At 43.9% G+C, this 144,179-nt stretch overlaps 1 protein-coding gene and 1 long non-coding RNA gene across 7 annotated transcripts; both read left to right on the top strand.

Annotated features, from left to right (window-relative positions):
- Window positions 1-44,830: 44,830 nt before the first annotated feature.
- Window positions 44,831-103,834, top strand: ERCC6L2 (ERCC excision repair 6 like 2). Of its 6 annotated transcripts, none has more exons than XM_053408265.1 (20): window positions 44,831-44,935; window positions 50,134-50,194; window positions 50,395-50,819; window positions 54,155-54,274; window positions 55,382-55,575; window positions 57,362-57,523; window positions 57,918-58,125; window positions 60,031-60,171; window positions 65,672-65,785; window positions 66,114-66,233; window positions 70,406-70,477; window positions 71,854-71,999; window positions 75,830-75,925; window positions 76,033-76,132; window positions 80,008-80,160; window positions 81,912-81,992; window positions 84,217-85,393; window positions 88,061-88,215; window positions 101,585-101,772; window positions 102,915-103,834. In XM_053408265.1, exons 2-20 carry the CDS (start codon window positions 50,176-50,178, stop codon window positions 103,831-103,833), a joined length of 4,590 nt encoding a protein of 1,529 aa, XP_053264240.1. In that variant the 5' UTR covers window positions 44,831-44,935; window positions 50,134-50,175; the 3' UTR covers window position 103,834. The 6 variants fall into 6 exon arrangements, with proteins under 6 accessions (XP_053264240.1, XP_053264241.1, XP_053264239.1 ...); XM_053408264.1 differs by having other exon boundaries at window positions 44,859-45,107; XM_053408263.1 differs by having other exon boundaries at window positions 44,859-45,283.
- A 33,336-nt stretch (window positions 103,835-137,170) lies between these two features.
- On the top strand, window positions 137,171-138,019 carry LOC128423292 (uncharacterized). Its single transcript, XR_008332717.1, has 2 exons — window positions 137,171-137,325; window positions 137,927-138,019. It is a non-coding gene; the product is annotated as an uncharacterized LOC128423292 (long non-coding RNA).
- The last annotated feature ends 6,160 nt before the right edge of the window (window positions 138,020-144,179 follow it).

Here is a 144,179-nt window from a genome sequence, read left to right as displayed (position 1 = left end):
GTGGATAATCTTCAGCCGCACAAATGTTGACGCTGTAAAAACTGTGTCACTATAACTTAAAATCTGCATTTTATGTACTTTCATGCACATCAGATGTGTTGATGCAATGGTGATTTCTACAGCATTTCAGTAGTTCACAAAGTGCTCTTCTGAAAACTGCCCTCTTCTTTTGATCCTTCAAAATTCAAATGTAGAGTTAGGTACAGCATTTGTGAATGTTTAGTTACTCAGGGATGTTCAAGGAGTACCGTCCAACATCATCATTAGTTTGATCCATTTTTCAATCTAATACGACCAGGCAATGAACAATATGGGTGTTAGACTGCTGTCACTTGATTAAATAAAACTTTCCTGTCAATTAGGGTAGCAATCCTATATTCACTTCCTCTCTGAAATCAACTGTGGTTCTGAGTGGAAAGGTATAGGACTGTGCTGCAAGACTGCAATCCTTTGTAGACTTACTTGGGAGTAAGCTCCACTGAACTTTAGGGAGCTTACTTCCATTGCACTATTACTGAATGAGTTTTAATCTGAGGATCAATCAATCAATCAATCAATCAATCAATCAAATCTGAACAAATTTCCTCAGAAAGGGGAGTCATTCTAAAGCAGGGGGGGGGACGCTTTGTTGTTAGGTTTATAAAGATGTTGAGAGAAGAAGAAATGGCAAGGAGGAGATTGCAGGCAAGGCAGAGAGGTATTCTATCCTCGCCTACAGTAATTGGTAACAAAGTTGACAGGCAGTGAAATAAAGATTTAGATTGGAAAGTCCAAACCAGCCCTGCCTGCAGGCCTTGGGGTTACATTTTACCCTTTCCACTATGGGCCTTCTTGAATTGAGGGTCAGGTTTGCTTTGTGGGAGAGTGTGTAAAAGGGAAATCAACTTGGGGAGAATCATTATCTTCAGTGTTGTGATCTGGCTGAGCCAAGTTAGCCTCCCACCCCTCAATTTCCTTTTTAATAGAGGCCAACGTTGGGACAAAGCTCTATCTGTGTAGTTGGTTTAGGTCTTTGGTAAAGGTGGTATTTGCATATGTCATTCCAGCCCTGTGCCAGAAGAAGGATTCTCCCCCCGTGTCAGAGAGAAGTGGGGATATCTTTTGTCAGAAGCATTTACCAGCCATTGATACGCCAGTGCTGAAGCAATGATTCTTCAACATCAACTTCATTGGACTGGTCATGTTGTGCAGATGCCTGATGATTGTCTTCCAAAGCAACTACTCTATTCCAAACTTTAAAATGGAAAGCGTAATGCTGGTGGTCAACAAAGGAGATTTAAAGACTCTCTCAAGGCAAATTTTAAAAATGTAGTATAAACACCAACAATTGGGAAACACTTGCCTGCGAGCGCTTCAAAGGCTGGAGAACCAAAGATGTCATGGGCTTTGAAGACACTCGAACTCAGGACGCAAGGGAGAGATGTGCTAAGAGGAAGGCACACTTGGCAAATCCACACCGTGATCAACTCCCGCCCAGAAACCAATGTCCCCACTGTGGAAGGACCTGTGGATCCAGAATTGGCCTCCACAGTCACTGTGTTAAAACCGTTTATGGAAGACAATCTTACTTGGCTATGAGTGATCGCCAAAGAAGAAGAAGACTATATTTGGGGAACGTTCTTTGAGAAAATGTGTGTGTTGGGTGAGATTTGATGCAGTGATATGTATGTTGTAGGGATGTTTGCACTGGGGTGGTGCTAAGTTTTCTTGAGCACTTAAAACAAAACAGGAGGCTGATGTGGAAATGTGGAGAACTGAATTTGGGATTGGAGAGACACGTAACCAAGAGAAACCAAAAGTGACACATTCATCCATAGCTCCAATGGACCAACGGACACAATCCGCGCTGTAGGAAGAGACATCGGAAATGGGAGCAGAAATTGCCAATGCTCACTTATTCATCCCATGTCTGAAGTGGAAATCAAGCCAGAAAAATATATATTTGTGGTTGCTGCTGCTTTTCGTCTGGAAAAAAAAAGCATAATTGATTGCGTCCCCACACCTCCATTTGCGTTGCATTTCATTTGCACTGAAATGAATGGGATGGAGTAACGTCTGTAAGTTATGTCATTTCCCCACAATGGACAGTGAAATGAATAACGTAGCTTTTTGGCAGCAGACGAACTGCAGTGTAACAGAAACAGTACTGCACAGACGATGAATACAGGGCAGAACAGCAAATGATGCCAACTTTGGTCCCTGACCACAACTGGGGTCCATCCCAACCTATGAGTGTGTTGCAACAGTGGCACCACAACATTTTCCCCTTAAGTTTAAAAATAAAAATAAAAAGAGAGACTGGAGAATGTGTGTAAGGAAGCAGAAAAGAAAGGCGGGAGGATTAGAGTGGGAAGAAAACCATGTTGCAGTCTGCGGCTGTAGTGAGTCCTGTGTTTGAAAATGTTGAAAGCTAGAGTGTTAGAGCAATGTGGCTATAATAGTATTCTGAATGTAACAGGAAGTGTGGCGTTTTTGTTTATGCAACACTTCTTTTTGGAAAAAGCAACGCTGAATACATTGGGTGTTTTACAAACAATGGGAACACACTTTCCAACGTATGCAAGCACAATATTACAACAGATGTGAGCAGGTCAGTCCCATTAAGAAGTCACTGGATAGGCACTGGTTGTGTGTCTGTGTGGGCAACTGCACACCGTTGTCAAGCTTCCAGGTCCATGGAAGCAAAGGAAGTTGTGCCAAGAACTGTGAAGGGAGAGGGAAGGGAAGAAAAAGGCAAAGGGACCTAGAAAGAGGCTCCTCTGCCGAATCAAGGGGTGAAGTTCAAAGTATTTGCAACGGCTCCACTGTGCCTTGCTGAACCAGTCAAAGCTTGACTTTGCTGAAAAGCATTTCAGACACAAACAACCCAGCATCTATCATTTCCTTGTAAATCAAACAACACTTAGGCAGCTGAGCATAAGTTCAAAGATCAGAGAATACACTCCAGAAATGTTTCTTTTGCTATAATTTTTAAGCAGCCATGAGGATGTAGGGCAATTGGGAAAATCAACACAGTTCAGCTTTCTTTTCAGGGCTGTGAATCATCCAAAAGGCTGGTCCTTTCTCAGTGCATTTTGACAAGTTTCTTGAAAAACAACAACCCAAAAACCAAAGCCACTTGTGAGCATGGTGTGTGATGCGCCATAACAGAATATGTAATGGCTTCATAACCATTTTCATTTATTTTCAGTGTGGTGAAGTTAACCTAAGTGCCTTGGGATGAATCGGCTTCCACACGTTCCCCAAGGATCAAGGGACAAACCACTTTGAAAGATAAGGAATCACAGTTTGGATTGGATATAGGGATGAGGGAGAAAATTGTTAAGTAAGCAAACTCAGGTTGTAAAGGTAAAAAGTAAAGGACCCCTGGACAGTTAAGTCCAGTCAAAGGCAACTATGGGGTTGCGGCGCTCATCTCGCTTTCAGGCCAAGGGAACTGGCGTTTGTCCACAGCTTTCCGGGTCATGTGGCCAGCATGACTAAACCGCTTCTGGTGCAATGGAACACCGTGATGGAAACCAGAGTGCACGGAAACACTGTTTACCTTCCCACCACAGCGGTACCTATTTATCTACTTGCACTGGTGTGCTTTCGAACTGCTAGGTAGGTAGGAGCTGGGACAGAGCAACGGGAGCTCACCGCGTTGTGCGGATTTGAACCGCCAACCTTCTGATTAGCAAGCCCAAGAGGCTCAGTGGTTTAGACCACAGCGCCACCCACATCCCTACTCAGGTTCCCAAGCCAATACACAATCCAAAATCCTGCTAGTCTGCGAAATTTGTTACTACAACTCCCATCATTCCTGAACATTGGCCATCAGGGGCTGGTAGGAGAGTCACAGGTTCCCATCCCTGCTCTATGTTCCAGCTACCATTTCAGTCTAATAATGCTTAGAACTGGCACCCTAGTCCAACAATTAATTCTGTGTCTGTGTGTGTGTGTGTGTGTGTGTGTGTGAGAGAGAGAGAGAGAGAGAGAGAGAGAGAGAGAAGTTCTAATTTGTATATGGAACTCCCCCTGACATCTGTGAGTGCTGCTTCTCTCACTTCAGAAGAGGAAATATAGTTCCATCAAGTACACAGAACTGCCCCATTGAAATCAATGGGATTCCTGAATGCAGTTTAGATCAGGGCAACTGAATACAATGTGTGTGCTTCTGTCTTCCACAATGGGCGCTCATAGCTATTTCTCATAAAATAAAACAACACAATCAAATGCCACCTTCTTTTTATTTTTCAACCTACTAAGACACCACAGGCAGATCTAGAGGGGATTAGAACATTTGTGCCGCTGTGGCGAGAAGCCCTTGGATAAGAGATATAGTAATAACTTTCTCATTCCCCAAGCAGTATTTGATTTGGCACCTACAGCGGTACAGATTTATGAGCTGAAACAAGCAAGCCGAGGTAAACTGAGTGTGGATTTTGCTAAAACAAACAGCAATAAGAAACCTAATATAGCTTAATACATTTTTTTCAAGTTTTAATTTTGTACGTGAAGCTAGTGCTTGAGAGAGATTCCAGGCTAGGAGGATGAAATCCTATGCTTGTTGCAAATGATAAAATGAAGGCATCATACTGGATTTGTGACAAACACTCTCATAAAGATATTTAGAACATGTCTGGGGATATTTCCTCCCCACTTAGGAATTTTAGATTTTGTTATACTCGTATCTTCTAGCCAAGACATATTTAGGGCATCTATTCTGCAGTGAATGAGGGTACTTGTGTGTAAAAAGCAGGGCTCAATATGAACACATAGCTATGCGACAACATTTAGATTTTGTTTCGAAATTAAATGGTTGTGGTAAGATTTATATTTAGGGGGGGGGGAATCTCAGTCACCAGAATGGGAGGAGAAGGAAGTATCTAACTCTTGACAAAGCCAGCAAAGAGTTTTAGCATTTTACATCAACATTAAGAAGCCAAGAGACTCTTTCATTATCATAGGAAACTGATGTATACCAAGTGATAAATGGGTTCTTTTCTCTCAGTACGGTCTGCACTGACTGGCAGCTGTTCTGCAGGGTTTGAGGCAGGAGTATTTCCAAGCCACACCTGGAAATGCCAGAGACTGAAGCTGGACCTTGTATATACAAGTCAGATGTTCTAACACTGACCTACAGCCCTTCCCCAATTATAAAAGAATACAATGCAAGCAAGTTTATTACAAATTAAGAGGTTCTGCTAATAGGCTAAGAAGAAAACTCTGTTGAAGGTAAGCTATATTGTTATTTGTTGTTGTTGTTTAATCATTTAGTCATAGAATCATAGAGTTGGAAGAGACCACAAGGGCCATCGAGTCCAACCCCCTGCCAAGCAAGTGTCCGACTCTTCGTGACCCCATGGACCAGAGCACGCCAGCCACTCCTGTCTTCCACTGCCTCCCGCAGTTTGGTCAAATTCATGCTGGTAGCTTCGAGAACACTATCCAACCATCTCGTCCTCTGTCGTCCCCTTCTCCTTGTGCCCTCCATCTTTCCCAACATCAGGGTCTTTTCCAGGGAGTCTTCTCTTCTCATGAGGTGGCCAAAGTATTGGAGCCTCAGCTTCACGGTCTGTCCTTCCAGTGAGCACTCAGGGCTGATTTCCTTCAGAATGGATACGTTTGATCTTTATGCAGTCCATGCGACTCTCAAGAGTCTCCTCCAGCACCATAATTCAAAAGCATCAATTCTTTGGCGATCAGCCTCTCACTTCCATACATCACTACGGGGAAAACCATAGCTTTAACTATACGGACCTTTATTGGCAAGGTGATGTCTCTGTTATAGTTCCATATATTTTGAAGACTTTCCTTGCAGATCTCTCTCTGGTATCTATAGTTCAGATGGTTTTATTCCCTCCCTCCTTTTTTTAAAAAAAACACACACCAAAAACAAAATAAGAAGAAAAATAAAAGCTATGGTGTTGAGGAAGAAGCAGAGGACTAGAACAGCATGTCTGGCATGCTTTTTTTCACTTGCAATTTTGAAACGTATACAAACAGGAACACTGAATGATGTTTTATGTCTTGACACATATTTCATCTACTCCTGGGGCTGCTAGCAACTGAAACCGGAGGAGTTCAAAATGCACACAGCCAAGTCTGAGAATTATAAGCGTGCAAGAGAATATTTGAGCAGATTAAGGATAATTAATTCTAGATAGAAAGTGCATCAGTGGCTCAAGAAGACATTACTGGATTTCGCAATGGTCTACACTGGGCACATTCCACATGACATTCTTCTGGGCAAGCCTCATTGAAACAGGCCAGCACAAGACGACATGCTTGCAAGCTTCTCATAGGTGTCTGGATGGCCGCTGTAAAAAAAAGGATACAGGACTTAGGTATCCAGAAACATTGCAGCCTCTGACTGTGGAGGCAGAGAATAGCCATTAGGGCTAGTAGAGAGCCTTATCCTACATTAAGTTGTAGGGCAGCACCGGGTGCCGTGCTGCAGGGGGTGCCAAAACAATGCTGTAGAACGGAGCGCGACTGTGGCGATCACACAGGGTCCCCGGACATTTCGCTGTCTATTGATCCCTGTGCCACCACTTTATTTTTTGCTGCCACCACCCAGGCCCTACCTGGGACAATACTGAGTCCAGTCAGGTTTAAATTGGAACATAAACTTCTGTTTATTTATTGCAGTTTAAGAAGCGTGTGGTATCGGTCAGTTACAACCATGGGGTGCCTATCCAGGCCTATAACTTCCGCTACCTGCTCTCACTCACTAAACCACCTCTCAGATATTTACTCGTCTTCCTAGCCCCTAACTGTTCCTGACTCAGATTATTTCGCTACACTAACTCAACCTACCCACAGACTCTATCCCAATTCACTCCCACTCCAACCAACCACCCAACTCCCAACGAACTCCCCTTTCGCCCCTCCCAGAGCTGGTTTTATAGTCCCTCTGACTCCACCCCCTGGGTTCTGATTGGGTAACCTGTTTAACTATTTCGCCTCCAGCACTCTCATATGTTAACGTCACAGTGACCGCTGCTGAAATCTGAGAGCCCCAAATCTGCCATTGATGCCTCCCCCACAAGAGGTCCCAGGGCCGTCTTACCCATTAGGATTAGTGGTGCCCTGCGCCACGGCGTCCGCCCATCATGGACCCCCAGCAGCGGGAGTCCGGGACTGACCAGGAACAGCTGCGAGGGCATGCTGGGCGGCGGCGGCTCTTCCTATGGCTCTTCCTTCCTCTCTTGCTTCCTGCCTGGGAGAGGAGGCAGCGGCGGCAGAGCGCAAAGATACGCTGTGCCCTTCTTCTTCCTGCCCGCCCCGTGGCAGTAGCAGGACTGTTGAGGAAGCCTGCGCGGCAAGCGAGCCTCAAGCTGCCCAGCGCAGGGGGTGGGGAGGGGTGCCAAGAACGTCGCCCCTGCCCCTTCCGTCGTCAAGGGAAAAGGTGGAGGAGGGATTCATTCAGATTTGGGGTGGTGGGAGGGGAAAGCTTGGGGGTGCACTACCACTAGGACTCAGTTCGGAGGTAAGGATGGACTTGAGAGCGTGCTCTCCATGCAGTTAGTGGTTAAAAACAAACAAACACCAACAAAGTCATTTAAAAACGGGGGCGGGTTTTAAGGTCCTATTAGATTCAGCAGGGCTTACTCTCAGGTAAGTGCAGTTAGGGCTGCAGCCTTTGTGACCCAAGTTTTGGGTCCTTTTTAGGTTCAGGATGTCACTGCTTTACACCCACCCCCACAATATTTGAAAATGTCAGCTTTGTAAGTAAAGGTACCCCTGCCCGTAAGGGCCAGTCTTGACAGACTCTAGGGTTGTGCGCTCATCTCACACAAATTGGCCGGGAACTTCATTCTCTGTCTTTACCAATTTATTTAAAGATCGACAAACTGGTGATTGCTTTAACTTTTTGATATGTGGTGATTTGAATCATGAGGATGAATTAGAAAAACTGATGAATCTTGAATGAGCCTTGCTTTGGAATTGAGGACTTCATTAGATTTTCTTCTGCCTTTTCATTTCATTTTGTTCTAAGGGCTTGTTAGAGATAATGTGTCAGCTCCCTAAAAAATAAAGTTTGACAACTCTGGGGAACCTTTCCTAAAAAAGGTCAACAACTTTGGGGTTCCCCCCCTTAAAAAAGGTTGCCAACTCTGGGAAATGGGGGGCGCCAGCGCTGGGGGGATCTTTGCACCACAATGCTGGATCTGCTTAAGACGGCCCTGAGAGGTCCGAAGGGCCGCAACATGGGAATGGGCCTTTTCCGCAGTGGCTTCCCATTTGTGGAATGCTGTTCCCAAGAAGGCTCGCCTGGCACCTTCATTGCATATCTTTAGGCACTTCTCTTCAACCAGGCGTTTGGCTGGTTAACATTCTATGGTCTTTAAAATGTGTTTGTGGGAGGGTGTTATTGCTTTGTTTTTGCTTTATTGTGTATTTTGTGTTTCCATTATTTTTTGTGTGTGAACCACCCTGTGATCTTCAGATGAAGGGCAGTATTCAAATTTAATACACAAACAAACAAACAAACAAACAAACAGACAAACAAACAAATTAAATAGCACCATGACTCCACCCCACTATACAAGGCCCTTCCTCTACACCTGGTTTCCCCCCATCAAGCTTTCTTCATTTCAGTAAAGAAATAATAAAGGTGACAATTCCATGCAACAGGCTGCCAATATGTCTGAGGATATTTTCCCTGCACTGAGGAATTTTAGATTTTGTAATGCTTCTAGCCAAGAGATATTTAGGGCATCTCTTCTGCAGTGAATCAAGGTGCTTGTGTAAAAAGCAGGGTTCAATATGAGCACATAGCTATGTTAATGTTAGTCCAGGGACGTCCAACTCCCAATAGACTGTGATCTACTCACAGTGCAAAAAAAAACTGGCAGTGATCTACCCATTGTGGTTCGAGGACCCGATCCCCCCCAAAGCGGAATGAATACACAAGGACACGTGATATAAGGTTAATGGGCAAGGAAAGGCCACAACTTTATTGATTACAGCAAGTGAAAAGGTATTGGCTTAGGCATTGGATTACGTCAGCTGACTCCACCCCCTCAGAGAGGGGTGAGTCTGAAACCAGGGGGGTTTATTCACCAGTAGGTGGAGCCTGTTGATGCTAATCCAACTATAGGCTCTCCCCTGATGTCACCGAGGGTCGTGCCATGGCCTCCCGCCAAGCAGGCATCGGACGGAATACACGACCGCCAGATTCCTTTAACGGAATACCCAAAAATTGAAGGCATAGGCGATGGCCACACCTAGCCCTTCGACACCACAACACATTATTCCAATGCCTAACCGCCATTGTCGCCATTGTCGTTGGATGGATCAAAGTTGTTGAGCTGTTTTGGGGGAAGCCAAGCTGGCTGAGCAAATGAATGAATGAAACTGAATGAGCATTGTGATATACACAGAACAACATAATCAAAAGTTGATTATATAAAACCCAGTTGTGGGTCCTGAAACCCCTATAGTGGAACTTAATCTGATGGCCCACTTTTTTGCTAGGAAGCAAAAGTTGCTGAGCTTTTTTAGGAAAGCCAAAGTCCTTGAGGTTTTTTTGGGGGGGAGGGGAGTAGTTCACTGAGGGGCCAGAGATCTACCAGGAACACCCCATGATCTACCAGTAGATCGCGATCTACCTGTTGGACCGTGCCTAGTCTAGCACATAAATTGAGCCTAATAATTGTTTTCTAGATGAACCTAACAGTCTCTTTGAATGTTATATATGGAATTAACCATTGTTTTCAACTTTGCAGGGATGATGAATATTGCTGGTGACAGCAGCCCCTGTAATATTTGGGGAGATGTTTGTTCTTTTGATGTCTTGAATAATCCAGTTCTCCTCCTCCCCCCCCCCCAGCAATTAATTTTAATAGTGAAATCCTAGGCGGATTTTTTCCGAAGTAAGTCGGAATGTAAGTGTGTATTAATTGCCGCCTAATTCATTTCTTCCATTTGGTAACATCAAATGATCTACCAAATGGGATCAATTAAGGTATGATATTAGTAACGAAACCTTTGGTCTTTTGAGGCCACAACCTGGTCCACAGTTTCAGAAATGTCTGTGATTTTTGTAGTGCTGGTGTGCTATCATCTCTGTGCCAGATTAGAGCCTTAATTGTTCAATCTAGGCTCTTTTTGGAAGACCAGAGAAGGGGGCCCCCCTGGGGTTTTATGTCACAAAACAGACATCTCACACTGATAACCTAAATGGGAGCTCCTTAACATCCTCACGTGTGGGCACTGACTTGCCTCCGGAAAGAGACCACACACATGCTCTCAAACAGAGGATCCCATAATTGCCCGACATTTTCATGACTTGTTTTGAAGTTGTGTTATCAGATGCCGGGGGTGGCGGTGGGGATGGGGGGGCTGTGGAAGTTCCAATAACAATACTTCATAAATGGAAGCAGCTACAGAAGGGACCTGATAAACATTTCAGTACAAAGTATTTGTGTAGCTGAGCCTGTAATTTACACCACACTTGACTGCTTTAAAGCACTGGTTTCGCGTTACACAAGATACTGTAATTACCATTCAGGGCGGGGGGTATGCGTTAAAGAAGGGGCTCACATAGCCAATATTTCTTGGTTGTCTAATCTTTTAAGAGATATTTCTGCTTTAGCATTACACCCTCTGCTTTGTTCCTAGCAGAATTGGCAGCTTTAAAATTATAACATAAAAATATTCATCTGGGGTAGGGTAAGGCACTGATTACATATATTATGATGGCTCTGCAATCACACAGTGTGGCACATTATAAAACATTTCCTCTCTGAATGTTTCAGTGCTGAAATAGCCATGGTTCCTCAGCTTTGGGATATGTTCTCTGGACTTAAAAACTTTGGTAGGCGGCAGATTAGAGCACCAGGAATTTTAGGTTTTGAATTTTTTAAAATTCACTTTTTGGCCTGGTTGGTGCATCATGCTAAGCCAAACCATGGTTCTGCAGGTTCCCAGAGAGGAGATTGCAGCTGATTTATTCCCTTCTGGTTGTTTTGCTGCTGCGCTGTACCGAGCTAAGCCAAGGTTTGGTTTAGTGAGCCATCCCAAGCCATGTTTGGGGTTTAACTCTCTCCAGACGAACCCTGGGCTTGTAACCAAGGTTCGTGGTTTATTCAGGAGAGCCAAACCCATGAGCCAGGGGTTGGACAACATGTTATGTCAAACCATGGTTTAGTTCACCTACTTTTAGCAGAACACTTTTCCATGAGCAGAACTTCCACGATACATTATTACTGGTTAACTCACTTCTCTGCCTTATGGCTAAGATGAAAGTGGAGTATCTGATTTCCCAATATTTCCAGGTAGATTTTCTTCTTCAGACAAGCAAGAGAAAATAGCATGTTAGCTTACATAGTTGAAAAGGTGCTTGAAATCTTACCTTTTTTACTGGAAATGTTCCATTTGCCCGAAAGTAGATTTTTTTTTTCCATTTTGTAAATGCATGAATTACCTGAGCATTGAAGCAATAAGGAATTGTCATCAAATATTTTCAGAAGTTTGTAACTTTTGAGCTGCCGTTTGCATTTCTGAACTTTCCTGACCTGTGTGCTGCCTTTCTCTTACTATTGCCCTGACGCCTTAAATAAGGACCTCCAATATCTCACATACTCCCTCTACTGGGCACTAACCGCCTGGTTACTTCAATCTTGTACACTTTGGTACTTACTTGAACTGGACACAGAGCCACATGCAGCATTATGGTAAAGTTAAAAGAATCCCGCAAAGCCCTGCTTCGTTTTAACTTAACAAATTTAGGAAAACAGAAATGGCCCCAAAGCAGAAATAGCCTCACTGTATTTCTACAACTGGAACTATTCTCGGCTTTTCACATCTTGTCTTCTTGGGAGTGGTTTTTCAAAGAAAAAGGACAAAGCACCTTTACACAAATATTCAGTCTCTGGGGGAAAGTTGGAAGCTTATTTGAGAAGGCTGTGTAACAGGAAAGGGGAACTGTGGCCCTTCAGGTGCTGTTGATGTATCTTCCACATGCCATCTTTGGAGGAGGTTATTGGAATAAGAACCGCTTATTGTCAGGGATGTCTTCCTCATTGATAGGAGATTGTGAAACACCTTGTGCCACAGATGGCACAACCAACAGTACTAGAAGTTTGGAGTGGGGAAGGGATTTCATTTCCCCCAAAAAACACTGCTTGCAGTTTTGAGTTGCTTTGAAAATGTAATTTCATCACAACTGGTATGCTAGCTATGGACAATTTATTTGGAACTCATAGGTTGTGTCCTAATATGATTAGGTGTTTTAAAATTCCCACGATAAATTCCATCTGTGCATTTGTTTCCAGCAGTGAAACTATCATACTGTGATCATATTTCTGAACGTATCATCCAGCAGGAAGTCTTGTAAACTTACCTAAGGACAGAATAAATAAAGCAAACAAACACTGTAGTTATTTCTGCTTCAGGTAATTTACTGATTTTGTCAATCTGATTATAAAATATGGTATTTGGGTTACACTTCATTTAAATCTATGCCTCACTAGTATTTACTTCACAACAACCCTGCATGAAATTAATATATAGTTTCCAAACTATATATAAAATACAGTGGTACCCCGAGATGCGAATGGGATCCGTTCCGGAGCCCCGTTCGCATCCTGAATGGAATGTAAGACGCAATGGCGTGTCTGCGCGGGTTGCATTTCGCCGCTTCCACACATGTGCGTGACATCATTTTGAGCATCTGCGCGAGTGGTGAAACCTGGAAGTAACGTGCTCCATTACGAAAGCGCTCAACCTGAAGCACATTCAACTCGAGGTATGACTGTATACAGTAATTACTTTTCCAATAGATAGAAAATTTATATTTACAAGATATATATTTACACGCAGTATTCAGAATGCTACCTTATTTCAACCCATCCTCTGTTTCTCTACTTGAGTCACTATATATTTATATATAGTTATATTTTAGAAACATGTCTAAGGGCCCATCTGCACTATGTATTTAAAACAGTTTCTTACCACTTTTAAACAGTTGTGGCTTCACCAAAAGAACCCTGGGAAGTGTAGTTTGTTTGATGCATTTTACTTCAGACCAGTCACCATCTGATTTGAAAATCGAAGCTGCGGGTGGTTAAGCTGACATGTTCATTTCAGTCCGCTGTTGTGCAGATGAAATACGGAGTCTGTGGGGTTGCAGGCATGGGGAAACAAATCAGGTAGTTTGCACCAGGTGAAGACATCCCTGTTCCCTCTCTGGTGTGTACAGCAATTTAGAAATGCTACTTGAAAAACAGTGTGTGTGCCGGGGAGGGGGGACAACGATCTTGCTGCATTTCAAGTCACTAATGTCTACATAGCCTCTATCTGGATACAATCCAATATTTGCAACAGAAGTGACATACTATTAGACTGGGTTTCCCATCTGGCAAAGGAGTGCAGTCACATGTCTATAAAATGGACTGAGCCCATGTCTTCCCCTGTAAGCTGTATTGAATGAACAGATTCTTCAGACTTGTTTAATTTCTGTTACTTTGCATTAAGGTTTGCTGTGCGATGAATAGAGAGTTAATAGCACAATATGACACCTGAGATCTCCCATTTCCAAAATGCCTGGAAGACCACCTGTTCGTGTGGTAGGTACTTGCACACACAAGGATTATATAACATGTTTTGATTGGTCTCGATACGCCATTGTGCTGCTTCGCTTTTTGAGGAATATCTCCTTTGTCTTCTCTGTTTTGCTTGTTCTGCCCTAATCGTGCTGTACAAACAACCCGTAACAAAGGTCCTAAAGGCTCTGTGGGAGAGGTTTTTGAGATGCGTGCTGAAAGATGGGGCCGCACATAGGATGTGTTTTTGCAAGTTGTTTGTGTGGTTGTACTCTGTGTGTGGCCTAGCAGTGTGTCAATGCAAAGTGCCATTTGCCTTGAAGGCTTTCCAAACCACCCGGATGCTTGCAGCAGGAATCATTGCTTTGTAAGCAAAGAAACACAAGGGCCAAAATAGTTATTTGCTAATTGTTTCTTCTGTATACTCCCATTCCTGAGACTCTGTAAACTTCCTTCCCACTGTCGGGGCATGTTTCTCACAATAGCACCTCAAAGGCGTTTCGCCCATCTGCAAACGCTTTGTGTCATAGCAGGCCTTTCGTCTTGGCTTTGTAGCTTTCGGGGCACCATTGCTAGCCACCCCCAGCTCCATGCTTTTAGGCATGCCTGCAAAGGAAACACCACCACCACAGAACACTTGGCCAAAGCCCAGGGGGAATGGGGGCAGAGTGCTGAAGTAGGTGCCCATCTGCTAGATATTCAAATCATCTTCACCACATAACTGTGAATTGTTAAGGGTATTGGCAATGGTACCCTTCATGGGGTAAACTACAATTCTTCTTCTTAGCTATCACTTGTAGCCGAGTAAGATTGTCTTCCATAAAACACGGTTTTAACAGTGAGTTCGTAAGTGACTGTGGAGGCCAATTTTGGATAGACACGTCCTTCCACAATGGGGACACAGGTTTCTGGGCAGGAGTTGATCATGGTGAGGTTTTGCCAAGTGTGCCTTCCTCTTAGCATGTTTCTCCCTTTCATCCTGAGTTTGAGCATCTTCAAAACCCCTGACACCTTCAATAAAGGCTGTTCTCCAACTGGAGCGTTCGCAGGCCAGTGTTTCTCAGTTGTCGGCGTTTATACTACATTTTTAAAAGATTTGCCCTGAGAGAGTTTTTAAATCTCCTTTGTTGACCACCAGCATTACGTTTTCCATTTTTACGTTCAGAATAGAGTACTTGCTTTGGAAGATGATCATCAGGCATCCGCACAACATGACCATTCCAACGAAGTTGCTGTTGAAGAATCATTGGTTCAGCACTGGTAAACTTTGCTTCTTCCAGTACACTGGCATTAGTTTGCCTGTCTTCCCAAGTGATGTGTAAATTTTTTGGGAGACACCGTTGATAGAATCTTTTGAGGAGCTGGAGATGGCATTTATAAGTGGTCCATGTTTCACAAGCGTACAGTAAGGTTGGTAGCACAATCGCTTTGTAAACTAGCATTTTGGTTTCCCTGCAAATGTCCTGGTCCTCAAAACACTCTGCACTTCAGTTGGGAGAAAGCTGCACTTGCAGACCCCAGGCGATCCTGGATTTCTGCATCAATGTTGGCCCGTATGGAAAGATAACTGCCCAAGTAGGAGAAGTGATCGACATTTTCCATTGTTACACCATTGAGTTGGATTTGTGCTGCTGCACAGGGATTGTTTTGTGCTTGTTGGTACAGCACTTTGGGTTTTTTGGGATGTTGAATGGTACCCTTGTGGGGGGTAAACCACAACTCACAGCATCCTTGGGTGGAAGCCCTGTGCTTTAAATGTATGCTGTGTATGCCACAACTTTGGCAAATGGCTTCAGCCAGACATTCAGCCAATGTTCTTCTACCCTCTAGGTTTGGTACAGAGATCACATGGGCTTGTTTTTTAAATAGCTTTACTATCCAATAGGTTAGTCCTATTAACCCTTGGTATGCTTCAGAAGCCCTTTGTTAGATGCCGCCACTGGGTGAGCTGCTATGGGTGGATACTGGAGAAAAGGTCTTTACGAGGTGGTGTGGTTGAGAACCTTGGTTCTGCAGGACAAATGGAGAGGCGCTTGAGCCTGTGTATGTGTGGCAACGAACTTCTGTGTGTTTGACATGTAGCTTAACATAGACCCTCCAAGTGGCTGGGTTAACCCAGTCAGGTGGGTGGGATATAAATATCATCCTCATCATAATTCAGAGAAATGTTGCAGGGTATGTCAAAGTGCAAGTAGATAAATAGGTACCACTCTGGCGGGAAGGTAAATGGTGTTTCCGTGCGCTGCTCTGGTTCACCAGAAGCGGCTTAGTCATGCTGGCCACATGACTTGGAAGCTGTACGCCGGCTCCCTTGGCCAGTAAAGTGAGATGAGTCGGCCATGACTGGACCTAATGGTCAGGGGTCCCTTTACCTTTATGTAAACATAGGAAGGGAAAACTCAATCACTGCAAGCCATTCTGAAATGCTGAAAGGTGGCTAAAATATTTAAAATAGGGAAGAAATAGTAAGTTGAAAGAATAAGCATGCAGAATGCACAGTAAGATTATCTGCCTCAAAGTTTTGTTGTTGCTTTGGGGGTTTTTCATAGGTTTTCATCGGGGTGTGTGTGTGTGTGTGTGTGTGTAACTGGCTGCTTTCCCTGCTTTTACTAATGGCTGTAAGCCATCTTGAGGGTGTTTACGTTAAAAGGTGAGGTATCAACCCTATACATAAACAAATGTTGAGTTTGGAGTGAGGAGGGGGATGAAGAATGAAATTGCTGTTATGTTCTGCTGGGTTTTTATTCTTCAATATCCCAGAGAACAGCAGTACACTTTGGAAACGTTAACCCTATCAGTGCTTTATGACGGTTGTAAAACTGTGGCTTGGAAGAAAAATTAAAGACATTTCCTAAAGACCGTTCTGAGCTTACCATGAGGGAATCTTTCGGTTGCTGATGTAGGAAAGTCTGCGGCAAATCATAGCTCTAAGTAGGAATTAGTGCTAGAAACTAATGGTTCAGACAAAATGCATTGCAAATGTTGCCAAGGCAATCAAGGAAAAGAGGGATATGTTCACTTATGCCTATATTAGTTTCCAGGCGGTTTGTGATCTCCATTAAATGCAACTTTCATTTGAAAGGGCTCAGGAAACATGGATTAACACTTATCTGTGATTCAGGGGTTGAGAAACTGTGACCCTCCAGATGACGCTGGCGCCAATTCCCATCACCTTTTCCCACTAGCCCCCACTGGGGCTGCTGCAATTTGGAGTCCCAACAATTGGAGGTCCACAAGTGTAACCTTCACCAGGTCCAGGAGGAAGAAATGGCCTGTGAGGATTCCAGAATGGAGGGGGTGGAAGCCTGTTTACCTGCAAACTTATTACTATGAGGTAAAATACAGAGCCTAAATTGTAGGACCTTAAGGAAGGTTTTGCAAAGCCATTTCCTTAGATCTATTTGAGTTGAGCAGACCTTGTAAGACCATGTGATTCCTCATCCCCACCCCTGGAGGCAATCGAAAACAGTGTTAGAACAAAAACCAGTAACCTTCCAAACCAGTGAACTCCTGACTCAGGCTATAACAAAGAGTGTGTGAGAACTCTTTCGCAGGAAACCCAAATGCTCTCTCAAAATGCAGGCATTTCCTATGCATGGGCAGAAGAACCTAACATGCGCCATCATAACTTGGACACTGCAGTCCCAAAGACAGTGAGGGACACATTCTGTTGATAGTGTTTATTAATTTTTTAAAATTTGTTAAATTTCTGTACCGCTCTTCATCCAAGGATCACAACGTAAAAACACAAAAATACATACCATAGTAACAAACGGAAACAATTGCCCCCACAGTTTAAAAGGCCATAGATTGTTTCATTAGCCAAAGGCCTGAGAAGAGAGGAATTCTTTTGTCTGGTGCCTAAAGATATGTTAGAAAGGTGCCAGGGAAAGCTCCCTGGGGAGAGCATTCCACAAGTGGGGAGCCACCACAAAAAAGGCCCTTTCTCATGTCGCTGCCCTCTGGACATCTTGTGGAGGAAGCACATAAAGAAGGGCCTCAAGATTATGACTACAGGGTCCAGGTTGGGGAGAGGCGGTCTTTGAAGTTCCAAAGGAGGGTTTCTTGAGGAGTGGTTTTATCACTGCCTCTTCCACTGTAGGGACCACCGCCTCTCACACGGAGGCATTAATCACCTCCCTGGCCCAGCCAGCTGTCCGCATCCTTGAGCCTTACCAAATGAAACTCATCCAACAGAACAGGACTAGACAGTGTTCTGGTCACGTCCAAAGGTTCTTGCTGTTCCCGGTGGATGCAAGTGATTTGATCCTCAAAACATTTTGCAAATATTGAGCTACCGTCGGTTCTGCCATCTGCTTTGTTCCAGACTGTAAGAGGCCCTGCATTACCTTGAAAAGCTCTGCCAGGTGGCCCAATGAGGATTCAATGGAGGCAGCAAAGTATGCCTTCTTTGCTGCCTTCACTGCCACTAGGTGGGCTTGATGATCTGCCCTCACCAGTGTTCAGCTGCATTCAGCTGGAGTTTTCCTCCACTCATGCTTGACACATTTACCAGCTTGTTTCCTCGCCCTAAGCTCTGCAGTAACCAGGGAGCCAAGCGGGCTCCGTGATGTGGGAGAGGAAGCTCAGGGGTGATCATGGAGGTAATTAGTTAGGTTCCAAAAGCAGGGTTGCATTCTGTATTTCAAAAAGTAAAAACCAGGCACCACTCTCTCTTTTCCAGGAAAAACCCATTCTTTAGCTTTAGGTTGGAACAAATGTCAATTTGTGGAAAACCTATATTGCCATTTGCCCCAATTGAGCACTAAAGAGCAGTTTTCACCCAGGAGAAAGCAGTGGGACAAAAGGAAGCCTGTATTATGTATGTATGTATTATTTATTGTACATGCCATTTTTGTTATCTTTAGGTATGATTCTTATGTGCAATTTATGTTCATATGCATTTGTTTGGCTACAACTCTTTTTAGGAAAACCCCAAAGTTATTGAGGTTGACTTGTCTAAGATCCAGGACAAAGCACCGCCTTTCGGATACAGTCATACCTCAGGTTACAGACGCTTCAGGTTGTGTTTTCTTGTGTTGCGGACCGTCGAAACCTGGAAGTACCGGAACGAGTTACTTCCGGGTTTTGGTGGTTGCGCATGTGCAGAAGCACTAAATCATGCTTTGCGCATGTGCAGATGCGCCGAATCGCAACCCGCATGTGCACAGACGTGCCGCTGCGGGTTGCGGATGCTGCAGGTTGTGAACGTGCATCATGCACAGATCATGTTCGCAACCCAAGCGTCCACTGTATTCCTTTCAAGTAATGTCTGGGAAAGTATGGCAGGCCTACCAAAAGGGCACACAAGAGCTGTCACTAGATCCTTGGGGCAGGGAATGTTATGTACTGAAGTTCTCACCCTGGGCCAGCAGGGGGATACTGTACAGTGGTGCCCCGCAAGACGAACGCCTCGCAAAACGAAAAACTCGCAAGACGAAAGAGTTTTCCGTTTTGGAGGTGCTTCGCAAAACGAATTTCCCTATGGGCTTGCTTCGCAAGAAGAAAGCCCATAGGGAAATCTCCGCCGGCCTTCAGAAGAGGTCCTGGACCTCTTCTGAAGGCCGGCGGGGGGCAAAAGTCTTTGCTCCCTCCCACCTGCCTTCCCGGGATAGCGGAGAAGCGCAGCGCGTTTCTCCGCTATCCCGATGGCTTTTGAAGGCAGGCGGGGGGGAGCAAAGACTTTGGCCCACCGCCGGCCTTCAGAAGAGGTCCTGGACCTCTTCTGAAGGCCGGCGGGGGGCAAAAGTCTTTGCTCCCCCCGCCTGCCTTCCCGGGACAGCGGAGACTTATCCGCTGTCCCGGGCGATCTGAAAATGCTGGCGGGCGGCAGCGCAGCGTTCGCTGCTGCCCGCCAGCATTTTCAGATCGCCCCGGGACAGCGGATAAGTCCTTGCCCCCCCCCAGCCTTCAGAAGAGGTCAGGGGACAGACTGTCCCCGGACCTGGTCTGAAGGCGGTTTCCCTAGGAACGCATTGATTGATTTTCAATGCATTCCTATGGGAAACCGTGCTTCGCAAGACGAAAAACTCGCAAGAAGAAAAAACTTGCGGAACGAATTAATTTCGTCTTGCGAGGCACCACTGTAGATAGTTTTCACTCAGGTCCACGTCAGTTATTTTAGGCGGGAAACCCTGGGTTGTTGTTGCTACAATGTTGATAGCTGGCTGCCTATAAAAGCAGGCCGGCTGAGCTGTTTGCTGTTCAGTTTCTGTAGCAGCTTACAAAATAAAGAGCTGCTTTGGAGAAATCGCTGTGTCGTCTGCCATGTCTACCCACTATTCAACAGGGAACATCAGCAAAAGACCACAAACTGGGAGGCCAGATGTCCTCCAGGGCTCTCTGACTGACCCTTGTCCTCTTCCAATTCCATATCCCCCACCAGTCCTGCTTTCACTATCCCTTGGCTGTCTTTGCCTGGTAGTTTTGCTGCTTTCAGAGATTTGGGTGATGGTGGCTCAGGAGAGGGCTTTCTCAGCGAAGGGCCCAAGAATACAAAACTCCCTCTCCTCGTAAGCGCATCAGGCACGATCTCTTTACACCTTCTGTTTGTTGCTGAAGAGATGCCTATTTCTTCTGGCCCTTGAAAACGGAAAAAATATTTCTGGTGTTCTCCCTGTAATGTCTTCTATGGGGTCATGAATGTTGTTGTTTATTGCTCTTAATTTCATTATGGTTTTCATACTTTGTAATGAGTCCTAGGGCCTCCTGGTGAAGGGAAAAGAAGAAGTATTGTTGTTACTGCTTTCTTTGCAGTTGTCAGATTCCTGAGCCGATGGAGCAAGGCTATGAGACAGATCAAAGAGTTGCATTGAACCCACCTATACTCAGAGTAGACCCATCGAAATCAACGGACATGCCTAACTTAGCTCCATTACTTTCAGTGGGTCAACGCTGAGTATAACTAATTTGGATACCACCCAAAGACTTCCAGTCACTTCAGAACGATCCATTTATTGATAGCTTTGAAATTCCGAGCCAAGAATGAAGATTAAAGCTGTGCTCTTCCTGTGGCCCCATCCTACCAAACACATGTTTTCTGGCATTTTCTCTTTCTTTTTGGTTTTCCTAAGAAATATGCAGACAAACCACTGGCATAGTGAAGACAGTTTATAGTCAACAATCTAGCTTTGTTAAACAAATACAAATTAGGAATCCAGCATCAGTTTACTTTTCTGTCACTCTAAATGCAAGTTTATGTGAACGGGATTCTTCTGCTCAACGTTTTTGTTTTGTTTTTTCACTTGCCGGCACAAGGCCCAGTGACACGAAGGCAGGTCAGGCAAGGGAGGGAAATTGGTGCGTGCCAAATGGGGCAGTCTGCATTGGGGGCAGGAGGGGGGGGAAACATGGTGTAGACGAGCCAAAGTCAAGTACAGCCTCATATAACAGAAGAACCACAGTACTGGTCTGAGCCCGATAGAGTCATTCCAGAAGTTGCTCCTTTTGAGCAATGGCAGATTTACATAACATTTCTCATACATGTTAATTGCAACCATCAATTGCCTGCCAGCACACAGAAAACTGCCGTCACTGAATTGTTTTCTTATTACATCTGCTATCAATCAGTGGAAGGGAAGCTATGAGGTAACAGCGTCAATTAATATTGCTCAGAGGGAGAGAACACAACTTGTTGGCCCCGCCCCACAAAAATAATAAAGCAAAAATATCAACGAAAGGAGACTTCTCTTCCCAAACATTCTGCAAGAAAGAGCTTTCATGAGTAAAAATAATTTCCATAAAACATGCAGTGCTTTTTCTTCTAAAAAAATGTTTAGGGGTACTCTCATTTTGACTCAAGAAAATCACCCTTTTATAGTTCAGATTGGGAAAAATACAGTAAATGGACAAAGTACAAAGATTCACAAAATGTTTAGGGGTATGCGAACCCCCCAGAAAAAAAGCACTGAAAACATGGCTCTCCAAAAGAATTAATGACAAGAAGATATTGTCAAATTATTACAATGCAGCATAACTGGGGATCAATCAAACTGATGATATGGATAGATAAATGGAAATTGATGATATAAATTAAACTGATTACTAAATCAGTTTATCAGTAATTGATAAATGGAATTTGATTATATGAATTAAACTGATAACTAAATCATTTTCTCAGTAATTCATATGCATGCCATTAAGGTTGATGGCTCTTAACTCAGAGAGTGAACATAAATGATATTTTCATTAATGATACAAGTTAATTTTAAATCAGTACAATTTCTATCCGGTTTAATAAATCCTGATAATTATGAATATGAAATCAGTGTTCCAGGCTAATACCTAACACAGTTCTGCATTAATTTAACATGTTTAATTGCAAACTTTTGAACTGTGGAAAAATCCCAGTGAGATCAACAAAGCTATTTACTGTATATACTTGTATTTTTTTTACAGTTTAAATGCAACAGTTTGTACTCTTGCACCATTTGCTAATGACTGGTAAAAGCCCATCTATTTATTGTACTAAATTTATCGCATTAAATGCTGAAAAGTGCCATTTAAGGGTTGGCTGCTGTACCAGTTAACTTACAAGTTAAATTAATATAAGACGTTTTTGACAGCGTGGAAAGAAACTAGGTACATGCCCACTATACATTCTCTTTGTTCAGTGAACACAAATTTGAGGGAGGTGGTCTCAAGAGGAGTATTAGGACGGAGAATTGCTTGGAACAAAACATTTCATGACAAGTTGCTTGCTACTATTCAATGACCTCGGGAATAAACTGTACATAGCGTGTCTGAGGATAGATTCTTGGGCAGGGGATTCATTCATATGTACAGAATCCTCCCCAATTGCAACTGCTACTGTAGTTTAAGCATGGCCAAGAGCGACTTAAAAGCCTTTCATGCGGAGGCAGATGAAACGGACAGTTATACTTCCCGGCTGGCATGCTTACTTTGTCTCTGCTGCTAAACAAAAGGTCTCTGTGCGAGGTCACTGTATAATGAGCCTCCGTTCAGCCGCAAATACATTGTCAATGTTTCCGTCCCAGTGCAGAACAAAGGGGCATGTCCCAATTCGGGTCAACACTTTGCAACATCATCATTTGATGAGAAAAACAATTTTTGTCATCAGTTATGTGCTAAGCATCTCCACTTCATGGGAAGCAGACTTTTCGGGTAGATACGACACTGACTGTGATGTCAAACGCCTGCCATTGCCCTCTTTAATCTTAATTGGTGAATATTGGCTCTGAACCTTACTGTAGGTCTTTCTTTCTTTCTTTCTTTCTTTCCTTCCTTCCTTCCACACTTGGTATATGTGTGTCAGTCCTGTTTGGTCCTCTTTTGTCCTTCAAAGTCATAGTCGGTTGAAGAGAGAGGGCTGCCTCCATTGTTTGGATGAAGAGAACACACTTAGGCTTCAAAACATCAGCCTAAATAAGTTTTTTGTAGTTTACAATATAGCATATGCCTTCATTGATCATCAGACTGCAAGATTTCAGAGCCAAGTATCCGATAAGAATGCTGGTAGCAAAGGGGTTAACATCCTACTCCCCAGATGTGAAACCCCAAGGTGGCTTCTTAGGAACACTAATACAGGTGACCGGCCAACCTTGCAGAATCGTTGCAGAGATAATAGAGATAATGGAACAGAAGCCAGCTTTCACATGCAGAAGGACACCTTTGGATCCACACACCACGCCAAACTGGATCTTAAGTTGCTCCTCCGTTCGTGTAAAGAGGGGTGGAGTCCATCAAATCTCTTCTCAATTTGTAGTCCTATATGCTACACCAGCACCATAATTCAAAAGCATCAATTCTTTGGCGATCGGCCTTCTTTATGGTCCAGCTCTCACTTCCATACATCACTACTGGAAAAACCATAGCTTTAACTATACGGACCTTTGTTGGCAAGCTGATGTCTCTGCTTTTTAAGATGTTGTCTAGGTTTGTCATTGCTTTTCTCCCAAGAAGCAGGCGTCTTTTAATTTCGTGACTGTTGTCACCATCTGCAGTGATCATGGAACCCTGTTTGGAAAAGCTGTGATGTATGGAAGTGAGAGCTGGACCATAAAGAAGGCTGATCACCGAAGAATGGATGCTTTTGAATTATGGTGCTGGAGGAGACTCTTGAGAGTCCCATGGACTGCAAGAAGATCAAACCGATCCATTCTGAAGAAAATCAGCCCTGAGTGCTCACTGGAAGGACAGATCCTGAAGCTGAGGCTCCAATATTTTGGCCACCTCATGAGAAGAGAAGACTCCCTGGAAAAGACCCTGATGTTGAGAAAGATTGAGGGCACAAGGAGAAGGGAACCACAGAGGATGAGATGGTTGGGCAGTGTTCTTGAAGCTACCAGTATGAGTCTGACCAAACTGTGGGAGGCAGTGGAAGACAGGAGTGCCTGGTGTGCTCTGGTCCATGGGGTCACGAAGAGTCGGACATGACTAAATGACTAAACAACAACAAATGCTACATCAGGGCTTGGGCATTTTTGGACAACCTTCTAAGGGCCACTCGCCAGGTATAGGCAAAATTGGACGGAGCAGTAAATAGAACTCCACAGGATCCAAGCTGTTATGAACATATCAAGCACACAGCTCTGACATATGCAACACATTATTATGGTTGTAAAATGTGCTCTGTATTGGCTTTTTGCAATTATGTGCTGTTATGTTATTTTTGATATAACTATTTTAAATGTGCTAATTGTTGCAAAAGGGGTGTAAAAATACCTTGTATTAATTCACAGTGCCCTTAACACTGTGGGTCAGGGATATGTTAAGGCCTGCCTAATTCCTCACTTTCCCCCCTATCACTGAGATCTTGGGGGAAGCCACTCACTGTTTGTGGCTCCCCATGGCTTGTATCCTCACTAGGGGCCTAATTTTGTGGGCCCAACTATATGGAATTTCCTTCTAGCTGAGGTCCCTATTGAACTTCTGTCTCCTATGGAAGACCTTTCTTTTTACAGCAGTAGGCATTTTAATTGCAGTTTGATTTGATAGTTTTAACTGATTCTTTTCCTTTACTTTTTCCCTTGTATCCTTTTAAACCGCTTAGATAGGATAATAGTTAAGCGGTATATAAATTGTTTGAGTAAGTAAAGAAATATTTTAGCTGTTTTTCTTTATGGCTTTACAAAAAAGCAATAAATATCTCTTGAATGAGATGCCTGTTTTCATGAGGCGAATGAGAAATGAAACACAGGACAGAAGAATATGGGGATAGTACTCCAGCAATCTGCAGTTTTTGAAAGAAGGAAGGGGTCACGAGACCCAAATATTTCGTAAAAGTGACTTGTTTACACTGCCTTTCTACAATGGCATTGCCCAATAAATAAATCTCACTTCCATGATTAATGAAAGACCCATTGAGACCCTTGTTCTTGACCCAAATGCTTCAGCATTTGGTTATTCTTAATGAGGACTACGCACTTGGGGGTCACTTGAGATTGTCTGGGTAAAGCCAACAGAGTTGTGATTTATTATGCAATTGTAATTTGTGGTCACACACACACACAGTGAAAAAATCCTAGCTGCTATTTATTTATTTAAATAACGGTCAATATTTCACCACAACAAAGCAGTCAGTTAATAATATCATCTCCAAACACTTTACAAAATGTGAAAGAATAATATTAATATTTATTTTTTGCTGCCGTTATCTGTTTGCAGGTAACACACAGAAGTGATTCCTCTACAAATTCTTTTTTTTTAAAAAAAAATAATTTTTATTAACCGGCCAATCAAATCAAATCAAATCACATCGCATAAATTCCGAATTACAAAGCCGAATTTTAAATTTTGTTGAGGGAACCCATATTTCAAGATCCGAAGGGGGATTCTGATCATTTTCTTGCCACTGCGTTAATGTCCAAATCAGTCCAAACAAAGTTCATAATTCTATCCAGTCTTATCTTGCTGTTTCCACATCACATCTTGTTCATATATTTTCTCCTTTTTCTTTATGATCTCTTCTGATAGTCTCCTTAAGCAAGTGTCTTCGAATGCCTAACACAAATGCTGTGTACAGGAATAGAGGTATCATGTGAAGAGACCATTAATCATATACCAGGTGTGCAGAAACATAATTTCTATCACCTAGGCTGAGCAATTTGCTAATTAACGTTTTCAGGGTTTCCCTCCCCCGCCCCCCAGCCCTTAAATTGTAAACTGAGAAAATGATGTCAGGATTACTTTAAACCCATAAATACCAGTTTGATTTGGTATGCTCTTCTTGGCTGCTAGCGCTGTAGGGGGAAAATAGTTGAATCCTTTCCAGTCATATAAAAGTCCTGAATTTAATAGAAGCAACCAGCCAAAAGTTGGCTTCCGTTCCACTTAATTTTGGTTTTGTAAATTACAGAGTGCTGTAAATAGGATGCTAATATTCTTATAACACACCACCCCACTCCTCTGGTGCTTATTGCCAACGGCTTTCAGAGTATTCGAGGTGGGGTGGGGGTGGATGAATTACGCTTTATAGCACTGTGTGAGGTAGACTGCTATTTTTATCTCTACATGGAGATAAATGTGAATGCCGTGGTGGTGGTGAATTCATCAATGGCATGCAGCCTTACAGTCCCGCAGGATGTCATATCATTCCTGTTGCTAAATTGTAGTTAGAATACTGGAATATTTCACGTTTCTGCATGGCTAGTCATTTGTTCCCAGGCACGGGCATAGCCAGGGGGGTGCAGGTGCCCCCTCTAAATCAAGTAAATCAATAAAAAAATACTTAATTAACTGACCATCACAGAAAACTTGGTTCTGCTCCCCCAATAAAGGCTGCTCCCCCCAAAATAAATCCTGGTAACACCCATGTTCCTAGGCCCAGTTCAAAGTGCTAAGCATATTGAGTGGCCCCCAGGACTTTGGCACCTAATCCTGGAGGAGCCCCAGGAGCAAATTTAGTCCACATCACTTAATTGGGGAGGGGGGGTGTCCAACTAGACCCAATTTGAGTCACATGACTCAATCAATTGATTGATTCCCCCCCAATTTTTTTATTAAGTTTTCCACAATTATAACATAGAAAAGGGGGGGGGGAACACATGAAAGAAAACACATTACAATACTAAAACAAGAAAAAGAAAAAGAAAATTTAAACACATATTACTTGTAAATCCCAATTTATCTTTCATTGTTAACTGACTTCCTCAGATCCCTCCTATCTGAATTTCATTGTATCACCTTATAACAGCTCTCCAATATCATTTTTCTATTAAAATTAATTCCGTCAATTCTTTTCTTAATATTCTAAATCCAAATTACTTACAATTCAATCTTATTTTAATCCTAGGCCTATTTGGTACTTTCAGGTAACGTCTAGTTACTTATATTACAATATTTAATTAAATAAGCCTTAAATTTCCTCCAATCTTCTTGATGTTCCTTTTCTTTCTGATAGCGGATTCCTCCAGTCAGGTCAGCTAGCTCCAAAAACTCCAACATCTTCATCTGCCATTCTTCTCCCGTTCGAATTTCTTGGGATTTCCAAGTTTTGGCTAATAGCAGTCTTGCCGCTGTGGTGGCATACAAAAATAATCTAACATCTTTTTGGGGCAATTCCAATCCTATTATTCCAAAGAGAAAGGCCTCTGGTTTCCAAAATTGGTTGATTTTTGTCGTCGTATATATTTCAACAGTTCCAAAGTTTGAGAGTCAGTAGCACAGATGTTGTAAAGGTTTGTTCCATCTGTCGTGGAACAACCCCATTGAAGAAGATAATAGTGGCTACCCAGACCTGGTTTCTGGTTGTGAAGGGGCCCCCATAACAGTTCAAATTTCGGACCCCCCCCCCAATGTAGATCTGCCAATGTATCCTAAGGGGTTGCTTGCTCTCACATGAATGTGCCTGCAATAGAAGACTGAGTGGAGGATGACTGACAGGGAATGTGATGGAATGGGGTGGGGTGGGCAGAGTCAGTGAGAGGATGAGAAACCAGGTATGTTTGGTAAACCAGAAGTCTTTTTACTTAGGCTAATAGGATTGGAATTGGCCCCAAAAGATGCTAGATTATTTTCTTGGAAATCTCAAGAAATTCGAACGGGAGAAGAATGGCAGATGAAGATGTTGGAGTTTTTGGAGCTAGCCGAACTGACTGGGAGAATCTGCGATCAGAAAGAAGAGGAGTACCAAGAAGAAATTTAAAGACTATTTAGCTAAATATTGTAATATAAGATAATTAGAAGATACTTGAAAGTATCTGATAGGCCTAGGATTAGAATAAGAATGTTGTATAGTAATATGGATTTAAGTCAAAAAGAAAAGAGATGAAGGTAGTTAGCTGAAGGAGTTAATTGTATTAGGAAGAGGATTTTGGAGAACGGTAACAAAGGAGATACAATGAAATTCAGCTGGGGGGAATCAAGGAAGTCAGAATACAATGAAAGTTAACTTGGATTTAGGAAGTAATGACTTTATATTCTTTTTTCTTTTAGTATTGTGAGTTGTTTTGTTTTGTGTTTTTTATATGTTATATTTGTTATAAATGTGGAAAATCAATAAAAAAATTTGGGGGAAAATGAGAAACCAGGTATGCTTGGTTAGGATAACGTTTGTTATTCTTTATGAGATGACTAATTGCTCTGATTGTTGTTTTCTTTCAATAAATATATGTCCTGGTCTTTTAAGTTATGCATGTGTTCTGTTCTGGGGGGGGGGGGCGGAGTATAGGTTGACAGATTTTACCCCATGTGTTGGCTTTGAATTACACAGCCCCTGATCACATCAGCACAAGGACTTCTGCTTGAACACTGCGACTTTCCCCCTCCCCCCCTCCAAAATGCTCCAGAGGGTTGGAGGAACCCTGAGAACAGACTTAGGGGGTGCATGGCAGGGGAGAGGGGAGCATTCTGTTATGTGAGCAAAATTCCTATGTTGGATTGCACACTTCACTTCTAAATGGATGTTTTCAGAGGAGAGAATGACCACTCCCCACATCAAATGGGGGGCATTTTTTGCGTGGTTGCGTGCAGCCCCCCCGCTCCCTAAAATACAACCTGGCTTTGCCCCCTCCCATGCTGGATACCTGGAGGTTCCCGCCTAACCTCAGACAGTTAACCAATCCCAGCGGGGGGGTGGGGTGGGGCTTGTCAGCAGTTTCAAGCCTTGGGTGGAATCCTTTAGTCTATCTTCCCTAAATGGGGGGGGGACATGCAGCAGTGACCCACATCCCCCCCCCCCCGCGGCAGCAATCCCGGGGTTCCCTGTTAAAGGGTTTGTTTTGAGGGGAGTCATTGGTCATATGCCGATAGGTTGTCAGTGGTCTCCTCTGCGTTGCGACAAAATGGGGGGCGAGCTCTCTGCTTAAACATACATTTTCCAGACTCAGCCCAATGACCACACATTTTGGATAACCCTGATGTTCCCCAGATCCCCGGCTGGGGACTGGGAGGGATAAACGCCCAATGCCTGAGCCAAGGTCTCCCTACATCTGAATCTTTAATAAAGTTGTGGCCAATTTTAATCCCATAACACGTTGTCGTGAGTCATTATTCCATTAGGGAGTCACTTGAGGTTGGAGGGTCTCTGCCTGTCCACGCAAAGAACTGTATCTTTCTGATTCCTTAAAGAAAAGGCTTGCATCCCCTTTGTGATTTTCATGGCTCAGTCCCATGTTGCTTTTGCTTGGGAGGGTGTGGAGATACAGTAATTGTAACTTATCTCATGTTTCCTTCATGGACCACTTGATGTCCAGGGTCCATAGCCACACAGCTGCCTATCTTTCCCTGCTAAATCCGCAAATGCTTTTCATTTGAGCCTTACCTCTATTTATTGAATCGAATTTCACGAGAGAGCACTGTGTTTAGGTTTACATTCTGCTTTAGATGATCTTTAACTGTAATTTCCTTAGAGGGGGTTTTATAATGTTGGTGCTATTGGCAAAAGATTCAAAGCTTGCTTTAAGTCCTTTTGCTTTCCTGGTGCAATGTGGACAGCACATTGTCATGTGCCTTGATCCTTCAGTGTGCTGTAAATCAAGACCTAACCTGCAAAAATTGATCTCTAGTGAGTTAGATGAAAGGACCTTGCTTCTCAGGAACATTCATTCCTGGCCTTTAGCAGAGCAAAGCCAGCGTGCCAAATGTGATATACGATACAGATTACAGTCCAAAAGGAACTTGGCTTATTTTGCTTAGGACCTTTAAGAGACCTCTGATCACGATGAATTTTCTTCATCCTGGTGAAAGATAAACTGTAAACTTTAATTCAGAGCTAACTTTTGGTGAACTCTATGCACTCTCCCCTTCAGGTTTCCCAACACTTGCACAGTGAATGATGTAACTTACGTTTTGAGTAATAATAATTCTGATTTCAGCCAAATGAAGTTATCACGTTATCTGGGAAATGGTTAAGATCACTGAGTTATCAGGTGTGACGATCAGATTTGTATCCAAATGTCACTCAGTAATAGTAAGGCTGCATCTAGGCCAGAGCTAGCAAAACATAACATATCTTTAAGGGTGCATAGTGTGGCTAGCACACTCTTTCCCCACATGACATGCAATTAATTGAACTAGTGCTAGAGTGTCTTTGGTACATACAGTCAGTGCTTTTTTCTAGAAAAATAGGTGCTGGTACTCACCATGAAGGGGACGCGGGTGGCACTGTGGGTTAAACCATAGAGCCTAGGACCTGCCGATCAGAAGGTCGGTGGTTTGAATCCCCGCAATGAGTTGAGCTCCTGTTGCTCGGTCCCTGCTCCTGCCAACCTAGCAATTCGAAAGCACGTCAAGTGCAAGTAGATAAATAGGTAACACTCCAGCGGGAAGGTAAACAGCATTTCCGTGTGCTGCTCTGGTTCACCAGAAGCAGCTTAGTCATGCTGGCCACATGACCCAGAAGCTGGACGTCGGCTCCCTCGGCCAATAAAGCGAGATGAACGCCACAACCCCAGTGTCGGTCATGACTGGACCTAATGGTCAGGGGTCCCTTTACCTTTTACTCATCATGAAGTTATTTCAGTAAGTGCCACACTTTTTAACAAAGGAAAAGAGGTGCCAGTACTACGTAACCTTGAGTACACCCTGGGGGGGGGGAAGCATGGCATGCAGTGTTTTTATAGCCTTATTTTTTTGTTGAGGCTATTTTGCTTTTGAGGCTGATAGAAGAAGAGTTTGGATTTGATATCCCGCTTTATCACTACCCTAAGGACAAGGGCATACAAAGTGGGGGGCTGTCCGCCCCAGGTCCCACTCTGGGGTGGGGGTTACAAGATGGCCCCTGCCTCCCCCCAGCTGTAGAGCGGCTGAGGGCACATGCAGTCCATACAGGCGTCTGTACGGGCTGCCTCTCGCACAGTAACCATACAGGCTGCCGTGCATGCGCACTCCGTATGGGATGCCGCACATGCGCACTTCGTACGGGCTGCCCCACCCTGGGTGCCAGAGAGGGTTCCTCTGCCACTGCCTAAGGAGTCTCAAAGCGGCTCACAATCTCCTTTCCCTTCCTCCCCCACAACAAACACTCTGTGAGGTGAGTGGGGCTGAGAGACTTCAGAGAAGTGTGACTAGCCCAAGGTCACCCAGCAGCTGCATGTGGAGGAGCGGAGACGCGAACCCGGTTCACCAGATTACGAGTCCACCGCTCTTATCCACTACACCACACTGCATCTACCAAATATGCAACTTTGGTGGCAACTTAGGGTACCATGGTTTGACACTTGAAAACTAGACTTCGGAAAGCTTGTCCATCGGTTCATTTCTCTAGTCATTAGCTAGGGGTTGTCAAGAAGAATAGACTGAACTTGAAAACCTGCTGCAAGCATGGACGTAGGTGAGAAATAAAATACATGGGCAGGGATGATGTTGATTCCTCAGGATGAAAACGCAACTCCTCCATGCTCTTATTTTGGATCGCCCAACCTCCTTTGTACAAGCTGTCAGCATTCAGTAGGGAAGGCCCATAAACTGGTTAACTGATTTTATAATGAATTGATTTTAGAATGCTGTATTATTTTACTGTTGTTAGCCCTCTAAGCCTGGCTTCGGCTGGGGAAGGCGGGATATAAATTATTATTATTATTATTATTATTATTATTAAGTGGGTGGGGGGAGCCTGTTTCAACCATGACTCAGATTTTTAAATGAGTACATTTGGGAAGGTCCTCCAAACTCCATGGGGTGATGGACTGAGATGGCTTTTTGAAATTAGCATGCTAAGAGTTTCAGAGTGTCAGGCCGTATTTAGTCAAAACAGCACCAAACATACACAAGAGGGAGGTATAAGCAGGCTTGGGAGAAATCACAGGGTTTGAAGATGTGCAACAAATTTGAATAAAATAATTCCCATAGTGAACCCCCAAAACCAGCCCAGTGAGGACTGAGCATGCTTAGTGGACATGGAACACTGACTGATGGTTAGGATTAAAAACAAACAAACACACCCTTGGGAGACGAAATAGAATGGAGTCTCCTAAAGAGAAGCTCTTCACGCTGCAACATTTTATTGCAGGCCCGACTTGTGAAGGTTCTATTTTCCTTCTGTAAGCCTGCACTTTAGATGCCGAGACTCCCTTCTGAAAAACGCATATTCAAATGTGTTGTCTTTTTGCTTTGGCAAAGCAGCAACATGAAATGCACTCTGTGCGCAACAGCCCCTACATGCTGATAACTGAGAAATCCCGGCTACATCACCCAGTGAGGGTGACGTTAAAGCTTCAGTGGAACCGTTCTCAAAACATTCAGTAGAATCGACTGATTTCTTATGTTTATATAGATCTGTGGAGCTTATTTAACTGACAAATTGGATTTTATTTCCTAGTTAACTCTATCTTTCAATGACCGATCATCATCGAAACCTGAAATAAATGCTACCTGATTAAAGTAGTAAAGGTTAAAATATTTAAAACACATGCCGTAGACCCGAGAAATCAAGTCAAGATGTGTATGGGTAAGAATTATTAGAGGGTTTATGAAATCTGCCCCGAACAAATTAATTCATCTGTTTAGCCAAAGGCCTGTCAATGAATTCAAGAGCCATTTTTAAAAAGAGAACATCTGTTGCATATTTAAAGGTTCTGTTTATATGTGAATATAGTGGATTATTCTGTCCAAGGGAGGATACACAGTTTACATAAATGTAGTAAGAAGTTAATTTTAAATTGCTCTTATGTCACCGAGGATCAAGATTAATCTAATAATTCTAACAGGTTTTTTTTAAAAACTCTCCACGATGAATGGAAGAAGGTGAATTAGATCTGGATTGGGACTGGGAAAGAGATACAACAATATAGTATAAACACTTTTACCATCAACCCTCTCCTGCTTGGACTACGGCAATGTGCTCTATGTGGGGCTACCTCTGAAGGTGACCTGGAAACTACAACTAACCCAGAATGCAGCAGCTAGACTGGTGACTGGAGGTGGCCACCGATACCATCACACCAGTCCTGAAAGACCTACATTGGCTCCCAGTACATTTCCGAGCACAATTCAAAGTGTTGGTGCTGACCTAAACAGCCTTGGCCTAGTAGACTTGAAGGAGTGTATCCACCCCCATCGTCCAGCCTGGACACTGAGGTCCAGCGCTGAGGGCCTTCTGGCAGTTCCCTCACTGCAAGAAGTGAGGTTACAGGGAACCAGGCAGAGGGCCTTCTCAGTGGTGGCGTCCGCCCTCTGGAACGCCCTCCCATCAGATGTCATGGAAATAAAGAACGATCTGACTTTTAGAAGACATCTGAAGGCAGCCCAGTTTAGGGAAGCTTTTAATGTTTGGTATTTTATTGCTTTTTAAATATTCTGTCGGAAGCCACCCAGAGTGGCTGGGGTAATAATAAAATAATAAAATTTTTTTTCTTCTTAAGCAAGCACAGGTTGTAGGGGTGGGGAAGCTGTGGTCCTTCAAATGTCCCTACAACACCCATCATCATTGAGCATTGACCATCCCACAACATTGGGTGGGGATAACCTAGAGGGTCTCAGGTTCCCTACCCCAGTCATATAGGCTTATCATTCAAAAAGCAATGAGGCTTTTAATTCATGACTGAGAATGCCTTGGTTGCCCATGTTAACATTCTTTGTTAGGAGAAAGATAGAGGAAGTGTGGCCTTGTTCATTTTCCTTGAACTTTGGGTGGCTCTGAGTGCCATTGCACATGGTATTCCTTTGGGTCAATTGCATGCACTGGGAGCAGGGGACACTGTCTTGTAATGGTTCCATTCCTACCACATTTGGTGATTCCAGAAGGGGGTTCTGATATGGTTCTGCAGGGATATATTCTATTGCCCATGAGGTGTTTTTTTTTAAAAAAATAACTGCACATGAAACCACCAATAAAGGTCATCCAAAAGTTTGGAGTACAGTAGATTGTCATATGCAGGCTGAGGTCACCCAGCTCTGTCTCCTTTCTGCCAAAACCAGGCTTGACAGCTTTGGGCCTTGAACAAGTAGCTGGCCATAAAATGTGGAATGGCAAATTATATGGCCAAGTCCTGTGAAATATACTCAGAGTCGCAAAGTGATTTCATGCTCTTTATTCAGCTCATAGTGGTGAGGAGGAATGAATGAAAGTCCCCTCAAAGTATCTGCTTTATATACATTATTTACACAATGGGCTGCACATGATTGGCTAATTCCGGAATTCTACTGTAAGCCAATCAGGTTGTGGATTCACTTCTATCTGGAGCATGATTGGGTAGTTCCTGCCAACCAATCATACTGCTGCATTGTTCTAGGACCAATCAGACTGCTGCATTCTGAATCCTATTGTTCTAGGACCAATCAGACTGCTGCCTTTTGGATCCTATTGTTCTAGGACCAATCAGACTGCTGCAGTTTGGATCCTATTCAACTCAGTACATAACACCCTGATTCAAAACACTGGCGGATGTGGTAGGTAGGAGGAAGGGTGCAGCATCATATCCCCTTCTTCTGCTTCTTTCATCATATCCCCTTCTTTCTGGAACTTTCCTGTAACCAAACAGGGTTCCAGATGCGAGTTTGCTCTCCCAAACGTGCTTCTGGGACCTTGGTTGGAGGAAAAACACTGGCAGGGGGCAGGGGAAGAGGAGCTGATGAGGGTGAGATTGGTGGGCAGGGTTAATACTGAACAGGAATAAGTTAGAAGAAGAAGAAGACGAAGACGAAGACGAAGACGAAGACGAAGAAGAAGAGGAGGAGGAGTTTGGATTTGATATCCCGCTTTATCACTACCTGAAGGAGTCTCAAGTTGCAACAGTAACGTTGTACTGGAGCTCTATATAAGCAGGCTGACTGAGCCCTTCAGTTCAGTTCTGTCCTGGCCTCTGAATAAAGAAGAGCTGTTTGAAGAATCGCTGTGTCATCTGATATGTCCACCCACAACTTAACAGTACGGGCTGCCTCTTGCACGGCAACTGTACAGGCTGCCGTGCATGCACACTCTGTACAGGATGCCGCACATGCGCAGTCTGTACGGGCTGCCCTGCCCTGGGTGCCGGAGAGGGCTCATCCGCCACTGCCTAAGGAGTCTCAAAGTGGCTAACAATCTCCTTTCCCTTCCTCCTCCACAACAAACACTCTGTGAGGTGAGTGGGGCTGAGAGACTTCAGAGAAGTGTGACTGGCCCAAGGTCACCCAGCAGCTGCATGTGGAGGAGCGGAGACGCGAACCCGGTTCACCAGATTACGAAACTACCGCTCTTAACCACTACACCACGCTGGCTCCCAGTGTGTTGGAGTTCGAAGGGCATTTGGAGGCACATGTATATGCACAATCCCCTTTTCCAGGATGCTTCTCTGCAGTGGAATGAGGTTCTCCTTTCTGCAGTGGTTTCATCCAGTGCCTTTTCAACTGTCAGGAGTGCGTGCAGGAGCCAGGCCCTGTGACCAGTAGGGCTTCGCAGGACTGGGGCCTTCCTAAGTTTGTTCTGGAGAGGCAAGGCGTGGCCGCACAGGTGAGGCCGATTGGTAACTCACAGCACCTGGTAGCACGAGCTGCAAAGGGATATAAGGTCAGCATTTTCCCTTCAGCTCTTTGCCACAGCAACACGTTCCCTGCCTTGCTGCGTTTGACTCCTTGCTTCATGATCCTCAGACCCTTGACTTTGTGACTCCTTGCTTCCTGACCCTTGGCTTCTTGACTCCCGGTTCTCTGACCCTCGGCTTTCTGACTCCTGGCTTCTGGACTCCCGTTCCTGCTCGCACCCCACCATCTTGCCCCTGGTCCCCAGCCAGGACTTCGATTGCCCGTTGGTATGTACTGAGTTGAATAGGATCCAAAAGGCAGCAGTCTGATTGGTCCTAGAACAATAGGATCCAAAAGGCAGCAGTCTGATTGGTCCTAGAACAATAGGATCCAAAAGGCAGCAGTCTGATTGGTCCTAGAACAATAGGATTCAGAATGCAGCAGTCTGATTGGTCCTAGAACAATGCAGCAGTCTGATTGGTTGGCAGGAACTACCCAATCATGCTCCAGATAGAAGTGAATCCACAACCTGATTGGCTTACAGTAGAATTCCGGAATTAGCCAATCATGTGCAGCCCATTATGTAAATAATGTATATAAAGCAGATACTTTGAGGGGACATGCATTCATCCCTCCTCATCACTATGAGCTGAATAAAGAGCATGAAATCACTCTGCGACTCTGAGTATATTTCACCCGTGAACCGGACTGTGACATGAACCTTCCTTCTGCCTTGTCTGCTTCTGTCTTGCAGCAGATCCCGGGCTATCTCTGTGGAGATAAGCTTAGGTCATAGCATGCTATGCCTAATGTACTGGAAGCATGCCCTAGAAAGGCCCTCGCCAACCTCATGCCCTCCAGATGCTGGACAGCATCATGCGGCGCCAAGCATGGCTGCAATTCCCATTGGCTCCATGTATGGCTGTGGTGGGCAGGGCTGATGGGATCCAAATATATGGAGGTTGCTGCAAGCTTCCCTACGAGTTCTAGAAAACACCCAGCACTGCCCCTTGTCTGTGTTTTGCAAACGATTATTAGTCACATTAAACACGCTGTCCTTTGGCAAGGAGTGTGACTACACCGATGTCTTGGAGAACACCCCTCCCCTGGGTTCTCTGAAAAATATTTCGAAAGCCACTAGTTTAATATAACAACAAGTTATATTCAGGGACGTGGGTGGTGCTGTGATCTAAACCACAGAGCCTAGGGCTTGTCAATCAGAAGGCCGGCGGTTCGAATCCCCGCGACGGAGTGAGCTCCCGTTGCTTGGTCCTTGCTCCTGCCAACCTAGCAGTTCCTAAAGCACGTCAAAGCGCAAGTAGATAAATGGGTACTGCTTCAGCGGGAAGGTAAACTGTGTTTCCGTGCGCTGCTCTTGCTTGCCAGAAGCGGCTTAGTCATGCTGGCCACATGACCTGGAAAAACTGTCTGTGGACAAATGTCGGCACCCTCGGCCAGTAAAGCGAGATGAGCGCTGCAACTCTAGAGTCATCCGTGACTGGACCTAATGGTCAGGGGTACCTTTACCTTTAATATAACAACAAGTTATATTAAAGGATGCTGATTGAGCCGTCATTCTAAGAGTACCCATTCATTGATTTGGTGTGCAAAATAGTACAGGACATCTGGGAAACCTACTATCCACAAAGTTAAACACTTCCCAGTTCAGAAAACCAGGCTCAGGGCGGCCAACAACAAATTTAAAACACCTTATTGTTATTCATGTTTTATACTGTATTTTATGCCGTTTTTTGTTGCATCAATTAATTCAGAATTCAAAAATCAATTTAGGGGGAAATCCATTCAATAAACATTAGATGATCACCAGGGCTAGCTGGCTAAATTAGTCCTATTTGGGCCAGCGAGGAGACCAGGGGAGAATTAGCTGTGGGATCGCAGAGCGGGTAATCTTCATAAAAAGGGGAGGGGGAGGGAAGGAAGGGGAATAAAAGATCAGGCTAAGTTCTGACTGTGATCAATTAATTATAAGTACCACTGCAATCGGACCAGCCGATCAGGCTAAGTTCTAATTGAAAGCCAGGCGGAATAGCTCTGTCTTACAGGCCCTGCGGAAGGAAGTTAAATCCTGCAGGGCCCTGGTCTCATGGGACAGAGCACTGCACCAGGTCGGAGCCATCACTGAGAAGGCCCTGGTCCTGGTGGAGGATAATCTGACTTCCTTAGGGCCTGGACTTCTAAACCATGATTATTCATGGACCTTAAGGTCCTCTGCGAGGCATACCAGGAGAGGTTGTCCCGTAAATAAGGGTATCGTGCTCTACCAACTGGATGCCACTGTTGCCAACAATCTTAGTGGGGGTGACTGAAGTCATGTCTTCTCCAGCTGATTCCCTCTGTAGAACATCTGCTGTTGGCAATATGGAGACAAGTCTATAAAGGTCCCGTAAGCCACTGAAAGGTTCTAATCCCTCTGTTTATTTACCTACATGTTATACAACTTTCCCTTAGGCTCTCAGCGAGGCTCGCTGGCTTTTTAACAGTTTGAACACTGGCTAAATGCCACTCTGAAGAAATTGTAGTTTGTAAAATGGCTGTGTGGTCTGAGTTAAGAACGCACAGGAAAATAATACACTTTGAAAATCCCACACATTATTTTTAAACTGCAAAGCCAACACCCAGAAATTTCAAAAGCTGCGGTTTGTGACAGAGGTTCTCCAAGATGTGCTTATTTGTCCAGAGGCTCTGGAAACACTGACATAAAACAATGGCTTTGAGTGCTTTAGGGGTTTAGATAGGAGGGGAGAGAATGGAATACTTCTGGGATGAATGGAGTCCAAACCTATGCATGTTTACTCAGAGGTAAGTTCCACGGAGTTCAATGTAATATATTCCCACATAAGTGTTTACAGGATGGCAACCTCAGCGATTTGCAAATTAATATAATCTTTTCAAACCTGAAAAATAAAGAAGATTGGCAAACATACTACACAAACTAAGATACAATTGTTGCAAAACCCATATATAATAACATCCCATGCCGACTTTACAAAACAAGACAAAAATAGAATTCCATAAGCAAAGACATTTTAGCATGTTGTAGTAGAATCAACAAAAAAGCCCTAAGTTCAAAGTGCTAAAAGATTGTAAGCCTGCAGGCAGGGCTCATCTTTAGTGTTATTTATCATACAACATTTTGTTTTGCAAGAGCTTTAGAAACAATTACAACGAATAAATAAAGCACGTGGTTACTCAGAAGTAATCCCCACTGCATTAAGTGCAGATTGTTCTCAGGGAAGTGCGCATAGAATTGCAATCTTAAGCAGGTTTGTAGACAAACAGGAGTGTGGAGGAGCTCTTAGGTTGCACCAAAGCCTTCTGTGTCAAAGAAGATGCAACGGTCGATGAAAATAAGAATTATTCCCATGATACTAATTATTTATTGCGGTACTTGTTTTCTGTCACCATAAATAAATATTTTTTGAGGTTAAGGGTGGTACTGAACACTATTCCTACTTAGAATAGACTCAATGAAGTTAATAGACATGATAAACCCAGGTTCATTAGAAGGGGTCTACTCTGAGTAGGACTTAGTTGAATACAACCTAAAATACATTTGTAATCTCCATAAAGCTTTTCCTTCAACTACTATGCCTGCTGGGAAAGTTCTGTTGTGTTCTTGGAACCATGTTCTTTCTGTCTTTTCCCCCCTTTTAAGTGAAGTAACTAACACATAATAAAAAAAAAATCTCTGAAGGATAATTAATTACTTTGATTCAATGGGACCAGAGTCACCATAGAAGTGAGCTTGTTTAACTTCTCCTCTAAGTGTTCACATGCTTTTTTGAGAAAAAGAAAACAGGGCCATTCCGCATAAAAATCAGCTGCAAATCCAATAGAACTGACAAGCGTCGTTATGTTGCCCATTCCAAGCAACTGTGTAAGTTGAGTGTTGCTGACATGATCCATTTATGGACAATATTTATTTAAGGATGCGATTTCAGAGTTTCTTCAGGTCACCCATTAATTAAACAGACACAGTGGGGAAATGAATCAACAGTACATAGCATTTGTAGAATAAAATACTTTCAAGATTACGCAAGCTGAAAGGCACACCTTCCGATTCGCAACACATTTTGGAAAAGGTAATATTTCTGAGTGGCTAGGCAGATTTTTGGCTTGTTGGGAAAACATAAAGTGGCATATTATAGGTATATAAATTGAGTATAAAACTCACTATAACCTTTCTGACAACATACTTCAGCATTGGGAAAATACTTTTATTTTTAGAACTAAAGTGTCCTCTGAGAAAAACTGCCCTAATGTTTTACAAAAAGGATTGTTGATCACTGCAGAATTACTGGAGATGCCGTAGACTGAAATGAACATTTGCTCAGTCTAAAGCTGCAATATTGTCCTGTTTTGAAATATTTCTACATAAATCATAGTAACATTAGTCAGCATTTAAAATGCTACTGTGATATCCTTATATCTAGCTCCTTTAGTCCTGAGAATTTTCTAGATTGTCCCTGATCCAGAGTTTTATAAAAAGGTAAAAGAACCCCTGATAGTTAAGTCTAGTCACAGACGACTCTGGGGTTGCGGCGCTCATCTCTCTTTACAGGCTGAGGGAGCCGGCGTTTGTCCGCAGACAGTTTTTCTGGGTCATGTGGCCAGCATGACTAAGCCGCTTCTGGCGAAACCAGAGCAGCGCACGGAAACGCCGTTTACCTCCCTGCCAGAGTGGTACCTATTTATCTACTTGCACTTTGACGTGCTTTTGAACTGCTAGGTTGGCAGGAGCTGGGACCGAGCAACGGGAGCTCACCCCGTCATGTGGATTCGAACCGCTGACCTTCCAATCGGCAAGCCCAAGGCTCAGTGGTTTAGACCACAGTGCCACCCGCATCCCTTGATCCAGAGTTTACCAGGGGGCAAATAAAACCAAACCAAACCAGGACCTGCATTTTTTCCATTTGTGTAAATTTGAACCATATTCTTAGGGTGCAATCCTCTGCACATCTTCCTATGACTAAGCCCCACTGGATGCACTGGGAGTTACTTCTTGGTAAACATGCAGTCAAGAAAGCAAAAATGCTGAAAGGTTTGTGATGGCTTGAGGCTGAATAGTATGCTGAAGTATTCTTTGCTTGCTTTCCCTGTGATTACAGATGACACTCCTCCCCCAGAATAAAAGTTTATCTAGCCCAACTGTGAGGCATGTTCTTGCAAAGAATTATGGTTTCATCCAACAGAAGATGTATTTTGATTAAGTTGTTGTTGTTTAGTCGTTTAGTCGTGCCCGACTCTTCGTGACCCCATGGACCAAAGCACGCCAGGCACTTCTGTCTTCCACTGCCTCCCGCAGTTTGGTCAAACTCATGTTTGTAGCTTCGAGAACACTATCCAACCATCTCGTCCTCTGTCGTCCCCTTCTCCTTGTGCCCTCCATCTTTCCCAACATCAGGGTCTTTTCCAGGGAGTCTTCTCTTCTCATGAGGTGGCCAGAGTATTGGAGCCTCAGCTTCACGGTCTGTCCTTCCAGTGAGCACTCAGGGCTGATTTCCTTCAGAATGGAGAGGTTTGATCTTCTTGCAGTCCATGGGACTCTCAAGAGTCTCCTCCAGCACCATAATTCAAAAGCATCAATTCTTCGGCGATCAGCCTTCTTTGCGGTCCAGCTCTCACTTCCATACATCACTACTGGGAAAACCATAGCTTTAACTATACGGACCTTTGTTGGCAAGGTGATGTCTCTACTTTTTAAGATGTTGTCTATTTGATTAAGTACCAGTTACATTATTTAGACCAGAGGTGGCTAACCAGTGGCCTTCCAAATGTTGTCGGACTCGAACTCCCATCATGGGAGTTGTAGTACAATTCCATCTTGGGAATTGTAGTACAATGTTTGGAGAGCCACAGGCACCGTATTCTGATTTAGACAAAACAATGGCAGATGAAAATTGTGCTACATTTTAGGACAGGACAGATTATGAGACAGTAAGCAAGAGTATTAAAAACCAGAGGTCAATGTGCTAATTCATCTGGCTCAAGGGTCAGCAAACTTTTTCAGCAGGGGGCCGGTCCCCTGCCCCTCAGACCTTGTGGGGGGCCGGACTATATTTTTTTGAAGGGGGTAATATGAATGAATTTCTATGTCCCACAAATAACCCAGAGATGCATTTTAAATAAAAGCACACATTCTACTCATGTAAAAACATCAGGCAGGCCCAACAAATAACCCAGAGATGGATTTTAAATAAAAGGACACATTCTATTCATGTAAAAACATGCTGATTCCTGGACAGTCCACGGGCCGGATTTAGAAGGCGGTTGGGCCGGATCCGGCCCTGTCTACCCATGATCTGGCTGATAGATTTCTTTATATCTTGATCAGGAATATGCAACGAGAAATAAGTTTAGAGAACCTAAATGTGTTTTCTATCCACATTTATTTTTAATATTGCTTATTCTAATCAAGTGCATTCTATTTTAGATGTGTTGTACAGTCAGTATTAAGGTAGGTGAGGAAGAATGAACCATTATGCATATTGGTAACATGCAACGCGGGACGCGGGTGGCGCTGTGGGTAAAAGCCTCAGCGCCTAGGGCTTGCCGATCGAAAGGTCGGCGGTTCGAATCCCCGCGGCGGGGTGCGCTCCCGTTGCTCGATCCCAGCGCCTGCCAACCTAGCAGTTCGAAAGCACCCCCAGGTGCAAGTAGATAAATAGGGACCGCTTACTAGCGGGAAGGTAAGCGGCGTTTCCGTGTGCGGCTCTGGCTCGCCAGAGCAGCTTCGTCACGCTGGCCACGTGACCCGGAAGTGTCTCCGGACAGCGCTGGCCCCCGGCCTCTTGAGTGAGATGGGCGCACAACCCTAGAGTCTGTCAAGACTGGCCCGTACGGGCAGGGGTACCTTTACCTTTTTAACATGCAACTGGCCTCAGACAAAGTAGTCTGCGATATTACAATATCTGGGGTAGTTCAAATATGAAGAATACCAATCCTGATACCAGCAATGAATACCTTTTAAATTCCCTGCAACTCTGCTGTGTTGCATCAAACACAGGATAAGAAAATGGTGAATATGTTTGCAGCTGGCGGATAACCGAGGACACATGATCTGCTTCCTGTGTATTGCAAGAAAAATGAATTCATGCATCCTTCATATGGTTAAATGTACAGCATGTGCTGTATGGGCAACTGTTTTATTTATATATTTAATTTGTATTCCCCCTTTTCACCAAATGGTCCTCAACGTGGCTCACTGAGATCAAACAAATTCTGTAATAAAATACAACTAAAACAGCAATAGAGCACCAAGTAAACAACATTAAAACATGCAAGTAAAACATTAATTCAGTCAATCAAAGACAACCAGTTAAAACCAAGAAGAGCATATTTTGAAGTCCGTTTATAGGTCTGTCTAAATAAAAATATATCAGGTTGCAATCCTAACCCCTGAATTCAGTAGGACTTATTTATGTGCAAACATAACTGCACAAAATTCCAAACATGAGGCTTATGATCTGTTGTTCCCTAGAACTGCCACTCCCCTTTGCCCACAAGGTTTCTTTTTGGTCTACTTATATTTTCAGCAAAACAAACCACCAAGAACACACCTGTCCATACAAAGGGATCCCCAGCTTAAGGTACAGGTACTCAGTATGCATTGTGTTCTGCAACCACGTCCTAATTCCCAAGCATTATGTATCTATGCACACACCCCTCCGTGCTTTTTTTTGTATCAGCATGGATTTGGTGGCATATTAAGTTCAAATAAACAAAAGTACTTAAAAAAAATTAAATACAGAATATTGTTGGTCCTCAAGGATAGAGCAACAATAAGAATTTTCCTGATTAGTGCAGCTAGCTGGTTTTCTAAGACTCCATGTAGGGCAATATATATAATTTCTCAAGGGCAGGCAAATCCCTATTGTTTATTTTATCAGCATTTAATGTCATACATGGACCTATGTTCACAGATCACATTTAAGTAAAAGTGTATTTCTTGTGGCATTGCTTCAGAATGAAAGTAGTCAAATTTCCCATTGTTTGTATATTTTGGCTAGTGCCAGTTCGTTGGTACTAGATTACATTTGATTTTGAGCAACCTTCCTTCAATTCCAAAACAGCTAGCGTGAAATCCGAGTAGAGATTTCCTTGTGCTGCAATAGTACTCTGATGGTTCAAGTTTTGAGGATTAACCAGCTATAAACCATCTTTCATAGTTTCTGTTAAGACCGTGGTCTTCTCCAGAGACAAATGGATCAAATATCTGCTACGTTTGGAACTGGAAATCTCTACAGGGGAAACCGTAGTCTGATTTCGAGGCTGTAAATCAATTACCCAGCGCCAGATTGGTGTGATTACTGAAGAAGTGTGCATGCACACAAAAGCTCATACCAAGAACTAACTTAGTTGGTCTTTAAGGTGCTACTGGAAGGAAAAAATTTTTTTTGTTTTGACTATGGCAGACCAACACGGCTACCTATCTGTAACTAGTACTGTTGCAAAGTCATAGAAGAGCAAATATGGAACACCCATACTTTTCTTTGTGCACAAGGGCATTATTATTAATTATTCCTATTAAAATTGTCTATGGCTACTTGAATCTTGCTTGACTGCACAACAACATGAGAGCACTATTAAAAGGGAAGCTTTTAATATTTGATAAATTATTGTATTTTAATATTTTGCTGGAAGCCGCCTAGAGTGGCTGGGGAAACCCAGTCAGATGGGTGGGGTCCAGAGTCCGAGCAGCAGCTTCCCCAAGGGTTGGGCTTCCCATTGTAACTTAGGCTCAGAAAGATACTCGAAAGAGTCCAAATTCAGCAGTGGGTTTGTACTACAGGCAATTTCACAGCAGCACAGCAGGCAGAAAACCGGCAGGCGCAGCGTTTCCCCCAGGATGGCGGTGCACTGATAGGCTGCACCTGTTGAATTTCTGCCTGCCTAGACGGTGCTGAATCACGATGCTGCCAGAAGGCAGCTCTAGGCGCAACAACTGCTCAGTAAAACGGCTTTATTTTTAAAAAAAAATTTCACACGGCTGCAGCAACTTGGCTTTGACTCTTTTATTCCTGCGGTCTGAGCTCCAGCCGCCGCGCCAAAGGAGCAAGCGGAGACTGCGAGCGAGCACAGCCCCAGCAAAAGGGGGTGAGGGGAAGCACCAAACTTCGTTATCGCGAGAATTGGCCGCGCCAGCCGGCATCAAAAGCCGTTCGCTTTCCCACTAGAGATAGGAAAAAGGTTAGAGTCGGGAGTTTCCTAACTCCTGCCTGCTCCTCCTTGGCTTGGGCAGGCTTCTTCTGCTCAGCCCCGCATCGTGCCCTGTGGGAATTCTCCTCCTTCGGCGCCGACAAGCGAGGGTGAGACAAGGAAGGGGAAATGGAGCTCGAATAACAACCATAGACTCTGAGGCCGGGCGGGCGACTCTGTCCTGTCAAGTCTAGGGCGATTTCATCCTGAGAGGAGATGCTCTGTGGAGACCCGGACCCCGCGAGACCACGGCTGGATCTCGCGAGACCTTGCTGCTCGCTTCGAAATAGGGCAGCTTGGAAACCCCGGAAGTGGCAGAAGCTGCGGCGGCTTCTCGGCACGTGAGTTCGGGGCTTTTGCCTCGCGCGGGGGAACTTCCTTTCCCCCAGCCCGGAAGTGACCTTTAATTCTAATTATTCCTGCCTACATCTTAATGCTAAAACAATGAACAGGGCTGACTCCTGCAGTCGACACCAAGATAATACCAACAATTACCTGAGATATTGTTTGCAGGTAATGTCACCTGTAAATAAACAATAAACGTCCATTGAAAATGGCAAAAGTAGTTTCTTTCCCAAATAGGTTTAGGTTTGTGAGCCCTGCCCATGTTTCCAAAGGAGATTTAACAAACTGAAGGACATCGTCCTCTTTCTATGCTCCTCCCGAAGGAAACATGCAGATGGGGACAGGTAAGTTTCTACAGAGATTTTTTTGTATTAGTGGGACTGGGGGGGTAGGAACTGTTATTGTTTAGTCGTGTCCGACTCTTTGTGACCCCCTAGACCAGAGCACGCCAGGCACTCCTGTCTTCCACTGCCTCCCGCAGTTTGGTCAAACTCATGCTGGTAGCTTTGAGAACACTGTCCAACCATCTCATCCTCTGTCGTCCCCTTCTCCTTGCGCCCTCCATCTTTCCCAACATCAGGGTCTTTTCCACGGAGTCGTCTCTTCTGATGAGGTGGCCAAAGTATTGGAGTCTCAGCTTCAGGATCTGTCCTTCCAGTGAGCACTCAGGGCTGATTTCCTTAAGAATGGATAGGTTTGATCTTCTTGCAGTCCATGGGACTCTCAAGAGTCTCCTCCGGCACCATAAGTCAAAAGCATCAATTCTTTGGCGATCAGCCTTCTTTATGGTTCAGCTCTCACTTCCATACATCACTACTGGGAAAACCATAGCTTTAACTACACAGACCTTTGTTGGCAAGGTGATGTCTCTGCATTTTAAGATGCTGTCCAGGTTTGTCATTGCTTTTCTCCCAAGAAGCAGGGGGTAGGAACTAGGTATGTGCAAATAGACTAGTTATTGTCTCACCTTTATACCCTTGCTTTAAGCTGCTTACATACCATCTTCTCTTGTATATCGTTTACTACAAAGTTATGCCTTAACTATGCTTTCTTAGCCTATTTTTTGATTTAGTTTTCCTTGTTAATTCGGTGCAGTTCTGTTACAGTAGATTTTGACAGCTCAATGACTAAAGGTATTTAGCAATGAAACGCCGGTTTACCGGAATGAAGTCTGAACACTGAACCACTGGTATATCACAAGTAGACTCTTTATTTACTTCATTTGCGATTGTTCAAGATAAAATATATTTTGGAAAGAGAAGAAATGAGCACTGAACCACTGACAAGTGAACTCTTTATTTACTGTGTTTGCTATTGCTTAAGATAAAACTGATTTGGGAAATAAGCTACTTTTTCCATTTTTATGGATGCTTATTGTTTGTTTACAGACAGTTGCCTTGGTGATATTATCTTGTGCGTCTTAATGCTGGCTTAGAAGAAGGGTCTCTTGCGTTGCCTTTGTGTGTGTTATTGGGCTGAGGCCGCTCTAACCTGATGTTAGGGCTGCTGGGGAATCTGTGGCCCTCCAGAGGTTGCTGCATTTCAGCATGGTCAGGGGTGCTGTAAGTGCAGGCCTTACCCTTCTTTCATGTCATATTCATGGACATAGCTAGGATTTATGTTTGGGGGAGGGGTTAGGACACCCACCTGTTATCCTGCTCTGTCTAGCAGATTCGGAAGTCAAAAAATAAAATAAAAAGTAACACCAGGGAGTATCTTTCCCACAGTTAACAAGTATATTTTGCAAAATTACAAAGAACACGCCTTTTCTCATCTTATTTTCTTTTTCATTTTACCCCTTGGACTTGCTGAAATGCTTCTCTGCATTTCCTTCTCCAATTCCTCCTTTCCCCCAAATGTGGTTTTTGTGTGCGCACTCAGTAAGCATTACCCATGGAGACGCTCCCCTGCCATCATCACCCTTAGCCAGGTTTATACTCTCCGCAATGTACCAAATGACTGTTCTAGGGTACAAGGGGAGCATGGCTGAACAAGAGAGATGAGCAGAACCTTTTCTGTGATAGGATAAAAGATTTCTGCCTCTTTTACTACATCTACTATGTCCAGCTCTTTCAACTGCTCTTTGCTGAGTTTCTTCTCCTTCCACATGGTGTACCATAGTCCATCACTCAGTCGGGTTGCCAGTTGCATCGCTAGAATGCGCCACAACGTCATCCAAGTGACTTCAACAAGCATTTCAGTTTCAAATATTATGATTATTTCTACTTTTAGTTAAGTGTTTTTATTTATTTACCGTATTTTTCGCTCTATAACACACACCCGACCATAACACGCACGTAGTTTTTAGAGGAGGAAAATCCGTAGGCATGCCACCCATAGGTATTCCCTCCATAACACGCACAGACATTTCCCCTTACTTTTTAGGAGGAAAAAAGTGAGTGTTATGGTGCAAAAAAATACGGTACTTGATGGAGGGGGGCAGCTGCCTCCTCCTGCCCCCTGGCTGCGCCCATGGCCCTATTGGTTCAGAACACATAAAAGAAAGCACTTCTTCACACAGCGCATAGGTAAACTTTGGAACTTGCTCCCGCAAGACGCAGTGATGGCCACCGGCTTGGATAGCATCAAAAGAGGGTTAGATAAGCTCATGGAGGCTATTGGTGGCTACTAGCCATGATGACTATGCTAATGCTGCTGAATGCCAGTTGCTGGAAACCGCACGAGATGAGAGTGGTCTTGTGCTCGGGTCCTGCCTGGGAGTTTTTTACAGGCATCTGGTTGGCCACTGTGAGAACAGGATGCTGTTGGCTTGATCCAGCAGACTCTTCTTACGTTCTTACATTTACTGTCCAGAGGATGTGGTTAATGAGCGGCCTATAAATACCAATAAACAAATAATAGTCTTCAGCTTCTGATCTCTTTCCTGCCACCTGCTGCTCTGCTGATACAGTGGTACCTTGGGATACATACGCTTCAGGTTACAGACGCTTCAGGTTACAGACGCCGCTAAGCCAGAAATAGTGCTTCAGGTTAAGAACTTTGCTTCAGGATGAGAACAGAAATCGTGCTCCAGCGGTGCAGCGGCAGTGGGAGGCCCCATTAGCTAAAGTGGTGCTTCAGGTTAAGAACAGTTTCAGGTTAAGAACGGATCTCCAGAAGGAATTAAGTACTTAACCCGAGGTACCACTGTAATTGAGTCAGTTTAGTCACACACTAGCCCCTTTCTCAAGAGATGTTTAGGCTGCAGCTCACTGCACGCTTACCTGGGCCAAAGTCCCTTTTCAGGGCATCAAACTGTCAGCATTTTATACTGATTTCCTGCAGATTGGTATTTCATGAAGAACCCCACTTCAGCTATGCTTGTCACCTTTAAAAAAAAGAATTATAATTATAGTTGAGGGGGAGACTTTTGTCCTAAGTGCAGAGCACTTACTCTCTCTCATAGGGATGTAGGAGAAGAAGGGCTGGTCTCTTAGCTTGATATGATGCCTCACCTGAGATCTCCTAAAGCCTGGATGACTAACCCGAATCCCTGCAGAAGATGCTCGACTACAACTGTTGATTGCGTGCCAAGACGCCGCAGCCACCCCCTCGTTGGGAAATAACAGACACAAGGACACGGATGTTAGGTTTATGTTATTGGGCAAATTTGGGCACAACTTTATCGAATTACAGAATGTGAGCAGTATTGGCTTAGGGATTGATTGGACCTGACTATATCTGACTCCTGCCCGATGTGCAGGAAGTCTGGTAAGGGTAAACCACCGGATGGAGGAGCCCTGTCAATGCAGACCGACTCAAGCTCCCCCTGGTGTTCCCATCGGGGTTGTGTCGTGGCCCTAGCCTCTGACCCGGGCTTCGGACAAAATCAGTACCCCCGGATTCCTTTAACGGAATACCCTTAAGCATGGAGGGGCAGGTGATGGTCACACCTCCCCTCCCCCCCACAAGGTTAAACAATGCCTAACCACAACCCTAACAAAGTTGTGATGATTGCTACGAGGTAGGCGAAAACCAAATGGCCTGTGCCAATTTGCCAAGTGGAAAAAATCCTACCAGGCCCCCTCAACAGGCGACCAACCGCAGTCAGTAGCAAGGCCAGTGCCTAAAACCTTCAAAATAGGGAGAGAGGGCGGGTGATTGAGGAAGTGAGCCAAAGCAGAAGCCCTCCAGCTCGCTCCTCCGATTTAAACAGACCTGGCCACGCCCCCCCGGCCAGCGGATTGGCCGGCCGGGCTCTGATGTGGCCAGGATTCCCTGGGTAACGGGGAACAAAGTCCCCTGCCCCCGGTGGGGAGTGGGTGGCCACGCGGTCCACCGCAACTCCTCCCACAGTGTCGGTTGTCCCTTATTTGGCGGGAAACTCCCTTATCCCAGCGCCGTGTCCCACTGCTGTCCCGGATTGATGATGTCCCTTAAATTTCCCGGGTTTCATGCTCGCCTGGCTCGGGAGGGAAGCAGCGGCTCAGGGTCCTCCGCCGCGAGAGAGAGCACGTGCACGAGCTGCCATGTCTCTGTCTTTCCCTTTTCCCCCTCAGGGGCGTGTCGTGAGGAGACGGGTGGCGGTGGGCAGGCAGGCAGCCCCTCTCTTGCGAGGCTTCTGCCGCTCTGCCAGGGGAAGCCAGAGGCGGCGGCGGATGAGGAGGCGGCCTGAGGGAGGAGGAAGAGGAGGGGAGGGACGCAGAAGGGCAGCGCTTTAGCGGCTGCGCCGCCGCCGCAACCACCTCATGCCGGGCTCGCGGGCGAGAGTCCTTTCCCTCCCTGTCTCTTGGGCGGGGAAGGGCCAATGGAACTCCTTGTGCCAGAACGACGGCAGCCCTGACGTGCATAAGCTAAGCAAAATCCCTTATTTTTGGCTGCTGATCCCTTATTTTCGAGGCTGCTGGTCCCTTATTTTCAAATCTGTAAGTTGACAGCTGTGACTCCTCCCCGTTGGGAAGTGGAGCGGATCTGCTGGCCATACTGGCTGGGGCTGATGGCAGCTGGAGCCCAGCAACATCTTGAGGGACACAGTTTCCCCCCTCCACTAAAGTGAAAAGTACAGTTAGCTCAATGTGGTTCTTTTTTCCAGCAGGAGATGCCATTATTTGGGACACAATGTTATGACAGCATTTGTTTCGGGTGTTCCTTTATGGAGGTTAATCGTATGTTCGAAATGTCGGTTGATGATACTTGCCTTTTATCTTGTTAATACTAATTTTTTGCTTATGCTTGTTTCTTTTCTCCCTTTCAGTTTTATAGGTATTTGGGGATCCGTGCTTATCTATAACTAAGAATGTGTGATGATTTGGCAGGTGGGTGATTTTTCTGTTACCTTGAAGAGAACAGTGTTAGGATGCGTCTTGATTTTTGCAGGACTAATTTAAAACAGTTTGCATCCCAACTTTATGTGGGTTTATTCAGGGGGAAAAAATGAATAGAATTTAATTAAGTACACTCCACTGAATTTCATTCAGGTTGAAACACTATTTTTGTTGTATGTGATTTTTAACAGGCAGATGGCAAGTTGGAGATAAATGTCTTGCTCCTTTTCCTGAAAATGAGAAGCTTTGTGAAGCCACAATAACATCCTTGGAAACAGATGAAAATGGGAATTCTTTTGCAGTTGTATCTTTTAGGGGCTCTCAAGGACAGAAAATACTAATAGCAAAACTCTGTAGCATCAAAACCAGTAAATATGCCCCAAAGAACTTAATATTTGATGATGAAGATTTGGAGAAGCCTCATTTCCCTGGCAGAAGATTTCCCTCATCTGCAGTTGACTATGAGCTGTCTAAGGATGGAGATCGGATCCCATATACAATTAATCGATACCTACGTGATTATCAAAGAAAAGGGGCCCTGTTTTTATATGGACACGCTGTTTGTGGTAACGGGTGCATTCTTGGAGATGACATGGGCCTTGGAAAAACAGTACAGGTATCTTACCTCCTTTCTGCTATTCTAAGGACAAAAATGTGTTGATGTCTGGAGCAGAGTAAAGAATTGGCTGAATTTTGCGAGGGTCTCTTGTGTTCATGATGATTTGTGCTCATGATGATATTGGGCACTCACAAATTCTGTTGAGTTGCCAGTCATTTGAATGATTGTTGTTTCCTGCTTTTAATGGTTCTAAGTTTTCGCTAGGGGCTGCCATCTCTGTTTGCTCTGCTCATCAAGCCCTCTTACCCCTTTGTCAACCCCCTCCTTCATACCTGGCCAACCCTTTACACCTGACCCTTAGCATCTCAGCTATGTCTTTGCCTATCCACCCCACTTTGGTGAAATTCAACATTGTGTTTAGTCTGTGCCAAGTATTGCAGCTTGTCGGGTGGAACGATCACCCTTTCCTCTCCAGAGGGGGAGGACAGGGGCGAAAAACCCATTGCGTGAACTTGTGAGGACAACTAAATTTCTCCTGCCCCTTGATTTGTTCTGCTTCTTAGTATTGTGTTTGTCTGTAGCTGCTTTGATAATATTTATACCTAGGTTTCATAATTAGATAATTAACGAAACGAAACTTAGTAAGCCACAGCCACGTCCCGCCCCCCCCCCCCAGTTTTTCTCTCCTCGGTTGTGAGGCCTTTAGATGCTTCAGGTGTTTAAAAAACCCCTCTAGAAAGAATTAAGCTAATGATATTAATGAGAAAGTTGGGAGTCCATTCTTCTGTCCTGACCATGATATTTGATAAACCTGGAAGGCAAACAGATGGTGAGACTGGAGTGAGGTCTTTAATTTTCCAGAATTGTCACAAAGTGGGAAATAACTTAAGACAGTGATCATGAGTATACAGTCTCTACGCTTCCTTTTAAAAACAAGGCTGACTTCCTCTTGCTTTTTTTATATTGCCTGTTGGGGAATTTTATTACACTCTTTCCCAGACACTGGTATATACCACTGATTACAAAATGACAGTATGTGAGGAAAGATAGACTGTAAAAATGCTTTCTTGTCAGCGCGGGGAAGGAAGCCTGCAACATTATTTTCTCAGAATGGCAATTCATTCTTTCACTCCAAGGATGAAATAGCACTCTGCTGTGTGAGACATCCAGGGATTAAACTCCAGACTGGTTTTATTCTACAGCTTCTTTCCATAATTTACCACTTTCTCTTTTTTTAAAAAAAAGTTTCCATGCATGGCTTGCCACCTATTTTGTGTGTCATTATACTTGATAATAGCAGTGGTTCATGATGAGAACCAGGAATCCAATTAGAAGCATCTTTTTCACAACAGTTTGAATTTCATTGTAAGCTGGAAGTGGATATGTGGACGAATATTTTCTTTTCTTTTTAAAAGTATTTTTCATGGAATTTTATCCACATTACCCAAATAAAATAAAACTTCATGAGACAAAAAACCAAGCTGAATCCAAACCAAGGCTGGCATGGGATATTACATTTACAAGAAGAAATGATAAAGCTGGTTAATGGATGAATATTTTAAACTTGCCTGTTTTTTTTCATCCTGGTCACCTAGCTGAACAGTAAAATTCTGGTTTAAGCAGGACTACTTTGTGAATGTGATTAAAGTAATATTGACTTTTAATTCTACAACAAGCTAAGGGCATCATTGCATGTAACTAAATTAGTGAAATCAAAGCAAGTGCTGCAAATTGACTTATACGGATCATTTTCTGTGCCTACATGGTTCTCTTTATAGCAAGGGTGGGGAATCTGTGATGCTTGATCTATTTTTGGGTTCTAGCTCCTATCTACCCCAGCCAGTGTGGCCAAGGGTCAAGGATGATAGGTGCTGCAATCCACCATCTGGAGGGCTACTGTTTGCTACCCTTTATTTATATGCTGCCCATTCTATCTTGGGACTTACATTAGAACTGGGCCTCTGGTGGCTCCAGATGCCCTGGCTCTGATTCTGCCCAGGAAGAATAAGTCCTGTGTATCAATAAATGGAGTGAGATTCTCCTGGCAGAAGAGGTTGGACTCCCTGTTACACTTGCCAGCACAAATTACTTGCATTGGTTGTCAGGAGGACTCTCCTTTCTGCAGCCCGCACATTGCCGGCTAAGACCCTACCTGCCCACGAACTGTCTCGCTAGAGTGGTGCATGCTCTAGTTATCTCACGCTTGGACTACTGCAACGCGCTCTACGTGGGGCTACCTTTGAAGGTGACCCGGAAACTGCAATTAATCCAGAATGCGGCAGCTAGACTGGTGACTGGGAGTGGCCGCCGGGACCACATAACACCGGTTCTGAGAGATCTGCATTGGCTCCCAGTACGTTTCCGAGCACAATTCAAAGTGTTGGTGCTGACCTTTAAAGCCCTAAACGGCCTTGGTCCTGTATACCTGAAGGAGCGTCTCCACCCCCATCGTTCAGCCCGGACACTGAGATCCAGCGCCGAGGGCCTTCTTGCGGTTGTACTGTTTTTAACACTGATTGGGAGCCGCCCAGAGTGGCTGGGGAAACTCAGCCAGATGGGCGGGGTATAAATAATAAATTATTATTATTATTATTATTTTAGGAAGGGCTAGTTGGCACATGTTTCCTCATCTTGAGAGCTGGAGACTCTGTGACAGATGAAGAGTGTTTTGGGTCCCTTTCCTTGCCTAGCTTTGGGATGCTGTATTTAGTTGCAGCAGTGGGGCTGGCTGAGGTTCTGTTGAGATTCCTTGTCTTTGGAGTCCTGAGGCAATGTATCTATATGAGTTCTGAGAAAACACGTCTTAGCAAACTATCTTTCCCATTTGTTGTGAATCTTAACTGCTTGTTTGTGGAAAAGGCCATTTCACCAGCTGTAAAGGTAAAGGTAAAGGTACCCCTGCCCGTACGGGCCAGTCTTGACAGACTCTGGGGTTGTGCGCCCATCTCACTCAAGAGGCCGGGGGCCAGCGCTGTCCAGAGACACTTCCGGGTCACGTGGCCAGCGTGACAAGCTGCATCTGGCGAGCCAGCGCAGCACACGGAACGCCGTTTACCTTCCCGCTGGTAAGCAGTCCCTATTTATCTACTTGCACCCGGGGTGCTTTCGAACTGCTAGGTTGGCAGGCGCTGGGACCGAGCAGCGGGAGCGCACCCCGCCGCGGGGATTCGAACCGCCGACCTTTCGATCGGCAAACCCTAGGCGCTGAGGCTTTTACCCACAGCGCCACCCGCGTCCCTCTTCTGAACCATCATCAAATTCCTACTTGTTCCCACAGTCCTTTTGATATGCGAACAGAGCTATGTAGTCTTCCGCTGTGCATCAGAGTTTTGTTCGGAGTGCAATTTGGTTATTATTTTCTCTTAAACACTTCAGCTTGCGTTTCTTTCTAGGTTATTTCCTTTTTGGCCGCAGTGCTGCACAAAAAGGGGACACGTGCAGATATTGAAAATAACATGCCTGAATTTTTGCGAAGAACTATGAAAAAAGACATGCCGTCTGCTCCAAAGAAAGTAAGCTTAGGGGCATCTTGAAGATACAACAATACAAACCATTTTTAAATGGAGTTATGCTTTATGTATGTGAGGTTCTATGGACCACAGTTACACAGCGTGACCCCCGCAATATGTTATAGAATGTGGTGGTGGTGGTGGTTGGTGGCATGGAGAACTCTGGTCCATAGGCTTCTTCTTCTCCTGGGATAATTGAAGGACCATTTGCTGACCCTTCCAGTAGCTTGGAGAATAATTAGCTTGCCTGGAAAACATTTTTTGTGACCCCAATAGAGCCTAAGCAATCTCAACAGGCTTCAGATAATTTAAGTGGGCTCTTGGTTCCTAACAAGCAGCTGAAGGGGGGATATGTTTCACTTCCCCATTAATATACAGGGGGATGCTTCCACCTTCTTGCCTCTGTACTTCTCACCTGTAGTTGGGCTGGCCTTCACCATGACACTTCTAGGTTCTGCTTCCTGGCCTACCTTTAGTTCCTGCCTCTTTCTTAGTCAGCTGTGTTAAAATCCCTAGGTGCTTGGTAACAGGACGCAGACAGATCTTCCTTCCCTGCTTTGAGAGGGTGACTTTCCAAGGTTGATATAAATTAAAAACAGTGGATTTTGAATATTCCACCTCCATCACCACCCAGAGTCCTCTCTCAAAGTTTGCTTGTCACCAGATTTTGGCTAGGAGCCAACTGACACTCTTTGACTGTCGGCATTCCCTTGCCATCTGTTCTTCCCCTCGTCTTGGGGATTTTCCAGGTTTGCTCCAAGTAGGCATGCTTAAAACTTGCATATTCCTGAGCAAAAATGGGGAGGGGGTGTTCCGTCAACTGGCAGGCCTCCATATGGGCTGCTTCAGGCCTCAAGGGATTCAAATTACATAAACTTGCCATAGAAACAAGATGGTGGCTACATTGAAAGAAACTCTTCTGGCTGGGTCTTAATGAGCTTGAAGGACCTTTTTTTCTGGATTCCTCTCACTGTGCTGTGCCCAGGCAGCTGTAAAGCATAGGATAGCATAGGAATATTAACAGTGTGGGGGTTTTGTACTCAGACGCAGCTTGTATGTATTCAGCACTTTGTATCTGGTTCAGAAACCACATCACATTCTTCTTTCCAGCCTTTCCTGATTGTGGCACCCCTTTCTGTCCTGTATAATTGGAAAGATGAATTGGATACCTGGGGCTATTTCAAGGTGATAGTTCTGCATGGCAATAGAAAGGACTATGAAATGAGTCGAATCAAGCAGGGGAAATGTGAAGTTGCACTAACAACATATGAAACCCTTCGCCTTTGTTTGGATGACCTTAACAGGTAACACAATTCTAAAAACTACCTCTACTGCAGACAATGAGTGTGGGGTTGTTGTTGTTGTTGTTGTTGTTGTTGTTGTTACAACATCCTAAAGGTACTCTTGCAAACCCAGGACACTGAATGCTTGAAACCTTTGGGAGAAATAAGAGAAAATGCATTGAGCATATATATTGTGGCTGTAATCCTATGCACACAAGTTGTCAGTGGTTCCATTGCAAACTGTGGGACTTAATTTCCAATTAAACATGCATAGGAGAATGAAAATGTCTTCAACTGCATTGCAGAAATATATGCGTAAAGGGGAAATGGCCAAATTTTTGCTTGGAGTGGAGAAATACTTCTCTAGTGTTTTTTAATTGCAACTAGTGACATTTGATGAAGTCTGGGGCAGGGAACATTTTGGCAACCACCAGTCAGTGGGAGGGTGTAGAGGAAAGGGCTGTAGCCAAAAACACCACTCTCACTCTAGGCAAGCTTCAGTAATGCAATAGAACTGTGATATTTCTGAAATGTGAAACATTTAGCGCTTTTATTAAATGCTAGCCCTGTTTCTTCATGTAATTTTGAAAACTTTATTCAATAGACTGAGCACCAACCCTAACCTCTCTCTTAAAGTATGAATCACTCTGAAATGATTTCTTGCTGGATGGCAAATAATGTATTGTACTTGGTTTAATCTCCCGACCATCAGTTCTAAGTCATTCCGAATTGGTGCAATCAAATGTTATCTAGCTGTGCCTGTAGCTGTTAAGTTATGGCTCTTATGGACTTCTTTGGATAATTACAAAATCCCAGCTGAAAGTTATATTCAGTTTCTCTCCCTGTCTCCCTTCAGAGATATATCCTTTCTCCCTAATACAGAAATCAGTTCTTTTCTCTTGCTGTTTGTAAGGAGTGTCAAGAATTTCTCTGTAGGTACAAGTAAGTAGGAAAGTCTGGTCACAGTCAGTTGGCACAACCCAGTCAGATGGGTGGCAAGCAAGCAAATAAATTATCTATCTATCATCTCTATCTATCTATCTATCTATCTATCTATTCCCAGGGAAAGACAAGCCAGGTCTCTCTGATCAAGCCAGATACCTGGGCATCTCCAAATGGGCCCTGCTGGCTGACCTAAGACCATATTAGTTGTTCTGCAAGCTTGCAAGTACCATACTTCACTTGGCACCAGTTCTCTGAGGCGTGGACAATGTTGACTTAAAAGGCCCTTATCCAGTTCTGTCAGTACTGACATCTGTGCTGGAGGGAATGTCAGTGGGTGCTTCTCTCTGAGAAAACCAAACATGCTATGTCCACAGGCCAAGGAGGCTCAAGGGAGAGATTGAATCCCATGAGTGGAATGGTCTGTATTTTCCCCTTATCTGTTTCTTCTTCAAGCTTGTATGAGGGGCTGGGTTTGGGGGGTCATCATCGTCATCCATATAATTTATTACCACCAAATTTCTGAGGGTAGTGGAATAGCCAAAAGGGGGTTTGTAGGGAAAGTGAGGTATGTGGGGCTTGAGCCATGACAAACATGTAATATGGAGCATAGATGGGAGGGAGTACATTGAAACTTTTTTTTTTAACTTTTCAGCTACATTTAAAAAAAAACTTGCTGTATTTTTTATCCCCCCTCCTTTTTTTGTTTTGATACTCTGTACTCTCATTCTCCCAGAACCATGGAAAGTTCAGTCTTGAGTGTCATTGTTTTGCATAATATGGGAAACCTCATTGGCAAGAGCTTATGAAATAATATATTTGGAGGATTTAGGGAGACTCTCATAATTTCTGGTTGTTTTCCCAGCTTAGAGTGGTCGGCTGTCATTGTAGATGAAGTGCATAGAATCAAGAATCCGAAATCGCAAATAACCCAGACCATGAAGGCGCTAAAGTGCAAGGTTCGATTGGGACTTACTGGGACGATTCTGCAGAACAACATGAAGGAACTTTGGTGTGTCATGGACTGGTAAGCACAATAAAAGTGAACCTTGCAAGTATAGGTTGAATGCTGATTCACTGTTGATGCCATTCTATTATTTATCTACATGCACAGATAGTGTTTTTGCACAGTGTTTTAGTTATGGCAAGACCAGTATTATAAATGCTCCAATATTACATTTCAGTCCATCTTAGGGGTACATCCTCGGGTACCTAGAAAATGAACGTATTTAAAAGTATGCATTGGAATTTAGTTAGCCAGGAGCTGGAACACAACAGCAGACAGAGAATCTGGATCTTTGGTTGTAGAATCCTACTGGATATGTGAGTGCTGGAGTGACACACAAGAAATCACAGCAGATGGAAGAAAGAGGTCACAACAAGAATGACAATATGTCTACTGATTTTTTCCTGTCTCTTAGGGCTGTACCGGGACTTTTGGGTAACGAAGCACGATTCAAGAAGGAATTTTCTGATCCAGTAGAACATGGTCAGAGGCACACTGCAACCAAAAGAGAACTAGCAACAGGTCGAAAAGCAATGCAGAGGCTAGCTCAGAAAATATCTCGCTACTTCTTAAGGCGTACAAAAGCTCTTATAAATGATCAGTTGCCCAAGAAGGAGGACAGAGTAAGAATGATCAGCTACAATAAATTTGCCTATAGCTTTTCAATGTGGATTTAATGAAATTTGGCGCTGTGGTGTAAACCACTGAGCCTTGGGCTTGCCGATCAGAAGGTCGGTGGTTTGAATCCCCACGACTGGGTGAGCTCCCGTTGCTCGGTCCCAGCTCCTGCCAACCTAGCAGTTCAAAAGCACGTCAAAGTGCAAGTAGATAAATAAGTACTGCTCTGGCAGGAAGGTAAACAGTGTTTCCGTGCTTCTCTGGTTTCACCAGAAGTGGCTTGGTCATGCTGGGCGCATGAACTGGAAAAAAACTGTGGACAAACGTTGGCTCCCTCAGCCAGTAAAGCAAGATGAGCGCCACAACCCCAGAGTCGTTCGCGACTGGACTTAACTGTCAGGGGTCCTTTACCTTTACCTTACCTTGTAGACATCTGGGGTGTGTGGGAGATCCACCCTGTCTTTTGCATGTGGGAATGCACATGCCCAGCGGTGTTTGTGCACTGGACTGGGGCTGTGAGGTGCAGTTATGGGAAATCCATTTGCTGTTAGCGGTACTCTGCAAATACATAAGCATGAATGGGTCTAGAGAAGGACTGAATCGTCTCCTTGATTGCTAAAATGTTTTTTTTCTAGTAATTCTAGTATTGTGAGTCAGTGTAAGGAAAGGATCAAATACTTCTGTTAAGCAATATTGTTTTTGTCATTTGCAATTTTTCTCAATATGGGACTTTCCACAGACAAATGATTTTTCACATCTAACCTTTCATATTTTGTCCAGAATTTGTAATTACAAGCCCAAATAACCCCCATAGCTCAGTCTGCAAGCTTAACGTCTTCAGTTCCCATGCAAAAAATTGTTAATGGTCCGGAGTTCTGAAGATGTATTCATTTAAAAGACTAGTGAGAGGCTTTTTGCTCTCATACTTTCTTTTCTTCTGATAAATGCATGTAAAAACCTAATTGAATTGTTAAATGGAAAAAGACTGCCTGGGCTTGGCATCACCATCGTGAAAGAGTGCGTGCATTTCACTTGTCTTGCCTTGTACGTTGAGCATAAGAGTATATTTTAGAGAATACACAATCACACATACTTTTAATAAAGATGCACATTTGTCTGCTGCTTTTCCTTCCTTATTTATACCTACCTTTTAGCCAAAGCCTGTAATAATACAGTCTAAACTGGGCTTTCTAAAGAGAAGATTAACAGCAATGCCACTCGGTTGCCTTTAATCTTGCAGCTTTCATTTCATTTCATTCTCTTGATAATGTGAGTATATGTTCAAGATACTTTTGGATTATTATAGCACAGCATGGTGCTGCTGCTTTGTGGGTGGCCTAAATTCAGGAGTGATCCTGGGATTTCTGCATCCTGCTGGTTGAGACCAAAAGATGTCATGGAGATGCCACCCATGGTCTTTGAGAGGAAGGATAAAGTTTGTCATCCCACTGTACAGAGCCCCTCCCTCCTACATCAGCAATTCAGAATGTCAATGGATATCTAAAGAGCTGGCTGTTTCCCTTTATCCCCTTTGTCCGCGTTAGTGTTCTGCAATAGTATGTGCCAGGAAATGGCAAAATAGATCTTTTAAGAGCTTCGAAATCTTTGTAGCCTTACACTGATGCATTTTGAGTCCTTTCCCCTCACATACTGGTTGCAGATTGAGAAGGATTGCCACAATTTAACTTTCATATTCGTAACAGATTGTGTCATTTAAATCTAAGATATTAGCCAATGACACCCCCCCTTTTATATGGTGCCAAAGTTTGCAACATTGCAACAACAATGAAACATCGCGTTGAGTTGGTCTGTGCCTGTCACAATCATTATCTTCTTGCAATTGTTCATAATAGCTTAACATTTTTATTTGTGGTGTTTTCTTCCCCCCGTTTTGCATTTTATCCTGCCAGATGGTTTATTGTTCTCTGACCGAGTTCCAGAGAGCTGTGTATAAGACTGTGCTGGAGACAGAGGATGTGCAGTTGGTGCTGCGAGCAGGGGAGCCGTGCAGCTGCAACAGCGGTCGCAAAAGGAAATATTGCTGCTACAAAGTAAGATGTTTGGACATGTTTGATTGTATTGCCAAGTAGCCTTCTGCAATGTGCATCTGGTGCACTCTGCTTCCATGCTGACTTTTCATGGATCTGAAAGTGGGGCACAGACGATGGATACAATGTGGCATAAAATTCACTTACTCATCCCTCTGGCAGTCTAGGTTTTTGGATTCCCAGTACAGTGGTACCTCTGGTTGTGAATGGGATCCGTTCCGGAGCCCTGTTCGCAACCCGAGCAGAATGCAACATGCGTCTGCGCGTGCACAGGTCGTGATTTGCTGCTTTAGCGCATGCATGTGACGTCATTTTGAGTGCGCATGCGTGGGCGGTGAAACCCGGAAGTAACCCATTCTGTTACTTCCGGGTCGCCGCCGAATGCAACCTGAAAATGCTCAACCTGAAGCATATTTAACCCAAGGTATGACTGTACAGTGGTACCTCGGGTTAAGTACTTAATTCGTTCCGGAGGTCCATACTTAACCTGAAACTGTTCTTAACCTGAAGCACCACTTTAGCTAATGGGGCCTCCCGCTGCTGCTGTGCCACCGCTGCACGATTTCTGTTCTCATCCTGTAGCAAAGTTCTTAACCTGAGGTAATATTTCTGGGTTAGCGGAGTCTGTAACCTGAAGCGTCTGTAACCTGAAGCGTATGTAACCTAAGGTACCACTGTACTTTCTTTTACCACTGACTTTTCTTCTTTCTATTTGGATTTCATAAGCATTGAGGTTGAGTTACTCAAAAAGTCATCATTAAATAGCCAAAACATGTTGTTGTTGTTAGACTTGTTAGTCTTAGGCAGGGGTGGAGGAAGGGGGGGTGCGGTGGGTGCAGTCCTCACTGGGTGTCACCACTGGGGGGCGGTGACAAAATGCCAGGCGTCACTCAATGTGGGGCCTATAGCGTGCCCGAGCCACGCGTCTCTCATGCGGTGGCTTGGGTGCCCGCAGTCTCCACGCTGCCCAAACGGTCCGCCCGCTGCCTCCACTGTAGGGCGACTGAGTAGGAGGAGAAAGGCAGATTCCTCGGAGGCCCTGTGGTTTGCCCCACCCCTGTGGTCAGCTCACCCCACCCCTGTGGGTGCCAACCCAGGCACCCATAGGGGAGGCTTCCTCCACCGCTGGTCTTAGGTTTGGCATTTAAAGTATTCAGGAACACCCTTTCAGACTTAATTTTTGATACCACACAAACTTTTACAGGTTTACACTGGAGCCTGCTTCTTCAGATGCAAGTGTAGATTGGCTGGCTACAAGTGAATGTCACCATTATTAGTTACACATATAAGGCATTAATGGAACAGTGTGGGAAGCAGCAACTTGGGGCGTGAGGTAGGGGAACTAGGGGTCATGATGTTCAAAAGCAGTTGCATGTGCTTAGGCTCAAATCAGAAATAATGCCAAATTATGGTTTGCCAGCTGAGAATAGTTTTGTGGGCTCAGGAGCTCTTTCCACTGCTTCTCAACTTCCTGGCTTTCTTAGTCCATAGCTTGCAGACTTCCACTTTCGACAGAATGTGGTTGGTGCCTCGACCCATGGCTTGAAGTGGGTTTGGAAACCATCGCTTCAAATTCTGGTTTAGAAGGGAGGTACTAATCATCGGTACATGTTAAAAAGCATGTTAAAAAGTACATGTTAAAAGTACATGTTAAAAAGCAGAGACATCACCTTGCCAACAAAGTTAAAGCTATGGTTTTCCCAGTAGTGATGTATGGAAGTGAGAGCTGGACCATAAAGAAGGCTGATCGCCGAAGAATTGATGCTTTTGAATTATGGTGCTGGAGGAGACTCTTGAGAGTCCCATGGACTGCAAGAAGATCAAACCTCTCCATTCTGAAGGAAATCAGCCCTGAGTGCTCACTGGAAGGACAGATCCTGAAGCTGAGGCTCCAGTACTTTGGCCACCTCATGAGAAGAGAAGGCTCCCTGGAAAAGACCCTGATGTTGGGAAAGATGGAGGGCACAAGGAGAAGGGGACGACAGAGGACGAGATGGTGGGACAGTGTTCTCGAAGCTACCAGCATGAGTTTGACTAAACTGCGGGAAGCAGTGGAAGACAGGAGTGCCTGGCGTGCTCTGGTCCAGGGGGTCACAAAGTTTCGGACATGACTAGACGACTAAACAATAACAACAACAATCATCGGTTGCCCATTTAGGTGTCATGGCAAAACTGCTGATAAAATGAGGGAGGGTGTCTGCTGAGCAGGCTTCCAGTTGCCAAACCGAGACTTGGTGTTTCAGGCACGTTGAGCCTTTGTTTCACGTAGGGTTAAGGGACTAAGCCGTGTAGGTTTTGAAGATTACTTCCACTGCCTGTGGTCTTTTTGCACTAATACAAACATTTCCTTTACACGATTCTCTTTGTTCTATTATAAACCTTTGTGGTGGATGGTTTCTTTGCATTTGTGCTCTCATGACTGGCTTCAGCCAAAACAGCTGACTTAAAAATAAAATAAAATAAAGCCCCACAAATAGACAAGGGTTGAAGAATAAAATTGTAAAACATTGTTATGTATGCTGTACTTTTTCAGCAGCCTTGGTAAAATAGTAGTAAGCAGACAACATGTAGAAAATAATTGATGAAAACACTTCTGGAAAAGAATACCTAGAGAGATCCTTTTTCCTTGAATATTAATTTGTTCCCTGAGTGACTTTTTTGTGGTGCAAAATCACATTGGACTGATCTGCTGGCTGATATTTGTTCATATATCTGTACCCTTAAAATATTCCAGATGATCTGAAGTTATCCATAAAGCAGGCTAGTCAGTTACTTTTTAAAATATGGCAAAATAGAGGAGAAGATGGGGAGGATAGTGAATGTTTTGTGACATGTTCTAGAAGTTATATTGCTAAATCATGGTATATGAAAGAATAGCTTTACTATTGCTGTTCTCGTGAGATTCATAAAATGCACGGTCTTAATTTTTTGTCATGTTTACCTCAGTGGAACTACCACAGAGTAAATGGTCAGTGAATCATCACCTAAAAATCAGCCAGGCATGGCCGGGAAAGTAGTTATTTGATATAGGTGCTGATGTCATTGCTGGTACACTAAGAAGCTGTTGGTTTATACTTTCTGAGTTGTTTTAGGTTAAATATGTTTTAGATGTATGAGAAACAACACCCTGAATCCTAAGCATACGTAGTTTGGCATTAATTCCCTTGGGAGTAAGTCTGTGTATGTGGGTGGCGCTGTGGTCTAAACCAGTGTTTTTCAACCTTTTTTGGGCAAAGGCACACTTGTTTCATGAAAAAAATCACGAGGCACACCACCATTAGAAAATGTTAAAAAATTTAACTCTGTGCCTATATTGACTATATATAAAGTAATTCTCTTGAATAGGAATCAAATAAACACAAAGGAAGTATTTTATACTTTATTATGAAATAGTAAGTAAACAGAAATATGAAAAATTATAAAATACTTTATTCAGTGCGCAACCTGGGCCTGTTTGGCTGAACACAAAGCTGATATTCTGGCTGGAATCAAAGAAAGACACACACGTAGCTCTTCGTAAACAGCTCTCAGTCTCTCTCTGTATTTAGTTTTTATAGCAATCATGCTTGAAAAGCTCATCTCACACAGATATGTAGTGGAAAATGGGAGCAATGTCAAAATAGCTTTGTTTGCCAGAAGGGGGAACTCCTTGGCAGTATCCAACCAAAAACTGTCCAAAGGTAGATCAGCAAATCTTAGCTTGAAACCATGATTTTGTCTCAGTTCAGTTAGTTCCTCCTGCTCCTGTAAAGTCATGTCCTTTCCACCAACTGATGCTGAGCTATAAGGGTCCCTAACCCAGTCAAGGCATTCAGTGGAGACTGAAGAGAAATAAAATGACAACTTCTCCGGTCCTCCTGGTGACTCGAGTCGCGACGTCTTCTTCTCTCTGCTGCTGCGCACACTGTGCTCGGGCGGGAGGAAGGAAGTTGGAAGATGATGTCCTACTGTGATAGGTCCAGGCTGGAGTCTGGACCAATCACAGCCCGGACATCAGAAAAGTGGAGGATGTCCCCCTGAGGGTTTTTCAATTTTTCCCACGGCACACCAGGCAACATCTTGCGGCACACTAGTGTGCCACGGAACAGTGGTTGAAAAACACTGGTCTAAACCACAGAGCCTAAGAATTGCTGATCAGAAGGTCGCGGTTCGAATCCCCGCGATGGGGTGAACTCCTGTTGCTCGATCCCAGCTCCTGCCCACTTAGCAGTTTGAAAGCACGTCAGAGTACAAGTAGATAAATAGGTACTGCTCCGTCGGGAAGGTAAACGGTGTTTCCGTGCGCTGCTCTAGTTCGCCAGAAGCGGCTTAGTCATGCTGGCCACATGGCCCGGAAGCTGTCTGCAGACAAACGCCGGCTCCCTCGGCCTATAGAGTGAGATGAGCGCTCAATCCTAAAGTCGTCCACGACTGGACCTAACGGTCAGGAGTACCTTTCCCTTACCTTTAAATCTATGTAAGATCATAGCCTAACTTTCCTCTAAAGAAAGCAATGAGTGTTAACAATTGTGATAAATGGGGTACAATCCCTCAGGGAAGACTCCAGCATGGAAATGAAACACTGGGGTGAGAGAACCTTTCCCAGGCCTGCGGCAGCCATGAACCCTAAATTGGCCTCATTTCCAATTTAGGGAAATTGAGGTTAAAAGGTAAATTCTGCTTGAAGTTGCACCTGCAGCTTTATTTCCTTGCATCTTTATTTGGTATTCAGATCTCCCGAGATTGGATGACACCAATAAGCAGAAGCGTTAGAATTCCAGTATTTATAGTCTGAGAGTCAGAGAGATTTGTGCCACCCTGTGTATCGCCCTCTTCCACGCACTGACAGAGCTACTCAGTTATGATTGGCAACAGGAATAGCCAACAAGTTGTGGTCATTCCGCTCTTTTGCAATTAATAGGCACACATGCCATATTACTGTGTCTGGCTATAAAGCCAAACCAGGCAATCAGAAACGTAAAGTGCTTAAACGTTGTTGTTTAGTCGTGTCCGACTCTTCGTGACCCCCTGGACCAGAGCATGCCAGGCACTCGTGTCTTCAACTGCCTCCCACAGTTTGGTCAAACTCATGCTGGTAGCTTCGAGAACACTGTCCAACCATCCCGTCTTCTGCCATCCCCTTCTCCTTGTGCCCTCCATCTTTCCCAACATCAGGGTCTTTTCCAGGAAGTCTTCTCTTGAGGTGGCCAAAGTATTGGAGCCTCAGCTTCAGGATCTGTCCTTCCAGTGAGCACTCAGGGCTGATTTCCTTCAGAATGGATAGGTTTGATCTGAGCAGTAAAATGGGAGGTTCTGCACTGTCTGCATTCTTTTCAATGTCGTGCTTTCAAAAATTCCTGTCAGTTGCATGCAAAGTAGATGCACAAGGTGGTTGAGAGTGGCCTGTACCACTTCCAAGTGCAGGTGGGAACAGTACCATTTTTGAAAATTCTGCCAAAGCTTCCTGCCTTGAGCTCCCTTGAGCTTCTCTTCTCCTTTCTAATTTTTTTATATATTTCTGCAGACAAATGCTCATGGCGAAACAATGCGGGCACTGTATTTCAGTTACCTGACGGTCCTTCGTAAGATTGCTAACCATGCTGCACTGTTACAAACGAACCACACAAGCAAACAGCAGGTCAGTCTCCTTGAACCCACAATATTTTGAGGAAAAACTTAATGGCTAAATTACATTGCTTTTCCCATTTTGATGTTTTGTTAATTGTTCATACTGTTGAAAATTATTTCAGTCATATTCAGCTCATATTCAGCAAACACAGTACTAATTCCTATAGCTTTTAATCTATTTTTCAACCCTTAAAGTTTGTCGGATCATCTTGCTTGGTTTCTTCCCCTGCTCCTGTAACTGTTGAAAAAGTGTTTTCGATTTCTTCTTATGCCCAGGATGTTAATTATAGATTTGCCAAATTTTATCCTCCTTCTGCACAATTTGTGTTTCCTTTCAGGAAGCCTACATCACAAGGGTGTGCAGCCAAGTGTTTTCCAAATTTCCTGATTTTGTGAAGCTTAGCAAAGATGCAGCCTTTGAAACCATTTCTGATCCAAAGTATAGTGGGAAAATGAAGGTAAATATATGAAGGGATGGAAGTATACATTATGTGGCAAAAAATAGTTGGTATTAGCTTTCATTTAGCATGCATGGTTTCTTTAAGATAAAGGTCCACTGTTTACATTTCCATTACCATGTAATTCCATGAAATTTGAATTTTCTGCATATTTCATTGTTATTCCACAAATACGTTGATGCAAAATTATTGCTACCAGTACAAGAAATTGAGTTTCTGTGCAAACAAATGTACCATCAATGTGCATGTTGAATCTCTTGTGGATCAGGTTGTGTATATATTGAATTTGCCTATTTCCACCCTAACTTCATTGCAGGTAAGATGTCTGGAAAGAAATAGACCAGAGCACACATGGAAAAGAATGAACCTTCTTCTCCATGTAATCAGGTCCCTGGTTTTACAGTCTTCAGCATTTTTATAATCTATACTTTACTACTGCAGATGCACTTTAAAAAATGAAAATAGTAAGACACCAGTAAAATAAAGGCTTTAATCAGATATTGTTGCCCTCAGGAGATTCGTTCTAATTTTAAACAGTCTGCCAAGCTGCAGCTAAGAAAAGGTTATGAAAATATTGCAAAGACAGCTTTTAAAATTATATTTTACTTCAAAAGCTCAACTGTTTTAATTCTGGGGTTTTTAACATATAAAAAGGCAGGCATAACCTATATCAATAAACCACTAGGTAAGGTAAAGGTACCCCTGCCCGTACGGGCCAGTCTTGACAGACTCTAGGGTTGTGCGCCCATCTCACTCAAGAGGCCGGGGGCCAGCGCTGTCCGGAGACACTTCCGGGTCACGTGGCCAGCGTGACATCACTGCTCTGGTGAGCCAGAGCCGCACACGGAAACGCCGTTTACCTTCCCGCTAGTAAGCGGTCCCTATTTATCTACTTGCACCCGGGGGTGCTTTCGAACTGCTAGGTTGGCAGGCGCTGAGACCGAACAACGGGAGTGCACCCCGCCGCGGGGATTCGAACCGCCGACCTTTCGATCGGCAAGCCCTAGGCACTGAGGCTTTTACCCACAGCGCCACCCGCGTCCCATAATAAACCACTACGGCTGAGAAATTGAGCAAGAGTGAAAGAGCTGGCTGAATAGCTATGGCAGTAAGAAGGTGGGGTTTGGGATTTTTACTTTTTATTGCATCAACTTGTGCAGTTTCCAAAGTATTTCAGCTCTGCCATGCCCCTGCTTTTGTTCATCCACAGAGCATCAAGGATAACTTCTGTGTGAAAAAACACAGGAGGCATCTGACATGCCATTACTGGGCACCACTTAGTGTTTTTTCCTGAAATAAGACTGTTAAAGTGTCCTGCTGATCAGGCCAGTCGCTTGTCCAGCATGCTGGTCTCACAGTGGCCAATCAGATGCCTATGGGAAGCCCCAGAGCAGGAACTGAGAGCAATATACTCTTCCCATTGGTGATGCCCAACAACCAGTACAGTGGTACCTTGGTTTGCAACCGTTTTGGATTACAACCACGTCAAACCCAGAAGTGTGTGTCCCTTTTTTTTGATTACAACCCCCTTTCTTTTCTTTTTTTGGAGACCCCATTGGCGAAAGCATGCCTAGGGTTACAACCTGTTTTGGTTTACAACTGGACCTCCGGAACAGATTATGGTTGTAAACCAAGGTACCACTGTATTCAGAAGTAGGCTAGGTTGAGAGGTAGTGACTGGCCTAGTGGGCTTTATGCCTGAATAGGCATTTGAACCCTGGTCTCCCAGGTCTTAGTCCAACATTCTAACCACGACACCGCATTGGTTCTCTATTTGTGTCATTCTGCTTATCCTTTAGGCTTTGGGCATTCTGGGTTCATATAGTTTTCCTATTCAGTCTTAGCTATTTCTTCCTCGCCTTTCTTCTGATCTGCCCTGTGGAATAATTAAATACCTACCATGCTGTGGAGTCCTTCTAAATTCCAAGATGACATGACATTGGTTTATTTTCTTTCAGCAAAGTGGATTTGTTTTCAGGATACCCATTTGGGAATTAATTATGTGAGCATATTTGTTCTCCTCACTTTCTTCCCTGGTTGTTTTGTAGGTAAACTCATTTTACCCTTTAATTTGACCTCCTTGTACCTAAGAAAATAAAATTGGAGTCTGAAATGGCAGGACTTAATTATTTTTTTACCCATTAAAACCATCCAGTTTTGACAATTTCTAATTGAATTGAAAACCAAAGCTCTCCAAATATTTCCAATTCGTGCCTCTTCAATTCACCGTGAAATTGGATGATTGGGCCTACAGTGTGGGTTATGAACAGTACGATTGCTGCTTTGTATTCAAGATTTTATCTGCCATTATAGAATTAATCAGATAAGTCTCCTCTTGTCATTTGGAATGTTTTGCTTTCAGGAAAATCTGTACAAATTAAGAGGTTAAGTATTTATCACTGAACCAATAGCATTGTTTAAATATTTATTGCCCATTGGGAATAGGCTACTGACATTGGACAGAAAAATTCCTCTTTCCCCTTTTGTGTCGTGCTTCTGCGCGGTGCTCTGGAATCACTGTTTGCCAGATGTGGACATGCTCCTTTGGAGAATAACAGTATCACTGTTATACAGAATGCTCTGGATTATTTGCTTCCCTACCAGAAGAGCATTGTGTGTGGGCGGATTATTGGCATCTCAAGGTCTGTGCAAAGTCTGGGAAGCCACAACCTACTGTAAACAGACCAACAGAGGACACTGGGAGCGGGGAAAGGCATACAGCTGGCTGATTATTATGAGAAGCCAAGTTCCAAGAAGTTCTGAACTTGGATGTTGTACAGCAGGCTTAAAAGGGGGTTGGCTCACTTCAGGGTGACTATTATACTCTGGGTTTTTAGAAAAATGTCATCGTGTGGTCATGGCCTTGTAGATTAAGGCTATCACATGCTGGGCAGCTACAATGCTACAAATATGTGATTTGCCATCCTTGCATTGTGTTTGCATTCAGATCACACCTCCTGCACTGTTTCGTGAATTTTCTTTTATAGCTGTTTTAACCAAAGCCATGCGTTATCTGTACATTTTGTAAAATGTTTATTTTATACATGTTTAAATGAGTGCGTGCGCACATCTGTATCTCTGATCATTTGAGATCTTCCTATGGAGCAATCCAAACAAAAGACTCACTGGCGTAAATGGTGGTTGGAATAGGCGCGTCTCCAGCAGAACAAGTTGGGTCTGGGGTCTGTCAGGAGCTTGTCCTACACTCGAGTAGGACCCTGGCAGAGACACATGCCTGACTGGCATGTTCTCTCCCTGCTGGTCGGGAGCTTCAAAAGCTTTCTTCAGCCCGAACATCACAGCGACCAATGCCAACAGACACCGGCACACTTAGGGATCTGCAGAGTCTTTGCAGCTTGTGTAACAGACCTCAGCAACTCAGCATTTTGGCTAATCTACTTTATTTACATATAAATACACACAGAGCACTGCAACATGGCTCCCTCTCTCTCTAGCATCAGACAGCATAGAGAAAGAACAAAGGACAATAGTCCCACTTCATGTAACACAGTAACACAAACATCCTGTCTGCGTCACTTCCCGTCAAAACATACACTGTCATGTGATAGACAAAAATCCCACAACTGCAATCATGGAGCAGGAATTCTAACAGGCTCACCTGGGGTTAGGCCAGCTGGGGTCCCTCATCCTGGCTCAGCTGGCGATACACTGGTGTAAGCCTTTCATTCTAGCACAGCCGCAGCTCGCCTGGGGCAAGTTCCACAAACGGGGCATTCTGGGGGAGTGGCAGCGGACAAACCATAGTAAGGAGAGTTTTACCCCTATCTCAGTCAAATGCAACCCAGCATAAGTTACATTGGCAAATAGCATGGTGTAAAGCAAACACAATTTTAAAGGCTGGTTTTGCCTCTGATAGACTTGGGATGGTTCAGCTGGCGGTAGGCCTACTCCTTAACAGGGTTCGAAATACGGGAAGTTTACACCAGGATAATATATCCCAGCATAAATTGCACTGGCTTCCTGTCATTTGCATTGACCTGCTCATGTTTTTAGTTTGTATGAGGTCACTTCAAATCAGTTGACTTGTTTTTTCTTCTTCAGGATTTTGTGTTGTGTTTTTTAAACCCTCAACTTTGGAAAGTTGTAATATATGTGAAAGTATATTTTGCCTGAGGTTTATTCAATAATTCTTTTCTATGGTTTACTTCCAGGTCCTTCAGAAACTTTTAAATCACTTCAGAAAAAACAAAGATAAAGTGCTCCTTTTTTCCTTCTCAACCAAGGTGAGCTTCATCTGATTTGTAACAAAACTGACTATAGCTTTCTTTGTTATATGGTTAAAAACCAGCGTACTCTATTTAATACAACAATAAGTACTAGTACAGTTCAAATGATATAGAATAAAATGGTAAAAAAGGACCCCTGACAGTTAAGTCCAGTCGCGAACGACTCTGGGGTTGCAGTGCTCATCTCTCTTTACTGGCCGAGGGAGCTGACGTTTGTCCACAGACAGTTTTTCCGGGTCATGTGGCCAGCATGACTAAGCCGCTTCTGGCGAACCAGAGCAGCGCACAGAAACGCCGTTTGCCTTCCCGCTAGAGCGGTACCTATTTATCTACTTGTACTTTGACGTGCTTTCAAACTGCTAGCTTGGCTATTTTGTATTTTTATAGAAAGATAGAAAGTCCATGGTGGCCTAGTAGGTAAAAACAATTGATGTGTTTTGTAGGCTGTCATGCAAAATATTCCGAATAATGCTGTAATTTCTAGTTTTCCGTCTTCAAGAAGTAAAATGGGTAAATTCCAGACTTTGAACTTCTGGGCACTCTTCTAAGCAATGGGATAATAGTCTCTGTACGAGCTAATAGGGGCAACGTAAGAGAACATGGAACTGACTATAACTATGTATAGTAAAGCCTAAAGCACTGAATATATCTGCATCATCTGCTTACCGGTATAACTGAACCAGGAGCCATGATTCGTAAGCCAAGAACAAACCTTGTTCTTGTTTGGAGAAAGTCAAACCATGACACACACACCCCCAAACACTTTTGTGTAGGGAAAACTTGGGAGTATTTCCTCATACCCTGTAACGATCATACCTGTGGCTGTTCAGTTACATGCTCCCTTGTGCGCATGCGCACATAACAAAACAGATGCATGTACAATGATTATATTATGAAGTTTTAATGCTTTTCCTCAGTGGGACTTACTTCTGAGCAGAGATGTGGGTTATCCTGCGAAACTTTCTTGTCAGTGCCTAGGCCAAGCTGTCTTGCCTCTTTCTCTTATGTGTGAATTACTGCAACTGACTAATGGGGCTTGGGGAAATGGCACATGAGATAAGGCAGGATTGCCTGGATTGAATTAAAAAACGAATGTAAACATTATCTGAGTTCTCCATATCAAATTAATAGTTCGTTGCTTCCACTGGAAAAGCAACACACTGTTTAAACATACCACTGCACTAAATGGAAAATGGAAATGTTAAGTGTTTCTGCAAGTTAATTAAATATTTGTGATTCTATGACTTTGGAGAAAGAGTGATGGTAGGAAAACTCTGAGCTGTTACAGACCTTCAAGATACTTGATCTGCCGGTTTTATTGTGGTTCTTTTTAAATAGTACTAATTGCCTGGTCTCCCCACCTCTTCCACCAGTTGCTTGATGTTCTGGAGCAATATTGCATGGCATCTGGGCTAGATTACCGAAGACTCGATGGAAATACAAAAGCGGAGGAAAGGGTCAAGATAGTAAAAGAGTTCAACAGCATGGAAGAAGTTAACATTTGCCTCGTTTCTACAATGTAAGAAAATGCTGTGTCTGCTTTTGTCTAGGTAGTTAAGAGATTTATAGCAAATTTACTGCACTCCCACTTGATTGATCTTGCATTTTGTCACTTCCTTGGGAAGAAGCAATAACATTACTGTCTGCTGTTATAAGACTGGGAAGTAGACGGCATCAATCAAGACTATTAGGGTAGAAATGAGTCATATCCCTTACGTATTTCCATATTTCTTCGGTCTTCATCTTTGTCTACCCTTTCTGAGGATCACTTGAGATCGAAAATGACGAGTGATAATATTAAATAAATAAAAGCCCCCCCCTTTTTTTGTTCCCCTTTTGGAACCAGAATAATCTTGAATGCAGTTGTTTTTGAAAGCTACCATCCTCCGTTTCGTTTGAAAGAAATTAGTAGTGACATGCACAAATAGAAACTCAGAAATTCAGTTAAAAATTCAGTTATGGCCTCTGCTGTATTTAATGCTTAGAGTTAATCGGTCTATATTTTTCACTCGCCCTTCACAATATCACATCTCTGTTTACAAGATGCCATTTTGTTTGTCACTCACAAAGCCCCCAAAAAGAGACCATTCTGTTTTGCTGTATTTAATACCAATAGAGTATAATAGTCTTCAAGGCCTCCCACTTATAGGGCTAGTTTCAGACAGTAGCATTGGGTGATCATACCTGCTATTCTGTGGGGTGTTGTAGGCTGTTTAACATCTATATGAAATTGTTGGGAGATGGCATCAGAGGTTTGATGTCAGCAGTGTGCTGATGGTGCCTAGTTCTATTTTTAAGTTGCAATTGGATGTAATAATAACAATAATAACAATAATAACAATAATAACAATAATAACAATAATAACAATAATAATTTATTATTTATACCCCGCCCATCTGGCTGAGTTTCCCCAGCCACTCTGGGCGGCTCCCAATCAAGTGTTAAAAACAGTACAGCGTTAAATATTAAAAACTTCCCTGAACAGGGCTGCCTTAAGATGTCTTCTGAATGTAAGGTAGTTGTTTATCTCTTTGACATCTGATGGGAGGGTGTTCCACAGGGCAGGCGCTACTACCGAGAAGGCCCTCTGTCTGGTTCCCTGTCACTTGGCTTCTTGCAGTGAGGGAACCGCCAGAAGGCCCTCGGCGCTGGATTTCAGTGTCCGGGCTGAACGATGGGGGTGGAGACGCTCCTTCAGGTATACTGGACCGAGGCCGTCTAGGGCTTTAAAGGTCAGCACCAACACTTTGAATTGTGCTCGGAAACGTACTGGGAGCCAATGCAGATCTCTCAGAACTGGTGTTATGTGGTCCTGGCAGCCACTCCCAGTCACCAGTCTAGCTGCTGCATTCTGGATTAATTGCAGTTTCCGGGTCACCTTCAAAGGTAGCCCCACATAGAGCGCATGTAGTGGGGGAGCGCAGGCTGGCTGAGCACCAATAAGTTGAAGTTATGGCCTTGTGGGTTCTTTATAATTTATAGTTGGCTTCTAGGTGTGGGAACTGGAAAATTTGCCTGTTGTGTATAGGATTGTGCTCCCTCTGAAGGAGCAGGCAAATAAAGGTAAAGGTAAAGGACCCCTGGACGGTTAAGGCAACTATGGGGTTGCGGCACTCATCTCGCTTTTCAGGCCAAAGGAGTCAGTGTTTGTCCAGACAGCTTTCTGGGTCATGTGGCCAGCATGACTAAACCACTTCTGGCGCAACAGGACACTGTGACGGAAACCAAAGCACACAAAAACGCTGTTTACCTTCCCGCCGCAGCAGTACCTATTTATCTACTTGCACTGGTTCAAACTGCTAGGTTGGCATGAGCTGGGGCAGAGCAATGGGAGCTCACTCCGTCGTGAGGATTCAAACCGCCGACCTTCTGATCAGCAAGCCCAAGAGGCTAGGTGGTTTAGACCACAGCGCCACCCGCTCCCCCTAGCAGGCAAGTAGTCTGGGGGTGATCCTTGATCTGTCTTGTCGCTGAAGGGCCAAGTGTCCACAGAGGCTGGAAGCACCTTTTCATAACTTGGACTAGTACGCCATTTGTGGACATTCACGGACAGGGATGGTGTTGCCACAGTGACCCATGATGACTGGAAAGTACTGTTTGTAAGGCTGCCTTTAAGATTGGTCTGGAAGCTACAGCTGGTGTATAATGGGATGCTGGTGTATAATGGGATGCTGGGTACAATGGTATATAGTACCATTGTTAAAAGAGCTGCACTGGACTCCAGTTTGCTAGTGGGCTAAATAAACAGTTTTGATATTGGCCCACAAAGCCCTAAATGGCTTAGGACCAGGTTATCTGAAGGAACACTTCCTGCCCAGGCGCTAATGTCATTTACCAGGACTCTCCTTGTTGTGTCACAGACTGTAGAAGCTCATCTTACGGGGACCAGGGAGAGGACTATTTTATTTTATTTTATTATTTTGTGGCTCCCGCTCTTTGGAATAGGTTCCTCTGCAGAAATAAGGCATGCATCTACTGTGATGCAGTTTCAGGTCTGATTACTCATGCCATATCCCCAAGTTTCTTAAAACATTGGGCTGGCTGTTAAAGCTAGTATATTTATTTTATTGTTGTTCCTGTATTTTTAATGAATTTTATTGCAAACTGCTTTGAGATGTTATCCTAATAGGTGGTATATAGATATTTTAAGTAAACAAATAAAGTAATAATATTGTGTCAGGAAAAAATAAACCCAATTAAAAACCCGTAATTTTTCTCAACTACGTTTCTTTTGTTTTCTATTTTTAATTCCAATAACTTTTCTTAAAAGAGAAGACCTAAGGTATGGGGAGGGTATTTTTAGTTACTTGAGGTTATTTCCTGCCAATTGAAATGTAATAGGATTAATCACTGGAATTTGGTGGATTGGGTTCAAAGAGAGACTGCACACCCATGTGATGTTATTGATGTAATGTAAAATTCCTACAAAATGCTTCCGATTTCATCTTTGAAGCCTACCCAAAATTTGAGCTGCTTTATTTGTAAGGAAAATGTGTTCAATATGCAACTGTTGGAGAAAAAAATGCCACATTGACACATATAATTTGACTCCCTGGAATATACATGCAGGGTGACTTATCTCTGATCCAAGCAAAAACTCTGAGGATTTTAATGAAAGCAAGTCATCACATCTTGTCCATGGAACTTGTCAATATGGTTGAGGTTTAGCCAATTTATTTAAAAGAGTGTCTTCTTAATGGCTTGTTTTGGACTGTTTTCGATCTAGTTTATTAAGTGGTGGAAAAGAATTGTTGCAAGGAAAGTAGAAGCATAATGTTTTAAAAGTTTAGTAAGCCTCATTTCCTTGGAGTTTTTGAACCCAAGTGAACATAAATTGTGTCCTGTCCCTTCAAACTGAAGTACAGCACATTAGTTTAATTGAATGTGGCAAGCGACTTTTCCTGTAAATGGAAGAACGTAGTTAATGTAAACCTCTGCACCCCCTTCTTTCATCCTGTATAGCTTTGGGGAAGAATGAAAATGACCTTGAGGTATCTTGTACAAAACAACATAGTTGGAAAATGTACATTGTTTGTAGCGTAATAAATGTGAATGTCACTTTTCATCGCTGGTATTGTGAGATTATGGAAGATGATGGGACAGTAGCTCTATTGCACAGGAACAGTGAAACTGCAGTAAATTTGTTCGTTATGATGAGAGAAATGCTATTTGTGGTTTCTACTGAAAGCGGTATAGTTAGTGGCATTATTTATAGCCTTTTGGAAACTTGAGAACTTTCTGCCAGTTTGTCTAGGAAAAATGCTCGTAACAAATAATGCTACAAGTGGTGATCTCATTTAAAAAAAAACACATTTCTTCATCTCTTTTTTCCTTCTGTTGTTATAAAGGGCTGGTGGACTGGGGCTCAATTTTGTTGGTGCAAATATTGTCATACTGTTTGACCCAACATGGAACCCAGCGAATGATCTTCAAGCCATTGACAGGTACAGGCAACTTGCTAAAAACTGGTTATTTTGAAATATAGATGTTGCTTCTCTTTTTTTCCTTCTCTTTTCTTCTTCTTTTTGACCCTGGACTTTGGTTTTTTCAGAGCTTACAGGATTGGCCAATGCAGGGATGTGAAAGTATTTCGGCTCATCTCTTTGGGGACGGTGGAGGAGATGATGTACTTACGGCAGGTTTATAAACAGGTAAGGTTTTCACTGTGGTTTTGTTCACATTGCTGATTTTTTATATCAAATCACAGCACTTGTTAACCAGTTGTTTGTGTAAAAATTAAAGTTGACCGAATATAACGCAATCTTTATCTTTGCTTTATGGCTTTTAAGCTAATTTAATAATTCTCATATATAATTTAAACTCTTCCTAGAGCGAATATAACAAAAGAATATATACCAGGGTGCCTGAAATAAATGTTCACATTTAATTCATCATTAACTAGTAAAGGGCAACATTTATCATGGCAGAGGCATAAATAATAAAACACCTAAACACTTCTGACACGCCCCTTTATTTCTTAAGAAGCACCTAGTTCTTACAAGACTTATCAAGTTTCACATTCATTTATATCATTTGTGCCCATGCTTTTTGATTTTGAAGCATAAGTACATACATAATTGCTTTGCGTCACATTAATCTTCTTTATATACTTTTCTTTTCTCATTCCTCTTCTCTCTTTTCTTTGCTCCTTGCTTCACTTCCTTTGTAGTCTCTTGACTGTACAAATTTAGATTATAAGTTCATTAGGGCATGGAACCCTCTCCCTGCCTGTAGGTGTAGAGGACTCCCTGGTCCTGAATGGGGTAGCTGTGCCCATGAAGGACCAGGTGCGCAGCCTGGGAGTCATTCTGGACTCACAGCTGTCCATGGAGGCGCAGGTCAATTCTGTGTCCAGGGCAGCTGTTTATCAGCTCCATCTGGTATGCAGGCTGAGACCCTATCTGCCCACGGACTGTATCACCAGAGTGATGCATGGTCTAGTTATCTTTCGCTTGGACTGCTACAATGCGCTCTATGTGGGGCTACCTTTGAAGGTGACCTGGAAACTACAACTAATCCAGAATGCAGCAGCTGGATTGGTGACTGGGAGTGGCCGCCGAGACCACATAACACCGATCTTGAAAGAACTACACTGGCTCCCAGTACGTTTCCGAGCACAATTCAAAGTGTTGGTGCTGACCTTTAAAGCCCTAAACGGCCTCGGTCCAGTATACCTGAAGGAGCGTCTCCACCTGCATCGTTCTGCCCGGACCCTGAGGTCCAGCGTCGAGGGCCTTCTGGCAGTTCCCTCACTGCAAGAAGCCAAGTTACAGGGAACCAGGCAGAGGGCCTTCTCAGTAGTGGCACCCACCTTGTGGAACACCCTCCCACCAGATGTCAAAGAGAAAAACAACTACTAGACTTTTAGAAGACATCTGAAGGCAGCCCTGTTTAGGGAAGCTTTTAATGTTTAATAGATTATTGTATTTTAATATTCTGTTGGAAGCCGCCCAGAGTGGCTGGGGATTATTATTATTATTATTATTATTATTAATCACATTGTAAAACACTGTATACACTGGTGGTGCTCTATAAATAAGTTCCCTGATAAACATTAGAATTTTCTGACATTGTTCACTGGCCTTCTAAAACTTATCTTCTCACGGTTTGAGTTAGTTTGTTGTCTGAACCTGGGCTCTTCATTGATCTCTCTCCAGATGTATCACAAGCGGTAACCAAGGTTTATTCTTGGATTTACAGCTCATGGTTTGCCTGGAGAGCCACATCACTAAACCATGACCTAGCTTATGGCAAGAGGATCGGAGGAGGAGTGCAGCAGCTGTAATCTCCTCCACAGGGAACCTTATTATTGTGTGTTTGCACTAATGGGTTATGTATATTAAACTCCTTCAACGTTGAACTCCTTCTCTTGACACCTGGCTGATAAAATATTAAAATTAAAATAAGAATTACCCAAGAACCAACATTTAATGGTTTTAACAATACTGGGTTATATCCAACTAAGTCCTACTCAGAGCAGCAGATCCATTGAAACCTAGGGGCTTAAATTCATGAATTTTAGTGGATCTATGCTGAGTACAACTTAAAGATTCTGTGTGGAAATGAATTGTTCTCTACACAAATTGCAGCTAATATTCCTCTTGAAATAATTTGAAATAATGAATGTTACTAGTGTTGGCCTCACTGTTTGTTTGGGGAGGAGGGAAGTAATATTGCTGGTAATGTGATCAGTTCAGAATAAATAATTGTAGAGGTCCTGAAGTTCAGGTCTTTTACAGAAAAACACTGTCAAAACAGCTCAGTTTTTAGGCCAACTACCTTTGGCAAGACTTTAAACATTGTTAAAAATCCTGCCTGCTATACATTTTGTTAATTAGCTTACAGGCAGCATTAATGTATGTTTGAGAAACTTGATTGAAATCATTGCCTTGTAAATTCATGCGAAGTTTCCCAATAGTATTTTCAGATGGTGTCATTCCAAGTATCTGTGTAAAACCTTTAAAAATAAATAAATCGCAGTGCCGTTTTTGCAAACAAATTATACTTTAAATTGTGATAGTGCCAGGATTTTGACCAGCAAGTGATGATTACACCTTTTTGTTAGATTAGGAAGAGAGTATTCCAGATATTAATATTGTGCAGTTTGAAGCGACTAGAAGCGTAAGACCTGACTCCTGTTGAAAGAAATCATTGTCCAGACCCATAAAAATATGAGTCAAACTTTTACGTGCAGAACTCTTCAAAAACAGAACATAAGCATCAAAGATACATCTAAAATATCCATGTGCCATCCAGCACAGGCTCAGCATCTTAGAAATAAAAGATAGCTCCAAGAGTTAAAACGGTGCCTCTCTCCCCTATTCTAGCCTGCTTAAGGCTATGCAGCTTTTTTGAAAAGCCACTATCCTATCCTTTTGTTCTCTATCAGAGAAAAGCTAACAGCCACCATCCTTTCAAGATGGCGAATCTGCAACTCAATACTTTTGTCATCTGATCTCAAGTTACAACACTCACATGTTAGCTAGCAGAAAACAACAGTTAGTTAATTATCAACTCATCCAGAGCTTTGAGTCCACTTAGAAAACTACTGTGTATGCCAGTGTTAGCAATACACATTTAGCCATTTTCCATTATAAACCTTCATTGATACACATACATTTTCCATTTCTGTGTCAATTAAACTGATTATGCTTAACAGAGAGGTCAGGAGATTTTTTCTGGCATTGGCACAAGCCTCACAACATGGTACAACATAGTAAGTAACAGGTGAAACCTGCAAAAAACATTGCAGGATTTCTCCAGTGTTGTGCTCTAGGCAGCCTTGAACAGGAGCTTCATATTGCTTTTCAGGCATGTAGATTTTTCAGGAAGGATGAGCGGCAAAGGATGCCTTTATTTTCCTCCTATCTCCAATGTCTTCCCCTATTGTGCTATATACTGTGCCACCAGCCTCAGATCTGAGCATTTTATTGCTCTACAGCAGGGTGGTGGAAAGTGAGAGTAGTGGGAAGCCTTTTTTCACCAGTTGTGGCCCCACATTGGATTTTGCCCGTTGACCATGAGGAAAGGACAAGTAGGCTGCTTCGCAAGTAATATGAAAGCCTTGGTGGTGCAGATGTAGCCTGTGGATCATATATTGCTTTCCCCTAGCTCATGTTAACTAAATTCTCATTATTGAGGATGGTGGCAGTGGGGCTGTGGCCTACACTTGGAGATCATCTACTGCCTAGTTTGTTTCTTTATTTGCAGTATGTAGCTGGGTGTGTTGGAAAACAGTGTATCTGCTGGAGTACATTAGCACAGTTATTTGATTTCCTATGTTATACAGGGTACACGGGAGACTTCAGAGCACATTTTCTTTATTTTCCAATAACATTATTCAGGTTAATATTACTCCACAATGGTGGCATCTGCCAGGGAAAATAAAACACAATATTTTACTCTTTTAGAAATTTCTGCCTGCTCTGGCTAAATCGGCACATAAACTGTAAATGCCAGGAAATTTTGACATGTTGCAGGAACATGCTCCTGAATTATTATTATTTTATGTTCTACTCTGTTTTAGCAACTGCATTGTGCTGTAGTGGGAAGTGAAAATGCCAAGCGGTATTTTGAGGCTGTGCAAGGATCAAAGCAACACCAAGGAGAACTTTTTGGTATTCATAACCTTTTCAAGCTTCAGGACCATGGATCCTGTCTGACAAAAGAGATTTTGGAGGTGTGGTGTTTTACCTTTGTCCTTTTGAATATTTGTGCATCTTTTCTCTATATCTTGCCAGGCGTGTGAAGAAACACATGTTTTGAAATATGGGAGGATTTTCACAACAGTAAAGTTAGTAATGTTGCTTTTCTCACCACATAAGAGAGATCCAGTCCAGTTGCTAGTGTAACTTTTCCTTAACTTGGGGCTGGGGAAACTTTTTTGTCTCAAGGGCAGCATTCCCTAATGGGCATCCACCGGGGGGGGGGGCACATGCCAATGGTGGCTGGGCCCTGAGACAAAAAGTAGGCTGAGCAGTTGGTGTAACCCTTTGTACAGTAGGCTACCTTCCAGTCAGAATAATAATAATAATTTATTATTTGTATCCCGTCCATCTGGCTGGGTTTCCCCAGTCACTCTGGGCGGCTTCCAACAAAGATTAAAAATACATTAGAATGTCACACATTAAAAACTTCCCTGAACAGGGCTGCCTTCAGATGTCTTCTAAATGTTAGGTAGTTGTTTGTCTCTTTGACATCTGATGGGAGGGCGTTCCACAGGGCGGGCGCCACTACCGAGAAGGCCCTCTGCCTGGTTCCCTGTAGCTTTGCTTCTCGCAATGAGGGAACCTCAGCGTCCCGGCAGAACGAGGGGGGGTGGAGACGCTCCTTCAGGTATACTGGGCCAAGGCCATCTTTACACCCAAGCAACCAACCAACCAGCATGTTCACAGTTCAAAGAAACATTCCAGCCAGGCAAAAGTATTTGAGAAGGACACAGAATATCCCCAGACAGAGAAAAGGTATAACCTGGGAAGAGTTCTGAAGGCTTGAGCTTCATCACCACCACATTAACTTGATATTTAAATATTTATTTGTTTGAGAAACTCCTAACCTGTTTTTCATTGAATATGCTCCCAGATCAAGGTACATTGTAGTAATTCAAAATAAAATACAGTTAAAGCGACTATAGTTCCAAAGAGCAAACAATAAACAACTTAAGCAAGTCCTTCAAGGGCAGAGATGCCCACCTGCACCAATCAAGCTGAATGATTTAATACGAAACAAAAAACCACCTAGTGCCGAAAACCCATCATAGCACCAGTCGAATGTAAGAGGAGGCATTACCTGAGCAGAGCGTCATTACTGAGAAAAACCCTCTCCTTTGTTGCCACATCGTGGATATTTTAGTTATTCACATACATCATACCTCGGAAGTCAAACAGAATCCGTTCCAGAAGTCCGTTCGACTTCCAAAATGTTTGGAAACCAAGGCGCGGCTTCCGATTGGCTGCAGGAAGCTCCTGCAGCCAATCAGAAGCTGTGGAAACCACGTCGGACGTTTGGGTTCCAAAGAACGTTCGCAAACCAGAACACTCACTTCTGGGTTTGCAGCGTTCCGGAGCCAAAGCGTTCAATTTGCAAGGCGTTCGACTTCCAAGGTATGACTGTATATATATATATATATATATATATATATATATATATATATATCAATAATACCCAACCAGGAAAATATCAGGAATTAAGGTCTGCTAACTCTGTCCTTGAATGCAAATAAAGCAATTCCCCCAAGCCTGCTGATGCCCCGACATAACTCTGTGTGTGTGTCTGTGTTGCAATTTGGCTACACAAGGATCAGCACTCAGAGAATGGCTCCATTATTAGTATCTAGAACAGGCATGCACTGGTGTGCAGAAAGGTGACTGATCAGACCAGCGAGTCTACATGATGTAAACTTAACCATTAGTAAATTGCTTCATTTTTTAGAGAGAGGGCCAAGTGGAAGCTGGTGTCATGACAGCTACTACATGGTTAAAAGAGGAACCCCAGGGAGACGCGACAGAAACGGTAAATTATCAACTTGCCTTTCTGTTTTCACATGTTATGAAATGCACTGCTTTAAGATTTTGGATCTGCTAACTGTGATAAAGTCTTGAGCTGTCAGTTGGAGTAGACCCGGAGGAAACTGGAGGGGAAAAACCTAGGACGGCGGGATTAAAAGTGTCCTAAACTTCTCCGTACTTCAAAACATTTCTGTGCACATTGTATAAAGTTACTTTTCTGGCTTATGAACTTACGTGGCTTTTTTCATTTTGAATCTGCCAAGTGATTTTTTTGGCAGAACAGCGTAACGTACCAAATAATAAATGGAGAGGAACAAGGAATTTAACAACAAATTATTGGTATTTTTAAAACATACACTTGTGAAAGAAAGAAAGAAAATGGGGCCATTAGAGGTTGAATTTAATGGTGTCTCCTTGGCTGATGGAAGCTTTTTTCCTTCCAGCAGGCGGGTGGCGCTGTGGTCTAAACCACTGAGCCACTTGGGCTTGCTGATCAGAAGGTCGGCGGTTCATATCCCCATGACGGAATGAGCTCTTGTTGCTCTGTCCCAGCTCCTGCCAACCTAGCAGTTCGAAAGCACGCCAGTGCAAGTAGATAAATACGTACCACTGTGGCGGGAAGGTAAACGGCGTTTCTGTGTGCTTTGGTTTCTGTCACGGTGTCCCATCTCCATGCGCTCTGGCACTCGTCATGGTCCTCCATGCGCCAGTAGCGGTTGAATCATGCTGGCCACATGACCCAGAAAACTGTCTGTGGACAAATGCCGGCTCCCTCGGCCTGAAAGTGAGATGAGTGCCGCAACCCCATAGTCGCATTTGACTGGACCCACTTCCTCTCTCCACTGGATCAAAGAGCTTTCCATCAGAAGAGGGGTGGGCACAAATGGGTATAACTCTACATCATTTTAGAAAGGCCTGTTTTCTGCTTTTAAATTCTAATGTTCTTATAATTGGGAACCTTGGCTTATCTATAATTAGTTTTGCTATTTGTGTAGGTGTTTTTTAAAAAACCTTTCTAAAAGAAGTCCAATGTAGCTCACATAGCTACTATACCATAAATATACTGTAAGCGGTATCATCAGAGTGTCACATAATAAAACAGAGACTCCATTAAACATCCAAACAAGTCCTGTAAAAATAAGTAAAATGTCTTACAAAAGTGTCACTTATAAAAGTGGTGTGTGTGTGTGTGTGTGTGTGTGTGTGTGTGTGTGTATACCGTATTTTTTGCTCTATAAGACTCACTTTTTCCCTCCTAAAAAGTAAGGGGAAATGTGTGTGCGTCTTATGGAGCGAATGCAGGCTGCGCAGCTATCCCAGAAGCCAGAACATCAAGAGGGATTGCTGCTTTCACTGTGCAGTGATCCCTTTCGCTGTTCTGGCTTCTGAGATTCAGAATTTTTTTCTTCTTCTTTTCCTCCTCCAAAAACTAGGTGCGTCTTGTGGTCTGGTGCATCTTATAGAGCGAAAAATACGGTGTGTGTGTGTATATATATATATATATATATATATATATATATATATATGTTGTTCCTACGTTTTTTGTTTCTGTCATTAAAGATTAGCTACTTCTGCAGTGTTCCCTCTTACAAATAATTCAATTAAGCCTGTAATTGTAAGTGTATTGAAAAGTGAGCCCTACTGAATGGAGTTGGACTTGCTTCCCAGTTGCCCTGTAAGCATCAGCCTATAAGTTGAGCTTTTTAGTTTTGATTGCTGTCGGGTCAAATAATAATGCATCTTTAAAAGCTGCACAAAAATGAGACATTGGAAGATATGGTAAGAAAATGAGGAAGTTTCTTCTCCATAACCAAATAGTAGGTAACAAACCAGAGGGAATGGTTTGTCAATAAGCAGATAATAAGAGTCTATAAGCACTTACAAACTTTAGTTGTGGTTTTTTAAAAAAGAAATATATATATAATGCAGTTTTCCTACATTTTTTAATGTCTGATAATTGTATTTTATGAGCTGGATCCATGCACATCCTTTTCAAATAGAAGGGCTCCTTCTCTCCCTGGCAGGAATTCTGATCCAGCAATCCGTAGAAAGAGGGAGGGGAGCCCCTGTTCCAGTTCCTACGTAGATCCCACAGTGCACTAGAGCAGGTTTTAATAATTATGAATATGGCATGTCATTTGAAGATTGAAAGTAAGCCCTGATAGTTTGAAGACACGTTTTAAATTGCAGTTTTGTTTCATATTTTCCTGTTCCTCACATGATTTCAGCACGCAGAGGGTGGTTGTGAAGATCAAGACACTGCCAGTCCCAGGAAACTGTTGAAAAGGGAAGAGTTTGATTGTGGCAGTGACTTCAGTGACGAGGAGCCTGCGAGAAATTCCAAAGCGAGAGCAGAACAAAGCCGATCTTGCAATACAAAAAACAGCAAAGTTCTGCAGGGACAGCTTACTTTGCTGCAGTGTGGGTTTCCTAAACTACTAGAAAAGGCCACTGAAATTACTGAGGGTGATAGTTGCATTGCTGTCTCCAGTGGTGAAAGTGTTGGCGGTAAATCAGTGTGGCAAATATCTAAAGAAAGCTCCGGAAATGAATGTTCCCTGAAAACTGAGGACCACTGCAGTACTGCAGGACCTGAGAGAGACTTATTGTCACCAATCAAATCTGCGAAACAAGAGTTGCATAGAGAAACTACAGACTGTGATTATCCTGTTTCACTACACCCTGAAGAAGAAAAGGACCCTGGAAATAAATACAAAGACATGCATATTTTAAATCAAGTTGGGGTCGTTATGGAGACAGAATGCAGTTCAAGTGACAGTGATGATATCATATTTCCTTCTCAAGTTCCTAGTGACCAGAAATCTGTTAAAAGCAGTAAAGGTGCAGAAACAAATTTTGAATGTTTAGGAACAGTAAAAGGCTCCACGCATACATCTCTGCAAAAGCATTTGACTTCCGAGCACAGTAGCAGGAGTGTTTCACCTTACAGCAAAATGACACCATTTGAAAACATCCGAAAGATCACATCAGTGAAAGAAGCAAGTGATATCAGTGATGAGTCTGATGATATTGAGATGTCTGGATCAGGAAAGCAGAAATTCACCAGCATTCTGAAAGAAAAACGGTTCTCTAACAGGGGGCTTGATACTTCCTCCACAAGAACTGTGTTGCACAAGAGCAATTTGAGTGTTGGGGAAAACGATGCCGATTCTCACATAGATGAGTTCTCATCACCAGAAGACAGCTTCCTAATTAATATACGAAGAGGGAGGCTAAATAGTGAGAAGTGTGGAATTCAAATTAAACCCAAATCGCCAGTGTATCCTAAGAGTCCCTCTTTGACTCTGAGAAAACGAAACCATTCCGATAAGCACCAGATTTCTTTCAGCGAGCAAATATTTGAAAGTCAAGGAAAAAATGTGGGATCCCTGGACAGACTTCTTGGTAATTACAAATATATCATACAGTGCAGAATAACCAATAGGGTTCCGAGAATGATGCTTTAAAGCAAAGGCACTTTGAGTTTTCTCCTATTCCTCAAATGAGTGTATTTACAGCAGGACAGGGTTGGAAAGAATTTCTTTACAAACCTGGAGGATTATTTTGTCAAATAATTGTAAAGACCTGTTTCTAAAACAAAAACAAATATTGGTGAAGACAAAGCCTTAGCTGTCTCATAATCCTATATCAACAATTAAAGCTTTCTTTGAAATTGCCATTAGTGCTTAGAATAAGGGGAGCTTTTGAGACAGGTTTACTGCCAATCTGCATTACAGTCTAAACTAAGATTTATTTCAAATTAAAACTTTCTTCTGTTTTATTGGTCTTACTACCCTGTTTACTGGAATCTAATGCGCCATCGAATCTAATGCGCACCTCCATTTTCAGAACCTTGAAACCAAAAAAAGGATTTGCTGGAAAACGTAAATGTGCCATAAATCTAGCGTGCACCTTAATTTTCACAGTAATTTGGCCAAAAAAAGGTGAGCATTAGATTTGAGTAAATATGGTAGATTCACTGTTGCTCTTATGCTATCTGTTTAGACTCTAAATTGTGGAGTGTTTACTTTAACCAAACACTGTTTGTATTGTGTGAACTTACAGACAATACAGAACCATTTGTGTTGTTAGCATCTCAAGATGATCAAAAATTGCTTCTGAATTTTTGCTGCTTTCAACAGAGATTTCATGTTCTTATTTAGGAGTGCAGTCCAAACCCTGGGGTACTGCCCAATGAGGATTAACAAAGCGAAAGATCCACAGCTCAGATGCATCTGTCAGCAGGGCAGGCAAAGAGCAATCAGGCCTGGATTTGGGCTAACGCCGTCACATGAGAGCAGTGGGGCTGACTTGGGATTTAACGGATCTCGGACTGGCCCTGCCTATATCTCTTCCTGCCTCCAGACTTCCCACTGGCTGCTGTGGGCATCAGCAGCGGCGGAGAAAGCTGCTTGGGCGCCTGGGGTGACGCGCCCAGGGGCAGAGTGAGGGCGGGGCAAGCCGTGGGGCATCCAGAGTCTGCCTGCCTCCTCCCACACAGCTGCCCTACAGCTGGGGGAGAGGCAGTGGGCAGACAGTTTGGGTAGGAGAGACTTATGGCTCAGGCGCCCTGCAAGCCCTGCAGTGAGTGCCATCCAGCTGAGACCACATAACACCGGTCTTGAAAGACCTACACTGGCTCCCAGTACATTTCTGAGCACAATTCAAAGTGTTGGTGCTGACCTTTAAAGCTCTAAACGGCCTCAGTCCAGTATACCTGAAGGAGCATCTCCACCCCCATTGTTCTGCCCAGACACTAAGGTCCAGCGTCGAGGGCCTTCTGGCGGTTCCCTCACTGCAAGAAGCCAAGTTACAGGGAACCAGGCAGAGGGCCTTCTCGGTAGTGGCGCCCGCCCTGTGGCACGCCCTCCCATCACATGTCAAAGAAATAAACAACTACCTGACATTTAGAAGACATCTGAAGGCAGCCCTGTTTAGGGAAGCTTTTAATGTTTAATAGGTTATTGTATTTTAATATTCTGTTGGAAGCTGCCCAGAGTGGCTGAGGAAACCCAGCCAGATGGGCGGGGTATAAATAATAAATTATTATTATTATATTATTTTGTCACCCCCCTCAATGGTGACACCTGGGGTGGACCACACCCACCGCACCCCCTTCCTCCTCCCCTGGGCAGCAGCTCTTCTGCCTACCTGCTTGTTGAGCTGTCAGAACAGGGTGCTGGCATCACTTTGTAAGCGGTCGCCAGCAGAGCTGGGTGGAGGGACAGCTTTTGCCCAATTCAGTCCTCTGCCAAGCACAGCACAGCACAAAAAGGGGGTTGGGTTTCACCTTCAGAGAGGTTAATCTTCCTTAAAAGGTTAAAAGTTCAAGGTTGTTGGTTTGAAATGTGCATTCTGCTAACCAGGCACATTTGGTTGAATTAAGAGTTGCTAGGCTCCTTAGAAGGGACGTGGGTGGCGAAGGGACGCGGGTGGCGCTGTGGGTTAAACCACAGAGCCTAGGACTTGCTGATCAGAAGGTCGGTGGTTTGAATCCCCGTGATGGGGTGAGCTCCAGTTGCTCGGACCCTGCTCCTGCCAACCTAGCACTGTGAAAGCACGTCAAAGTGCAAGTAGATAAATAGGTACCGCTCCAGCGGGAAGGTAAACAGCGTTTCCGTGCGCTGCTCTGGTTCGCCAGAAGCAGTTTAGTCATGCAGGCCACATGACCCGGAAGCTGTACACCGGCTCCCTTGGCCAATAAAGCGAGAGGAGCGCCGCAACCCCAGAGTTGGCCACGACTGGACCTAATGGTCAGAGGCCCCTTTACCTTTACCTTTAGGATCCTTAGAGGCTGTAGAACACGCTCACGAAGCTTAAAATTTGCTTAAGTGTAGATGCAAACACAGACCAAAGTTCAGAAAGAAAACTCTTTTGTATACAAATAGTGTTGTGGTTTTTTTAAAAGGAGGACTTAAAGAAAAGAGGGAAAGGGCAGGAGATTCAGGGCTCAATCTTCCCCTAACAATGCCTGCTGGTGCAAAGTTTCCTTTTGTTTCATTGAATGCCTACCTGCCAATCTTGTTGTATCCTTAGATGAATGAATTCTTGTGTTTCTTTTTCGACTGATAGGTGATGTTGCAGAAGTGTCGTATGTTCACTCAAATCAAAATGTGGTTGGTTCAAGCAAGGCAGAAAATCAGATGAGTCGGTGGGCGGTGCAGGACGTGTTTGAACTGCAGCAGTTTTCGCAGCTCCCTGCGAATGTAGCAGTGCGCCCTGCCAAGGTAAAGAGAAGGATTTGCGGAATGTTTTCTGTTGTTGTTGTTGGTTTTCGACCTCAGTATTTCCCTTGCTTTTTAAACCTGCCTTTTGCAATATTAACAACCGTGAGTGATCAAAGGCCTAGTTCCTTGGACAAGGTGCCTCCGACAGAGTCCAAACAAAGCGCTTGCTGCTATTTTTGTATCAAGGGAGCTAGGAGTTCGGTGGATAATACGTTACAAAAGATAAAATATATTTTCACTGGGAAATATTTAACGGACATCCCAAGGATGATATGTTGTGTACCTTTGTTTGCAGTACATTTTTTAAAAAAAACCTAATATTGTAAAGCACATGCTCTGCTTTCCTTTGGACCACATCAGCGAGGCCAGGGTCTTGTCATCTGGGCAGCCAGGACCTCCATGCACGCTGCCCAGGCTTGCACCCTGAGAAGGCCACTTTGGTGCTGCTAACACAGCGGTTTGACTTCACCCCCAGAGGCACACGCCATTGTCTCTTGAGGCAGATGGATGTCAACAACAATATTGTCAAAAAAGCATACCATTTCCCTATTTTTGTTTGATAATACATGCCAACCTAGAAGCCTGTCTCCTATGCATGTGTTGCTTAATTTCATTAATGTACAGTCATAACTCTGGTTGAAGTAGCTTCGGGATAAGTATTTTAATGTTGCGCGTTGTGGCGACCCGGAAGTAGCGGAGTGCGTTACTTCCGGGTTTTGCCGCTCGCACATGAGCAGACGGTCAAAATGACGTCATGCACATGCGCAGAAGGAGCGAATCACGATGCTCGGACGCGGGTTGCGTTCGCTTCTGGATGCGAACGGGGCTCCGGAACGGGTACCGTTCACATCCAGAGGTACCACTGTATATATTTAAGCACACATCCTCCTTTGTCTCTTGGCTTCTATTTCCAGTTTAGGATTTATAGGCCACAACATTACAGTGGTGGTAGAAACTGCACCGGACAAACGTCTTCCTTCTGCGCTGCTTTTACAGACACAGGAGAGCTCTCGGTGTCTGACATGGCAGTCATATGCTACTTGACTCCCTAACCTGGAGCCTGAAGTCCTTTCTCTCAATCCCTCTTCCCCCTGCCCCCTAGATTCTCTTCTCCTTTGGTTCCCTTTCTTCTGAGACATCCCTGAGATCAGCTTTCAAGTCAGAGAAGCTTTTAATCCCAGCCAAACTGACAGTTACCATCTTTCACAAAAACTGTATTGTAAAACTTTTCTTGTTCCCAGAGCAGTTCACATGTTGATGCAAATATCAGGTTGTACCCAATGGAGGTTTCCCATTAGGTGCAAGGACTTTCACCTGCGCAACAGGACTTCCGTCCCTCCTCTCCTCTTCCACCCTGTTCAGATCTGCTGGAGAAGGTTTGGAGAAACCCACTAATAGATTGGGTGGTGCTGCACCAGTCAAGAAGAGGAATTCTGTTTGTGTAGGTGGAAGGTCTTGTGCTAGTGGCACAACTTTGTTGGAAACAACCTATTGTTACTCTCCCCGAATTGGTTTCAGAGTCTTAACTGTCACAAGTGCCATGTCATACAGATTAAAGAACCAGTATCTGCCCTTAACAATAGCTTTTAATGAAGAAATTAAGAAAGCGTTTCCTAGCAGAGAGATAGAGTGATGAGGAAAATCTGACCTACTTAATTTCTTTGTCAGCTACTGTCAATGGCATGGAAACACAGCTAGAAAGAAGTTGGCAGTCGTACTTTTCCCATTTACACATTCTTTGTGTGCTTAAGCTGTGTGTAGGGTTGCCTGTGGAATGGTTTCTGCATCTTCAAAAGCTTCAGGGAAGGCTATGACTGGAAAATCTGTAGCTTTCCCAGATTAGGGATTCAGCATTGGGGAAAGCTGCATCTGTTTCATTTTGCAGGGATAGAGTTTTTGCTCACAGGACTGGCATGTGGGACTGATAGTGACACATCCAATGAGGCAATTCATCTATTTCCTCCTCATGTGCCAATACTAAGAGCAGATCCACACAATGCATTTTAAGCACATCTATCACTCATGTGAAGCACACAGCTTTGCCCAGTGAAACATTGCGCCTGTAGTTTAAGGATGTTTGGAATTGTAGTTCTGTGAGGTTGAAATTACAGTTCCCAGGATTCTTTGGGGGAAGTCGTATGCTTTAAAGTGTTTGCTGAAATGCTTTAGGTATGTGCTGTGGATCTGCTTTTAAACAACTATTTTGTACCTCTATCCCGCCAGAGATTTATATGTGCAGTGTGTGTGTGTGCGTGTGTGTATAAGATTTTTAAGATTTATATGTGCTGTATAAGATTAATTATACTGTATGATATTTATTTATTTGACTTGTTAGCTGTTCACTACAAAATAGTCTCCAAATGATTTATAAGCCAGTAATATGCTTTCATTGCTGTTCGTAATGTATGTTAGTTAGTAGTTTTTCTAAATTATAAAAAATATTAATGCTCAAAGTAGTATAAGTATACAGATATATCAGCTCTATAGTCACACACAGATCCCTGAAGGCTCCTACAGGTTTGCAAAAGCTCACAGAAGAGAAGAAATGAGAATCTTTTTTGAAGATTTGCTGCCCCTCCAATCTCTGACCCTGACTCCAGTTTTTCCTTTGTGACCCAGCTGCTATCTGAGCACACAGTCCTCATTGGGACCATCGGATCTTCCTCCCCTATCTTGCTATCTCTATTCATGATCCTGCCCACTTAGTTCACCAGTGCATAAATACACCAGTGCAAGAAAACCTTTAAAGCTACGGTGCATCATTTCTCAAACAATGCCTTTGCAAGCCACTTACATTGCGAGGCTGCAATATACAGTGGTGCCTCGCAAGACGAAATTAATCCGTTCCGCGAGTCTCTTTGTCTTGCGGTTTTTTTGTCTTGCGAAGCACGGCTATTAGCGGCTTAGCGGCTATTAGCGGCTTAGCGGCTATTAACGGCTTAGCGGCTTTAAGAAAAAGGAAACAAACTCACAAGAACTCGCAAGACGTTTCGTCTTGCGAAGCAAGCCCATAGGGAAATTCGCCTTGCGGAACGACTCAAAAAACGGAAAACCCTTTCGTCTAGCGAGTTTTTTGTCTTGCGAGGCATTCGTCTTGCGGGGCACCACTGTATGTTAACCTTATTTGTCCCAGAAAGTGTTAAATGCAGGGATAGAAGCAGGAGACAACAAGGTAATGGTTGTTAAGAATCATACCTTGCCAGCACATGGATTGGCACCACATGCACCACCCCGTCTGTGGAGATGGAGTTGCCAGATTCTTGATGTGCATTAGATACTTACTTGGACAGAAGTCTGAACAGGAAATGGAACCTCAGGGCTGTTGGTGGTAGTGGTGAAATGCCTAGTGATTTCATTTACTGCCTTTACCACATACTTTGACAAAGCCATTAATCTTTCTGCAGTCTTTGACTGCTATGTCCTCAGTGTACGGCTAATTTTCATATGCGCTGTTTAATTGCTGATGATTCATATAATTTTTTTTAAAAGTCTACACTTTCTCTCTGCTTTCCTCTAGCTCAGCCCCTGTAATAAACTCAAAGAACGTTTCATGAACTAGGAAATCATGGCTGCTCTGGTCTCTTATCTTTTTCTACTGGCTATTCACTTATTCTTAATGGGCACAGTCTAAGAGGAAGTTAGTCTTCTTTCGGTTCCACTAAATGAAGTGCGTGGGCAGCTTAAGCCGTCTGCTTTTATATACAATCTGCTTTTACATACAATTCATGTTTTTCAAAAAAAAAATCTTGGCTTGTGTTATAAGCCCGCCGCCTGGCTTTCTCCTAGCGCAGAGCCCGCCGCCCGCCGCCCATACCCGGCGTATAAGACGACCCCCGACTTTTTAACCTGTTTTCCAGGGTTAAAAAGTCGTCTTATACGCCAAAATCTACAGTATATGCGATTTCATTAAACGTGTGGTGCCTCGGAGCGTAACTCCTGCATACATGGGGAGTTGCCTGTACAGTACTAAAAGCAGCATAGTCTCTTGTTTGCTGCAAACTCTGTTGCGTAGCCTAAGAATTAATGGACCAGGTTATAGGAGGGATTTTTCTGATGCATAGGTTCCAGGGCGGGGATGACAACAATTTTGATTTGTGTGACTCCTGAAAGTTTTGAAATTTCAGATTTAACACTACATTAATAAAAGGATTTGTGGGTGTCCTTGCCTGTATAAGCTGTTTTACGCAACGGGAAATTGTTCTGAAAACTGGGCCCCAAAAACTGAACACAGCAATCTCTGAACTGTGGTAGGTTTTGTGGTCTGGAGGACTGCCCAGTTGAAAATAAACTTAAATTTCATCTGTAGCAGATTCTCCTTTAGGTCATGGGAAGATGTTATAAACTTCACTCTGTCCCATGTCAGCCGCCCCAGAGAGGGGAACTGTCCTTTTGCCGCCACTCCAGGCAGCCTTGCAGGGCCCCCACCCTTGTGGTGCAACACACCCGGGATGCTCCGGACGGTGCTGGCCGCCCCATTGTGAGAAAGGTGCTGGGCAGAGGAGCTGTGCTTCACCCCCTCTGCCCCGTTCAGATTGTGGGTGCCTAGCGGGGGGTGGGGTTTGGGAATCCAAAGGGTGCAGAATAATAATCTGTTTTTTTTATTTTGTTTTGTTATTAGTATGAAAATTGGGGAATTCGTGGAAGGGAATTTGGGTCGACTTTAGAAAAAAGTTTTAAGAATGAGCACTGATGTTTAAATACTGATGTTTATAAGTTAAAAAAATTTTTTTTAATAAATTAAATATAAAAAGGTCAAAAATTGGGGACAAGAACTTGTTGAATTAACAATTTGAATTGGAATATAAGAAGGGGGGTGTGGGGAAGTCAGGGAAATATGTTATTGAAAATAAGGATTGTAAACTTTATGTGTTTTTAACTTTTTTGTTTTTTCCTTTTGGATTTTTTAATGTGTAAAGGTGGAAAAACTCAATAAATATCTTTAAAAAAAACCACAACAGATTGTGGGTGCCTCAGCCCCATCCCAACAGAGCTGAAAACACCTCAGGCCTATAGAGTTGGTGCCTCTGTGGTGGTTATCAGATCAATTACAGATTATCTTGCTTCAGTTTCTTTCAGCGCTGCTACTGCTCTTTCTGCAAATACTAATACAGTGGTACCTTGGGTTAAGTACTTAATTCGTTCCGGAGGTCTGTACTTAACCTGAAGCACCACTTTAGCTAATGGGACCTCCTGCTGCCGCCGCGCCACTGGAGCACAATTTCTGTTCTCATCCTGAAGCAAAGTTCTTAACCTGAAGCACTATTTCTGGGTTAGCGGAGTATGTAACCTGAAGTGTATGTAACCTGAAGCGTATGTAACCCGAGGTACTACTGTATATTGTTATGTATGTATGTTTCGTCATTGTTTGAGGAGGTAAATCTAATTTGAAAACATTTTAAGGTAATAATGATGATGATAATAATAATAATAATAATAATAATAATAATAATAATAATAATGGCTGTTTCCATTCAAAATTGAATAGATGGGAGCAAAATGGAAGAATACCCTTATGGGGTAGAGTTAAATAAAACTGGATATATCCTTTCTAATTGAAGTGTGCCAACTAAAATGTCCACTAAATATTTGTTAAGTTTTTATTTCTACTTTGCTTACCTTACAGCTATGTTGGGGGGAAAGCCATGGCATTCTGACTGGTCTGAATATTGGGTGTTCCAGGTTTATTTCCTTTAATTTATTTTGCTTTAAGTGTTGCCTGCGTCCTTTTTTGAAAAATAAAAAACCCCAACAACATAAAAGTAACTTGAGCCTTCTGGAGTCAGGGAAAACATCCTCTTCTACTGTTTCCAATCTATTTTGAATTGGATGTCTGGGTTCTTTATTTGATTCCTTAATTAATTTATGTGTTAATTGGCAAAAACAGCTTCTGTGAAACAGCCTAAATAAGAATTCGAAATTACTGGTTTCTGGAATGGCCCTTGTTTGGCTCCTTTGAACACTATGTGTAAGAGATCCTCTTTAAGCAATGCCCACCCATCCCTATCCTTGGTAGCAAAAAGGAGGAAAAATAATTATATGAAAAGAAACAGGATATATTTCAAAGGTTTGAAGAAATAATATTCTGCATTAGAATTAATTTGCTTTTTAAAATACTGTACCTTGGTTTTATGTGGTGGCTCTCCCCCCCCCCCCATCAATTGCTTGTTTTCAACTTAAGTTTACTTAAAGTTTTACTGAAAAGGAATATACAAAGACAGCCATTGAATGGAGGATTAATCACTATGGCAACTGAAATGTGGTGACTGAAAAGGGGGAGGATGTATGCTCCCCTCAGCTTCCTGCCAGCTGTCATACTCAACCTTTGCGGAGTGAATCCAGTCCAAAATACAGACTATGACCAGCCCTAAGAAACTATATCTGTATTTTTATAAATTGGTACAAGTATCGCACTATAAAAGAAGACTTAATCCCCTGAATTGGATGACAGACACTTGGCACTCTTGACAGTGTTTTGACAGAGAAATAACAGGATGCTTTGTAGTAAAACCTGGATTAATGGTAAACCCCTCTTTATGTTATTGCAGTGTGGTGTAAATGAGGGAACTAAGCATTCTGTCAGCCCGGGGTTCAACGACGTGCCCTTTCTATGCCCAGTGCAGGTTTAAGGGCTCTGTGGAGTACTGTAAATACAAAAGTAGCGTTATTAAGAACCCTTTGTGCCACTTGTATTTTGTATTACATAGGTATTTTTCATAGGTCATGTAAACAAAAGGATTTCTGTCAGCTGCAGTAGATTTGAGCGCAGAGCATCTGTGCAGATCTTAGGTTCGGTCAAAAAAGCTGAAAGAGGATGCACAGCCCATAGGTTTTCCAATGGTCTTTTTGGCCCATGACAGTGAGTCAAACAAGAAACAAAAATAAAACACAGCACAAAATCCCCACAAACGTGTTTCCGTATTATTGAACATCCCAGTTTCACTGCACAACAAATAGTAGTTTTAAATGTCTTTTAAGTGATACTGTGGGTTTTTTAAAATGGTTGGTATGGTGAAGCCACTCGTGTTTGCTAGAGGGGCTGTTGTGCTGACGTTTAATCTGATGATACGTGCTTTGGCTTTTAACGTTTGAACTATTTCTAAAACGATTAGAATTTGGAGATGAAGCCTTTTCTGAACTTCAGAGATGGTCGGGACCGTGGTGCAAACAAGTGTTGCATAAATAAGTACAACTCTGTTCTTGGGTCTGAGATGGGCAACCAAACAGATTATCATGTCTCTGATAATCTAGCTCAATGCAAGGTGGTTACTGGGAAGCAGAAGCTGGTACCAGGAGTCAGCAAACTTTTTCAGTAGGGGGCCGGTCCACTGTCCCTCAGAACTTGTTCGGGGCCAGACTATATTTTGAAAAATAATAATGAACGAATTCCTACGCCCCACAAATAACCCAGAGATGCATTTTAAATAAAAGCACACATTCTACTCATGTAAAAACATGGTGATTCCTGGTCCCTTCCGTAGGCTGGATTTAGAAGGCCTTAGTTTGCCTACCCATGTGGTACACAATAGAGGAAGATTTGCCTTTGATTGACCTGTTGCCTTGTTACAAGTGCACCTCTGAATCTGTACTATGCAGAGGATCAGAATTTCATTTAGAAGAAAAGAGTTTGGATTTGATATCCCGCTTTATCACTACCCTAAGGAGTCTTAGACGTGAGTGGCGCTGTGGGTTAAACCACAGAGCCTAGGAATAGCCGATCATAAGGTCAGCGGTTTGAATCCCCGCAACGGGGTGAGCTCCCGTTGCTCAGTCCCTGCTCCTGCCCACCTAGCAGTTCGAAAGCACGTCAAAGTGCAAGTAGATAAATAGGTACCGCTCTGGCGGGAAGGTAAACGGCGTTTCCGTGCGCTGCTCTGGTTCGCCAGATGCGGCTTAGTCATGCTGGCCACATGACCCGGAAGCTGTAAGCCAGCTCCCTCGGCCAATAAAGCGAGATGAGCGCCACAACCCCAGAGTCGGCCACGACTGGACCTAATAATGGTCAGGGGTCCCTTTACCTTTAAGGAGTCTCAAAGCGGCTAACATTCTCCTTTTCCCTTCCTCCCCCACAACAAACACTCTATGAGGTGAGTGGGGCTGAGAGACTTCAGAGAAGTGTCACTAGCCCAAGGTCACCCAGCAGTTGCATGTGGAGGAGCAGGGAATCGAACCTGGTTCACCAGATTACGAGTCCATCGCTCTGAACCACTACACCACACTGGCTCTCTGTCCATAGTTGAGTATAGTTTGAGTTGATATGAGAGTATGGCGCTTGTAGAGTTGGAAAGGACCCCAAGGTTCAACTAGTCCAACCCTCTACAATGCAAAAATCTCAACTAAAGCATCCATGACAGAAGGCCATCCAACCTCAGCTTAAAAACCTACAAGGAAGGAGTGTCCACATCCTGTCAAGGGAGTCCGTTCCACTGTTTAACAGTTCTTACTGCCAGAAAGTTCTTCCTGATGTTTAGTCATAAACTTGTAGAGTTGGAAGGTCATCTAGTCCAAACCCCTGGATTCTGGGAATCTTTCACCCAGTGTGGGGCTCGAATCTACAACCCTGAAATTAGGGGTTTCATGCTGTACACCTGAGCTATCAAAATCTTCTTTCTTGTAATTTGAATCCATTGGTTCAGGCCCTAGCCTCTGAAGCAGGAGAAAACAAGCTTGCTTCATCTTTTAGATATTTTAAGATGGCCATCATATCTCCTTTCAGTCTCTTCTTTTCCAAGCTAAACATACCCAGCTCCTTCAACCATTCCTCATAAGGCATGGTTTCCAGACAATCAATCACCTTGGTTTCCCTCCTCTGCACACATTCCAGCTTGAAATTATGCCAATTCTCAATACAGTGGTACCTCTGGTTACAAACTTAATTCGTTCCAAAGGTCCATTCTTAACCTGAAACCATTCTTAACCTAAGGTACCACTTTAGCTAATGGGGCCTCCTGGTGCTGCCATGCCGCCATCGTGCGATTTCTGTTCTCATCCTGAAGTAAAGTTCTTAACCCGAGGTACTACTTCTGGGTTTGTTAGCCGAGGTACCATTGTACTTGATTGTCACTTGTGAAAATGGTCTGGATGTTAGTTTGGATGGATGTGTTGCATTTTAAAAGTTTAAAAACTTTTTTTTGACCTAGAAATCCTGCATCAACAGACATTGCTGGTGGGTCTGTTTAGCCAGGTGGATTTTATCTAGAAAGTTGAGTAAAGCTACTTCAAGGGCAATTCATGATTGCTTGAAGCTTGCTCTGCTTTTAACTTGCAAGATACTGTATTTACAGCAACTTTTTTTTTTAACCCTCCAGGGAGAAATTTTCTAATAGTTGATTTTGTGAAAAGTTTCTTGAGGTAGCGGGAAGAACACAAAACCGTTTTAGACACATTTAGAATTGTTTTTGTCCTTTTCCAATTATGGGTGCCATCTGGGTATTTATTTACAATGAACAGTATTAGTTTTACCAGTAATTTTGTTCCATTACAAACACAAAATTTGGCTATTTTCCAAATAGACTTTAAAAAAACACCTTTTGCATTTAAACATATGTGTTGGTCAAAGCATTTGCCACTGTTTAATGAATGAGATGAATAAATGAACATTCTGATGTTTTCAAAATCTTTGAAAGGTGATATGCTGGTTAGTCTGTTTCCCATTAATACCATTATTAAATGTTAATACACCTTTGATTCTAGAGTGGCTGATATAAAACTATGTGGATCGGGAACTGGAGTCCCCAGGTTGAAATCCAGCCCTAGATTGCTAGCCTAGGGGGAAAACAAGTACGTGAGGGAAGTGGTAACTATGGTGAAGAGATTTTTTGGAAACCCAACTTACGGGATAGATGGTGCTCCAGGCAACTCCCTGTTTAGGGAAGTTTTTAATGTTTGATGTTTTATCACATTTTTAATATTCTGTTGGGAGCCTCCCAGAGTGACTGGGGAAACCCAGCCAGATAAATAATAATAAGTAATAATACGGTGGTACCTCTGGATACACACACCTCCGGTTGCGTATCCTTCAGGATGCGAACACGGCAAACCCAGAAGTATTTTTCCGGGTTTTGCCGCACGCGCATGCGCAGAAGCGCTCTACCGCCATGCGTGCATGTGCAGAAGTGGTCCCTCCGGTTGCGAAAACCTCGGGATCCGACCAGAGCTCTGGAACGGATCCCATCCACAACCGGTGGTACCACTAATAATAATAATAATAATAATAATAATAATAATAATAATAATATAAACAACTCCTCCCACTCCCTCCTCTAAATGTCCTTCCCATAAATCTAGTTGTATTGGTTTGGCCCTGAAAATCTCTAGTGAAAAAGAAAGACTCCTAACCAAGGTAGACGTAAAAAGTTCTGAACTGTATTGCATATATCTTCTGATTATGCCTTGCTGGGTCACCCTGCAGTTGGTGCCATTACAGTGGTACCTCAGGTTACAGACGCTTCAGGTTACAGACTCTGCTAACCCAGAAATAGTACCTTGGGTTAAGAACTTTGCTTCAGGATGAGAACAGAAATCGCGTTGTGGTGGCGGCAGTGGGAGGCCCCATTAACTAAAGTGGTGTCTCAGGTTAAGAACAGTTTCAGGTTAAGAATGGACCTCTGGAACGAATTAAGTTCTTAACCCGAGGTACCACTGTATTCCTTTGAAGAGTTAGAATCATAGAATCATAGAGTTGGAAGAGACCACAAGGGCCATCGAGTCCAACCCCCTGCCAAGCAGGAAACACCATCAGAGCACTCCTGACATATGGTTGTCAAGCCTCTGCTTAAAGACCTCCAAAGAAGGAGACTCCACCACACTCCTTGGCAGCAAATTCCACTGTCGAACAGCTCTTACTGTCAGGAAGTTCTTCCTAATGTTTAGGTGGAATCTTCTTTCCTGCAGTTTGGATCCATTGCTCCGTGTCCGCTTCTCTGGAGCAGCAGAAAACAACCTTTCTCCCTCCTCTATATGACATCCTTTTATATATTTGAACATGGCTATCATATCACCCCTTAACCTCCTCTTCTCCAGGCTAAACATGCCCAGCTCCCTTAGCCGTTCCTCATAAGGCATCGTTTCCAGGCCTTTGACCATTTTGGTTGCCCTCCTCTGGACAGTTTGTCAGTGTCCTTCTTGAACTGTGGCGCCCAGAACTGGACACAGTACTCCAGGTGAGGTCTGACCAGAGCAGAATACAGTGGCACTATTACTTCCCTTGATCTAGATGCTATACTCCTATTGATGCAGCCCAGAATTGCATTGGCTTTTTTAGCTGCCGCGTCACACTGTTGGCTCATGTCAAGTTACATTGGTGAGACAAGCCTTACCAGGGCCCCTCATGATAATGCATAGCTCACCGCAGCCAGAGTCTATAGACAGCAGCCCATCTGTGAGGCTACAGCTGCCATACCATAAGCTCCATCCTTAGCTAAATGTCTGCATCCCCTGTGAATTGACACTGTAGGGGCTGCACCCTTCTGTGGGTTAACAGGGATACCAGGGCAGGTGGCTGGGTGAAAATAGAACCAGGGAATGAAAGAGCAAAGTTTTCTGTGGCACAGCAGACAATTTAGGCGGGGGTGTAGCTAACTGAAATTTGGGGTATGTGTTTGTTGATCAAGGAGACTGTGGGTTGCAGCCTATAGCCTGGACCTTCTGGATCGACTGCGCTGAAAAGGGAGAAGTTGAAACTGTTGGTAATGTTGGTACACAACTTAATAAATAATATTTTGAAATGTGTGATATGCAGGGAGATCTTTGAAGGCTGCTCAGAAACTGCAATTGCTATTCAGTGAGGTATGTTATATTACTATTGGAACATGTAAGCACCAGGGACAAATAGAAGGGGAAGAAATGGAGGCAGTGAGAGATTTCACTTTCTTGGGCTCCATGATCACTGCAGATGGTGACAGCAGTCACGAAATTAAAAGACGGCTGCTTCTTGGGAGGAAAGCAATGACAAACCTAGGCAGCATCTTAAAAAGCAGAGACATCACCTTGCCAACAAAGGTCCGTATAGTAAAAGCTATGGTTTTCCCAGTAGTGATGTATGGAAGTGAGAGCTGGACCATAAAGAAGGCTGATCGCCGAAGGATTGATGCTTTTGAATTATGGTGCTGGAGGAGACTCTTGAGAGTCCCATGGACTGCAAGAAGATCAAACCTCTCCATTCTGAAGGAAATCAGCCCTGATTGCTCGCTGGAAGGACAGATCCTGAAGCTGAGACTCCAATACTTTGGCCACCTCATGAGAAGAGAAGACTCCCTGGAAATGACCCTGATGTTGGGAAAGATGGAGGGCACAAGGAGAAGGGGACGACAGAGGACGAGATGGTTGGATAGTGTTCTCAAAGCTACCAGCATGAGTTTGACCAAACTGTGGGAGGCAGTGGAAGATAGGAGTGCCTGGCGTGCTCTGGTCCAGGGGGTCACGAAGAGTCGGACACGACTAAACAACAATAAGCACCAGGGAAAGCCTCTGCAGACTCTGGGCTACTCCTGTCAGACTGGCTTTCAATGCTTACCATTCTTGTTTTAATTTTATGGTGTCGCTTAGTTTGCAGTGTTCAGACTTCTTACAGTTAATTTTATTGTATTTTAAATTTTACATACTTTATTTTATTTTAGATGACTGTTGTTGTTGTTGCTGCTGCTGTTGTTGTCTTCGTTGTTTCCATTTTCATTGTGCAGGTTGCTTTGAGAAACCTGGGGGCAAAAATAGCAAGAAATTGGTCCTGCCTCATTTGAAACATCTCCTAAAATGATGTTACTCTGCAATCTGAATTATATTTCACCAGCCAATATTTATTAACTTTTTATTCTTATTCTTACTGTAATTGTGCATAGTGTATTTTTATGAATGTACAACTTATTAATATTTAAATAAATGTGCTACTAACTAATAGTAATAGTAATAATAATAATAATAATAATAATAATAATAATAATAGTTTTTGTACATTGCTTGAATGCAGCCTGTTGTGGAAAAGTGGGGCATAAATGAGACCATAATAATGAAGTGTACATGACCAGTTTCTCAGTGACTAGCTCTCCCTCTCCCATTTTAGAAGGCACCTTTTTTTGGTGTCAGCAACCTAACTATATACTGAATACAGAGACAGTTGAAAGTGATGGTTTTTCACAGAGCATTTTTTTGACATGTTTGGGCTCCAGGGACAAGTCATCACTTATTAAAACATAGCAGTCCGATTTCCTAATAGAAATATCAAACAGCTGTTGGGGGACCTTGACATTAACAACTCAAAAAGGCCACATCTGTCCCCTGTAAAAAAAACAAAAACCAAAACCGAAGCTCAGCAAGGAGCATAGGAGAAAAGTTAGGTGAAAAACGACTAACATGTTATATTTCACATTTGGTTTAGAAAAGCAGGAAGAGTCCGTGGGAAGCTTTCTCAAGGAAGAACAACACCAAAAAGGATAATTCAGCAAATGAAACCAGCAAGCCTTCAGTACTTTACATTAGACATCCTGTCTGTCAAAAGAAGAAGGAGGTTCACCGAGTTGGCGCCATTGCCTTCCTGGTTGGAAAAACACCCCAAAGAATCCGCAGGTAAGAATACAATTTGCAAAAATGACCTCCGTTTCTGTTTTTTCTCACTTTGCTTTATATAAACTTTAGCTTTCAGTGGGGATTATTAATAATTGTCAGGGAACTGCCATCAGTGCCGGAGGGAGAGAGCAAGTTCCAGAGGGATCCCAGAGAGCGTCCCGGCATTGGGAGAGGCAGCCCATCTTCTGGGGAAGGGAATCAGCTTAGCTCCAGTGGAGAAGGGGGGCAGATGGGGGAATCAGAGAGGCGGTCACATGACTCCTTGCCGGGGACCAGCGGGGAGAGGAAGGGTCCTTCACTGCCTACGCCCTCCTTGCGCAGAAGGCTTCCGCGCAGGGAGAGTAGGAGGAGACTGGGCGTCAAAGAACTTCTTTGCTGGAAGAAGTTTAAGAAACGCCCACTGACGGATTCTGCCAGCGATTGAGACAGCCACGAGAGAGTGGCTGTCCAGACAGGAAAGGTTCACTCAGGCAACCCAGCCAGGTGTTGGCACAGGCTTACGCACGAGCAACCCCTAGAACCATTACAATAATGTTATGTTTAAAAGCTGTATTGTTTTGAAGCCTTTGTGGTTTTAAGTGTGTAACCTTTTGGGAATAAACAACAGAAAATATTGTGGAAAGACAGCAAAACGAGCAGTTCTGATGGTGCATTGCAAATACCTTCAGTCAGGTTTGCTCAGCTTTCCTGAGAAGTTAGAGCATGTCGGTTCTTTTAGTTTTCTATTAGGGTGATCATGTTTAAAACATAATATTGATGTATCCTGAAATTTTTCCATAGTAGTTTAGTGTTGCTGGAATTGTGTCCTCCTTTTAATGGTTGGAATTGCAATTTTTAGAAGAACTTTTATTGTCTAGCCAATAAATGGGGGGAGGAGAGGAGGAAAAGTCCCACAGGACTTCCACTGCTGGGACTCATTAGGTGAATTTCACCTCATGTTTTTGCAAACCATGTTATATCAGCTTTTTGTAAACTAAGGCTTTGTAAACCATGGCTTGGCAATAATTCTGAATTCTCTTTTTTCTGGACACCTGGAAATTAGTGTTACAGATTCATGTTGTAAGATATCCATCCATTTTTTTTGTTTATTTTTTTACATTATTGGGATAATTAGTTATGCTTTGTTTCACTGATGGCTGTAGGAAACAGTTTGAAGAAATGGCATCTCATTTTCAGAAGGCCTCAGTGGAAGAACTTGCCAAGCATATTATCAAAACTACATCAGAAGAAAGGCAGAAAATGCTGAAAGAATTTTACAGTGCTAAATATCCAGAGTTAAAGGACCTATTAAAAGTTGATGTTCCAGTATCTGTTTCAGAAGGAAGTGAGGAAGGAGATGTGCACAGAACCCCGTTTAGAAAAAGAAAGGCAATTTCTAAACGTGGAAAATCAAAGTCTGAGTCTTCAACAGATCTCTGCGGCCAAGAAGGACATGACGCAGAAGTAAAGCAGTTTCAATTTCACCCCTTCATACAGGCTGCTGTGTGCCATAATGTGGAAGAGAAACAATTGCCCACTGTCATTACCCAAGATAGCGTTAGTAGGAGAAACAGCCAGGCATTCAAGGACTTTATGGCATCTGACTCATTAAGCAGTAAATCAGGAATAATTGAGGGGCTGTCTGCAAAAGGACAGCCAAACTTGAAGGGGATGGAGTCACCAAGAGAACCCTTTCTGTCTCCACCAGAAAGCAGACATGCTCAAATGTGCAAGAAAAGCTCTTTCGCAGACATGCTAGGAGACATCTCTATTTTAAACGACCTCTTCAAGAGCCATGAAAATAGACCAACAGAGGCACCTAGGAAGACTCTCACCGGTCCTGCAGTAAAAGCACGAACTCGGCCAAAAGACTTCTGGGACATGCTGAATGAACCAAATGATGAGAGCCTCGAAAAACTCACAGACGTGGCAGTCATAGAGAAACTGTGCGAAAGAGCTTCTACCGTCACTTCATCCCAGAAGAAAGAAGATGACGAGAAGTCTCTTTGGAAGAAAAATGACAATTTTTTATGGAAAAGATATGCAACTGACACAGATGACAAATCTTTGTCTGGCACATGATGTCTAACAGGTGTTAACAAAAAAGATCATTCCTACCCGCCCCCCCGGAACTGGCCTAATGAATTTGCAAGCTTCTTAAGTGCTCTTCCCGCCAGTTTCCTTCCCCCTCCTTTCACAACTCCTTCAAAAGAAAGGTTGTTTTCTTTTCTCTCTCGAAAGAAGGAAACCTCTATGTTTTGAAGGAATCGTGAAAGGAAAATATCCTGAAGAAATACAAAACACATTGCATTAATATTGAGAATAAGAGCGGGTTGCTCTTACAGCACCTGTGGAGATTTTCCTCCTGTTTGGCTGTTGACTTGTGAGTGCTCTTGCTTCTGGCTCCTAATTCAGTTTTAAACAGTTAAACTTGGAAAAAAATGTTCCAAAGCCGTGAGCCTTCCCCATAAGACAGTGCAGCACCCATATCAGAGTCCCGTTAGAGTCCCATTTCCCCTGCTTGTCTGCACACATGAAAACGCTGCCTGCCTTCCATATTCCCATCTAGATCATCCCTTCCATTTAGTCAAGTTACTTGTGTCCACACACACATTGGATGGGCCTGGGAAGGAGGAGAAAATATAAAGATCCCTCTGTGCACAGGACTTGCAACATCATGGGGTGAACGGCCACATCCTTTTTATGTTTCATTGTAATTTGTTGGCCTCTGTACACTCCAACATTTTTGTCATGTTTTCTGTCAGCAAAGCAGTGGCAAAAGTGTGGGATTTAACCAGATACCTGATTGGTACTCCTCTGAGCTACTAGATTAACACCAGCACACTTTCAGACATTTAAAAAACAAAACAAGCGAAGTTAATCGCTGCAAACACTTTGGGATTAACCAGGATTGCTCTGTCCTAAACGTTGTGACATCTTGAAAAGTGCTTGTTTGATGATGAACTAGTTTGGCAGCTGCTGAGCTGATAGCGTTAAGAGGCTCCTGCGAATCTATCAAGTAGTATCTATCATCAGACATCACAACGTTAGCCTGGAGGGGGTATTGAGCAAGAAGAGGTAGTTGTACTCTGCTACTTTGTGATATCTGAAACGATTCTGAAAGATAGGGCAGTTCCACTGGGATCGTTTATACAGCAAGGTGTGTAACTTTAGCAATACAAGCCTTGCAGGCATGTATTGCTGTCTCATTTCACACCTGCTGGAAACTAAAACTTGAAGGTATCAGTGTATGAAAAAAGCAGTATGGTAACCAGAAACCTGTCAGATTTTATTGGGGGATACAAACTTTTAATGCTAGTGTTATAAACTGAGGACTTAAAAAAACACATCCTTGCTGTACATTTTTTTTTCATCCTAATTTTAAAATAAATGCACATTTTATAAAGGTGATTTGTGATCCAACCTGCCACTACTTGCCACAATGGGATGTGTTTCCACCCATGTGATGTCTGGGTGGTTGATAGTGTTTGATTTGTTTCCAATCAAATTAAATCGCTAATCTCTATTATTAATCAGCTTCTTGACCATCATAACAGGAGAGTTTAAACAGTTCTTTAGCTTCTTATCCTTCTTAACTGGAGAGTTCAAATGGTTCTTCAATATTTGTATTATTTTGCAGGTATCATAATTGGAATAATCAGTAGGTACATCCGTTAACTGCATTCAGCATTGCTGGACACTGGTTGCCAGACACTATAATGCAGTGATGGCCAAACTTGGCCCTCCAGCTGTTTTGGGACTACAACTCCCATCATCCCTAGCTAACAGGACCAGTGGTCAGGGATGATGGGAATTGTAGTCCCAAAATAGCTAGAGGGCCAAGTTTGACCATCACTGCTGTAATGTGTCTTGTGAAACTTAGGCACAAGCCTCATTTAAATGAATGAAAACTGCATAGCAGCCTTTGCTTGCTGTTTCACTTCACCGTGCCACTTTCTTGAATTAATTACAATTGGCTAAGTGCATAAGTAATTGGCTAAGTCCGCATCACTAAATTGAATTGCCAAGTGGTTTTGCCAGAAAAATGATGAAATTTCAGCTTGGATGAATTTATTGCAAGCATTTTGTCTGAAAATAAAATCCTTTTACATACGATACCTCACGTGTGCAGCTGTGAGCATTTATAAAATCAGCAATGTATTATTGATACTTCTGTGCTTCACTTCCTTCAAAGGAGATTTGTAGAACATGCTCCGTTTGGGGATTGATTTGTACTTTCCCTTTTGATGAAATTAAGATGGTAGTAAAAACTAAGGCAAATAAGCAAGCCCTCTCATCGCCAGCGAAAGCTAATAAATGAATAGATAAAGAACCTACCCACGTGACACTGAAACAGTAACCTTGCCCATGCACTATGTAAGACAGCGGTCAGCAAACTTTTTCAGCAGGGGGCCAGTCCACTGTCCCTCAGACCCTGTGGGGGGCCAGACTGTATTTTGAAAAATAATAATGAACGAATTCCTATGCCCCACAAATAACCCAGAGATGCATTTTAAATAAAAGCATGCATTCTACTCATGTGAAAACACCAGGCAGGCCCCACAAATAACCCAGAGATGCATTTTAAATAAAAAGACACATTCTACTCATGTAAAAACACGCTGATTCCCAGCCAGATTGAGAAGGTGATTGGGCCGCCCCTGGATCTTAGGTTGCCTTGTTGTTGCTTAGTCGTTTAGTCGTGTCCGACTCTTCGTGACCCCATGGACCAGAGCACGCCAGGCACTCCTGTCTTCCACTGCCTCCCGCAGATTGGTCAAACTCATGCTGGTAGCTTTGAGAACACCGTCCAACCATCTCGTCCTCTGTCGTCCCCTTCTCCTTGTGCCCTCCATCTTTCCCAACATCAGGGTCTTTTCCAGGGAGTCTTCTCTTCTCATGAGGTGGCCAAAGTATTGGAGCCTCAGCTTCAGGATCTGTCCTTCTAGTGAGCATCGGTTGCCTACCCATGGTCTATAACATTTCTGTCTCACATTGAATGTAACTGATCTGTGAAAAGGACTCTTATGAACTGAAAGCAGAGACACTGTATGTACTTTGGTAACCCAAGAAAATCTTGAATAAAAACAATTTTTAAAAATAGCTAGATTTGGATTTTTTCCCCAAAAAGCAAGAGAAGAACCTTGCAAATTTGGAAGCTCATGTTTGCCTCTTCCATTATCAGTATTTTGCCTGCAAAAGTATTCTCAGCCTTTTAGATTTTAATCTTCTGTGTTACTATATTTACTTATTAAAGCTTGTATTCACCCTTTCAATAGCGGTGAACAGGGCGAGTTAGAATTAAATAATTGAAAATACAATAAATAAATAAAAATCTAAAATGCTTGCAAGCTTATAATTAAGCATAATGGAGTAGTGTTTGCTTTAACTAGATGGAGTAGAGCACCTCATAATTAAGTTTCTTTAAAACTTTTTAATACCCTTTGTTGACAATCCCTTCAATGAAAAACATCTCTATAGAGTTCTACTAAAACAAACATTTCTTGAGGAAAGCTAATTCCTTGGACTGAGAGGCACTTTTCAGTTTTATGAATGGCCTGCACTGTGGATAGATTATCATTACATCCCACGTAAGTTATTTAAGACAATGAAAATCTTAGGTTTATTGCCAAAGAACTATGACCCTGTTGCACTCCGGGCCACCCAGCTTCCCCATTAAAGAGTAAGAATTCCCTGCAGCCTCTATCAGCTAGTCAGGAGACAGTGCAGAAGAGAATAGCCTAGGCCATGCCACAGAATAGTCTGCAGAAGACAAGGTGATGTATAAAAAGCTTTTTGTGAAAGCTTGCAAACAGGTGATCAGTCACATCCTATGCCAACCTGATTTTCTTCAGATATAAGCTGTGCTGGCTACAGGCAAAAGGAATTGTAGTCTAGAACAGGGGTCAGCAAACTAAGGCTCATGGGCCAAAAGCGGCCCGCTGAGGTCGTTTGACTAGCCCACGAGCTGCCCCTGAACTGAGCTGCCCACTCGCATGCTGCGGTAAACCAGCGCGGTGCAGGGACTCACTTCCGCAGCGCCGGAAATCGCGTCTGTGCATGTGCAGATGCCAAAAATCGCAGGTCATGTGCATGCACAATCCGGTCCACGGATCTTGGCAGGACTGATCCGGCCCAGGCAAGATAAACCTTGCTGACCCCTGGTCTAGAACATATAGAAGGCACTAGGTTGGCAAAGCCTCGACTGTCCTTTCCATAGACTTTCAGGTAAGATACAACCTCAGTTTGTTCAATTGTATGAAAATACCTTGGATTCCTGGAACTCGGACGTTTTGGCTCCCAAACGTTGCAAACCCGGACATGATTGTTCCAGTTTGTGAACGTGCTTTTGGAACCTGAACGTCCGACAGGGCTTCCGCGGCTTCTGTTTGGCTGCAGGAGCTTCCTGCAGCCAATCAGAAGCTGCAATTTGGTTCTCGAACGTTTTGGAAGTCGAACGGACTTCCGGAATGGATTCCGTTTGACTTCCAAGGTACGAATGTATATGTTCAAGTCCTCCTGCTAATGTCTTGTTCCAAATCATTGCTGTGTGCAGTGCAATCACTTAGTAAGAAACTAGTCCTTTGTTGATTACAAAATTACTATACGGGCAACCCCACATTTATGGATGCTCAATCTTTGTGCAACTACACATACACACATCAGACCAAACCTGGAAGTGGCCCAAAAACATCACAAAAAGGCGTGGGGGAGGAATGTGGTATTTGCAGGCTTCTTCAATGGTATTTCAAATATATGCGATTTCACTTAAACATGTGGTGCCTGCGTAAATGGGGAGTTGCCTGTACAGTACTAAAAGCAGCATAGTGTCTTGTTTGCTGCAAACTCTGTTGTATAGCCTAAGAATTAATGGACCAGGTTATGGGAGGGATTTTTCTGATGCATAGGTTCCAGGGCGGGGACGACGACAATTTTGATTTGTGTGACTCCTGAAAGTTTTGAAATTTCAGATTTAACACTACATTAATAAAAGGATTTGTGGGTGTCCTTGCCTGTATAAGCTGTTTTACGCAACGGGAAATTGTTCTGAAAACTGGGCCCCAAAAACTGAACACAGCAATCTCTGAACTGTGGTGGGTTTTGTGGTCTGGAGGACTGCCCAGTTGAAAATAAACTTAAATTTCATCTGTAGCAGATTCTCCTTTAGGTCATGGGAAGATGCTATAAACTTCACTCTGTCCTCGCAGTAGACATAATGCATTTTAGTTTGCTAAATATCGAAGTTCAAGGTAGTTTGCACCAAACAACCTCAAAAATACTCATGCCACAACAGTTTTGTGCTTCTAGCAATATGCTGAAAACCTACCTGATTACACAAGCAAGTACAGCCAGGATATGTTAATAATAATAATAATAATAATAATAATAATAATAATAATAATAATAATAAATTTTTATTTATACCCCGCCCTTCCCGGTTCAAAAACCGGGCTCAGAGCAGCTAACAACAAATTTAAAACACTTAATTATAAAAGCAGCATAAAATACAGTATAAAAGCATGAATAACAATAAAAATCAATTTAGGGGAAATGAGCATTAGATAATCCCCAGGGCTAGCTGGCTGAATTGGTCCTACTTGGGCCAGTGAGGAGGCCAGGGGAGAATTAGCTGTGGGGTCTCATGTGTTCTGCCTTAAGTTTAAAATGCTCTTTAGAAAACTACTATTTCTCTTCTAGCTTAATGCTAAGATATATATTTGTGCTCCCCCACCGTGTGTTCACGTGCCAAAAAGGAGGGCATGCAACAAATTCTCTGCAATATACAAAGTGGCAGAGCAGATGCATTTGCCCTGGCTGCACATAACCAGATTCCTGTGGGATTCAAGTCATTTCCTCTTTGGAAGTGGCTTCTCAAGCAGGAGTTTTTATATGGTACCCCTAAGAGGTTAAAAAGGGATTAGGCAAATTCATGGAGGGTAAGACTATGAATAAGGGACGCGGGTGGCGCTGTGGGTTAAACCACTGAGCCTAGGGCTTGCCGATCAGAAGGTTGGCGGTTCAAATCCCTGTGACAGGGTGAGCTTCCGTTGCTCGGTCCCTGCTCCTGCCAACCTAGCAGTTCGAAAGCACGTCAAAGTGCAAGTAGATAAATAGGTACCGCTCTGGCGGGAAGGTAAACGGCTTTTCTGTGCGCTGCTCTGGTTCGCCAGAAGCGGCTTAGTCATGCTGGCCACATGACCCGGAAGCTGTACGCCCGCTCCCTCGGCCAATAAAGCAAGATGAGCGCCACAACCCCAGAGTCGGCCATGACTGGACCTAATGGTCAGGGGTCCCTTTACCTTTACCTTTAAGACTATAAATGACTACTAGACATGATGGGCTATACCATGCCTCCATGGTGTGTGGCAGTAATGCTTCAAAATGCCAGTTGCTACAAACCTCAGGTGGGGAGAGTGCTCTTGCACCCGTGTCCGGTTTGCAGGATCCCCAGGCTTCTGGTTGGCTGCTGTGGGAGCAGGATCCTGGCTAGGTGGGCCATTGGCCTGATCCAGTAGGCTCTTATGTTCTTGGGTTAGGTAGACACAGGGACCCAACTCCATCTCCATCATTGATAAAGCCCTACTAAAACCCACAAAACTCCTAAACAAGTACAGTGGTACCTCGAGTTACAGACGCTTCAGGTTACAGACTCCGCTAACCCAGAAATAGTACCTCAGGTTAAGAACTTTGCTTCAGGATGAGAACAGAAATCAGGCGGCGGCAGCAGCGGGAGGCCCCATTAGCTAAAGTGGTATCTCAGGTTAAGAACAATTTCAGGTTAAGAACGGACCTCCAGAACAAATTAAGTTTTTAACCCAAGGTACCACTGTATACATTTTTTTTAAAAAAACCCCAAGTAAAACATAAAATCAGCAAAACTCTTAAAATATGTAAGCTTGCTGAAATATAGAAGTTTTCATCAGGTATCTGAAAGAGCATGGCAAGTGCAGTTGCTATAAGTTTGCTCATGTCCAAAAGACTGGTCTCCCATCTCCCCAGCAAACTCCCTCTCCACACATAAAATTTGGCAAGTTGTGAATGCCACTGTGGTATCCCACATCCTGATAATGAAGCCTTAGATTAGCAGTACCCGGAGGTCCAGCGGTCCGCCAACCCCGTGGCCAGAGGGGAAAAACAATTCCAGAGACTTCTTGGTCAGAGAAAAGAGATTTATTGCAAATCTGTGCACAGAGACAGTCAGCAGAATATAGTTTCTGAAATCTGACTGTGTTGTTACCATGTTCAGCAAGCATTTTTATACCTGAAAGCATTCACCCTCCTCCCATACCTCCCCCCCAATATTTGCTGGCTAAGGCTGCTAGCTAAGCACTTCCTCTGCTGGTTAAGCATTTTCTCTGCTCAGTAAGCACCCCCTCCCACCTTCTTGTACACGTGTCTTTCTTTTGCTAGCTAAGCATTCCTTCGTATCTCTTCTTATCTTGCATTACTTAAAGCAGAAGTAAAGCAGGAAACATCTTGCTAGTGGTTTTTAGTTGACAGCAGTTTTTGGCTAGGCAGGAAACGACCTTCTGACCTGTAGCTAGCATCAGCAGTTTCAGATAGCTGGTTAGACAGGAAACGGTCTCCTGACCTGTCTGATTTAGGCTTTGCAAATAACTGCATTTTTTGAGTTTGAGCCATCCTAGCAGAGTGCCGGAATTTACTATGTGTAGATAATATTAATGATTAACCGTTCCCCTCTCCCTTCACTCCCTCCTCTTCTTCTGAACAACCTAATACTTAGGTTCGTTCTGGGGTATGGGCCTATACTCCCTCATCACAGCGATGACTGTGGGTCCCAGCTTCCGTGACAGGAGTCTGTGCATCATTTGCTGCAAGCATTGCAATAAGCAGGGGATACAGAGGCAAAGAAGCAAAAGGATTAATAGCGGTCCTGCTAATAATACTATAACATTCCTGAGCCAACTGCCATCAGGCAGCCAGGAATACAACCAACCCCATGCATCACTCCCTGTGGCTTTCAGCGGGTTTTCAGCTATCATTGTTTCCATGTGGTTGATGGTGACTGAAATATTATCTAGGACATATCTATTTTATTGCTGAAGGGCCCACTGATACTCGTGCTCTATCAGCTGCCTTGCTTTTTGGGAGGTTGTGTCCCACCTCTCTGAGGAGGAGCCTATTATCTTAACCAATTTTCCCACCTGTCCTTGTGGATGCTTAATACTCTCATGATTTCCTCCCAACACACTGTATCCGAAAGGGGCTTCTCCCTCTACATATATTAACATATACCCACAGGAATATATATCCACCCTTGCAGAGGCCTGACACACGGAGTGACCATATCAAAGAGTTCTGGCCCCAATATCAAAAGTCCTGGCGGTGCCTCAGAATTTGCTGGGAAAAAAAAAAAAGTCTCTACGTTGGGGACGCTGCCCGCGGGCGTCCCTCCCATCCACTTGTCCAGTCGTCTGGCGCTCTTCTGGAGATGGTTAGCTTCAGAGGATCATCAGGATTTGGTGTAACTGTCCAATCTAAAATAGCCTTCTTCACTTAAGTGTGGTGGACCCAAGGGGTGAGGTAACAGCAGTGGGCCTGGGTCCACCTGTTAAGAAAGAGACAAAATCTCGGGAGAATTACTGCACATAATTATTAAACTGCACATTTTGACTAGCATGGGGGGGGTTATTGCAAAACTGAGTGGACAAAGGCTGGTCCATTGTCAGATCCTATTGACCTAGGTAGCCCATAGCGGGGAATGATCTCCCTAAGCAGGCACCTGGTTACTTCAAATGCCTTTTCAGTTCTGGTGGGCCAGGCTTCAACCCATTCTGTATACGTGCAGGTCGCCACGAACAGGTAGCGGTATGGTCCACAGCGGGGCAATTCAGTGAAATCCACAACAAGGTCTTCCATGGGTGCAGTTCCACTATGCTGAATCCCCGGGGGAGCCAAGGGTCCGGTTCTAGGATTATTCTTTAGACACAGCAGGCATTTCCTGGAGATCTGGGCTGCCAGTTGATAAAGGTGGGCTATATAGAAGCACTGCTTCAGCTGTCTGGTTGTGGCATCTGGTCCCATGTGGGTGGACTCATGGTATCTCTGAATAATCTGCCGAGAAAGGGACTCTGGAATCCATATTCTGTCATCATGAGTAAGGTAACATCCTTCTTTGGACATAGTCAGCCCCTGGGCATCTGCAGTGTCCTTTTCCATTTTGGTGTATATTGGCTTATCAGCGGTGTTCAAGATCCTTCCAGGGACCAGTGCTCCAATAACTGATGCGGGAGCTGGTTCTCGGGCTGCTTCCTTGGCCACCCTGTCTGCTAGTCGGTTTCCTCTGGCCACTTCTCCTAGTCCAGTTTTGTGTCCATAACAATGGATAACTGCCACTGCCTTGGGCTCCCATACAGCATCCAGAAGGTTCAATAAGGCTTGTGGGTGGGCCACCTGGTTTCCTCTGGAGGTAAGCAAACCTCTTTCCTTCCATAAGGCTCCATGGGCATGTAAAGTCAGAAAGGCATACTTAGAGTATAAATGTTTATCTTCTGTCCCTTTGCTAGGGTCAGGGCTCTGGTGAGCGCTGTTATTTATGCCAGCCAGGCCGACGTTCCAGGCGGGAGTGGCTGCGCTTCGATCACTTGGTCTTCCAAGGCTACCACTGCATAGCCTGCCTTCCGCTGTCCAGCCTTAACAAAGCTGCTTCCATCCACAAACCATGAAGGCCAGTGGGGGTTTGCTTCATCTTTGAGGTCAGGCCTGCTAAAATATTCTTCATCATCTTTGCTTGGGAGAGGAAATAGGTACCCTTCATGTCAAGCAGAGCTGGGACTGCATGCGGGGTCACACAAACAGTGTCTTGGCCAAAAGTAAATTTGTCTGCTTTGTTCAGTAGGGTGGCTACTGCCACAACTGCTCTCATGCACGGCGGTAAGCCTTGTTCTGTAGGCGTCAGGCGCTCAGGTACCCTTCATGTCACTGGCCGTTGCCAGCTTCCCAATTTTTGGCACAAAACGCCTTTCGCTGTCCCTTGGTCCTCATCCACGAATAGAGTAAAGGGTTTCTCAGGGTTTGGGATGCCAAGCGCTGGGGCTTGCTGTAGTGCCCTCTTCAAATCCACGAAGGCTTGCTGTTGTTCTGTGTTTCAAACAAAGGGGTCTCTCTCAGTTCCTCTGGTTGACTCATGTAGAGGCTTGGCAATGATGCTGTAATTAAATATCCATATCCTACAAAATCCTGCAGACCCCAGAAAGCCACAGAGTTCTCTGCAGTTCTTTGGCTCTGGTATCAGGATAATAGCCTGCTTCCTTTTTTCACTGGTAACAAAAGGGTGTTTCACTGTGATTGGCATTGCCTCAAGATCCTATGTTGGAGCAGTCGCTCTAGATGCACCCACACTCCTTCAGTCGCCCTTCGTGGGATGGGATACTTATTTACTGCAACAGGATTGACAAATGGCTTGGGCTTCACGATTATTGGTGGGATATTCTTTGCCATTCCTGGGGGGTTCACTTGTTCCAGAATACTGGCGGGGATGGGTCCCTCCTCTTCTTTTATTATCATGAGGCGCCAGTACTCCCTCAGGGGTGCCTCCACAACCAGTTCCCCAAGTGACATATTGGACAATGTGGCTTCTCCCGATGGCTTAAAAGTAATTTGGGCTTGCAACTTTACCAACAAATCTCTTCCTAATAATAGAATAGGGCATTCTCTCTTCCAGTGCCCTTCCTGTCGGCAGATGGCGCACTGATTCCTCCCCAGACGGCTTCGCCCTCCTCCCCGGGCACTTCCTCTTTCCTGAGGGGTGGGTGTGGTAGCCTGTAATGCCGTCAACTTCCTTGTTTGATACTACTTCAACATCTATTCCAGCCCATGATCGATGCACCCCTCATGCTTCTGGATTTTTTCTTTTGGCGAATATTGGACGCTGCCTGAGCTACAAAGGCAGCCTTTATAATGGGGCGTTGGCAATATCATCTGGGTTCTCCTCAAAGGTAGGGTTCTAATTTCTCCAATTGCACACATCAGCACTTGAAAAAGGCACATGTTGGACTGTATAAGTGCATGGTGGTGCTTCCCCACCCTGTCCTGGGGGGCTGGTGGGTCATACACTCTGCATAGAGGCATCATTGCAGTCCCACCCTTTTTCTGTGCCTTATGGGACTTATAGAGGGACACCCTGGTTGCTGCTAACAAATGGGAACTAACATCCACTTCTTTCACATAGGGTTGTACATACTGTTGCAATCTCAATGTCTGATACTGTGTCCACATTTTTCCTTTCTTTGCTAACTCAATTAGTCCCTTCATAAACTCCTCATCATCCTCTTCCTCTTTGCTCTCTAATTCATCAACCTTGGAGGGTTCAGGCTGAGGGCCGGCTCCTCCCTGGTCCTGGGGCCCTGGGCCTGGGGGATTCGCTAGAGGGGCAGCTGGTGGAGCATAGGGTGGCGGCGGTTTAATGACTTCCCCCTCTTCTCCTTCTGGCTCTGGTATCACCGGGGGCTTTTCTGCCTTCCCTGCCGGTCGAACTGTACAGATTGTATTTCGTGGGGCGTCGCCTTGGCAGGCTTTCAACCACGGTGGATTCTTTTCTACATTGGTTTTCCAAGTAGAAATATAAGGGATCTGGTCTGGGTGGACGTTCAAGATATTTTGATATAGTGGGCTGATTAGTTGCAAATCAAAGCTCCCCTCCGAGGGCCAGTTAGTTTGTTGGGGCCAATCAACTTCACACAATGTCCTCATCCTCTGTCTTCTCAATTTGAACCCCCAATCATCATGCTTTGTGGCCGCTTTCCAGTTCTTTAAAAAACATTCCAGAGGACTACATTGGCTTGCCCCAGACCCCATTTTTTTTTCTTTTTCAGATACCCCGCACCTAATGGGCTGTAAATTCTTTCACACTCCACGCACTACAGATTGTGACCTGCCGAGGTCGCCCTGGCAGAAAATGCACAACCCTGCAATCGCTCGGCCAAGGGGACGCTAAGCCCCGACCCACACTTGACAACAATTCAGTCACTGGGGTATCCGACATGCAACATATAACATACAAATCACACCATTATAATTTCAACATGCAACACACAAAACACACCAATACAATTTCCCCTCTGTTTCCCTTTTACCCAACCTTACTGGCGGCACTCTACTGCAATCGGCCAGTTCCCTTCCTGGCGGCCCTCTGCACAACCAGGTGAGGCTTGATCAGACCTCGCCCCCCTTTTCCTTGGGGCCCACGCCCTTTCCCTTGGGCTTACCGTTTTCCGCTGCGGATTCCCTCCTTCGGCCGTCCTCTTTTCTCTCCCGACTGGGTGTCTCGGCTCAGGCACAGCGTGGCGATCTCCCCCTACGAACTGGCAGGGTGCGCGCTGGAGATTGCGAGCGCTGGTCCTGGTTGCTCACCCGGTCGAGTCTGGCCCCTCGGTCCACCTTTCGTGGGGTGGGGACCCATCCCGGACACGAGCCCCCAAAACTGAAGCCTTAGATTAGCAGTACCCGGAGGTCCAGCGGTCCGCCAACCCCGTGGCCAGAGGGGAAAAACAATTCCAGAGACTTCTTGGTCAGAGAAAAGAGATTTATTGCAAATCTGTGCACAGAGACAGTCAGCAGAATATAGTTTCTGAAATCTGACTGTGTTGTTACCATGTTCAGCAAGCATTTTTATACCTGAAAGCATTCACCCTCCTCCCATACCTCCCCCCCAATATTTGCTGGCTAAGGCTGCTAGCTAAGCACTTCCTCTGCTGGTTAAGCATTTTCTCTGCTCAGTAAGCACCCCCTCCCACCTTCTTGTACACGTGTCTTTCTTTTGCTAGCTAAGCATTCCTTCGTATCTCTTCTTATCTTGCATTACTTAAAGCAGAAGTAAAGCAGGAAACATCTTGCTAGTGGTTTTTAGTTGACAGCAGTTTTTGGCTAGGCAGGAAACGACCTTCTGACCTGTAGCTAGCATCAGCAGTTTCAGATAGCTGGTTAGACAGGAAACGGTCTCCTGACCTGTCTGATTTAGGCTTTGCAAATAACTGCATTTTTTGAGTTTGAGCCATCCTAGCAGAGTGCCGGAATTTACTATGTGTAGATAATATTAATGATTAACCGTTCCCCTCTCCCTTCAATAAAAGAGGGATGAGAAAGAAAATAAATTGGATTAAGGTTTCTGCATGGAAGCCCTCCCCACAACCATTGTCTGGATTCCATCTCAAAATACAGGACACTAATAAAAAAAATCCACTCACACTGAGTGTTGTCTTTCCTCCATACCTTCTTTTGGTCTTTGAGAACCTTTTTTTTTAATGTGTGTTCCTTTCACTGAGCCACGTAGAACTTTTGAGAACCTACCGTATTTTTCGCTCTATAAGACGCACCAGACCACAAGACACACCTAGTTTTTGGAGGAGGAAAACAAGAAAAAATATATTCTGAATCTCAGAAGCCAGAACAGCAAGAGGGATCGCTGCGCAGTGAAAGCTGGAATCCCTCTTGCTGTTCTGGCTTCTGGGATAGCTGCGCAGCCTGCATTTGCTCCATAAGACGCACACACATTTCCCCTTACTTTTTAGGAGGGAAAAAGTGAGTCTTATAGAGCAAAAAATACGGCAATTCTGCTTGCTGCTGCTCTATATAAACCATGGCCATGACTGAACAGGGGAGTTCCCAGAGAGGAGATTGTGACTGCCCTTCTCCTCCCTGGTCCTGCTGCTTCCACGTTCCCACCAGCTAAACCTGGGCTAATGGTTTCTCACCTCCAGACAAACCATGAGCTGTAAAACCAAGAACAAGCTTGGTTACAGCTTGCAGTTTGTGTGGAGTGAGATAACCAGGTTTTCTCTTGCGGGGGCCCAATTAGTGCCATTGCCTTCCGTTAAGAGTTTGGGTGTAATCCTTGACGCCTCCCTTTCCATGGAGGCGCAGGTCACAGCAACAACCAAGATATTTTTCCACCTTCGCCGCATCAAGCAGTTGGTCCCTTACCTTTCCCGCCCTGACCTGGCCACAGTGATCCATGCAACGGTCACCTCCAGGCTTGACTACTGTAATTCGCTCTATGCGGGGCTGCCCTTGAAACTGTCCCAGAAACTCCAGCGGGTGCAGAATGCTGCAGCGAGGCTCCTCCTGGGGTCTCTGTCGTGAGCGCATGTTCACCCAGTGCTTTTCCAGCTGCACTGGCTCCCGGTGGAGTACAGGGTCAAATTTAAGGTGCTGGTTTTGACCTTTAAAGCCCTTCACGGCCTAGGACCCTCGTACCTACAGGACTGCCTCTCCTGGTATGCCCCACGGAGGACCTTAAGGTCCCCATATATAGCAACACCCTAAAGGTCCTGGGCCCTTAGGAAGTCAGATTAGCCTCAACCAGAGCCAGGGCCTTTTCAGCACTGGCTCCGGCCTGGTGGAACGCTCTGCCTCATGAGACCAGGGCCCTGCGGAATCTGATTTCTTTCCACAGGGCCAGTAAGACAGAGTTGTTCCACCTGGCCTTTGGCTTAGAATCAATTTGATTCCCTCCCTCTCTTTCTTTTTTTCCTTTCTCCTCCTGTGAAGAGGCTGCATTTTAATGTTTTAATGTTGTATTTTAATATTGTTTTTTAAGTTGTATTTTAATCAACTTGTTTTTATTATTGGTTGTTAGCCGCTCTGAGCCCGGTCTTGGCTGGGGAGGGCGGGGTATAAATAATAATAATAATAATAATAATAATAATCCCCAAACTCAGCCCTCCAGATGCTGTTGGACTACAACTCCCATCATCCCTAGCTAACAGGACCAGTGGTCAGGGATGATGGGAATTGTAGTCCCAAAACATCTGGAGGGCTGAGTTTGGGGATGCCTGGCTTAGAGTTACATGCAGAACCTTCCACTGTGCTATTATCAAGGCCCTTCAGTCAATCTACTCTGTTGCAGAGGATGGTCTGTAACATGTTCATATGCCTCTACCCACCCACACCACCAGACACATAAATTACAGCTTTCAGGTAGAGAAGATTTACTGTGGGGATGACCTGTTTGCCCTTACATCTGATAACAGGGACCACCAGAAGGGAAGATTGCTTGCTTCTGTTTTCTCCTCAACAGATATTGATTGTATCTTGCCCTAAGGGTAAAAGCTGTGGTTTTTTAAAAAGGGACTAAATAAATGACTATGTAGTCTGATAGCAGACTCCCCCCCTACCTTTTTGTATTCAGATAGCCACATAACTCACAAGTGGTGAAACGAGAAGGAAGTTATGATGATCTATCCAATATAAGTGTGGGTAAAACCTCTCACAGAATCTAGCATGTGTTCTGCACATGCCCCATATGGTAAAGATCCTACCTTTTATAAGTGCTTTTAAGAGTTGGTACAAGCTATACTAGGGCAGCGTTCTGTTTTTCTACACTTCACACAAATGTTGGTTGCTGTTTATCATGTGCCTGTGAGGGAAGAGGAGTATTCCATCACTACCGCAAAAAAATAAAATAAATGTAAATAAGCTTCTTCTTCTTTTGAAAGCAAAAACACATCCACATTATAAAAGATTTGTCAAGTGAACATTTAATGAGATAAACTGGCATATCTGGATAAAAGTATACAGCGCAGAAGACAATTCTTTACCAATTCCACCGCTTCTCCTTGAACAATATTCAGAATTTCATTTCATTTCTTGACCATAATAATAATAATAATAATAATAATAATAATAATAATAATAAATTTATACCCCACCCATCTGACCGGGTTTTCCCAGCCACTCTGGGCAGCTCCCCCAAAAATATTAAAAACACGATGAAACATCAAACGTTAAAAACTTCCCTAAACAGGGCTGCCTTCTAAAAGTCAGATAGTTGTTTATTTCTTTGAAATCTGGTGGGAGGGCGTTCCACAGGGCACGCGCCACTACCAAGAAGGCCCTCTGCCTGGTTCCCTGTAACCTCGCTTGTCGCAATGAGGGAACCGTCAGAAGGTCCTCGGAGCTGGGCCTCAGTGTCCAGGCCGAATGATGGGGGTGGAGACGCTCCATCAGGTATACACTTTCAATTGTGCTTGGAAACATACTGGGAGTTTTTCAGGACCAGTGTTATATGGTCTCGGTGGCCACTCCCAGTCACCAGTGTAGGTGCCACATTCTGGATTAGTTGTAGTTTCTGGGTATTTTCAAAGGTAGCCCCACACAGAGCGCATTACAGTAGTCCAAGCGGGAGATAACTAGAGCATGCACCACTCTGGTGAGACAGTCCGTGAGCAGATAGGGTCTCAGCCTTCAAACCAGATGGAGCTGGTAGACAGCTGCCCTGGACACAGAATTGACCTGCACCTCCATGGACAGCTGTGAGTCCAAAATGACTCCCAGGCTGTGCACCTGGTCCTTCAGGGTCACAGTTACCCCGTTCAGGACCAGGGAATCCTCCACACCTGCCTGCCCCGTCCCACAAAAACAGTACTTCTGTCTTGTCAGGATTCAACCTCAATCTGTTAGCCACCATTCATCTTCCAACTACCTCCAGACACTCACACAGGACCTTCACCACCTTCACCGGTTCTGAATTAAATGCGAGGTAGAGCTGGGTATCATCCACATACTGATGAACACCCAGCCCAAACCCCCTGATGATCTCTCCCAGCGACTTCATATAGATGTTAAAAAGCATGAGGGAGAGGACAGAACCCTGAGGCACCCCACAAGTGAGAGCCCAGGGGTCACACTTTATCTAAAGGTTTGAGGGTGGTGTACAAAAAGTGTGGCTTCAAATCTTGGTTTCTGCTGCATGACAAGCTTGGCCATACAATCGACCTAGCTGCATCTCCACCTATCTTTTTTAAGATTTAGGTGAACAACTTTGGACGAAACTAAAAACAAAAACAAAAACTCAATAACTGGTTTGAGGAAAGTGGACCAAATTGGGACTGGTGCCGAGCTAAATTTGACCCAGAGGTTCCTCATCCCTGGTCTACTCTGGGGTTACGGTGCTCATCTCACTTTACAGGTCGAAGGAGCTGGCGTTTGTACACAGACAGTTTTTCCGGGTCATTTGGCCAGCACGACTAAGTCGCTTCTGGCACAGTGGAACAACGAAACCAGAGCAGTGCACGGAAATGCCGTTTACCTTCCCGCCAGAGCAGTACCTGTTTATCTACTTGCACTTTTTGGTGTGCTTTTGAACTGCTAGGTATACCCATTTAATACAGTGGCTGCTCATGTTGCGAACGTGATCTGTGCGGGAGGCACGTTCGCAACCTGCAGCATTCGCAACCTGCAGCGCAACGTCTGCGCACGCGAGGGTTGCTATTTGGCATTTCTGTGCATGTGCAAAGCGCGATTTAGTGCTTATGTGTGATTGCTGAAACCCAGAAGAAACCCGTTCCAATACTTCTGGGTTTCGGCGCATCCGTAACCCGAAAAAACGCAACCTGAAGCATCTGTAACCCGAGGTATGACTGTACTTAGTATCTGACTCCATACTCTGTGTGTATCACAGCTTTCCAGGTAGAAAATATAACAGTGCCTGCAAAATGTAAAACCCCACAAACAGTAGAAATACCTTGAGAGAATGGCCTGTTACACCAACACCAATCAAAAGAAGCAGCACATTTTACTGGACAAAAAGGCACTGATTGCTCAAGGAAAGCATGGTCAAACCTTCACATCTTGTATGTAGAGATGGTCTCTGCAAGCAGCAAGAAGTCTAGCTTTAAAGTTGTGCCTCTTGCTGTGTCCAGCCTCCCCTTGAATAGGCACTGTCTAAAACTGCAAGGATATCAGCTGCCTTTTCCCTTCAAAACCTGCCTATAAAAGCAGAAGGGTTGGGGGGAAAGGATTTCTGTGATTTCCCCTTCAGCATGGCAGGCATATACTGTAGTAATCCATTTTTTCATCAGCTTATTGCTAACAATCAGCCACCTAAGCTCTGAAAACCTCCTTTTGCCGTTAGTTGTAGATGGATGCTTAAAGGATTTAAGAATGTCAGTCATCATCTTGTTTTGCAGGAGAGAGGGGGGCGGGGGGCAGGATCGGTGGGGGTGGAGGAAAAGGAGGAGTGAGCCGGAGTTCAGAAATTGCACTGTGTGTGTGGTCTGAGGTTATTTTCTCGTTTTATGAAATGCATGCTTCATTCTGGGCTCAAGCAAACCTTGTGCGTCACTGAATGAGCCCCTTATGCACTTTCCAAAACACTGGGAAGGGGGAAAAAAAAAGATTTGAAAGGGCTCTGTGGGCGGACTGCAACTATCAGCAAAAGTGAATAAGCGAACTTATTTAACTCAGGTGTCCCCTCCCCCGAAGCTTAAACCTAACAACTTTAAAGCAACATATGGCCATGGAAAAAGAGAATACAAACCTGAATGCTTATTAGGGTGGGGCTGCTTTAGTTTGAAAGCCAGATTACAGGGTCTTGATGTGCACAGAGGGCTATAAAATCATGGTCAGAAAGGGAAATGGGGGTAAGGCTTGGGGAAATGATTAAATGACTCTGCTCAAGCTGTAACTTTGGTTGTGTAAGTACCATACATTTAAAACACATTTTGCCCCTGAAAAGAATTCTGGGAACTGTAGTTTGCCCTGCACATAGCTACAGTTCCCAGCACCCCTGAGGAACTATAATTCCCAATGTTCTTTTGAGATGAAATGTGCTTTAAATGGATGGTATGTGTGCAGTTTTCCTCAGGCATTTACCTTTCGACCTACATACCAATTACAGTTCCTCCCAACATAAGTGCACTTACTGAAAGGAAATAAATCTCAGGCAATGGTTTTATATACCGTATTTTTCGCCCTATAGGACGCACCGTCCCATAAGGTGCACCTAGTTTTTTGGGGGGGAAATAAAGGAAAAAAAATTTATTTCCCGCCCATGTGCGGGGCTGGGGCGGGGGAAGCCCGAGCTTCCCCCGACCCCAGCCCTCAGAACAGGCAACTCTCCGCAAGCCGTGGGAGCCTGGCGCCGGGCTCCAGCGCCTTGCGGAGAGCTGCGCGAAGCCTGGGCGCGCTGAGCTCAGCGCGCCCAGCCTTCGGCATGCAGGCAACTCTCCGCAAGCCGCGGGAGCCCAGCGCGGGCTCCCCCCATAGGACGCACACACCTTTCCCCTTCATTTTTGGAGGGGGAAAAGTGCATCCTATGGGGCGAAAAATACGGTACTTTAACTTTACTATCCTTATTTTACTTTATTTTTAAACTGGCATTGGAGCCTGGCAGTTGCCATTTTTATTTTCCCAGAATGCAGTGGGCTTACCCTGGTGCCCTGTCCTAACAGTGCTATTTAATCACAGAGGTAATGTGACATGTAGTTTGGCACTCACTTGCAACAACAACAATAATAATAATTAATAATAATAATTCATTATTTATACCCTGCCCATCTGGCTGGGTTTCCCCAGCCACTCTGGGCGGCTTCCAACAAAACACTAAAAATCTATTAAACATTAAAAGCTTCCCTAAACAGGGCTGCCTTTAGATGTCTTCTAAAAGTTTGGTAGTTATTTTTCTCTTTGACATCTGGTGGGAGGACGTTCCACAGGGCGGGTGCCACTACCGAGAAGGCCTTCTGCGTGGTTCCCTGTAACTTGGCTTCTTGCAGCGAGGGAACCACCAGAAGGCCCTCGGCGCTGAACCTCAGTGTCTGGGCAGAACGATGGGGGTGGAGACGCTCCTTCAGATATACTGGACCGAGGCCATTTAGGGCTTTAAAGGTCAGCGCCAACACTTTGAATTGTGCTCGGAAACGTACTGGGAGCCAGTGTAGGTCTTTCAAGACTAAACACAATCTGCAATCTCCTTCTTCTCCAAGTCAGCTAGTGTTAGTATTAGACCTTTGCTTTATCTGTGGCCACATGTAACCTGGTACTCAGAAAAGCTAGAGGGACCTGACTTGGGGTAAGGCAGCTTCCCATGTTCTTAAAATCTCCTGGCCAATGGGAGAGAGCCAGTGTGGTGTAGTGGTTAAGAGCGGTGGACTCGTAATCTGGTGAACTGGGTTCGATTCCCTGCTCCTCCACATGCAGCTGCTGGGTGACCTTGGGCCAGTCACACTTCTTTGAAGTCTCTCAGCCCCACTCACCTCACAGAGTGTTTGTTGTGGGGGAGGAAGGGAAAGGAGAATGTTAGCCGCTTTGAGACTCCTTAAAGGGAGTGAAAGGCGGGATATCAAATCCAAACTCTTCTTCTTCTTCTTGAAGGCCTAGAGCAGCACTACATTTATACAGGATTACTTTGGGAACAGGATGGGTGGGTTGGTAGGAGTGGGAGAACTGGGCCCTTTCAGACTTACCCTTGGAGGGTTTTGAAGTTTTGTCCAGGCTGCTCAAGGGGTCACAATTCATTCTGGGATGAGCGACCTTCTTGTCTATCCTATCTTCTGGACGGCACTTTAATTCACATCACCTGGCAGCTATCTCTGTGGGGTCAGCCATTTGTGTGCAGCAATTCTACAAGCACTCGGCAGACTCCTCTTGAGTTCCTTGTGGCATGTGGAGAAAATTTGTCTGGTGCTCTCGAAGAACTGCCCATGACAGACCCCCATTAGTTGAGAGTTAGGCTGCTTATACACCATATGTTTAAAGCACATTTCTACCCCCTAACAAAATCCAGCAGAACCTCCAAGTGTTGCAGGTTTTCCAGTTTCTGATTTGATCCTGGAATGTCCCACTGTTCTTTAAAGGTAAAGGGTGAAGGGACCCCTGACCATTAGGTCCAGTTGTGACCGACTCTGGGGTTGCGGCGCTCATCTCGCTTTATTGGCTGAGGGAGCTGGCGTACAGCTTCCGGGTCATGTGGCCAGCATGACTAAGCCGCTTCTGGCAAACCAGAGCAGTGTATGGAAATGCCATTTACCTTCCCGCCGGAGGGGTACCTATTTATCTACTTGCACTTTGATGTGCTTTCGAACTGCTAGGTTGGCAGGAGCAGGGACTGAGCAACGGGAGCTCATCCCGTCGCGGGGACTCGAACCGCCGACCTTCTGATCGGCAAGTCCTAGGCTCTGTGGTTTAACCCACAGCGCCACCCGTGTCCCAGCTCTTTTCCTTAGGGTGTCCCTATTTTCATCAGAGGAATGTTGGAGGGTATGGAGTTATTAAACCCCCGAGCCATCTGAAGGCAGCTCAGTATAGGGAGGGTTTGTTTTTTTAAAAAAAGTTTACTGTTTTGTTATGTTTTTATATATCCTGTAGTTAACCCTTCCCGAACTACAGTTCACAGGATTCGGAGGGGTGTGTGTGTTTAAATGTGCATTGTATACATAGCCTTAAAGTGTCTTCCACTTTAATCAGACTTCAAAGAGACCATAAGTTTCTAGAGGACTGGGGAAAATTCAGAGACTATTTGAAAACTGTATGTGAGGAAAATACAACGCTAGTGTGTTTTAAAGAAGCTTTGTGAAGAAAATAAGGAATATTGCAAGAATGTAAAAGAGGATAGAAAAAATGTATTTAAAGGCGATACTATAATTAAGGAATGTGAAGATAGAAATTTAATTATGGATGATTGTCAGAGGAGTTGAGGGAGGTTCAATAAGTCAAAATATGTGATGTGAAAATTGTATGATTGGAGATATTATGGAAAAATTTAATAAAAAATTATAAAATAAAGTGTCTTCCACACAGGGCGGCTGTGATGGCAGCAAGGGGCATTTATAATTATGCCCCCTCATTTTTTTTGCAAGTGGAGAGAGCACCTAATGAAAGACCACCTAGTAAGTCCATGGTAGTGCTGGGATTTGAACTTGGACCTCTGGTATGCAATCTGCAGTGACTCTAGCCAAAAATCGCAGGCCACGATCCCAGCCATCCTCGCCCATCCTTTTCTCATTAGCCAGTTCCCTGTGTGAGTGGTCACTGAAGCCAAATGCCACATTCCTCGCCCTCCTCTGGGAGAGGGCTGAAAAGTAAGTTTGTATGACCACGAGGTACTTCCAGACGGGTTCTTTGTACGCTTCCTAACCACACAGTAAACCCCACTGCCAGCAGCAGGGTTTTATTCACTGCCTGGCCGCTTTAATGTCCGGCTCCCAGGTGCCAGACGAAACTGCCAGACCTCCATGACTCCGTCCAGATGAGCTCTCCGCCCCCCCCCCTTAAAAGCTGCATGGCCCCCACCTTCATTTCTCCTGTGTATGAGTTAAGCCAATTGACAGGAAGACAGAGAGAGAGAGAGAGAATGGCCTCCCCGGCTATAAAACGAATTCACTTCTGAAGCTAGCAATCATCAAAACCTCTCCCTGGAAAAAGATCTACGAGGCTGTTCCTATTATAGTACCTGCAGCTGAGCTTAGGCTAGTAAATGACCACAAGCTCTCTCAGGGGACTGTGGGTGTCGAGGCAAAGACACATGTGAAAAAACACACTGGCGCATGTTTTCGAATGCTAGAGGTAGTTTTAGTAGCCCATGCCTGGTTCTGATTAATATCCCAGCCCTTCAGATGAATGGAATGTAAACCACATACCAATTATTGGAAACCCATGAAGGAAACTCCCTTTTCCGTCTCTCTATCTATCCATCCATTTGCCCACCCACATGACTAGAAGGGCTTTGAAAACTGCCTCCTTCTTACAGAAAGTGTGGAAAATTCTGCTTTTCAATCCCCCCCCCCACTCCCCACACTGGGTCTTCAGCCCTATGGTAAAACCAAAGAGATAAAATTGCATCTGGAGCTTTTAATGTCGCGAAAGAAAGAAAGAAAGAAAGAAAGAAAGAAAGAAAGGAAGGAAGGAAGGAAGGAAGGAAGGAAGGAAGGAAGGATAGCTGTCATGCAGATTATTTCTCTCTCACAGCAGCAAACAACATTGCACAGGAAAGAGTCTTGATAACATTACTCAGGCACATTCTTCTTCATCTCCCATAGAAGTCATTTACCTAGTTAGAAATCCATCTAAAATATATCCCATGGGGGGAAATCCATAACTTTCATATCTGTCCGAAATGGACAGAACAGCAACTGAAACATGTTTATGCGTGTTTCTCGACAGAAGAAGGAAGCAGCTTCACCAAACTGGGTCCGTCCCCCCACTTCATAAAGTGGTATTCAGTTAAGCATTCAGATTACCAATATAAAGAAATTTTCTTGGCGGTGGTGCTGACTGGTTGTATGAATGCCCTGACACATCAGGCTTGTTCAAATGTCACTTGGGTCCCATGGCAATGGCTTCTTCATGATCAGATGTGCTACACCATTAATAGCTCTGTGTCTGGTTTGTGTGGGAGCAGGGAATGACATGACAATCAGCCTGGGGTGAGGAACCAGGGGCTCTCCAGATATAGCTCAGCTACAGCTCCTGTCATCCTTGACAACCTGCCATATTGGCTTAGGATGATTGTGAGTTGGAATCCAACATCTGGAAGGTCACAGGTAAAGTGATATCTTAGTTTGCATACATCTTGGTTTACATACATTTTGGATTACAAACACGTCAAACCCAGAAGTGTGTGTTTGCAACCTTTTTTTTTTTATTACAACCCCTTTTTTTTTTTTTTGGCTAACAAACAAATTTTTTTGGAGACCTCATTAGCGAAAGCGTGCCTTGGGTTACAACCTGTTTGGGTTTACAAACGGACCTCCGGAACGGATTATGGTTGTAAACCAAGGTACCACTGTAACCACCTTCCTACCTTAACATCTTCTTCTCCTCAGTCTGGGCTGCTGATTCTGAGTAATATGAGCCTTGCTCAGGATTCAGAAACTGTTAAGTTGTGGGTGAACATATCAGACGACACAGCGATTCTTCAAACAGCTCTTGTTTATTCACAGGCCAGGACAGAACTGAACTGAAGGGTTCAGTCAGCCTGCTTATATAGAGCTCCAGTACAATGTAACTGTAACAATTTTCTAAAACTATCCAATCACTGAACGTCACTTTCGATCCCCTATTTGCATAACTATCTACAGTATCCCCCTGCTGGCCCAGGGTGAGAACTTCAGTACATAACAGAAACCACCAGTGAAGCATTTCCCTGATGAAGGATGCACCTCTTAGACCAGAAATGATGTTTCAATCCAGCCATTGCAGACATGGATCCAGCTCACAATGCATCACCTTTCGGAGAGGCATAGGCTATATTTGGAAGAAACATGGTTGTGTAAACACTCCTGTTTACTTTAAAACCAGTGTGCTCCAACCACGGATTTGGGAAGTTGGGTACACATTTGCCACAATCCACATGCATCCTGAATCTGTTCTTTTCATATTAGATATTTTGGTGCTTTCCCCCCCAAACCAGCTTTGATCCAGATTAAGAAAAAGAATGGCCTAGCTGTGTTTTTACCTCAAGTCAGAAAGTTTCAAAGTATTCCTCCCATTGCTACTCCCCGACATGGAGTTGCCATCTTACCAGCCACAGCAACTGGAAGCAGTAATGTGAATCCGCGTGCAAAGAGTTTGAGAAGACATTCCGTTGGGGAGATAAAATGTAATATCCATTATTTAGAAAGGGAAATAATATTGGTAGAGGTAGCAATCCATGCCAGAGAAACTATAAATCAGGAATTTGCACAGGGCCCTAATTTCCCTGCCTCTATCCTTCTAACTAAAACACATTGAACGGCGAGGTTTGGTTTCCTTGTTCCCGGGAATGTGCTTGTGTACATGTTGAAAAACCCAGCAGATCCATCTACGCACATCAGGGCAAGAGGCCTTAACTGAGTGGTATATTTGCATTTTGAACATCTGTGGTCCTAACAAGGAACAGAATGGTTTTAAATTGCAGCAGTAAGTGCTGTGTGAATCAGACTGAATAAAACAGCCAGGCAGACCTTGGAAAACTGGCGGAAGCTTGTAATGCAATATACAGAGTGCAGTAAGTCTTGGATTTACACAGCAGCCGTCTTTTTTTTTTTTTTGCCGCAGCTGTTTTATGATACTTTGCTGGCCTCTAGAGGGACATACGGCATATAGACTGAAGTACTTGGCTAACATAGTAATAAAATTTAAGCACCCTATTGTACCCTTATATAAAAAAGAATGCCTAGGGAGAGGAAAAGTGTAATGCTGGTAAATTCCTTAAGGAGGGGGACATGGAAAAACAATATTTTTTTTTTACCTTTTCTTCCCATGCATAACCTTCTTTCTGCTTAGGCCACAACTATCCTTTCTTGGAAGAACTGCGTGTTACGTTTTCCCTGTATGACACACACATGCTCTTCACAGACCCTCCACGTGTCCCTATTTTCCAGGGACGTCCCCGATTTAGAGAAGCTGTCCCGGTTTCTGATTTGATCCTGGAATGTCCCACTTTTCCTTAGGATGTCCCTATTTTCATTGGAGAAATATTGGAGGGTATGGAGTTATCCGACCTCCGAGCCATCTGAAGGCAATCCTGTATAGGGAAGTGGGTTTTTTTAAAAATGTTTAATGTTTTAGAGTGGTACCTCAGGTTACAAACACCTCAGGTTACAAACACTTCAGGTTACAGACTCTACTAACCTGGAAGTAGTACCTTGGGTTAAGAACTTTACCTCAGGATAAGAACAGAAATCACGCGCCATTTCTGGTACCTCAGGTTAAGTCGGTTTCAGGTTAAGAACGGACCTCCAGAACGAATTAAGTTCGTAACCAGAGGTACCACTGTACTATGTTTTTATATATGTTAGAAGCTGCCCAGAGTTGCTGGGGCAACCCAGTAAAATGTGTGGGGTATAAACAGTAAAATTACCGTTACAGAATGGGACGTCCTTATTTTCACCAGAGAAATGTTGGAAGGCATATCTTCATAATGGAGGAAGATGAGACTTGTGAGAGACTGACACAATAAACACTGATAACCAGAGTTCTCAAAAAGGTGAGCTTTCTCAGACCATCTCCACAGCAATAGTTGTGAATTTATATTTATGTTTCTATATTTTTTAGAGCAGGAATGAGGAACCTCAGGCCTGCAATATGCTGAAAGTGCCTTTTGTATGGACTATTACTGCTGTTTCAAGCAAATAAGCTGGTTTGCCCACTGCTAGATAGGACACAGAATGTGAATAATGATTTGAATTTAGAGAAAATTGTTGTTGTGCACCAGAGTGCCCAGCAGGCAATTTGTGCAGCTAGTTCATAAGGAACAATGATTGGGAAGCACTTGGAGTCAGTACTCTGATATAATTCCTGGTGTTTGCTACTAACTTTGTTCTTTGACAAAAACCATGTTTGTATAGGAATAAAGATTGGTTGCTCTTTTGTTCAAAACCTGCCACGGTTCCAATATTTTAATATATTGGTAAAATACAGCATCTATTCTAGGGCAAAGGGACGCGGGTGGCGCTGTGGGTTAAACCACAGAGCCTAGGACTTGCCAATCAGAAGGTTGGCGGTTCAAATCCCCGTGACGGGGGGAGCTCCCGTTGTTCGGTCCCTGCTCCTGCCAACCTAGCAGTTCGAAAGCACGTCAAAGTGCAAGTAGATAAATAGGTACCGCTCTGGCGGGAAGGTAAATGGTGTTTCCGTGTGCTGCTCTGGTTCGCCAGAAGCGGCTTAGTCATGCTGGCCACATGACCCGGAAGCTGTACGCCGGCTCCCTCGGCCAGTAGAGCGAGATGAGCGCCGCAACCCCAGAGTCAGTCACAACTGGACCTAATGGTCAGGGGTCCCTTTACCTTTACTATTCTAGGGCAAAGCAGCACACTAATGCAGCTGTTTGGTCCTTCAACTCATGCAGTTTACAGATGTTTTTTTAATGGCCTTTTTTCATTTCCCCATCTTCTTCTTCCAGTACTGCTCTTCTTTCACATGTGCTCATCCTTCAAGGCAGCTTCTCCCATTCCTGATGTATTCCAGGTATTGTGGACTACAACTCCCATCATCCTAATCATTGGCCATGCTGGCTGGGGCTGATGGGAGTTGTAGTCCAGAACATCTGGAGGAAATCAGACTGGAGAAGGCTGCTTTAAGGTATATCCATTCTGCTTTATTGCTCCTCTGGATCTAATCAGTGTGCCAGTGGGCAAGCAACAATCTGTTTCTCGTAGATTTTTACAAGCTTCCCTTTGCCTTTTGGATAATAAATTATTCCCCTGGCACACATACAGAATTTAAAATGCCCCTTTCACTGTTTGGGCGCAACGGATTGATGTTAGCTGATGCCAGTGAGCTTTCACTCACAATGACTCCCATGTTCTCTTCCCTTGATGGGAAGAGATGGGATGGAAGAATCTGTCGATTTCACTTCTCTCAGATTCTCATTTTTCCAATCTTAAATTCAGTTCTCCACATTTCTGCAGCAATTTGCAATTTTAAAACAGGGTCCTCATTAAAGTTCTTCAGCATTTTAGCTAAGGAACACATTTTTGTATGCAGTTTTGACTAATAAGATGTAATATAATATATTGCATTTGCGTGTGTTATTTTAATAAATATATCCATTTTTATGTACACTCCCCGGCATTGCAAAATTCAGATTTGTGAATTTGGAAAGATGTCTGCATTTTGATTCTCAGATTGTTTGAGGCAGTGTGAATTGGATAGATTTGGCTTTCAATGCAAATTGAATCTCATTTCTTCCTCCACTGTTAATTCCAAGGCCACAGCCAGTTCAGACTCCCATCAGTATGTGTGTGACATTAGGATTTGGTGACCCAAAGTTTGTTTTCTGGTTGCAGGGCAGCAGCCATGACCAGATGAATGCATTAAAGCCCACTTTAAGTTAAAAGAACTCAGGCAGAACAGAATCCATATCATATGCAAGTTCAGATTTAACTCGATTTTTTTACTTTAAATGTGTGTGTTGTTGATCTTGCCGAGTGATCAATGTTAGAAGTGGGTGGTTTGCTCAGAAGCCCTTTTCTGGGTGCATGGGAGCTAGAGCATGATTCTAAGCCTATATCCATCTCATTTTGGAGTACATGCATGCCTTACGAGTCAGCTTAAATGCAAAAGTTTGTGACAGGCAATATGTTACCTATTACGTCAAGTACTGAGCATTACAGCATTTACACTGCATCACATCAAACAAGAAATGTTATGACATACTCACCATCATAAACCTTAAAGGATTTCCCCAACCATAGCCCCGTATCTCTGAAACTGGATGCCTGCTGTCACTGTTGATAGCAGCAGCCCTCTGATCATAAGAGCCTGTGGCTGAGTGTGCAAATGCTTACCTGTCAGTGCTCCACGGAGAGCCAGAAGCAATGAGCAGTTTAATGTCACCTGCTCTAGTTGCAGCTGGGAAGCTTGGCAACTCTCCATATTTGCCTGCGATGAAAGCATTACGAGGATTCTAATTGCAGAGGCTGCAAATTTATCTGTGGCTTATTGTTTTCTACTTCCAGGATCTAATTTGCTCTGGATGATCTCACATGACCTCCTTCCACCTAGATAGACAGACAGGCAGAGATAGATAGATGATAGATAGATGATAGATAGATAGATGATAGATAGATAGATAGGTACAGGGCCATCTTTACCCGGAGGTGCAAGGGGTGCAGGGCACCCGGGCGCCGAATTCTGTGGGGCACCAGGCGCCTGCCGCTGAAGCCACCTAAGCTGTTAACTATCTACCTGTTATGAAATAATAAATAATTTTGATCAAGCTAGAAAAACAAAATACATATATACCTAGGTATTACCGAAATGTATACCAACTGTTTCACTAAAGGACTTTCGGCTTTGTGCGCTCATTTACCAAAGACGCGCCACACCAGTGGCAGCACTTGTCATTCACAATGGTGGCGCTTGTGCACAATGGCGCTGTGCACGCAAAATTAACTCTTACATCAACATATTATGTTACGTATTGTGTTGAGCTGCTATGCGGCAGTCGGGTCAGCGGCACCTTTGAAACGACTGATGTTTCTCCTAAGAAGGTGCCTAAACAATACTTATAAGTTTAAGTGTGGTGGTGTTGTGTACTTAAGTATAAGTGTATTGTAAATAAATGAGCAAATTAAAAAGTTTGTTTCTTTTTCCTCCCTTCTTTCGTAAACAAGAGATAAGGTGCAAGCGTGGTGTCTGACATAAGCATAATAAAAGTTAATTTGGGGGCTAAACTAAATTTGGGGGCGCTGGGCAGATCTTTTCATCCCGGCGGCGAAAATGCTAAAAACAGCACTGGAAAGATAGATAGATGATAAAAGACTTGATTAAGTTTTCAACCTCAGAGTTAAATCAACATGCATACAAGGACATTGGATCCACCTCTGTCTCTATCACCCTCAATGAACTGAAGTGAGGAAATGACTTACTTGTGTAGATTCCCTGTGCAATTTGGAAAAGATCCAGCATGAGTTGTGTAGACTCTCTTCTTTACAAGGTATCTCTCCAACTCATGCTTATTTGATGGGGATAGCTTGATGTCATCATAGCTGTCAACTTTTCCCTTATCTTGCAAGGAATCCTATTTGGAATAAGAGAATTTCCCTTTAAAAAAGGGGGAAAATGGAAACGTTGACAGCTATGAACATCATTCTCCCCCTCGCATACTGATGTGATTCAGAGGTAGAAAGTTTGAACAGGCTTTTATGTTATCTGCAATCGCATTAAGTTCGTCATTCATTCAGCAAAGAACCTCCAAAAAGACATTGCTGTAAAAACTGAAGAAGAGGTGAAGACTAGTCCATTAATCTGCCCTAAATGTCCATTTGCCTTTCTCTTCTTTTTCTTACCGCTTGATATTCTTTTATTATTTACAGTAGGCAGGGGAAGTGTGTACATTATGCTGGAAGAAATATCTGAATAGCTAAGGAGACAGCTACCATTGTGCTATCTAGAACCATCATTGTCTGACTACTGGGAGTTGGCGGTTTGTCTCCTAAGGCTATGTACACATGATACATTTAAAAGGTATACATTTGAGGCACATTTCCTCCCTCAAAGAATTCTGAGCACTAACTCTGTGGGTGATATACTACAGTGCCCAGAATTATTTGAGGGACAGAATATGATTTGAATGTGCTTCAAATGTAGAAATATGGTTCTCTTTTTTGTTGTCTTAAAAGAACAATATTTCTTTCTTCTTAGCTCCTACCTAATGCTAAATCCTGACGTGCAGGTGCTCTTTGTGGCACCCAGGATAGCCACACCCTTTTAAAGACTATACAACAAAAATTAACAATTTGGCCAATGGCTTCAATGCCAAGCTAGCTTTATTCTCATCTCCTGTCCCTTTTCTTAACATCCATCCTAAGGACAAGTTTTGGTGGACCCAAAGCTTGCTCACTGTTTTGTGACATTCTGATTCTTCATAATAAATTTCTTGAAATAAAGGTGGCAGCTTAACAGTGGGTCATCATTTACCTCTCTCTCTCTCTCTCTCTTATCTGCTTTGGTGGGCTTGTGTCTGAGAAAACTGCATCTGTTTGCCATGCAGAGGACTGGGAAATAGCACCACATGAAATGACACAATTCCTACAACACAGTGGTGACACTTCGTCTCTGCCCATCCCTGCCCCACTAAACAATTGGTCCCCACAAAATGAACTCCATTGCACCAATATCTGATCATCCAGCTTTGAAGAATAAAGATTTTGCTGCATTTCCCACTTCTCCTAACACTTCAAAATCAGAAATTTTCAACAAACATTTCTGAGGCAGTTATTCATTTATTTCATAAAAATTATATACTGCTTGATTGTAAAAAAAACCACACAAACACACACCAAAGGCCTCAAAGCAGCTTGCAAGTGCAAAAACCCACTCCTCAAAGCAGTTTACTTTGGCAGTAGGAGGAAATCTAGTGATTTTCAGGGCACATAGAAATTTACCATGGGTTAGTGGTATGTTCACAGGGATGCGGGTGGCGCTGTGGGTAAAACCTCAGCACCTAGGACTTGCCAATCGCATGGTCGGCGGTTCGAATCCCCGCGGCGGGGTGAGCTCCTGTCGTTTGGTCCCAGCTCCTGCCCACCTAGCAGTTCGAAAGCACCCTTAAGTGCAAGTAGATAAATAGGTACCGCTTTATAGCGGGAAGGTAAACGGCGTTTCCGTGTGCTGCTCTGGTGCCGGTTCGCCAGAGCAGCTTCGTCACGCTGGCCATGTGACCCGGAGGTGTCTATGGACAGCGCTGGCTCCCGGCCTCTAGAGTGAAATGAGTGCACAACCCTAGAGTCGGACACGACTGGCCCATACGGGCAGGGATACCTTTACCTTTACCTTTACCTTTACCTAGTGGTATGTTCACAGGATGCACCTTCAATCCAGAAGAAGTCAGATGTTTAAAAGATTCAAATGTAAATCTGGAAGGCTTGTTTAATCTGTAATGAATGCCAGGATGAAGTGTGTGTGTGTGTGTGTGTGTTTTATTTGTTAACCTCTTTCTATGCCAAATCCTGGTAAATTGATCATTTCTTTAAAAAACAACAAACAACAACAACAACCCACCACTATTTGTAACAAGATAATATATCATGGTAAATGTAGATTTTCAGTGCTTCCAGACGGGGGCTTAATTGGTAAATGGGCTGTTGAGATATTGCAAATCTCTCGTTGGCGACAGTTTAGTTTGTTACTTATCAGATTTCCCCTGATAAATGGTAAATCTGGATTAAATAGGGGGAAATATAGGCTGCTGTTTTGATGTTGACAATGTCATGTAGAGGCTGCAAAAAAACCCCCCAAAAGCATAAAAACCCCTTGCATGAATGAGGAGAAGCACCGTCCCACCATAAACACCCATCTGGAAGGATCCTTTAACCATCAGGAAAATGGTTAATGTCAGCAACCCCCAAAGTGCAGTGCTCTATCCTTCTAAAGACACAAGCCACCATAAACTCCCTTGGAAGATCCTGCTTTATCTTAATGTGATTGTAGGAGATGCTGGCTGAGAAAACCTTCGGTGACAACAGCTCTATCTCCAAAGGCCAAGAGTAAATAATTCCTTGGAAACTGCACAAGGCTTGTCACTAGGTACTTAAACTGCAATATAGCAAATGTCCAATATAAGCATTGACTTACAAATGAGGTTGGAAAGAAAAACACTGTTGGCTGAAACAAGCCAGCCCATCAAGCCATGAACTCCCCGTGACAGATTGCTGAGAAAGTTTGTGACCTTCCTTTTCATAGCGCTGGACACAGACTTGGATGAGAAATTGCTGTTAATCTTCCTAAGCCCTTCAGATAAAGCATATGATACAGCTAAATAAATGTGCAGAGATCGCCCGTTTCAGCTCTGCTTTTCCACCCCTACTTAGCATACTCCCAACCCATTCCTGCTTCTATCCCTTACTGGCCTCCTTATTGCATTGCATAATTTCCTTTTCTTCACCTGAAAATGGCCAAAATGGTGGACCATTTATTTTATTTTATTTATTTTATTTTATTTTATTTATACCGTGCCCTCCCTGGTCAAAACCGGGCTCAGGACGGCTAACAACAACAACAACAACAACAACAACAACAACAACAACAACAACAATTTATTTATACTCCACCCATCTGGCTGAGTTTCCCCAGCCACTCTGGGTGGCTCCCAATCAAGTGTTAAAAACAATACAGCGTTAAATATTAAAAACTTCCCTGAACAGGGCTGCCTTCAGATGTCTTTTAAAGATAGGATAGCTACTTATTTCCTTCACATCTGAAGGGAGGGTGTTCCACAGGGTGTTATCCACAGGGTGTTATCTGATGTGGATAACAGGGTGTTATCCACATCAGGTATAAAAACAATTGATTAAAATACAACTTAAAAACAAGATTAAAATGCTACTTAAAATGCAGCCTCATTTCAGTGGAAGCCCAGATCAAAAACTGTCTGGGGGGAGAAAACATCAAATCTTCACCAAATCCAACTATCCAGACTGGTCCTACGTGGGCCAGAAAAGCAAGGGAAGTCCCCAAATAGGGGTTCCATCACAGAAGGAAAAGAAAAGAGGGGGAGGGGATCAGGCTGGTTCCAAGCCAAAGGCTAGGTAGAACAACTTTGTCTTATAGGCCTTGCGGAAAGAAATCAGATCCTGCAGGGCCCTGGTCTCATGAGGGCCAGTGTTGAAAAGGCCCTGGCTCTGGTTGAGGCTAATCTGACTTCCTAAGGGCCCAGGACCTTTAGGGTGTTGCTATATATGGGGACCTTAAGGTCCTCCGTGGGGCATACCAGGAGAGGCGTTCCCGTAGGTACGAGGGTCCTAGGCTGCGAAGGGCTTTAAAGGTCAAAACCAGCACCTTAAACCTGACCCTGTACTCCACCGGGAGCCAGTGCAGCTGGAAAAGCACTGGGTGAATGTGGTCCCGTGGCGAGGACCCCGTAAGGAGCAGAGTAGTGCAGCTATTCCTAGGCAACAATCAAGACCGCTCAGTCAGGACAACGATCAGGAACAAAGCTGACGACCAGTAACTTGATTTTGTAGTTTATTATATATGGCAGCAAACTCACAAGCTATATACAAGTTACTATATACAGACACAAACTTTATCACTCTCCAAGCACTCCAGAATACTCCTTGTGACGTTAACATATGAGAGAGTGCTGGAGGTGAAATAGTTAAACAGGTTGCCCAGTCAGGACCCAGGGGGTGGAGTCAGAGGGACTATAAAACCAGCTCTGGGAGGGGCGAAGGGAGGAGTTCGTTGGGAGTTGGGTAGTTGGTTGGAGTGGGAGTGAGTTGGGATAGAGTTTGTGGGTAGGTTGAGTTAGTGTAGTGAAATAAGCTGAGTCAGGAACAGTTAGGGGCTAGGAAGACAAGTAAATATCTGAGAGGTGGTTTAGTGAGTGAGAGCAGGTAGCGGAAGTTATAGGTCTGGATCATAGCTGTCAAGTGTCCCTTATTTGAAGGGACAGTCCCTTATTCCAGCGCCATGTCCCGCTGCTGTCCCTTATTGATGGATGTCCCTTAAATGTCCCTTAAATGATGTCCCTTAAATTTCAAAGGAAGCAGCTCCTCTCCCTCCCTCCCTGCCGGCCGCGGAGGAGGTACGCTCCAACTGTGTGGCTTGGCTGTGTTGCTCACCCAATAAGAAGTCTAAGAACAATTGGAGGGTGGAGCTTGCATGCCTTGTGTGTGGCTAGTTAATGCAAGCTGAGGGGGTTTTTGAATGCTGGACGCCATTTTGTTGCACGTGCTGCTGCAAACTTTGCAGTGCAAAGCCAGGCCGGGGAGCCATCTTAAGTTGAGGCTGCATAGGCCTTGTGGTGCATGTGATTCAGATTCTATTCAGTTGAACCTCTGGTTACAAAGTTGGTTGGACAGTGTTCTCGAAGCTACCAGCATGTGTTTGACCAGACTGCAGGAGGACAGGAAGACTGGAGTGCCTGGAAGAGGTGAGGCCGCAGGTCCCTTATTTTGGCTGCTGGTCCCTTATTTTCAAATCTGTAAGTTGACAGCTATGGTCTGGATAGGCAGCCCATGATTGTAATTGACCGATACCGTTTATGAAACCACACACTTGTTAAACTGCAATAAATAAACAGAAGTTTATGTTCCAATTTAAACCTGACTGACTGGACTCAGTATTGTCCCAGGTAGGACCTGGCTGGTGGCAGCGAGAAATATAGTGGTGGCACAGGGATCAATAGATGGTGAAACATCCGGGGACCCTGTGTGATCACCACACTCCTAACTAGCCAAATGGTGTCATAAGTCATGCTGCCTATATGAGAGACCTCAGCCATCACTGAGTTGTTACTAGGTCCTCTTATCTCCAGGCAGATTTCTCCCGTGCTCTGTCTCCCTGGCCTGTAGTCAAAGCACCAACTGCTCACTTGCCAAGCTGCACGTAGACTATGAACTCCAACACCATCTGCTTTGCATGCAGTCCTAGGTTCAATCTCAGATGTCTCCAGATGAGGCTAGGATAGAACCCTTTTTGAAACAGTGGAGGGTCACTGCCAGTAAGCGGAGATAATTCATGGGCCAGTGGTCTGACTAAGCATGAAGCAGATTTCTTCCACTGCTTATGAAGGGTCCCTGACCGCACAAGCCATTTGGCTGCCACCCACATGGCTCCTGAGATGGCTGGAGCCATCTTTCTGTTGCCACCAAGTTACCAGGAGGTGCAATTTGAGACTCATGGCAGGGCCAGCGTAATTTATGACAATATGACACATAGCCATATTCTGTCTCACTTGCATCAGGGTAGACTTTACCGGGCCACATGGTGCATCAATCATTTCAATGCAACTCTTTATTTTTCTATTCTCTCCTCCCTGTTTATTCTACAGAGCATTTTCAACAATGCCAGCGCCTTTCTCACCATTAATAATTCCTCCGCTGCGTCTCTGCAAAACTGTTGCTTTGTTTCATGCGCCTTTCACTCTTATATTTAGATTGCCATTCCTTGCAAAGTGCTACATAAATTTATGGCACTTCGTGATTTATGATCATATGTATAGGATATATTTCAATATGGCCTCCAATTTTATGTTTTCATAGTAATAAATACAGTACTTAGGACAGCTCTCAGATGTTTTATTTTTAAATGTTTTTCTTGATTTTTTTAACACTGAAAAATAGACACCCCCCTCTTTACAGTTTGGAGAGCCAAGGCCCCCAAAGCATTGTTTTATCACATTTATTGGGCAATACAGCACTTTGCTTGAAGATGGGCATCTAAGTTTCCATAGTGGCAAAAACAACGACTCTTGAAAACATGCTTACAAATTAACCAACGAGACATAGATGTTGTTTTGATACAGAGTAGAGCAAGTACAAATGTTCCCCTCTTAGGAAAATATTTAGGCACAGCTGTTGCTCTCAACTGTCCCATATGGTTGTGTTTTCAAGCATGGCTTGAACTTGAAGCAGTTTCCATTTATAAAAATTCTTTAGCGAAATCATCTTTCCAATAATAATAATAATATTCACATGTGTGCCTTTGCTTCTAATGTGTTTTTTTTCTAATTAATTAATCTCCTAAAACATAGCTCCCTTGCCCTCTTGCTTTGCTGCATTTGCATTTTCAATCCTCCATAAGTCTTTAAATTATTATTATTAAATTATTATTTAACAGCATTAACGGTGCAGAAAGCTTAGGTTACCTTGCTTTCGTTTCAGGGAAGTTAGACTTGTGCTGTTATGACAAAGGGTACAAAATGTCGCTTACCAGATGTAAAGTGTCCTCATTACCCATCCAGTCTGATCGTCAAATTCTGAACATGCTCATCGAAAGAGCTTCATGTGCTGTCGTCTTTGCTGCTTGGTTCTCACTCAAGGTTTGAAATGGCTAGAAAGCGTTATCATTTGCATGGCTGAAAAGGAATGAAATGTCTATTAAACATGAGAGATGGACTTCAGGTATGTCTAAAAGGTAACAGTAAAAGTAAAGGACCCCTGGATAGTTAAGTCCAATCAAAGGATACTATGGGGTTGCGGTGCTGACATCTTGCTTTCAGGCCGAGGGAGCCAGTGTTTGTCCACAGACAGCTTTCCGGGTCATGGGGCCAGCATGACTAAACTGGTTCTGGTGCAATGGAACATTGTGGCAGAAAACAGAGTGCATGGAAACACTGTTTACCTTCCCGCCACAGCAGTACCTATTTATCTACTTGCACTGGCGTGCTTTCGAACTGCTAGGTTGGCAGAAGCTGGGACGGAGCAACAGGAGCTCACCCCATCGCGGGGATTCAAACCTTGCAATCGGCAAGCCCAAGAAGCTCAGTGGTTTAGACCACATGGTTATAGCAGGGGTTGGGAACTGCAGAAGTTGAGGAGCTATAACTGTTAATGCTGTATTGTTTTTAACACTTGATTGGGAGCCACCCAGAGTGGCTGGGGAAACTCAGCCAGATGGGCGAGGTATAAATAATAAATAATAATAATAATAATAATAATTATTATTATTATTATTATTATTATTATAACTCGCTTTAGCCCCAACCATAGGCCAAGCAGGCTAGTGCTGATAGGAGCTACATCTGGCGTAGCACCAATTTCCAATCCCTGCTGTAACCATTTGTATCGTATATATACCTGAACTCTCCCCATTCCTGGGTTACAAGCATAGATGATATTGTATTGCTTAAGGTGGAGGGCCACCCCAAGCCATTTTGCTGCTTGAGGTGAAGAACAAGATGGCAGTCTTCCCCATTTCATATACAGAAACCAACCAGACTGGCTGTTCATTCTTACTTTGATACTGATGATGGGTCAGTGTCCAGCACTGAGGGCAACAGGGTGGCTTCAGAGGCCCAGAGCAAGCCACAAGGCCCACACAGGTTTATTCCCCGGCTTTTCACCATTGTTCTCCACCCTGCCTGCTGCCTAAGGAGACCATCTCACTCTACATAATGATGATGATGATGATGATGATGATGATGATAATAATAATTTATTTATTTATTTATTTATTTATGCCCCACCCATCTAGCTGGGTTTCCCCAGCCACTCTGGGCGGCTTCCAACAAAACACTAAAATACAATAACCTGTTAAACATTTAAAACTTCCCTAAACAGGGCTGCCTTCAGATGTCTTCTAAAAGTTTGGTAGTTATTTTTCTCTTTGACATCTGGTGGGAGGGCGTTCCACAGGGCGGGCGCCACTACCGAGAAGGCCCTCTGCCTGGTTCCCTGTAACTTGGCTTCTCGCAGCGAGGGAACCGCCAGAAGGCCCTCAGCGCTGGACCTCAGTGTCCGGGCAGAACGATGGAGGTGGAGACGCTCCTTAAGGTATACTGGACTATATAATGGTAGGGCCAATCCTGACAAGAAGGGCACATGTTAGCTCTGAAAATGCCTTGGCCCCCCTTTCCCCTGCAGTCAGAGGTCCATGTCAAAGTGCAGTTCTCAGCCATGAAACACAACATACTAAGTACGGTAGTTTCTGAGCACCTAGAAGCATCCCTTCACTGATGTTATGTACTGAGTTGAATAGGATCCAAACTGCAGCAGTCTGATTGGTCCTAGAACAATAGGATCCAAAAGGCAGCAGTCTGATTGGTCCTAGAACAATAGGATTCAGAATGCAGCAGTCTGATTGGTCCTAGAACAATGCAGCAGTATGATTGGTTGGCAGGAACCACCCAATCATGCTCCAGATAGAAGTGAATCCACAACCTGATTGGCTTACAGTTGTTGTTTTGTTGTTGTTTAGTCGTTTAGTTGTGTCCGACTCTTCGTGACCCCATGGACCAGAGCACGCCAGGCACCTCTGTCCTCCACTACCTCCCGCAGTTTGGTCAAACTCATGCTGGTAACCTCAAAAACACTATCCAACCATCTCGTCCTCTGTCGCCCCCTTCTCCTTGTGCCCTCCATCTTTCCCAGCATCAGTGTCTTCTCCAGGGAGTCTTCTCTTCTCATGAGGTGGCCAAAGTACTGGAGCCTCAGCTTCACGATCTGTCCTTCCAGTGAGCACTCAGGGCTGATTTCATTAAGAATGGATGCGTTTGATCTTCTTGCAGTCCATGGGACTCTCAAGAGTCATGTGCAGCCCATTGTGTAAATAATGTATATAAAGCAGATACTTTGAGGTGACTTCCCTTCATTCTTCCTCACCACTATGAGCTGAATAAAGAGCATGAAATCACTTTGCGACTCTGAGTATATTTCAACTGACAAACTACTTGGTACAGTCTATGGTCAGTCTGTATTCCATGTCCATTGAGCATACTCAGTCCTCATTGGGCTGTTTTTTAATCCCCCACTCAGGTTCTTTTTTTGTATTTTTGGAAACTTTGAGGTTCCCCCATCACTTCTGATACCTTAGGGTGTCCAGGTGCAAAAAGCAGGACTTCCTGCACCTTTAAGAATTCTGCAGAAGATAAAAATTAAAACAGGAGCCTCGCCTGGCTTTTGCATCTGGCTGCTACCCTATGATACCTCCCTCTTGTGCACAGATGGCTTAATCAGTACTTCTAGCAAAATCAGATGGCTGTAAAGTTGTGGACTGTGCCACTTCAAGCCACAGGGGGTGAGTCGTTGTTTTTGAATACCTTTAGCTGCCTGCAGCTAGCATTCATTCTGCCCTGTTTCTCCTCTGGCCTGCTATGGAGGTTTTATGTTTGCTTTCAAGCTCAGGCAAAAGCTTGAAGTGCTCATGCTGAGAAAAAGAATGAAAAACAGTCAGAAAAGTGTGCCCAGGAGCCATATTGGTGCTCACTCATTTTCCCAGATGTATTACCTAGATGCATTACCACAGCAAGCTGTGTTTTTGTGGCACCTAGTTGGAATTACAATCATGCAAAGTCAACACTAAACTCGCCCATATGGCACTGAAATGATACTAGGTCAGCTCTATAGTGTGTTGCTAAAAGACCAATCAGGGACACGGGTGGCGCTGTGGGTTAAACCACAGAGCCTAGGACTTGCCAATCAGAAGGTCGGCGGTTCAAATCCCCATGACGGGGTGAGCTCCCATTGCTCGGTCCCTGCTCCTGCCAACCTAGCAGTTCAAAAGCACATCAAAGTGCAAGTAGATACCACTCCGGCGGGAAGGTAAATGGCGTTTCTGTGCGCTGCTCTGGTTCTCCAGAAGCGGCTTAGTCATGCTGGCCACATGACCCGGAAGCTGTATGCCGGCTCCCTACGTCAGCCAGTAAAGCGAGATGAGCGCCGCAACCCCAGAGTTGGTCACAACTGGACATAATGGTCAGGGGTCCCTTTACCTTTAAAAGACCACAGAATTACAGGAAACCGCTCTCACCGTTGTAGCTTGTTTTGGCAAAAGTGTGGATAAACTGCTATCAGTTAAACCCATTTCCGTGACTTGCTCTGCTTATATGTGCTGCTGAAACTCCCAAATATATTTCAGCAGCTGGTAAAACTGGGAGGAGGCATTTGCTTGTGGAATGACAGTTTACAATCCACAGTGTTTATAAATTAACAGGGATAAAAAGATGCACAGCTTGCCTTGAAGCGATGCTGGTAAAAACAAAACAATTTGTTCTGGATGCAGGAAGTCAGCTCTGTTCGATGGTAGCCCAGGATTCCACTCAGCACCTTGATGCAATTCGTTTTGAAATGGGTAAAAGAGTGTGATTTTCAGGAGGGCGGGGGAAAGTGAAAATGAACGTTTTTACTAATTAAGTGACATATTTTGCTACAGAGGGTGTGGGCCGTAGGAAAGGTGGAATGGAAGGGAGCTGGAGCTGGAAAAAGCCAGAGGGAGGGAATGGAGAAGGAAGCAGAAAATGGGGCCCCGTCTTCATTCTCCCTTTAAAGCAGTGTTGTCCCACTTCAAACAGCCATGGCTTCCACTGAAGAGTCCTGGGAAGAGCAAATAGGGAACAAAATGTCCATGTGTCAATGACAAGGAGCAGCAGAAGAAGTAAGGAAAACTGAAATCCTCGTATTGATTTTGAAATTAAAACCAACTCTGTCTTTGGCAGTCAGGCTTTTAAGTGAAGATCAGCAAAAGCAAGAGGATCTGTTCCCCTTCTGGATTTAAACCAGAAAGCGTCTTTCTCCGATGCCATATCAAATATCTCAAGGTGCCAGCTGTCTGCTTGCTTTCTGTTTCTCGCTCTGGGGTTCGCACAGGGACAGAGGAAACAGCTCTGCTGTTCTGCCTGCTTTCTTGCGTTTGCTCCGTTGTGAGGCCCCAGCTTTTGTAGCTGATTGGAGGTCGAAAGACACACACACACACACACACACACACACACACACACACACACAGTGTGTTAATCCTTTCAGAGAGTACCAATTTGTCATTTTACT

The sequence above is a fragment of the Podarcis raffonei genome, chromosome 11 (genome assembly GCF_027172205.1).
Source record: "Podarcis raffonei isolate rPodRaf1 chromosome 11, rPodRaf1.pri, whole genome shotgun sequence".
In the NCBI taxonomy this organism is placed as follows: domain Eukaryota; kingdom Metazoa; phylum Chordata; class Lepidosauria; order Squamata; family Lacertidae; genus Podarcis; species Podarcis raffonei.
The sequence above is the reverse complement of the archived record's forward strand: the minus strand, read 5'-3'. Positions and strand labels throughout refer to the sequence as shown.

What these genes read in the sequence shown, in the direction of transcription:
- ERCC6L2 (XM_053408265.1), top strand. An exon ending in TGCCCAAGAAGGAGGACAGA is followed by an intron (nt 58,126 to 60,030) that starts GTAAGAATGATC and finishes TTATCCTGCCAG; the next exon opens with ATGGTTTATTGTTCTCTGAC. An exon ending in ACACCCCAAAGAATCCGCAG is followed by an intron (nt 101,773 to 102,914) that starts GTAAGAATACAA and finishes TGATGGCTGTAG; the next exon opens with GAAACAGTTTGAAGAAATGG.